This window comes from Schistocerca nitens, chromosome 5, assembly GCF_023898315.1.
Source record: "Schistocerca nitens isolate TAMUIC-IGC-003100 chromosome 5, iqSchNite1.1, whole genome shotgun sequence".
Taxonomy (NCBI): domain Eukaryota; kingdom Metazoa; phylum Arthropoda; class Insecta; order Orthoptera; family Acrididae; genus Schistocerca; species Schistocerca nitens.
Genome location: NC_064618.1, coordinates 478269543 through 478413721, shown reverse-complemented (window position 1 = coordinate 478413721; position 144179 = coordinate 478269543).

Here is a 144179-nt window from a genome sequence, read left to right as displayed (position 1 = left end):
GATCGTTCCTGAGGTCGGCTTCTACCACTTTTTCCATTCGTCTGTAAAGAATTCGCGTTAGTATTTTGCAGCCGTGACTTATTAAACTGATAGTTCGGTAATTTTCACATCTGTCAACACCTGCTTTCTTTGGGATTGGAATTATTATAGTCTTCTTGAAGTATGAAGGTATTTCGCATGTCTCATACATTTTGCTCACCAGATGGTAGAGTTTTGTCAGGACTGGCTCTCCCAAGGCTGTCAGTAGTTCTAATGGAATGTTGTCTACTCCCGGGGCCTTGTTTCGACTTAGGTCTTTCAGTGCTCTGTCAAACTCTTCACGCAGTATCGTATCTCCCATTTCATCCTCATCTATATCCTCTTCCATTTCTATAACATTGCCCTCAAGTACATCGCCATTATACAGACCCATACCTTTCTGCTTTCTCTTCTTTGCTTAGAACTGGGTTTGCATTTGAGCTCTTGATATTCATACAAGTGGTTCTCTTTTCTCCAAAGGTCACTTTAATTTTCCTGTAGGCAGTATCTAACTTACCACTAGTGAGATAAGCCTCTACATCCTTGCATTTGTCCTCTAGCCATGCCTACTTAGCCATTTTGCATTTCCTGTCGATCTCATTTTGGAGACTTTGTATTCGTTTTTGCCTGCTTCATTTACTGCATTTTTATATTTTCTCCTTTCGTCAATTAAATTCAATATTTCTTCTGTCACACAAGGATTGCTAGTAGCCCTCGTCTTTTTACCTATTTGATCCTCTGCTGCCTTCACTTCTTCATCCCTCAAAGCTACCCATTCTTCTTCTATTGTATTTCTTTCCCTTATTCTTGTCAATTGTTCCCTTATGCTCTCCCTGAAACACTATACAACCTCTGGTTTAGTCAGTTTATCCAGGTCCCATCTCATTAAATTCCCACCTTTTTGCAGGTTCTTCAGTTTTAATCTACAGTTCATAACCAATAGATTGTGGACAGAATCCACATCTGCCCCTGGAAATGTCTTCCAATTTAAAACCTGGTTCCCAAATCTCTGTCTTACCATTTTATAATCTATCTGAAACCTGTCAGTATCTCCAGGCTTCTTCCATGTGAACAACCTTTTCTTATGATTCTTGAACCAAGTGTTAGCTATGATTAAGTTGTGCTCTGTGCAAAGCTCGACCAGGCGGCTTCCTCTTTCATTTCTTACCCCCAATTCTTTATCCACCTACTACGTTTCCTTCTCTTCCTTTTCGTACTATCGAATTCCAGTCACCAATGACTACTAAATTTTCGTCTCCCTTAATTATCTGAATAATTTGTTTTATTTCATCATACATTTCTTCAATTTCTTCGTCATCTGCAGAGCTATTTGGCATATAGACTTGTACTACTGTCGTCGGCGTGGGCTCCGTGTCTATCTTGGGCCACAACAATGCGTTCGCTGTGCTGTTGGTAGTAGCTTACCCGCATTCCTATCGTTTAACTCATTATTAAACCTACTCCTCAGTATCCCTATTTGATTTTTATTTTAAGCCTGTATTCACCTGACCAAAAGTCTTGTTCCTCCTGCCACCGAACTTCACTAATTCCCAATATATCCAACTTTAACCTATCCATTTCCCTTTTTAAATTTTCTATCCTACCTGCCCGATTAAGGGATCTGACATTCCACTCTCCGATCCGTACAACGCCAGTTTTCTTTCTCCTGATAACGGCGTCCTTCTGAGTATTTCCCGCCCGGAGATCTGAATGGGGGACTATTTTACCTCCAGAATATTATACCATCATTTATCCATACAGTAAAGCTGCATGCCCTCGGGAAAAATTACGGCCGTAGTTTCGCCTTGCTTTCAGCCGTTCGCAGTACCAGCACAGCAAGGCCGTTTTGGTTAGTGTTACAAGGCCAGATCAGTCAATCATCCAGACTGTTGACCCTGTAACTACTGAAAAGGCTGCTGCCGCTCTTCAGGAACCATACGTTTGTCTGGCCTCTCAACAGATACCCCTCCATTGTGGTTGCTCCTATGTTACGGCTATCTGTATCGCTGAGGCACGCAAGCCTCGTCACCAACGGCAAGGTCTATGGTTCATGGGGTTTAATTTATGATCAAAAAAGTCAGTTAAAAGATCATAATCAAGCGCTGCTTTACCAAAAGCCTCCTACGTGTCACATGTAAAGGCAAGACTCTTTTTTGTCATACAGCTTTTAAATGATGCCGTCGTTGGGGTCTTCAATCGTCGTGGAAGCTGTAGGAGACGCTTGTGGCTGTTCCAATGTCTCTGTAGCTCTTAAGGCCGCACAACGTACTGCGTCCAAATTACGGCGGACATTAGATTTTTCTGAGGTGTGCCGGATTAGAATAACGTTCGCGGCTTTAGTTCTTTTAGAACTATGCACTAAATGAGCCTTACGTTAGCGAGGCTTACAGTAACAATTTTAAATATTGTTCTGGGACTTAACGTCCCATTTTTGTGTCTCCACCAGAACTCTCCAGTTGTGCCAGATGGTGTAGGAACTCAATATTGTGAACCACACAGACAATAACATTGGACTGGCACTGTTACGAAATACATCCAGAGGCTGACTGTGTCCTGTGGTTCAAGTTGGTGTGAACTGCAATGTCACACACTTTCCAGGAGGGATGGTTTGTTTTAAAGGAATATGATTTTTATACGCAGACAAGGAATCAAGCAAAAGCAAATTATTTTGACCAGCTCGAAGCCCAAAACATTGTTTGGACCATAGAACGTAATTCTCCTACGCCCATTTTCCAACTTTTGCTTCCTGTGACGTAAATATTTACTACTACCCCTGCAAGATCACACACACGAGAAAGAATAATAGGGATCAGAGCACCTCCAAGTTTTCGCAGCACAATAAATAACGTTCCAATCATTTTGACATCCCGATTAACAGTTGGCATAATTGCATACAAATGCGTTCAGGCATTGCTGCTACTTGATCTTGGTACGACTCTATTTGTATCTTTAATTTCTAGGGTTCCTTTCACAAGCAATTCTTCAGATTCCGATTGATAGGAGTTGAAAACAAATTTATTACTGAACGGTGGAATAGTTTTGTTTATCTCGTCTAGAAATTTTACGGCGGAGTCCGCATTTTACTGTGCATCTTCAAGTTGACGCTTTGTTTGAAATTTCGTTATTTTACTTCATGAAATTGTTCATCACTGTTTAAAGTTATGCAGCCATTCGCTGCTTCGCTTGAAGTCTCTGTAACCCATGTCGTGCGCAGTTCGATGTACGTAACGTAGTAGGGCACTATCATGTACATCCTGCAAATTGTATCGAGCATCCTTGAAACGCACGAACACCAGTTTTTGTAACAAGGGCGCCTTTGCCTCCCTTGAATATCTGCAGTTTCTCATATGCAATACACGGACATATTGCTGCAGACTTATTCAAAATCTGTTGATAATTGTTTGTTTTAAATGCTTCATGTACGTAATTATGTTCAGTATTCGCTTCTAGGACGATTATCCTTTACTACGTTTCATTCGAAACAGGATTTGTAGCTCCCTGTCGAACAGGGATGATGAACTACATTGCTCGAGACCTGTTTCGATATCATTTTCACTTGTTAGGTACATATCTTCATGATTGTGCTTTTCATATACTTGCCTGTATTGTCGATCGTATACGACGCCACACACTCCATTGAATGGTCTTGCAGAAACGCTAATACTTCACCTGCCACTACTTCTTCAATGTGTGAAATTCCTTGGGTTTATTTTTTGACGGAATTTCAAGTTCGACAACGGTTGTTGTAGATATAGTCAAATGTTTACTTTGTTTATCCTTGCCATTGTATCAGCACCACTGACGGTGTTGTAAGTTACTGTTCTACTAAGCGGTTCAGCTATGCTCCGTAGCCTGATGCTGTGCTCACCATTGAATAGCTTCATGTCGCCCCCTATTGCCATTAGCAACCAATATTTGGGTTGCATCGTAGACTATATGTGGGGCGTCCAATGCCGTAAATACGAGGTGCATTCAAGTTTAAGGCCTCCGATTTTATTTCTCCGGACTGGAAAGAGATAGAAACATGCGCATTGTTTTAAAATGAGGCCGCGTTCATAGTCGATACGTCCCAGAGATGGCAGCACCGTAGATGGAATTTTACCGCCAGCGGCGAGAATGAGAACTGTTTTAAATACTTAAAATGGCCACGTTTTCCTTACTTGAACAGCGTGCAATCATTCGTTTTCTGAATTTGCGTGGTGTGAAACCAATTGAAATTCATCGACAGTTGAAGGAGACATGTGGTGATGGAGTTATGGATGTGTCGAAAGTGCATTCGTGGGTGTGACAGTTTAATGAAGGCAGAACATCATGTGACAACAAACCGAAACAACCTCGGGCTCGCACAAGCCGGTCTGACGACATGATCGAGAAAGTGGAGAGAATTGTTTTGGGGGATCGCCGAATGACTGTTGAACAGATCGCCTCCAGAGTTGGCATTTCTGTGGGTTCTGTGCACACAATCCTGCATGACGACCTGAAAATGCGAGAAGTGTCATCCAGGTGGGTGCCACGAATGCTGACGGATGACCACATGGCTGCCCGTGTGGCATGTTGCCAAGCAATGTTGACGCGCAACGACAGCATGAATGGGACTTTCTTTTCGTCGGTTGTAACAATGGATGAGACGTGGATGCCATTTTTGAATCCAGAAACAAAGCGCCAGTCAGCTCAATGGAAGCACACAGATTCACCGCCACCAAAACAATTTCGGGTAACCGCCAGCGCTGAAAAAATGATGGTGTCCATGTTCTGGGACAGCGAGGGCGTAATCATTACCCATTGCGTTTCAAAGGACACTACGGTAACCGGTGCATCCTACGAAAATGTTCTGAAGAACAAATTCCTTCCTGCACTGCAACAAAAACGTCCGGGAAGGGCTGCGCGTGTGCTGTTTCACCAAGACAACGCACCCGCACATCGAGCTAACGTTACGCAACAGTTTCTTCGTGATAACAACTTTGAAGTGATTCCTCATGCTCCGTACTCACCTGACCTGGCTCCTACTGACCTTTGGCTTTTTCCAACAATGAAAGACACTCTCTGTGGCCGCACATTAGCCAGCCGTGCTGCCTCAGCGATTTTCCAGTGGTCAAAAGACTCCTAAAGAAGCCTTCGACGCTGCCATGGAATCATGGCGTCAACGTTGTGAAAAATGTGTACGTCTGCAGGGCGATTACGTCGAGAAGTAACGCCAGCTTCATCGATTTCGGGTGAGTAGTTAGTTAGAAAAAAAATCGGAGGCCTTAGAACTTGAATGCACCTCGTATCATTGCCTCTTGTGAGCTCGCACTCAAGGGATACCTTGTCAGAAATCATGAACCAAGTTCAACTTCACAAGCAATGAGTTTCAGTCAGTCAGCTGTTGTAAAATTTTCTGATGTCTGATCCGAATGCTTCGAGAAATATAAATTCCCACTGAACAGAGTTTATATCGTTGACTAAATCGGTCTGACACCCATACCGAAGTCTAATGCAAAAATTTTAGCCGAAAACGGAAGGAGGCAATAGGGTTTTGACATCAGCTAGACGAAGGCAGTTGGTAACAACAGCAATTTGTTTCCCCACCACGTCATTACATTCCTCCTCTTTTATTATTTTCTAGATATAGGATGAAAGAGGAATTTTTAGACAGAGCACTGCCATGAACAGTTTGGTAACCTAGTGGATGGATGGGAGCTGAAGTACTGGTCCAGTGATTGTATCACTTCATTTCTCACAACACACATTCGAAGAATGTACCAGTTCTGTTGCTTGACGGCCATGTAAACCTTGGAGGTTATCGATCTTGATATAAACATTATGTGGTGATGACAGGCTTCACAAGATAATCACTAACGGAGAAGTCGGATATTATTCAGTTTTTACTCTTGTTTATAGTCATCTCCCATTTGTACTGCTATTTAGTACAAAACGAGCGAAAAGTATCTAAGCCGTTTCACATTTTCCCACGATCTCCCGATAAATTTATTGTTAGTATTAACAATATAAGCGGCCGTATTACGCTTCCGTGTGGCAAAACTGATGTTACATTTGTTTACGTTGAACGTTCGCCGTCCAGTAAAAGGCTCTACGTATGACTCATCAATAGCATTGAGTCGTTTGTGTAAACATTAAGTTTGATCATCGGTCAATTATCAGTCGACAATCTAGTGCATCATCCAACAACGTTCTAATTCTAACAAGGCAGAATTTACCAGTTTATCTGGACATACTCTTTGGGAGTATTGCTCATAGCACTCGTTTTTCTTAGAGATTTGGCAGTAACTTGACAGTTTCACTAAATTTTTAAGTGCTGGTGTCCATAAACACCTTCTAGGTCTACGTCAGATGAACGTATGAAGGCATCACTTCTATAGAATTCTAGTCGTTGAATATTCAAATTTCAGCGAAGAAAAACTGAATATGATTACACTACACTGTTTACAAATAGGGGAGACAGAAGTTCGTTTGCATAATGCTTTGTATACAGCTTCTTATCCACTGTCATAAGTTCTGGTGCTATTATGGCCGCACCAATCAGTCTCAAGGCGTTAAAATTTATACTGAAGTATCAGTGCAATGAGAACTGAGGTAGAAGACTGTAAGTTTCTTGATTTCCTGCCACGTAAGTATTTTTTATTTTCCTGTACACAACCTTTTCGTTATTCTTTCAAGCTCTTGAATATGGTAAAACGTGAACTTCACATAATAAGTACCTGATGATAATAATAGTCATGCTAGGGTCTTCACCAACAATTGAATTGAAGTACTAATTCGCTTCAAGAAAAATTTGTGAAACAGTGAGGAAGCATCCTGCCTAAAAAGACCTATAGGGGCAATTTGGCGTCTTAGCTTAGAGACATAATGGCAGAGAGCAGTGAAGCATACCAACTTACCCCGCACTCGTATTTTTTCTGCATAGATCTCTGTTGGCGCATTTTAATTTTCATCTAGCTTTTGGTTATTTGTGTTGTGGGTTTGCCATAAGGAACTACAAAAGTAAGTTGGAAAGCGCAAAGCTGTTCAAACGTTGTGACTGTTTCCATGAAATGAAATGAGCATATGGCATTTTTGGCCGCCAAGTGCAAGTCTTATTTCAGTCGACGCTACATGGGGCGACTTGAGTGCCGGTGATGAGAATGAAACGATGATGAGGACAACACAACACCCAGTCCACGAGCGAAGAAAATCTCCTACCCGACCGGGAATCGAACCCGGGCCCGCTTGCTTGAGAAGAGAGCTTGTTACCGCCCAACTAAGAACGCGGACATTGTTTCCATATATCCCTGTTATACACGTAATTCTATCTGATCAGCACCGAGGTGAATTACGACAGTAAAATATACACTGATGAGCCCCAACATTATGACTACCTTCTTAATAGCTTGTTCGTCCATTTTTGGGACGAAAACAAGCACTGATTCTGCGTATCAGGGATCCGACAGTTCGTTGGTATACTTGTGGAGGTATGTGGTATTAGATGTCTACGCACAGGTCTTATAATTCTTGTAAACAATGGGTCGCCGATTTACGTACGCGGTGATGGCGCCCAATGCGACCCATGTGGTTTTCGTAGGACTTACGTAAGATGTGTTTGGTCACCGAGACGTGAACGTGAGTTCACTATAATGCTCTTCCGAGCACTGTACTGCGGTTCTGGCTCTGAGACACGGGCAATTATACTGCTGAAAGATGACATCGCCGTCGAGGAAGACCAAGCTTGACAGGATGCATACGGTTTGCAACTGTTAGCGTGTCTTCGACTACTACCACAAAGCCCGTGCAAATGCAGGAGAATGTCTCCCATAGCATAATACTGTTCCCACCAGCCTGCGTCCCTGGCGTGCTGCACGTTTCAAGCCGCCGGTCACCTCGATGACGGCCTTTGGAGAGACGAACGTCGACCTAGAGTAGCAAAAATGTGGTTTACCCATTGATCAACGGTCGAATTCCGATGGTCCCGTGCCCACTCCAATGGTAACTGACGATGTCATTGGATCAGCATGTGAACACGTGCAGGTGGCCTGCTGCGCAACTCCATGTTCAACAATGTACGATGAACAGTGTGCTCCTAAACACTTGTGCGTGCACCAGCATTGTGCTGTTTTGGCAGCGATGCTATAGATCACCGTCAATCCTACTTTACAGAGCAGACAAGCCTACGCACCCTACATTCTGTGAAGAGTCGTGGACGTCCAACCATTTAGAGCCTAATGGTAGTTTCACTGTGCTCTTACTTCTTTTCGTAGATACGAACTACAGTAGTAAGTGAACATTCAACCAGGTTCGTCATTTTCGAGATGTTCACATGCTCTGCAGCCTATATCTTCGCTAGGGTGACCCGCCGTTCGTGTCTGCTCCGCTTACATACTCTTGTTACCGTGTCACGTGACCGCAACGCCACCAGGAGGCAACCAACGTCACGGTGAGCATTAGTCACAATCTTTTGGCTGATCAGTGCACTCGCCCCTTTTAGCACCAAAATGCGTAAATGCTTTGCGAGACATTGCGGCCATTTTGTAATACAGTCAAAAAATAATATAATTGGTTCAAATGGCTCTGAGCACTATGGGACTTAACATCTGAGGCTATCAGTCCCCTAGAACTTAGAACTACTTAAGCCTAACTAACCTAAGCACATCACACACATCCATGCCCGAGGCAGGATTCGAACCTGCGACCGCAGCAGTCACGCGGTTCCGGACTGACGCGCCTAGAACCGCACGGCCACCGCGGCCGGCTACTAATATAATTCTTGACCAGTTTGTTTATTAGTTTTATACTACCTGACGCATTTCAGCCTTACGCCATTTTCAAATTTTCTACGAGAGAAATACATGACAGGGTGTCAGCGAAAATGCACTACTACATTAACACAAAACGTACTTGGCACAAATCAAAGAAGCAAGTACTCAGTGAAAAACATTGATAAAGTACATGAAATACACATTGTAAACAACGAGGAGAGTTAGGACTCACCAAAATAACTAAAGACATTGTTAGGCAAAAAGACTCTGAATTTCCGTTTTACCCAGAATGTGTTATAGATATTTTGGTAAGTTCTCCCTCTCTTCGTTGTTTACGATATGCATTTCAAGTATTTTACCAATGTTTTTCACTAAGTGCTTTCTTCTTCCGTCTGTACGAAGTATATTTTACATAATTCTACCAATGAATTTTCACTGATACCGTTTCGCTTATTTATCTGGTGGGGCAATTGACAATGGCGTAAGGCTGAAACGCATAAGGTAGTTTAAAATTAATAAGTAAAGTGTTAACACCAGTGTTAATTTTTGAAAGCATTCACTCCTTTGTCAAAGATGTGCCACGAATGTAGGCCAACCGTGGCAGGATAAAGAGGCAAGCTACTCTTCTGATTCACTTTCCTATGAAAAATAAACAAACGATAGGAAGACCTAAAGAGAAGTATTGCCGACCGTTGTGGCCGAGCGGTTCTAGGCGCTTTAGTCCGGAACCGCGCTGCTGCTACGGTCGCAGGTTCGAATCCTGCTACAGGCGTGGATGAGTGTGATGTCCGTAGGTTAGTTAGGTTTACGTAGTTCTAAGTCTAGGGGACTGATGACCTCAGATGTTGTCCCATAGTGCTCAGAGACATTTGAACCATTTGAAAGATAAGTATTACTTAAAAGGCCTATCTTAAACGAGATAGCCACATGCGTTGAAAGTCAAAGGAAGAAGAGTAACAAATTGATGCTGATGTGGCTTTCATTAGTACATTACTTTTTGCTTTATTTAATTTCAGTACTGGTGCTTAACATGTATATTTTTCATCATTTTGTGCTGAAATAAGAGGTTTAAAGTTATTTATTTCTCAGCTTCTATTAACCACCATTAGATGCTGACTTAAATCTGCTCGATATCTGAGTCGCATCATAGATGACTGTCTTGTGAAGGACTCGCATTACATTCCTATTACTGCCAGCGGTTTTTTCTCGGTGGGAGGATGGGACCGGGGTCAGTTCAGTTTCGTGATGCCAGTTGAGGAGCAATTTGAGCAATAATTAGCGAATCCGACGTCTGCGAATCTGACAACGGCTAGTAGAGCGATATACTGACCCCACGCCCCTCCAAACCGTATCCCGATGATAACATAGCCTGAGGATGACTCGGCAGTCGGTCGGCGCCGACTGGTTCGTCTCAGACCAGAGCTGTGGAGTTTTTATACCGACTTGCCACAGGCGGTATGTATACTTGCTCCATGTCTGGCGTAAGATGGAATGTCTTTGTTGATCCTTTTTGGACCGTGGGACAACGGCTGGCATGTATTTCTTGATGCAATAATTTACCAACAGCCGTATGTGTTGTAGAAATTTATTTTATGAACTTCTTATCTGCTACCAGTTTCGGCATTACATTGCTGCCATCTTCAGGCCCCACACGTCATAGTCGTAAAATCGCTATACACGGAAGGAGCCATATAACAGAATCCTTGAATCAAATCGCTGTGCAACAGCTCTTGGTGGCCAGGCTACACAGACTGGGGCGATTCGCCAAATCACTCCAGCCTGTGTCGCCTGGCCACCAAGAGCTGTTGCACAGCGATTTGATTCACGGATCCAGTTATATGGCTCCTTCCGTGTATAGCGATTTTACGACTATGACGTATGGGACCTGAAGATGGCAGCAATGTAATGCCGAAACTGGTAGCAGATAAGAAGTTCATAAAATAAATTTCTACAACACATACGGCTGTTGGTAAATTATTGCATCGAGTAAGCTGGAATAGGTGCAAGGTTTTCTCACACAGTTTTATACGAATTCAGTAAACAATATTGAGTGATATCTTCGTGATCAGTTAGTAAAGAAAGAGTATCAGCCGCACTGACGACGTAAACATTAAGTATTTTGGTGAAAGACAGAAACATCAAGTACCAAAATCTACGACCACTGGTTCTGAACACCTCTTGTCGCAAAAAGCAAGGGTCCGTGTTCGAATCTCACTACAGTATACGTATCTGATCTGTCACTAAGACTGACTGTCCAGATTTTAGCGTTGAAGTGCCACGGTACCAGCGGCGTGCCTTTGTCATTAAGTAGGCGTTATTATGAGTTTCGACTGGATAAGCATTTGTGAGGAGTGAGCGACGTCAGTAGTGGATAAACACAAAGAAACTTTTGTGACGAGAGAGACGCGCGCGCCTGCAAGCAAGAGTTGACGGCGGCGCTGATCCCGCGGCCTAAGGCAGACAGTTCGCATCCGTCTTGTGCCGCACCCGCGGAACACATCGGCGCCCGCTCCTTCCGCCTCTCGGCCGACGCGGAAGCCTTTGTGGCGGTATTAAACGAGACTCGGAGTTGCCGCAAAGCCACAGGACCGAGTCTCCGGTTTTTCTGCCCGGCGGCGGCGAGAGGAAGTTGAGCGGTGGGGTAGTTTTCCGGAGCGGGCGGGGGCCGGGAGGTCTGGCGTGCCGCTGCCCCCTGCCGCCGCCGCCGTCGCCTCCGCCGCCTGCCGCCGCGAGATAAGAGGCGGTGCGTGTCACCGTTTAGCCGGCCCCGGATTACCACCGCCGCGCCGCCACCTCCGGGCAGGGAGAGGCGGCTGCACGTCAGGGAGAGGGAGAGGGAGATGTGGGGCCAGAGCTCTGTCGGAGACTTCGAGTGGCAGTCGTCAATTATGCAGAGGCGGGCCAGTTTAATTCCAGCACTAATATAATGTAGTGTAGGGCGACATTTTGTCAACCAAACGATATCACATCCGTGCTTATTATAAAAAGCACGAACGTATGGAATATCAAGCGAAATTTGTAACTATATTGAGGATTTTTGGTAGGATCCACCAGGTTGTCTTGCATGGAGAGTCATTGACAGGTGTTGAAGTAACCTCGAGTTTGTCCCATCAGTGTGTTTTGGGACTCTTGTTGTTCAAGGCCTATATTAAAGAGCTAGCAGACGATATTAATAGTAACCTCAGACGTTTCGCAGACGTTGCAATTCTCTACTGTCAGCTGATGCCTGAAAAAGCTGCACAAACATTCAGTCAGTTTTTGATACGATTCCAAAGCGGTGCAACGATAACTTCGTTTAATCGTTCACAAAAACTTCACAGATGAAAAAACGTAGTATTCTATGACTGCAGTATGAAATCGGTCAAATCATACAAATACCTGGGTGGAACGCTTGTAGGGTTACGAAGTGTCCGTTGTAGTACAGCTAAAGCAGGTGGAAGACTTCGGTTCCTTGCTAGAATATTAGAGTATTGCATTAAATCTACAAAGGACATTGCTTATAAATCACTACTGTGACCTATCCTAAAATATATGTGTGACCCATACCAAAGAGAACTCACAGGGAATATCGAATATACACTACGTGATCAAAAGTATCCGGACACGTGACTGAAAATGACTTACAAATTCGTGGCGCCCTCCATCGGTAATGAATGTATGACCCATACCAAAGAGTACTCACAGAGAATATTGTATATACACTACGTGATCAAAAGTACCCGGACACCTGGCTGAAAATAACTTACAAGTTCGTGACGCCCTCCATTGGTAATGCTGGAATTCAGTGTGGTGTTGGCCCACCCTTAGCCTTGATGACAGTCTCCACTCTCGCAGGTATACGTTCAATCATGTGCTGGAAGGTTTCTTGGGGAATGGCAGCCCACTCTTCACGGAGTGCTGTACTGAGGAGAGGTATCGATGTCGGTCGGTGAAGACAGGCACGCAATCGGTTTTCTAAAACATCCCAAAGGTGTTCTATCTGTGCAGGCCAGCTCATTACACGGATATTATTGTCGTGTAACCACTGCGCCACAGGCCTTGCATTAGGAACAGGTGCTCCATCGTGTTGAAAGATGTAATCGCCATCCCAGAATTGCTCTTCAACAGTGGAAAGCAAGAAGGTGCTTAAAACATCAATCTAGGCCTGTACTGTGACAGTGCCACGCAAAACAATAAGAGGCGCAAGCCCTCTCCATGGAAAAGACGGCCACACCATGACGTCGCCGCCTCCGAATTTTACTGTTGGCTCTGCACACGCTGACAGATGACGTTCACCGGGCATTCGCCGTACTCACACCTTGCCATCGGATCGCCCCATTGTGTACCGTCATTCATCACTCCACACAACGTTTTTTCACTGTTCAGTCGTCCAGTGTTTACGCTCCTTACACCAAGCGAGGCATCGTTTGGCATTTACCGGCGTGATGTGTAGCTTATGAGCAGCTGGTCGACCATGAAATCCTTCTCACCTCCCGCCTAACTCTCATAATACTAACAGTGGATCGCGATGCAGTTTGGAATTCCTGTGTGATTGTCTGGATAGATATCTGTCTATTACATATTACGACCCTCTTCAACTGTCGGCGCTCTCTGTCAGTGAACAGACGAGGCCGGCCTGTACGCTTTTCTGCTGTACGCTTCCCTTCACGTTTCCTCATCACTATCACATGGGAAACAATGGATAAAGGGATGTTTAGGAGTGTGGAAATCTCGCGTACAGACGTATGACACAAGTGACACCCAATCACCTGACGACATTCGAAGTCCGTGAGTTCAAGGGGCGCCCCATTCTGCTCTCTCACGATGTCTAATGACTACTGAGGTCGCTGATAGTAATCGGCGAAGGGCAGCATAAATAATCATAGGGATCCTGAAGAAACTGAACTAGGAATCACTTCAAGACAGACATTAACTATTTCGAGAAGGCCTTCTTACAAAGATTCTACGACAGGTTTTGATTGGGAATATGCTACAACCCCTTAGAATCTCTCCCGCAGGGATCGTGACAGCAAGATTGGATTAATTTCAGCGTGCACAGAGGCATTTAACGCTCAGTCTTCACACGCTCCACACGTGAATGTCACGAGAAGGAGCCCTAGTAACTAGTATAATGGGAAGTGCCCTCTGTCACGCCCTTCACAGTTGTTTGCTGATAATGGATGTTAATGGACACCGATGGCAATTAAAATCCCAACGTAAATAAGCGTAGTATGCAACGACGTTTTACTTATTGTGCAACTACAGCACAGTAGGAAGAATACATGACAAAATTGTACTTAATCTTGGACTATACTTCTTCGACATTTAGGATACAGTGCTGGCTTCCCTGCCAATAACAAAGGCTCTAACCCGGCTAAGCATCGAGACGAACTCAGCTCGCACAACGGAAATGGTTATGTCATTTCATGCTGCTTGAACATGAGTCTTATAGCCCAGAAATTGAGATGAAAATGTGATATGGCTCCCACCGCTTTTGACTGGAGCAAAGAACTTGAAGGCTACAAGACAGCCGTTTCGAGAACAGACATTTGTAGAACAATTAACCTATATATCGGTTCCTCTTACATATCTCTCGAAAAGATAATGAAGTTAAAATCAGAGGGATTTGAAATCACACGGATGCGTACCAACAGTGGTTCTTACAGTATTCTAATCGCGACTGAAACAAGAAATGGGAGAAGGGTCTGTGGTACACAAAATACCCTCCACTACATACCGATAATTTGCTTGCGCAGTGTAGATACGGCTGTAGATGTGACGATATGTACTATTCGACGACCAGTGAGCAGCACAGAATTAGTTTTAGATGTGACGATATGTACTACTGGCCGACCAGTCAGCATGTGAACACTGATGTCGTGTCGAACCAACTCATGCAATTTTACTTTAACCTCAACAGACAGGAAGTCATGCGCTTTGCCTTAAGCGACAGCATATGTTCCAGTCTGTAGATGATCTACCGCAGCTGTTTGGGAAACCGCTTCAGCACCAAGGTGCAACCAGCATTTCCTTAGTGATTTATTAGTACGACAGAGCTGGTCTGAGTACCTTTCGCAAGGAACTGACCCAACACTCAGAATATTCTTTTCCCTGCAACACCATCTGAATGCTATACACGGCGTCCTGACGCTCCTCACCGCTGAATAACGAGGCCTGCTCATTATCCCTCCAGCAGTCCGCCCTCTGATCCCTTAGTAACTCCACGCTTCCCACTTCAGGATGACCAGAACGAAGACACAGCTTGTTGGTCTGGAATGTCACATCGATACAACGTAGTGTCTAGTCCAGATGCTCTTTCAACCATAATTAGTCGGATCAGTGCAAAGTTTCCCTCCCTGTCAATATACGAACTCTCCCGAAAGCAGGTACATTTCTATTTGATCAGTGAAGTTACTTGCAGTGGCCGCATACTCTAATTTCTCATATGCCGCAGAGATGTCTACGAATTCAGCAAGTGCTACTGATCGTACGCTAGAAATAGTGGGCGAATATTCGACAATGGCCCCAGTTCACCACAACCGAATTTATGTACTCCTTCCGGCGAAAAGGGACAGTGTACCTGACAACTGTCTCCTTTCAACACGCGTCGAATTCTGAAGTGAGGGGGATGATATGGACATTTAAAACGCAAATAACGAAAGCACTGACTAGCTACCTCGCACATATGTATTCATCCGAGCGAATGGAAGGAGCCCAATCAAATTTCCGCAAAGATGCAAACCACTAAGATTGCTCGTTGCCCTGCACACGATACCATGAATCAAAAGTTCAGGAAAACTCTGCTACAACCATGTGGCCTTGCAAGACTGTGCTTTCAGTCTCCTGTCAAAACCTAGAAAACTGGGATGGATACAAAGCACTGAATACTTGCGACAAACATAAGCGGTACCTCCCGTGTCTATACACGGAGGTGACAAAAGTCATAGCATAGTGACATGCACATATACACAAGGTATAAAAGGCCAGTGCATTGGTGAAGCTGTAGTCTGCACTCTGGTGATTCATGTGAAAAGGTTTCCGATGTGATTATGGTCGCACGACGGGATGTAACACACTGTGAACGCGAAATGGTAGTTGGAGCTAGTCCTATGGGAAATTCCATGTCGGAAATTGTTGGAGAATTCAATATTCCGAGAGCCACAGTGTCAAGAGTGTGCCGAGAATATCCATTTCAGGCATTACCTCTCACTGGGGATAAAGTAGTGGCCGACGGCCTTCACATAAAGACGTAGTGCAGCAGCACTTGCATATAGCTATGAGTGCTGTCAGGCAACCAACACATCGTGAAATCACTGAAGAAATAAATGTGGGACGTACGACGGTCGTATCCGTTATAACGGTGTGGCGAAATTCAGCTTTAACGAGCTATGGCAGCGGACAATCGACGCCAGTGCTTTTGCTAACAGCACGACATCGCCTGCAGCACCTTTCCTGTGCCAGTGACCATAGACGACTGGAAAACAGTGGTTGGTCAATGTGTCCCGATTTCAGTTGGTAAGAGCTGGTGTAAGTTTCGAGAGTGGCGCAGACCGTACGAAGCCATGGACTCAAGCCAACAAGGCTGTGTGGAAGCTGTATGCAGCTCCATAACGGTATGGGCTGTGTTTACATAGAGTGGACTGGGTCCTCTGGTCCAACTGAACCGATTATTGACTATAACTGGTTATGATCGGCTTCTTGGAGACCTTTTGTAGGCATTTACGGACTTCATTTTCCCAAAGGTGTCATAGGGCCACAATTGTTCGCCATTGGTTTGAAGAACATTCCGGACAATTCAAGATAATGATTTTGCCATACAGATCGCCCGACGATGATCCCATCGAACATTTATGCGACATAATAGAGAAGTCAGTTCGTGCACAAAATCCTGCACCAACCGCTTTCGTAATTATAGACGGCCACAGAGGCAGCGTGTCTCAGTATTTGTGTACAGTATTTCCCATAAGTAGCTGAGTCCATGCCACGTCGAGATGCTGCATTACACCGGGCTAAAGGAGGTCCGACACGATTTTAGGTGGTAGCCCATGACTTTTGCCACCTCATTGGGCTTCAAATGGTTCAAATGGCTCTGAGCACTATGGGACTTAATTACTGTGGTCATCAGTCACCTAGAACTTAGAACTAATTAAACCTAACTAATATAAGGACATCACACATGTCCATGCCCGCGGCAGGATTCGAACCTGCGACCATAGCGGTCGCGCAGCTCCAGACTGTAGCGCCTAGAACTGCTCGGACACTCCGGCCGGACCCTCATTGCACTCCTGCGGGACTGAAAGCTGTGGAGAAAGTTGGGGAGAGGGGGGTGAAGCTCACGGGGCAGACACCGCACACGTACACTTCCAACAGACCTATGGCCGCAGTTATCGCCTGCATTTGTCAAATTTTAACCTACCTCTATAGGCCCCGGGAGTAGACAACATTCCATTAGAACTACTGATAGCCTTGGGAGAGCCAGCCCTGACAAAATTCTACCATCTGGTGAGCAAGATGTATGAGACGGGCGAAATACCCTCAGACTTCAAGAAGAATATAATAATTCCAATCCCAAAGAAAGCAGGTGTTCACAGATGTGAAAATTGCCGAACTATCAGTATAATAAGCCACGGCTGCAAATTCTAACACGAATTCTTTACAGTCGAATGGAAAAACTGGTAGAAGCGGACCTCGGGGAAGATCAGTTCGGAGTCTGTAGAAATGATGGAACACGTGAGGCAATACTGAACCTACGACTTACCTTAGAAAACAGATTAAGGCAAACCTACGTTTCTAGCACTTGCAGACTTAGAGAACGCTTTTGACATTGTTGACTTGAATACTCTCATTAACTTCTGAAGGTGGCAGGGGTAAAATACAGGGAGCGAAAGGCTATTTACAATTTTTACAGAAACCAGTTGGCAGTTGTAAGAGTCGAGGGGCATGAAAGGGAAGCAGTGTTTGGGAAGGGAGTGATACATGATTGTTCCCAACCCCGATGTCATACAATCTGTATATTGAGCAAGCAGTAAAGGAAACTAAAGAAAAATTCAGAGTAGGAATTAAAACCCATGGAGAAGAAATAAAAACTTTGAGGTTCGCCGATAACATTGTAATTCTGCCAGAGACAGCAAAGTACCTGGAAGAGCAGCTGAACGGAATGGACAGTGTCTTGAAAGGAGGATATAAGATGAACATCAACAAAAGCAAAACGAGGATAATGGAATGTAGTCGAATTAAGTCGGGTGATGCTGCGGGAATTCGATTAGGAAATGAGATGCTTAAAGTAGTAAATTAGTTTTGCTATTTGGGGAGCAAAATAACTGATGATGGTCGAAGTAGAGAGGATATAAAATGCAGACTGGCAACGGTAAGGAAAGCGTTTCTGAAGAAGAGAAATTGGTTAACATCGGGTTTAGAGTTAAGTGTCAGGAAGTCGTTTCCTAAGTATTTGTATGGAGTGTGGCCATGTATGGAAGTGAAACGTGGACGATAAATAGTTTGGACAAGAAGAGAATAGAAGCTTTCGAAATGTGGTGCAACAGAAGAATGCCGAAGTTTAGATGAGTAGATAACATAACTAATGAGGAGGTGTTGAATAGAATTAGGGAGAAGAGAAATTTGTGGCACACCTTCACTAGAAGAAGGACCGGTTGGTAGTACATGTTATGAGGCATCAAGGGATCACCAGTTAAGTGTTGGAGGGCAGCGTGGAGGGTAAAAATCCTAGAGGGAGACCAATAGATGAATACACTAAGCAGATTCAGAAGGATATAGATTGCAGTAGATACTGGGAGATGAAGAAGCTTGCACAGTATAGAGTAGCATGGAGAGCTGCATCAAACCAGTCTCAGGACTGAAGACCACAACAACAACAGCTATAGCATTCCACGCTGCTATAGGTCTACGCATCAGTATCAGGTTCAAAATGGCTCTGAGCTGTGGTTATCAGTCCCCTAGAACTTAGAACTACTTAAACCTAACTAACCTAAGGACATCACACACATCCATGCCCGAGGCAGGATTCGAACCTGCGACCGTAGCAGTCCCACGGTTCCGGACTGCGCGCCTAGAACCGCGAGACCACCGCGGCCGGCAGTTTCAGGTATCTTGATGTCGTGTGTGATAATTACGAACTGTGAAATTGTTGCTCTTCATTTCTTACGGTTGTGGAAGTTATTGTTTTATTTGTTGTAACTGTTGTTCGTTGCGTGCTGTGTGATACTGAAAAAATCAGAAGCACATTCGTAAAACGTTTGGAGTGGAAAACTAAACATTGTTTTGTTGGTCAGGGTATTTCCGTACGAGATTAAAGCGTCAGAAATTTTCTGTTCGTTATGTGACTACTTCGTGCGAGAGAGTGGCCCAATTTCTCTGTATTAATGACATGATCGAAAGAACGCCTGCAGCTTTGACTGTGAATAACTATACTGTTGATAGGTTTGGCAAGAAATCGTTCCAGAAATAAGGGGGAACCGGAAAATTATCGAAGCTGGAAACTCTAAGGAAAAAATGTTATATATACAAGGGTATTACGTCGTCATATTTAGGATTAATGTTATAGGAACATAAGACAGTCAGAAAATTATTTGTCACCATTAAGCTGGTTTTTATGAAAGCAGTCGCAGATCGTTATTGATAGTTCTGCACAATCAGGTCTTTCACAGTGGGCGTTTCTTTGACAGCAAGCTGCTGCCGAAGAAAGATGATACAGTTTAGCTGTTTGGGAATGCTAATTTTTAAAGCAGATTCATGGGGTGAAAATAGATGAAGCGATGCGGTTTGATGAAATATTTTCGGGCAGGGTCAGACAGGCGACACAAAAAAATTATTACCTCAATGCAGAAAGACAATAAGGTCTTCTCCTGATTTTCAAATGAAATAAGACAGGAGAAGAAATTAATCACAGTGCGTTTGCCAGGTGGTTGGTTTCTTTGTTTTTGACAGTATCAATACCAATGAAGGAAATAAAAGGGAATGATGCCTTTAGCATAAAAATATAGAAGTAAATGATAATCCTAAAGTGATGGAGCTTACAAAACTAATATCTCTTCAGAAAACAAGTTCCTCAGATGCTAAATTGACGAGCAAACAGTCATTAGGTTGCCATCATTTGACGGCCGTCTCAGACACTCAGAATTTATATGGGCTCAAATTAAAAGTTACATTGTCAGTATATATAACAAATTTACCTTGTGCGCGGTCGAAGCGCTAATCAACAAAGCCGTCTGGAAGGATACTTTTCAACACTACAAGACCACCATCAGCCATACGAAGCACATTGAGAAATAGCTCTGACATATGAAACTATTTTGGAAAACTTCAGAGGTGGAAGAATCAATACATTAATCGACGATAGTGACCGTGATATTCCAGGCATTTCGGATAGCAAAGAGTGTAATGGTAGTGGAATTTTTCCACTGTCACCACGTAAGTGATGCAGAAGATGACGTAGCACAGTATTTAGAGTGTGTGATTTATAGTGGTAAGTAACTGCATAACAAAATTATACTTTCGTAAATTCTGGAATTTTAATAAATGGACCATTTTCAGCAACTGAATCCAGATGAAGTTAACGTAAGGAAATTAATCTCTACCATGCAAAACAAAGCTCACTGTTTCCTACTACCCAGTGATTATTGTTTTGTATCGCTATCCTCTATTCCTTTACACGGGTTGGACTAGACCTACTTACGATACATTTTCTAGAGTAACAAACATGAATCCTCTTTTAACGTGCCAGAAGTAAACCGACCCCTAGTCTTACCACATTGAAGGAGCTCTGTGTGTCATATTTATTTAAAATTATTTCGTATTAGTGATTCTGGCTAATTCCGGTTTTAGATTAGATCAGAATCTGATTATTCTCATAATTTTATTTAAATAATAACCTCACCTAATGTTTTGTTCTTGTCGGCAGTTTCGTAACGTGATCAAGAAATGCGGTTTCGTAAGCTTACCACACCCCATCTTAGAAAAAAAGAAACGTTGTTGCAACTAAAATTAAAGTATTGCCACCACAGTCTTAGCTGTAGACGGTCTGTCCGAATATGAAATGATGTGCAAAGAAATTGAAGTGGCCCATGTCGGGTACGGTGCAGAAGGAACTAGCACGGCCGGCCGAAGTGGCCGTGCGGTTAAAGGCGCTGCAGTCTGGAACCGCAAGACCGCTACGGTCGCAGGTTCGAATCCTGCCTCGGGCATGGATGTTTGTGATGTCCTTAGGTTAGTTAGGTTTAACTAGTTCTAAGTTCTAGGGGACTAATGACCTCGGCAGTTGAGTCCCATAGTGCTCAGAGCCATTTGAACCATTTGAACTAGCACGCAGATACATAATGAATAACATGTTATTTACGAGTAACGTAAATTCACTCTTCTCTGTCCTGGAGCATAAGTTCACAAGAAAACAAGAAAAAATAGTTTCTCAAACATTGTCTTAATGAACACTTCTGGTAGCTTGTTGATAGCTTGTCGAAGATCAACTATTCGCCTAGAGTGGATAAGTCACAAACGATATCGTAAGAGTCTAGATATTAAGGACCACTCGGTAAGACGGCTGCCTCTGAACACACTCACTCTGACGAGCCAAAGTCGAAGGCCCCAGCGGCAGGAGGCCACCGCCAGACTGCTGGTAGCTCCACCTAGCTCCGGAAAGCAGCGATCCCAGTTTGGCTGGCCGGATGCAACTGTCAAATACTTTTTTTTCCCCACCTAGGAGAGAAGCTGGTTACTTAGGATATGGCCCATTAAAGAGTCGCAGTTCTATTCAACCAAATGTCAGACGATCTTATAGTGGACGTAGATGCGAGATACTAATTCAGAATAAATGGTGGGGGGGGGGGGGGCTTTTCCATACCTGGCATGTGCCATACAACCAAGGGAGGCCTCCCGTAAACCTTGCTCAGAACAGGGGGATTGGAACCACATTAATTTATATCTGGGATATCGTCCGCCGGCATCTGTGGGCGAGGCCAGTCCACGGAATCGCAGCGGTGGTGACCGGCTTGTTATCGTCATTGCCGTACCGTACTGACACACTTTTACTTCCGCTGTCGTGGCCCCTGCTTTCTCGCCAATAGGCAACTCTTGGCGCAGTACTGTCAAGCTGGCGAACTATGTCCTCCGACACAGCGGAAAAAAGGCATCATTCTGCCGATTCCAGTTCTCAAAAACGTACATATTGATTGTAATATTCCTACTGAAGTTAGAGAGCCTTAAAAATTACGTGCCCTGTTTCGATGTAGGTTGCATATTCCACAAATAATCGTGAAAATTAAAGTATTTTCAAACAGTGGCATGGGATTACGAGTTAGCCTCATAAACTTTGGTTCAAATAATTGTTATTTCACCTAGTTACTGTTATGTCAAAGCCTAAAAGTGTCCCTTCGTGAAACTTGTGGCATTTATGTTTCTCGTATCAGGAACATACATATTATACACGCTTCTGACTATATTACTTATGCCCAAAAATTGTCCTTTTCTAGTGCATTTTTTTTCCTTGATGAAGTTTATGTCCCGTGCAGAAGGATGACACACTCAGCATTAATGCATATGCTGAACACTCTAGTATTCTCCTCTGTCACAGTATCAACTTTATCAGTGTAGCCTCATTTTGCCAAATCGACCATTGATATGCCAACTCTAGATCTCGGTCTATCCAGGAATTTCCAAGTCGACCATCTCTCGTCGTTGCCAGGGAGTAAAGATTCAGAAACCAAGGGGAAGGCAGCCCTCCATAGTCACAGCTTAGTTTTTTCAGCAGTGGTTCTAAATGCCGTCGATGTTCTACGGAAATTCCTCCTTGACTTCAGTCGTTTTGGGTGCGGTTCGTGCCCATAGAAAGGATACGTTCTCTCCCCCTCCAATGGTTTTTTCTTCTTTCACAGCTCTTTCTCTTCGAACAGGAGGTGGTGCTACACCTGCGAGATGGTAAAACAATTCGATTCGAATGGCTTTCAGCCAACCTGCTATGATTCTGCAAGTGTGATTGAGAGCCATGTCTAGGTATGTGTCATGTGCTAAATATACCAAACAGAACGTGCATATACAGCCGCAGAATAGGATAGTGCCATTGCAGAAGTTGGTGTAACTGAAGTGTAATAAATTACCACAAAAGGAAGAATTGAACAAAAAGAATTCCATACGTATTGCAAACTACCGAAAACCTTTTACTCGACGTAGCTGCGAAGAATTCAACGGTCCTAGTCTCCTAATTGTATAATGTAACCACGATTTCATACACTGTTTCGAAAACTGACCCCTCACGGAACAACTAACGTTAGATTCAACATCTATACACGCATATTAAAGATCCGGGTAAGCTGCATATAATATTCTTTACTATGTCCACCGAAGCAAATTTGAAACTCTCTGGTATTGTTAAGTCCTTGATTTACTCAATAAGTTCATAGTATTCTTAAATGAAAAATTGTTTTCATAGGTATAAAAGTTGCTAAAAATTTCTATTAGTTTCTTGCTGATAAAATATGCTGTACTGTTTCTTGAGTTGACTATGGGGAGTGTAGGACAACTTTCTTTATGAATCTTTCGTTGCGAACATAGTTTTGATGTAGATGGGTTCATGGCAAGGCATTTTAGAACATCAGAGTCAGATAATAGGAAGTCAGAAGATTTCAGTAGTTTCTTAAGCTGCGCCTGAAATTTGGGTGTGGGGTCATTACAACCCAGATGTAATTGATAAACTTAACAACAAGATCAAAAAGAAACAATGCAACCTACTAAATCAGATTCACAAGAAGGAAAAACATTCACTCGCATACCCTTTACAGGAAAAATTTCGTACCAAATTGCCAACCTCTTTCGGAAAACTAGTATTGAAATTTCTTTCAGCACTAACAACAGGCTACAACAGCACATCATCCACAACAGTAAGACAAACAACCAAATCAGGAATTTACAAACTTTTATGTGACAATTGCCCACAGTTCTACATAGGCCAAACTGGAAGGAGTTTCACTATAAGATACCGTGAGCATATGGATGCCTTCCGGCTAAATAACTTTGATAAATCCACCTTTGCAATTCCTCTAAAAGACCATCGTCAAGCAGACATCCTACAAATACTACACACTATGGACAAAGGGAACAAAATTAACCTGCTCGAAGAGCTAGAAATTTATATCCACAGCTCTAAATCACCAGACCTTATTCTCAACGAACAAGTGGAGCTCGCAAACAAATCTTATCTTCACATATTTCATGAAATATTCAAAAACAAAAACTAACTATCCTCTGATATAATCACAAAGTAATATTCTATGGAAAATCAATGTAGGAGTCATACAACAGTTCAAGTGTCATTATCGTAGTTTGTAAAAGTCTGTAACTGTCATTGTATAATTTGTAATAGCTTCCAAAATCTCATGTGTGTAACAACATTGTGCCTCATAGATCTAAGTTCTCTGACAAATGTGCTTCAAAACAGTTCTAGCTGTCGTTTTTAATTTGTTATAGCGTTTAGTAATTTCATAATTATAACATGCTCAAGAAGAATATAATAATTCCAATCCCAAAGAAAGCAGGTGTTGACAGATGTGAAAATTACCGAACTATATGTTTAATAAGCCACGGCTGCAAATTCTAACACGAATTCTTTCAGACGAATAGAAAAACTGGTAGAAGCCGACGTCGGGGAAGATCAGTTTGGATTCCGTAGAAATGTTGAAACACGTGAGGCAATACTGACCCTACGACTTATCTTAGAAAACTGATTAAGGAAAGGCAAACCTACGTTTCTAGCACGTGGACGATAACTAGTTTGGACAAGAAGAGAACGGAAACTTTCGAAATGTGGTGCTACAAAAGATTGCTGATGATTAGATGTGTAGATCACATAACTAATGAGGAGTATTGAATAGAACTGGGGAGAAGAGAAATTTGTGGCACATCTTGACTAGAAGAAGGGATCGGTTGATAGGGCATATTCTGAGGCATCAAGGGATCAGCAATTTAGTATTGGAGGGAAGCACGGAGGGTGAAATCGTAGAGGGAGACCAAGAGATGAATACACTAAACAGATTCAGAAGGATGTAGGTTGCAATAGGTACTGGGGGATGAAGAAGCTTACACAGGATAGAGTAACATGGAGAGCTGCATCAAACTAGTCTCTGGACTGAAGACTACAACAACAACATTAGTATACTTCCTGGATCTAAGTTCTCTGACAAAAATGTGGATCAAAACATTTCATAATGGGTATCAAAAAACTTCGCAGTCTGTAATAGCTTCTTAAGTTTCTATATGTGCAACACCCTTGCACTTCCTGTGACGAATTTCTTTGACCATAATCTAAATGTTTCTGTATAAGGAACATGTTTACAGCGGCTAAATCTAAGTTATTTGGCCATAGCCCACATGTTTGTATGTGAAAACAGTGTATTTCACGAGTGCACATCGTAATAGTTTAATATGCAGCTAGACTTTATAAAAGTGAAATATGGAAATGAAAATGATAAGTGTGCAACTAAGTGGAGAAACTGTCACCACAGTGTAACTATAATAATGATGCTTCATCTTTATGTAAGTACAGTTATATTTTCGCCAAATGCTGCCTTGCCACTTGCAATTGTCCCACTTGTATCTGTTTTGTTACCAGCAAATATTTCTTTGTATATATACAGTCATTTCCAGCAAACATGTACATGAATGTATAAACTCCTGAGGATGGGAGCAAGTCCGATACCGGTCCTGTGACAAGTAAATAATATTTTATTGTGACTGGTACCGGAAATTTTTCTACAACCTATAAAGGAACAGTCACGAGGTTCAACAGCATTCGCTATGGATAAAATTCATTTATGTGCGATATGTTATTCCCACTAGCTCGAACAACACTGTTGGGCCTACTGCAGGAACATCCAAGTTCATTATCATTTACTAAACAGCACAACACAAATAAAGGACCACTTTTTCGGAACGGCATTACTGGTTTCCATTGCGAAGCACGAGTCTGAAATTTTATTCGACCTCCTTCCCTAATGATGCAAAATTGTGGCGCTTAGCGACGTCACCCTCGGGCTCAGCGTATGTTCAGATAGCAAGGTGTTAACACAAGCGAAAAGAAGGGAAGACAACATAATTTCATGTGAGGTGTAACTTAGGTTAATGATGTAACATTGGCACAAAATGTCACTACAACTCTGCCCTGTGGTACATTTTGACCCCACTGCGATGGAGGTCAGAATCACGATGTGCAGCATTGAAATCACGCAGTTTTCTTACTCATGGCCTAGGGAAATATTTCAGACAACCGCCGCTCATAATTTACACGAAACAGCCTTAAGGGATGGCATGAAGGGTGTGAAAGACACCACTCATTCTCTTTGGGTGTTGTTAGCCACAAATTTCGCGGTCGGCAAGAACAGTTCGCAATGCGATGAGCAACCGGACGATGTTCTTCACAATATTTGACGATGTTGACACTTGAAGGTGGTAAGGTAACGAGCGAGTTGTGGCTCATGAAAATATTCCAAGTTCGGAGTCGGCGTGGCCGCGCTGCAGCCTCTCGGCAGGCCACAACACGTCCGCGGCCGCGTGGTGCCGAACGTGAGCCGGGGTCCAGGCTGACCACGGGGCTGGGAATTCCTTGGTGATGCTGTGTCGATGAAAGAGACTTGTATGCCGATAGTGCCAAAGATTGCGGACTTTGTGAAACCATCGTGGCAGGCATTTCACAGTTCGTATAGAAATTAATAGTAGCCAGATGAATCATGATAGCTCAAAAAGAAACATGTACATTACCATTATTTGCACAGCGATTCTGATGGTGTAATCAGATTTTCAATATCTTTGTTAGTTTAAAGTTTAGTATCTGACGATAACTTATAGAAGTAGCACCCAGCAACGAATTTTCAAAATCTAAATGGTTCGTCCGATTTTGACGATCGACGTGTCATTAGAAAGCAATTAGTGTAAACCTAAATTGGTATAAAGTACAGGAATTTAACTTGAATAGTACATGAGTTATTGGAGATCAAAGTGACCGATTACTATTAATCGCGTTAGGCAATACGTACTCCACAGTTACATGAAAAAACGGTAGCAGCATGCTTATAAATATATTTATTCGTCTATGTCTTTGTTTATATCCGATATAAACTATTCATGAAGAAATTGGTTAAATATTTACTGTGTTTTAGAAAGCACAGAGACATTAGGCTACTGGCCTTCCTTTTGTTTCTATTCCTTTGATATATCTTTTTTTGATTTGTTTATGTATTTAATAATGTGTGTTAGAGCGTGTTTATGGTCAAGCCATAGGAATATTTATTTAATTTGAAGTTATTTAAATGTAAATCCCGTATTTTGTATGTGTTTCATTATGTTTGTGAGTGTGGATTGGCTTGAAGACATGGCGGGAGCGCTCTAGCCAATCACATCGCTTGTTAATGGAAAGACTGTATGGGAGTACGGAGGAGGACAGGGAGAGTTCTTGACAGTACGGCACGGGGCACGGGAGGTGCTGGACGGAGAGTCCTGGACGGTACTGCGCGACGGACGCACAGTGGCGGGAAAGGCTTGGAAAGTGGAGCAGTTTGCACGAGTTCACAAGAGACAGAAATATTTCGTATTTCCAACTTGTGCACTTGTGAGATTTCCGTAACTTCTGCTGTGAAGACGTAGTATGCGTTTAGAAGTGAATATCTCGCGAGCTATGTTGTTGTTCATAACTAATTACGTGAAGTAGGAATCTATTGTTTCCTTGTTATTCAACTTATATTTTTATTTAATTGCTGGACCATCGACACCAATAAGTGTTTTACAGTAATAAACAGCATTCTTAAAGGTACTTCTGCTATTGTACTCATCATTTAAGGTCGTTAAAATAGTACCTGCAGAAATTATCTAATTACAATCTTTCATTTATAAATTTCGATATAACAATCAAAATTCGCAATGTCGAGTGATAGGAACCTTCGACCATTCGATTCATGTGTATATTCATATTGTATACTGTAGACTCAACAGTATTTGGCTTGTACTGCGGCAACTACGTATCTCAGCCCCTAAACAACGAAACCAGCCAAAGCTTTTAAAATTTCAACACTGAGTCCGAGGGACACTCATCAGATTTTTTCTATTTGAAAGCCCGTAAGGTGCTCTGACCATTCTCTAAGGTCGTTTTGTGCTATCAACCGCCTTGAACACTTTTGCACCCCCTTTGGAGTGCAGTGCAGCCTCAGTATTTGCTCTGGTTTACAGTGTGGAACCGCTAGGGATCATTCAAAATTATTCCACGAAATTTTTTACCTGATCTGAAGCAGCGAAGGACGTTTATGTTTTTTTGGATCTACTCCTTCGCTCCCTGCTGTAGTCTCATCACGGAGGGGTGGGACATTGACACATGTGTGAATTAAACGGTCAGGGATCCTCTAAGGGCGCCTGTTTCGTCAACACCCTCTAATCACCCACCCGCCTTTTTTCCACCATTTTAAAAATCTACCTGAACAGAGAGAATTTGTGACGAAATTCGCCGCGCGGGGTAGCAGCGTGGTCTTAGACGCCTTGACACGGTCAGCGCGGCTCCCCATGTCGGATGCTCGAGGCCTCCCTCGGGTATGGTTGTGAGTGTGTGTCGTCCTTAGTGTAAGTTAGCTTACGTTACATTACGTAGTGAGTAAGCTTAGGGACCAATGATCTCAGCAGTTTGGTCCCATAAGACCTTACCAAAAATTTCCAAAATTTTTTGACCAAATTATTGGTCCTTTTAGACAGCAACCCCTTTCGACAGCACACCGATTCCTGACGGCCTAATAACAGGCGTAAGTGCAGCAATGTGTCAGGGTGTTAGCTGCCTGAAGACACTCTAAATTCATAGGTTGTCGTGTTGGAAGTCAGATCTGGAAGCTGGAGACATGTGTAGATGGCTGGTTCAAATGGCTCTGAGCACTATGGGACTTTACAGCTGTGGTCATCAGTCCCCTAGAACTTAGAACTACTTAAACCTAACTAACCTAAGGACATAACACACATCCATGCCCGAGGCAGGATTCGAACCTGAGACCGTAGCAGTCGCGCGGTTCCGGACTGCGCGCCTAGAACCGCGAGACCACTGCGGCCGGCACATGTGTAGAAATTGAAGGTCCCTAACTGTTCTTTCCACCAACCAGTCGTCTTCTAAAGTTGTGTCCCCAGCGCAGAAGACAGCTCGTCGATCGTGGGGTCTTCCTCGGCGGAGGATCATAGGCTCATATGCAGTCATCTCGAACTTGAACCTGTGTTTGTGCTTTTTTTTTTTTTGTGGGATGCCACTTGCCCAGGTTAGTCTCTGTAACTACAGTGGGACAGACCTGTAGTACTGACAATGATTTAAGGCGACGCTTCTCATTGATGTATCCTGTCTGTTCATATTTTAAAATATCCCTTTTTGCGTTATCCTGTAGAACACTCGACATAGCTTTCCTAATCTACGGTTACTTTTGTGACAACTTCCGATGTAGAGTACGACATGTCCGACTGGCTCTGAAGAACATCCAAAACAGAGTGACTAGCGCAGCCGACGTACTTCCTCTCCTAGGTGCGCCAAAGAGACCCGAAGGTTTCCGAAGCACTTCTGTTGTAATATCATTACTCTTATGTTTCTCAAAACTAGTAAAATTTGATAAACAAAACCGGTAGACTCGTAGGGTAAACGTGAGAGATTGTCTTACTGAAAACTGGGTTAAATACAATGAAAAGTGTATAAACAATTAATAAGAGATGTTAGGCATTTTGGCGCCTAATACTCTAATGTGCCGACCAATAAGAAGCAAATTCCGTATAATTGGCGGACTCTCCCACGGGAATAGTACATACGGTAACATCTGCTGCTTGTACATCACTTAAATTTTGTACCATATGCTACTTCACGTGCATCAGGCTGCATCAAGACGAGCTTCTAGCAAGATAAAATACTGGCGGCTACATCCAGGAATATTACAGCACCTAGAGGTTAAAGAGACGATAGTTTCTGTTAATGTACATTTTTAGCTTGCTCAACAAAGAAGTGTATAGGTGGCACATAGAGTGTGGTGGTCTGAGAGGGACGCCATCGTGTGACACATTCATAGTGCCATGGTGAAGGGTTGTGGTGAAATTTGGTGCCAATATGACATCATTAACCCACCTTGAATCTCACATGAACTACTGAGATCTGGCTTTTTTTCACATGTGTCGACATCTTGCTTTTTGAACCACTGCCAAGCCCGAGGGTGACATCACAGGGAGCCATGCTTTTGCACCATTCCAAAGGAAAGTTGTAAGCACCTTTGATACGGATTTCAAACTTGGCATCGTAACGAGAGATAGTTACGGCGTTTCGAAAAACTGGATCTCTAATTGTGTTGCACAGTGTAGTAACTCATCATTGCTGTGTTGTTACAACATACTTAGAGAAGGGCAAGTACCATTGTCCGCTTACAACTGTCCAATATCGTGAAGTAAACTGGTTCTTTATCTTCTGTTTTCAAGCTGTTGTTAACACCCGTTGCACCGATGAGCCACAACATAATGACAACAGCCTCCATGATCTGAGTGCCTCATGGTGGCTTTGCAGCTACATGATGTGGTACAGATAGTGCATAAGAGGAGACGAATGGGCAATCATTCTATCAAATGGGGAAGTACACTGACATAACCAACTTTGGCAAAGAGAAGGTTCTTACGACCCGGCGTCTAAGAACGAACACCTCGGGATCAACGACCAGATCACCAGTTTGCTTTCTACCGTTGTGAGTGAAAGATGATGAAAGACGAGAAGATTACAAGGTGTTGAATGTCCACTCCTCGTCAAAGAAGGTGGAGGTCGGAAGGATTGCCCGATCTGTAAAACAGTATAGGCTTCTGACAGATCAGACGATATTGTAGAAACATTAAGCATGTGTTTCGGAGCACACCGTTCATTGCACATTGTTGAACGATGGACTCCGCAGCAGACGACCTGTTATATGTTCCCATGCTAACCCCATGACGTCGTCAGTTACCATTGTGGTGGACCCGGGATCATCGAGGTTGGCCGTTCAATGGAAACGGCTCAAGAAGTCTGGAGAAAGACGCTTCTTCTGACACCAGTTCGATGGTCATGTCTAGACGCACTGTCATCCAGGTGAACAGTAGCACCAGACATGCGCCGCACCTGGGTGCAGGTCGCTGGAATCAGTATAACACACTGGAGGACATGAGCTTCCATGGGCTCTGGGGGCTGTAATGATAGGGACCAGATTCCTGTGGACAATGTGAAAATTATTGCGGACCACATGCTTGATATCTTTGCCTATGATCATGGTATCTTCCAGCAGGATAACTGTTCGTGTCACAAAGGCCAGAAGCGTGCTACAGTAGTTTGACTAGCATAATAGTGAAGTCACGTTGGTGTCTTCGCCACCATATTCGCCTGACCTGAACCTGAACTCCTGTGATTCTACGGGGTCTCAACTCCAATTTTTAAGTCATGGGACTTGGCGTGACTTGTGCAAATACATCCGGCACCACAGTGGAAACCAACCATGGACATTATGAACCCATGTCACGCAGAATCACTGCTGTTTTGCGTTCCTAAGGAGGAGCAAGACACTCTTAAACGAATGGTCGTAAACTTTTCTCTCATCACTGTGGGTAGGATATTGAAAATTCCTCGGGGGATGAGTTACTAGTAACAGATTAACCAAGTGTACCTGTAAGTTTCTGCGAAACACTGTAACTGACGAGGAAACGATATGATGCCTTGGAGGAAGCAAACTTCCGTGGAGACAAATTTGGAGATGCTATTACTACATTTTGAATTCACGTTTAGTAAAATAGTCTCATCGTGAAGACAAAATTTCAAATTCAAATGGTTTAAATGGCTCTAAGCACCATGGGACTTAACATCTGAGCCGGCCGGAATGGCCGAGCGGTTCTAGGCGCTACAGTCTGGAACCGCGGGACCGGCTGAAGCACCTAAAACCGCTCGGCCATAGCAGCCGGAGACAAAATTTCGTAATAAAATCAAACTATATGGTTCCAGAGACCTTTTCAAGTCCCAAATATCTGTGATGTGTACATGCAAACTGAAGCGACTGATGAAAATTTGTACTATGGCCAGGATTGGAACCCATGTCTCCTGGTCACTACGCAGATGCCCTAGCCTCTACGCCACCCTCGCACAGTGGCTTTGTTCAACTGCACGAACTGCCGTGTGGTCTAAGGCATGGGTGTATGTGTTGTCCTTAGTGTAAGTTAGTTTAAGTCAGATTAAGTAGCGCATAAGCTTAGGGCCCCCCCATGAACCATGGACCTTGCCGTTGGTGGGGAGGCTTGCGTGCCTCAGCGATACAGATGGCCGTACCGTAGGTGCAACCACAACGGAGGGGTATCTGTTGAGAGGCCAGACAAACATGTGGTTCCTGAAGAGGGGCAGCAGCCTTTTCAGTAGTTGCAGGGGCAACAGTCTGGATGATTGACTGATCTGGCCTTGTAACATTAACCAAAACGGCCTTGCTGTGCTGGTACTGCGAACGGCTGAAAGCAAGGGGAAACTACAGCCGTAATTTTTCCCGAGGACATGCAGCTCTACTGTATGATTAAATGATGATGGCGTCCTCTTGGGTAAAATATTCCGGAGGTAAAATAGTCCCCCATTCGGATCTCCGGGCGGGGACTACTCAAGAGGACGTCGTTATCAGGAGAAAGAAAACTGGCGTTCTACGGATCGGAGCGAAGAATGTCAGATCACTTAATCGGGCAGGTAGGTTAGAAAATTTAAAAAGGGAAATGGATAGGTTAAAGTTAGATATAGTGGGAATTAGTGAAGTTCGGTGGCAGGAGGAACAAGACTTTTGGTCAGGTGATTACAGGGTTATAAATACAAAATCAAATAGGGGTAATGCAGGAGTAGGTTTAATAATGAATAAAAAAATAGGAGTGCGGGTTAGCTACTACAAACAGCATAGTGAACGCATTATTGTGGCCAAGATAGACACAAAGCCCATGCCTACTACACTAGTACAAGTTTATATGCCAACTAGCTCTGCAGATGATGAAGAAATAGATGAAATGTATGACGAGATAAAAGAAATTATTCAGGTAGTGAAGGGAGACGAAAATTTAATAGTCATGGGTGACTGGAATTCGTCAGTAGGAAAAGGGAGAGAAGGAAACATAGTAGGTGAATATGGATTGGGGGGAAGGAATGAAAGAGGAAGCCGCCTTGTAGAATTTTGCACAGAGCATAACTTAATCATAGCTAACACTTGGTTCAAGAATCATGAAAGGAGGCTGTATACATGGAAGAAGCCAGGAGATACTGACAGGTTTCAGATAGATTATATAATGGTAAGACAGAGATTTAGGAACCAGGTTTTAAATTGTAAGACATTTCCTGGGGCAGATGTGGATTCTGACCACAATCTATTGGTTATGAACTGCAGATTGAAACTGAAGAAACTGCAAAAAGGTGGGAATTTAAGGAGATGGGACCTGGATAAACTGAAAGAACCAGAGGTTGTAGAGAGTTTCAGGGAGAGCGTAAGGGAACAATTGACAAGAATGGGGGAAAGAAATACAGTAGAAGAAGAATGGGTAGCTCTGAGGGATGAAGTGGTGAAGGCAGCAGACGATCAAGTAGGTAAAAAGACGAGGGCTAATAGAAATCCTTGGGTAACAGAAGAAATGTTGAATTTAATTGATGAAAGGAGAAAATATAAAAATGCAGTAAATGAAGCAGGCAAAAAGGAATACAAACGTCTCAAAAATGAGATCGATAGAAAGTGCAAAATGGCTAAGCAGGGATGGCTAGAGGACAAATGTAAGGATGTAGAGGCTTGTCTCACTAGGGGTAAGATAGATACTGCCTACAGGAAAATTAAAGAGACCTTTGGAGAGAAGAGAACCACTTCTATGAATATCAAGAGCTCAGATGGAAACCCAGTTCTAAGCAAAGAAGGGAAGGTAGAAAGGTGGAAGGAGTATATAGAGGGTTTATACAAGGGAGATGTACTTGAGGACAATATTATGGAAATGGAAGAGGATGTAGATGAAGACGAAATGGGAGATAAGATACTGCGTGCAGAGTTTGACAGAGCACTGAAAGACCTGAGTCGAAACAAGGCCCCGGGAGTAGACAACATTCCACTAGAACTACTGATGGCCTCGGGAGAGCCAGTCATGACAAAAATCTACCATCTGGTGAGCACGATGTATGAGACAGGCGAAATACCCTCAGACTTCAAGAAGAATATAATAATTCCAATCCCAAAGAAAGCAGGTGTTGACAGATGTGAAAATTACCGAACTATCAGTTTAATAAGTCACAGCTGCAAAATACTAACGCGAATTCTTTACAGACGAATGGAAAAACTGGTAGAAGCTGACCTCGGGGAAGATCAGTTTGGATTCCGTAGGAATGTTGGAACACGTGAGGCAATACTGACCTTACGACTTATCTTGGAAGAAAGATTAAGAAAAGGCAAACCTACGTTTCTAGGATTTGTAGACTTAGAGAAAGCTTTTGACAATGTTGACTGGAATACTCTCTTTCAAATTCTGAAGGTGGCAGGGGTAAAATACAGGGAGCGAAAGGCTATTTACAATTTGTACAGAAACCAGATGGCAGTTATAAGAGTCGAGGGGCATGAAAGGAAAGCAGTGGTTGGGAAAGGAGTGAGACAGGGTTGTAGCCTCTCCCCGATGTTATTCAATCTGTATATTGAGCAAGCAGTAAAGGAAACAAAAGAAAAATTCGGAGTAGGTATTAAAATTCATGGAGAAGAAGTAAAAACTTTGAGGTTCGCCGATGACATTGTAATTCTGTCAGAGACAGCAAAGGACTTGGAAGAGCAGTTGAACGGAATGGACAGGGTCTTGACAAGAGGATATAAGATGAACATCAACAAAAGCAAAACGAGGATAATGGAATGTAGTCAAATTAAGTCGGGTGATGCTGAGGGAATTAGATTAGGAAATGAGACACTTAAAGTAGTAAAGGAGTTTTGCTATTTAGGGAGTAAAATAACCGATGATGGTCGAAGTAGAGAGGATATAAAATGTAGACTGGCAATGGCAAGGAAAGCGTTTCTCAAGAAGAGAAATTTGTTAACATCGAGTATAGATTTAGGTGTCAGGAAGTCGTTTCTGAAAGTATTTGTATGGAGTGTAGCCATGTATGGAAGTGAGACATGGACGATAACTAGTTTGGACAAGAAGAGAATAGAAGCTTTCGAAATGTGGTGCTACAGAAGAATGCTGAAGATAAGGTGGGTAGATCACGTAACTAATGAGGAGGTATTGAATAGGATTGGAGAGAAGAGAAGTTTGTGGCACAACTTGACTAGAAGAAGGGATCGGTTGGTAGGACATGTTTTGAGGCATCAAGGGATCACAAATTTAGCATTGGAGGGCAGCGTGGAGGGTAAAAATCGTAGAGGGAGACCAAGAGATCAATACACTAAGCAGATTCAGAAGGATGTAGGTTGCAGTAGGTACTGGGAGATGAAGAAGCTTGCACAGGATAGAGTAGCATGGAGAGCTGCATCAAACCAGTCTCAGGACTGAAGACCACAACAACAACAACAAGCTTAGGGCAGATGACCTCAGCAGTTTGGTCCCATAAGACCTTACAACAAATTTCCAAATTCCAAATTGCACGAACTGCACTAGTCCAACTCCTGAGACGTGAACGGGCTTTTGGATAGCGGGAAGCGGCATGCTAGGGTAGTCCATGCAGTAGCGCAGTTCCACTGTGCCGAAGTGTAGTGGTTAGAGCACCTGACTAGAGAAACAGGAGACTCGGGTTCGAATCCTGGCCTTCATACAAATTTTTATTCGTCACTTCAGTCTACATATATACAAAATTTCATAACATAGACGAAGTTATCAGAGATATGATGGTTGTAGAAAGTGGAGAAAGCATTCTGTCCTTCCTGTGAAGGGCAGGCAGTTTAAAATTGCTGACTTTATCGAGCAAATGATTTGCATCAAGTACTTTTGTTTCCTTTTTACCGCTGTATAAATAACCTACTAGCATGGAAATCGACTTAATGAAAAATCAGTGTTAATGTTTTAATCAGAGCGTCTGGAATACAGTTCTCATAAATACTTCCACTGTTCACTACGGGCTACTGGTAGCATAGGTGCTTCTTGCTGTTTAATTCATAACAGTGTGTATACACACACATGTAGAGTGCTGCTGTCAGAGAACAAGTGCCGCGGTGCTGAGTACTTGTGTTACCAGCGCTTCACAGTTGTTAATTTACGAGCGCAGCTGCGGCCGAATTATATAACAGTGCACGCTAGACTGGTTATGACCGCAGAAAATTTCCGTTCGTTGTGACCACTTGCGGGCATAATAAAACAAATGGCAAATATTGGTTTTGCCTCTGGCTAGCATTGCTTGTTGACCAGCACTATCACGTAGCTGAAACGGCATTTCCGTTCTTTTTTATAGAGGTCGCCTCCTGCACAAACCGTGCTTAATCGCCATCAGTCATATATGTTTAACTCATGAATTTCTGATGTTCTTGGTGGAAGTGCGAAATCGAAAAAGCCCGCTTTAGTTATTTGTTCTAAGTCGTTATAGGGAGACCAAGCATCTTCCGTAAGCCACGAATTACGCCCCGTCTTAGGCAGGAGCCAATTGCAATGTCAGGTGTACAGATCTGCTCATAAGTAGCCTGTAGAGAGCATTTGTAACTGTGATTTTACTAGAAGGAATAACACCTATCTGACACTTAACATAAAGAAGCACCCTCTAAAAGCACACGTCGCTTGCAGCATAGCAGACATATTAAATAAACTTCGTTTCGTGATGTGGTATCAAGAGCGGTAGCAGGTATCTAGATGTCGGAAGTTGAAGCATAATTAATTCATAGCTCAGAGGTGAAGTTGGTGTCTAGTACACATTTGCCTGGCAACAAAGTTGGTTTCGTATCTGGGTTACTGAAATATTTTTTGGGTTTCTCCGTTGATTCGTTTAATATGTGGAAATAACTAAATTAATAGAACGAAGAGATGGGTAATAAATCTCTCATTTTCTGCAACTTCCTCCTACGTAGACAGAACTGCTTTCCAAAGGTCGCATGGTCCGTTTCGTCTAAGCCTACGCGTTTTCATTGAGGCTTAGATCCGTGCAGAAGGAGGCCAATCGAGAAGAGAAATCTCATTCCGTACTGCAAACCACATTTGTACCATTGTTTCCATATGTGTAGGAGACTGGCCCAGTGGAAACAGATTATTTCCTGAGGATGTAGTTTTCGCAATGATGGGACTATAATATTGCTCATAATATTGGTATACTGAGCATAGTTTGTGGCAAATTAGCTCCACATCCTCGAAGTGCGTTTCATAAAATACAGTTTAGAGTTTCATAGGCAACTAACTGCTGAACTAGGAGAATGTGTCCCATCAGGGCGAATGAAAACTGACATCTCATGGATACGAACATGCAAGGCACATAGGAAGCCTGCTCGTTGTTTATTCAGTTACAGTGACCGTTTAAGAACTTGTAATTCTTCAGTCAACATGCGCTATATCAGCAGATAAAACGGTACTGACCAACCGCCGTGTCATCCTCAACTCTTAGGAGTCACTGGATGCGTATATGGATGGGCTTGTGGTCAACATACCTCTCTCGCGTCCCTTGTCAGTTAAATCTCAATCACGTAGCTGCTCAGTTTTCCTCGCAAGGACTGAGTGCACACCGCGTGCCAACAGCGCTCGGCAGACATGGACTGCCACCCGTCCAAGTTCGACAGTGCTTAGCTTCGGTGATCTGATGGGAACCGGTGTTACCACTGCGGCAAGACCGTTCAATAGACGATACTAGCATATTCTATTTTCAGAAAAGATTAAGTGTCATCTTGGAACAGATCTGGAACAACGATCAGATTAGTGCCCTGTATTTTTTGAAGTAATGTTTCCTCGTGAGCCTGTTCACAAGTTAAATAGAAAAAATATGACATGTTGCATATCATTCACGCAGTGCTGGACCGCTAACTATATCTACGATTTCCGGAGACTAATTTTTGTGGTGTACTTATGGAGGAAAAGTGCACATTGAAAGAATACATTTTTCGTGTACATATTGGTACTTCTCGCTTGCTTTCAAGTGAATGAGAAAAATATGCCTTCCTGCACACAATGTTTATTTTCTTTACAAGTGCAGAAATTTAGTACTTGTTTACAGTGTGGTTTCAGTGCGCTGTGGCACGCACATTTCAAATAATTATTTCAATAAAAATGAATTTTTAATACGCCACATTTTTAAACATGCTAAAGAGTATAAAATTATTTCATCTAGCCCCATACAGATATTTAAGGCCATGGAGATAGACCTGAGAATGTTTGGTTGTAATTTTTAATGATTATAAAAACACAAGATTTAATACGAAAAACGTAGTTCGCATGCCATATATAATAACAAGGAGATGAACTGTTAATGCGTCAGTTATGTGCCGTATGCACTCCAGGTTTTTAGTTTTAAATTTCACAAATATTAAAAGTTCACAGTCATAAATATTCAGTAGTATTTGCATGGGATCAGGTGGCTGTATGGAGCTAGTAGAAATGGTTTTATACGGTTCAGTCCAATTTGAAATTAATTTTTATTTAAATAATATTTTTATGCTTCTTACTCTTTCCTTCGTAATATTTTTCAAAGGAATTTTATCATTTTGATGAGATTACAACAGAGACAAGTGAGAAAATTTTGTTTAATTTCAGTTTCTTTTCGTCTGACTAAACTAATATATCTCGGTAAAAGGCAGTGAAAGTACAAATTAGAGAAATTCGAGCTCACGTGAAGGTTTACCAGCAATCGTTCTTCCCACCAACGAGTTGCGACTGGAAAAGGGAAAGGCGGAAATGGCTGTGGTACGCAAAACTATCTCTGTCATTCACCAGAAAAGAAAGCTAGTTAGTATTACATTTTCATCCAGTTCTACACTATTTTTTAAAATTTCAGGTTCGTAGGCCACTGGGAATCTAATTTAAAATCATTTGCAAAGTTTGTACTGAACAGAGACGCTTTTACCTCGAGCATAGAGTATTTCAGCTAGAAACCGACAATCAAGCATTGAGCTGGGTGGTAGCCAGGCCGCGTAAAACTGGCCTTATCGCCAGGTGGGCAGTACGCATTTCGGCGTTTCAGTTCTAGGTGAAGCGCAGTAGAGGCACTGAGAATGCGCTCGCGGCCGGCCAGAGTGGCCGAGCGGTTCTAGGCGCTACAGTCTGGAGCCGCGAGAGCGCTACGGTCGCAGGTTCCAATCCTGCCTCGGGCATGGATGTGTGTGATGTCCTTAGGTTAGTTAGGTTTAAGTAGTTCTAAGTTCTAGGGGACTGATGACCTCAGAAGTTAAGTCCCATAGTGCTCAGAGCCATTTGAACCAAAGCCAATGCGCTCGCGGACGTCCTTTGCCGTATGTTTACTGAACAATCATCTACTGAGAACGCCCAAGAAGCTGTGGAACGCAATCTCAGTTGCGTCGTGTTAGGCGATATTCCTTATTTGTTTAGTGACATTGCCAACCATCAGGACCAGGACCCCACTCTGGGGCCGGTTAAGAAACGGCTTTCGGTGGGTGAGCATTTGGATGAATATATTGTCAGGAGGGGTATTTTGTGTAAAAGGGTGGGACGTACCAAGGAGGTTAAGATCTGTCTACCAAGCACCCTAATAAGCCCGGTTGTCCAATATTTTCACAATTCGTTGATTGGCTGGAATTTAGGAACCTATAAGACCTTGCAGAATATTAAGGAGCATCTGACTTGGCCGTCTATTGATCTCGGTGTCAGTTGTGTCGTGTGGCCAAACCGAATAACGATCTTCAGCAGGGGTTCCTTAGTTGGGAGCGTGAGTCTTGCCCCATGGACAACTTTATTTCGTTGTTTTTGATATTTGGTGGGAGCATATTGAGAGAAATGCTACATTTACACATGATTAGATGAATCTACATGGCTCACTGTTAAGATAAATTATTTATGCCTTTTTTGGGGGGCAGTTCTGTGTGGTATAGGAGTGTCATAACGTTACCACTGGATTTCATGGTACATATTATGCGGATAAATTCAAACTTTTTGAGTTGATACATTAGTAGCAGATGCTAGAGTGATTTTCTGAAACTAGGCTCGTCTGTAATAAAACGGAAGTGTTATAAATTTTTATTGGCATGTTTTCATAATTTTTCTTTTTGAGATTAATTGGAATTGGTAATTTTTCTTGCGCTTTCGCTGTAATAGGAGCCTGGAGTGGTACTCATTGATCAGAATCAGGTTTAACGTTTCATGTGTTGGTTTTGGGGATCATTTTCCCGTTTAAGTGGAATTCAGGGTACATATGGCTGTTTTTTGTAAGTGTAATACTAGTGAAGGTTGAACAGTTTCAGGAGCTTACCATAATTTGCGGTTCGTGCTGTGTGGGCAATCAAATAAAAAAAAGTTTCATTTTGTGTGGCCAACTATCCTTTGGAATATTCAGTTGATGCTCTGCAATACTTTCTGATCTTGTGCAATGAACGTTAATTTAATTTTGTGGTGAAATGATATTTCTTGCCGTTTTGGGTAGGACCTGAGATGTTAATTTGTTGTCAGGAGTGTTGTGTAGTGGTCTGTATTGAATCTAAGTCTCTGCAAGCAAATTATTCTTTCTTGATTCGATTTGATGAAACGTTAAGGGGGTTTCAATGTATGTTTCTTGTGTGGGACCCTAGTTATAAATATCACTTCTGGTTAACTGGGATTGTGTCTGTACACTAGACTATTCGTGTGGATATGCAGTATATCTGTAGCCTGTTGGTGATTTCAATATCTTTAGTAAAGTTCAGTATCAAAGTTCTTGAAAGTAACTGCAAAAGATGGCTCTGAACAGTGAAAAGATAGTTGAAGCTTTGTCAGCTCCACAATTGTATTTACCAGGAGTGAGGAACTATACTTTTAGCAATGTCAGAAAGTGGTCCATAAACCCCTCCTTCCAGCCTCCTTTATCTTGTAAGTCTTGAATGTGACTCCTATAGAGCGAAGTTTATATCCATTTTCACATATCTTATGAATGCTACACACATTATAGTTAATGTTCTTGTTGATTGAGCTTCATTTATTTTTTGTGGAAAGTATACACATCAACTTTGAAAATTGTGATGGCAACTGTTGCACGTTTGCGATTGAAATTTAGCGTGCCACAAACTGCTTGTACTGACTGTCAACTTCTAGCATTTAATATTAAAGTTCTGGTGAATTATTATTCTACCTTTTATGTGTATTTGTGGAAACTTTGTTTCTTTCTTATTTGTCAGAAATCACACTTGTTTCTAAAACATGCTGTTGATATTAAGGAACAATAATGGATTTTGTTAATTTATATTTTTGCCTTTGAGATGCTACACAGAGATATGGTGGTACAGTGGAAAATTATTCCTCCATTGTCATTTACTTAGTAATCACTCTATTTGCGTAAAGTTCAGTGTGGTATTACTAGGAAAGTTTGTTTATTGCTTTATCTACCTCAACATTTATTAGAAAACAGAGAGAAGTGTTGGAAATAAGAGGGACACAAAAAGTAACAGCATGAGAAGAAGTATAGATAGGAATGAAAGACCAAGGTCTGTGACCCAGTCTTTTTCCAGTGATTATTTTCTACTTTAATTGAAGACTGTGGGAACATTCTGCTTGTTGAATACAGTGGGATTTCGATTGTCAGGAGAAAAGTGTATTTGTAATTCTGCTGTATCGACTTAGGAAACAAGTTGTGTTAAGTAAATAGAGAGACAGGTGACTATGGAGTGGTTATACCACTGGAATCCACTAACAGCGATGAAGTGTTACGAAATAATTCTGTAACTCTTAGTACCTGCAAAGTTCAAGTGGAACAGCCGAATGTTTTCTAAACTCCTCAAAACATTCTTGATCACAACATAATCAATGTGATACTGACCTCTGTAAGGGAGGTAAATAATGTTGGTGCAAAAGAACTCAGTGAGAAGATACGTGAACAGTTTGAGGTTAGCTAGACAGAACAGAAAGCTATACAGAGGAGTTAAAAGAACAGTTAAGGATTGACCAAGAAGAACCAGATAAGTGATAAATAAAGGTCAAAAATAAGTTCAGTAAGGCACAGGAGAAAAGCAGAGCTAACAAAAGCAAATGAAAGGAAGAAATTCCAAATTGTAAGGTAAATTTGACAGTTTTGAGGAGGACATTTCGAGCAGATTTGATGTATCCACAAATCAGATGACTGGAGAGTTTCGATCTGAATATGACAGGAAAATCTCTACTGTGGAGAAAAGGCTTGTAGCAGAACAATAGTAAGATTAAATTGAGAAAGCTGTTGAAAATCATAATACGTCATTGAAAGGAGACTGAGTGTCTTGAGAGAGGATCATATAAAAGACAAGACAGCGTTTTCTGATGTGTTAGATGCTGTTCCTAGTCAAAAAGTTCTGAGTCAGATTAAAGACCAAGCAACTGATCATGGAAATTGTTAAATTGTTGTAGAACTCTGATTCAGGGGGTGGGGGGGGACGCACTCAAGGTAACTATTGAGATGCAAATTTAAGGATTAGAGGAGGAATTGTAAAAGAATACGACGAAGACTGATGAACTTGTGAGTGCAGTAGCGCAGCTGACTATTAAAGCACAGTGAAGCTTAGTTTTGAGGACCACACAGAGGGAGGAGGGGAGTAGCAGGGGACTCACTCCCCCCACCCCCGAAATATTTGGACCTGTACGAGATAAAAAGGAAACTTTCTAGTTCCAAAACGCTGCATTAGTATTATTCGTTCCTGATTATGACTGAAAGTAAGTGAAAGGAGTTTCGGGTGTAAAGAAGTTGATGAAAGCAGCAGAAGAATATTCATGAAACTATATGGGGCTTCAGCTCGAATGAAAACAGCAAATCAATTTTTCTCCACATGTGTTATCTATTAAAAGGTTTAATCGACTCTGTATTAATTCAGACTGAAAAAATCATACTAGATAAAATTAGCTTTCTGATTTGGATCCCTCCTGCCACTGAAAAATAACCCTGTGTGCGGATCTGCTCATATGGTACAACGCCAGCCAGTGATGCTAATTCAGAGAAGGTCCCAGCTGTTCAGTTGGAACATGTGGCTGAACTTGTTGATCATGCAGTAGAAACTAGATACAAGTACAGACATGGATCTGAATCACGAGTGGTTTCGACAAATATTCAGCACGGTTTAGGTGTTCATATGGTTTTAGAGGAGTGAGATGAACCAGGTATGGAACCTATCAGAAACATTACTAAAACTCGATAATTGATAAGTAAATAAGTAGTGAATTGTTAGTTTGGCAAAGTGAGTTCACAATTGCTGTGGTTCGTTTTATTGAAAATGAAAGTGATTTGATGTATGCTGTCACAAGATTAGATTAGATTAAATGTATTTTTCACTTTAGTAGGAGCATAGAGAGGAGATCCTCCAGGATGTAGAATAAATTAAACATTCGAAAAAAAGCCAGTCCTTGACTTCCTTGGACTGAAGTCTGCTCCTGACCTAGTGTGTATCCTGTAACCTTTACAAGTCACTTCTTTCCAAATGGGTTTCAAAATTCTTACCTGTACTACTGCACAATAAATAAAATAAACGACTACCTCACACCCATCTGGTAACGGAAACAGTATCGTTTCACACTTCAGAATGGACATGACCTCCTTTGACGCTTTATGACTTGTTTAGGAATGCGCTTACCATATTTGTTGCACATTTTATCACATTTGTTCTATTTACTGATGAGGTAATTTTCTAAATGCTTCATATAATTTCTTCTTTGAGGGTCACATCTGGTTTGATGTGTATATTGTGTTATTCTGTATGATAACTGTAGGACTGAGTTGCCAAACATATCTGCTCATGTGGTTTTGATGACAATATTGATGTAGTGCTGTGGGTTTATCTGAACATTATATGATATAGTGAACTGACACAAGATGTTGACTTGTATTTGCTTCTTTTGAGTCTGGATATGTGACATGTGGTCCCGAGTGGATATTTTCTACACAGAGACATTTACCTCATGGTGTTAATTAGGGTAGGAAGATTTATGCCAGTAGTACAAAACCCGTTGTCGATGTTCTATTATTTCCTTTGATGATGAAGTATACTTGTAGTGCCTGTCTTATTCAGTAGAGAGCAGTTCCTATACAAGAAATGTGTGTGTATGAACTGAGATTTTGTGAGTTTAAATTTTCTTACATTTTTTTTCTAAGTTTATAATTACACAGTTGTCTGAAAGAAGTTATGGTTCCGCTCTTGCATGATGACAAGGTAGTTTTCAGTTTGCAAGTGATTTTTTCTTGGTCCATGTGACATAAGTATGAAATGCAGGGGAGATTTTACCAGTTCAGTGAATAATGAGCCAGTATGATAGACTCTGGGGATGAATGTAAGCATAATGTAATACGAGGGTACTACATTAACCCTCAGGTGCACATATTGACTGTCTATATGATGTTGGTAGCGAAAATAAGTTCACTGCAGCTATCACAGTACACATATCACCTGCTGTTTTCCGTGCACTTCAGTATTCCTATTCCATCATATGTCAATGTAAAACAGATCTTGTGTCACCTATGCACTGGATTCACCAAAAACCTTCATCACAAAGAATGGAGGCCTCGGTCAAAACCTATATGTGTAACTGCATTTTCGTTGTTCCTGTCTGTGACTCATAATGTCATCTTTACAGTGCCTGCAAGAAGAGGACGATAGTCTATTGCGAGGATGTTAACGCATTTCGCGGGTACTATGAACACTCCAGCTGGTTGTTTAAATGAATTAAGCAGACGCTAATCGTTGAGTAGTAATGAAGCATTCCTCTTATCATTTAAGAAAGAGGGAAACTAAATTACATTAAATTTTACAGAATATGAGAGCCAAATGTATGTTTATTACAAAAATATGCAGAGAAATAACGGAAACTGAAGTTTAGTCACCAAAGGAATGATTAAATAAGGATACATATGGAAATGAATTGTGGCCAGGAGCTAGGACTCAGACATGATAATACTAAGTTTCATTTGTTTCTTTCTTTCCTATATGTTGATGAGTGAACATAAATATTCTATAAGGAATAAAGTACATATTTTGTTAATAAAATATGATAGACTCCAATTTGCATTTTCCTTTTTGAAGTTCAGTTATTTTATGCAATATAGTGTTAGAATGGAAAATGTGTGCCATGATTGATGACTAATATGGTAAATATCTTGCTATAATTTTCTTCTTTCTTCTGTGCCACTAATTCAGTGCATGCCATACAGTGAAACATGTCAGTAGAGTGATGAGTTTTCGTTTCAGCTGAAAAATGTTGTCATTCTCGGTTAATGATGTTTCTTTCTTTTTATTGGAGGTGCCTTGGTGGTCTGTATTGCGACGTTTACACATTTTTTATACTTACCCTGTATCAATAATTTCCCTTTAGTTGAGCTGCTCTGTTGACTATTGTATTATCACTTTTGATTACTTTCTGTGGCCAAGTTCATATTTCTTCATTTTTCTCAGGAACATCTTACATTGTGTTGCTTTAGTTACAGGTGCTGAGCTTGTGAATATGGAACTTAATATGTTGTCTTATCTTAGATTTTGTTGCTCCAGTTGCACATAATGAAGTTGTGCACATGAATTAATTAGTCTTGTTTGTCATTTTCTAGTCACAGACAAAGAATTTACAGTATTTCATCTTGTCTGGACTTATACTCAGCTAAATGTGATGTCACTTAGGTGATTAGGGTGAGCTATAATATTTTGCACTAATGAGCATTTTATCTTGTCAGGTGTTGTTTAGAGAAAAACGTAGCATCGTTTATCATAACATGAACTATATTCATGACATTACTTTTAAAAATTTTTTGTGAAAAATGCCTACATAAATGTAGAGTGAAGGAGGGGCAGCTACAATAACTATGAAATTCATTATGTTAATATTATAACAACTCTGCTTTCATTCGCAGGTACCATGATGGAGAGACATTTACTATAATTGTGTAATTGATGGTGCTTTAGAGTAAAATCACTTTCGTTCTCAGATGGCTGTTCCCAATGCAGTGTATGTGCATTCAGTCTGTTTAATAGTTGATCAGATATTTTCGATTGGTGGAATAATTTAATTGTGTATCCATTTGTATCACCATATATTCTTGCATTTTCTTTTGTTGGTTAAATAAATGTCTTGCAGATCGTCCAAGCTGAAAACCATCTCAAATGGCATTATGCTCTATGTAGTAGGTTTGTCCACTGCAGACTGACATACAGGGTATAAACAAAAGACTGAAAGTAGTGGAAAGTAGTAACGTAGTCAGCGGAAAAGGATTCTGAAATTAAGTAGTTTGAGGCATGACTGGTGACAGGTAGTTTGTTGAAAACAAGGTAAGCTGATATCACTAATTAGATAACAACTGAATCGCTCCATGCAGAAAGGGCTTCAGTCACAAAATTGTGAAAATGAGATTATGATGGAAATCGTATCTTTATGGCTGCTCCCATCATTCTGAGCAAAAATGTATTCTGTCCAGTGCTTGGAAATAACACAAAGTGAAGCTTGAAGGCGCCACTGTATCACGACAAGAAGGCAGTAGACAAGGGAAGAAAACGAAAAGGAATTCTTCAACGTGGAAGAGGAATATTTCAAAAACAGTAAAGCTAAAAGGCCAAGAGTATATTAGTTATAAAGGACAACGCATACCAACTAAAATTACATGATGTGACTGCAGGTAATTTTTAATTATATTGGGTGTTACTGACAGTTTTTTGAACACTGTAACTAGTGTTTTGGCTAAACTTTACTATGGATCGTCCATGAGGCTGCTCTTGTTCAACGTGCACATTTTGGCATCACCTCCGCTAGTATGGCAGTCAATTGAGAATATGTTTCTATATAGGATTCTTTTATGTTTCTGGGTGCAAGAGGTTCAAATGCTTTCAAGACATCAATGTAGATGAAAGGGAATCTATTTTGATACGGCTTCATGACTTGCCTTCTAAGGATGAACAAGATGTTTATAATCAGTCACTTATAGAGATACCTAGGAAAAACGATTCAATTCGACAAGTCGACTAAGTATTTATTTACCATCTAATTGTGGGTTACACCAAAATGAAGGTATGTTACAAAGCATTTCTAGCTCTTCTAGCTTTAAGTGACAAGAGAGTGAAACGACTGAGAAAGCTGTCTATATCAAATCAGAGTCCACAATATAAAAGGTGCAAAATTCCCAGTGCAAACGCTTTGTCAGCTGAAGTCAGGAAACTCATGAGAGAACACATTAATGGCTACCCAGTAAGAGACAGCCACTACAGTGGGAGAACAACTAAGTATTTAGACGCAAGAGTCAATATTAAGTTGATATATAAAATGTTCAAGGACAAACATACTGACATTAAATGTAGCTACCAGACATTTGCTTTGTTTTTCAATGAAAACTACTCCCTGTCATTTGGGCGACCTCAAATGGATGCATGCTGCTTGTGTGAAGAATTAAAAGTTAAGATTCGAAATCCTCATATTACTGATGCGGCAAAACGGTGTGTAGTGGCTGAGTAGATGATGCACAAGAGATGGGCTAAAAAATTCTGTGATAAACTTGAAGGGGAAACTGAAATGAAAGATAAACACCATGTATTATCTCTGGAAATAGATTTTACACAGAACATTCGGTTACCAGTGCTTTTGTTTTTAACAGACAAACAAATCAAGCAATTCTTTCCAATCAGAGGTCACTGTTTTCTGCCCTGTGACAGTGATTTTGCTACAATCAAACGCACCCTTAGAAGACATGATCGAATATATTGTGTGCATGAAATAACCAAACTGATAATAGAAAGTAGCACATCTGTGAAATTTGAAGTATGTGAAGAGAAAATAGAGGATATCCTCAATTTCAAGATGTGGTGGCCAATTCTTTATAAAAGGAACTGCATATCAGAAGAAACTATACCAGAGTCAATATCTCAAGACCAGAAAGTACATTTCGGAATCAATACAATAATGCACTTTTCATACTGGAGCCAACTCTGTGGATACCAGTGAATGGATGGTATTGTGAAACACACAGCCCATCAGTCTCACCCTGGCCGTATGTCACATCCTACTTTTCCACCCACCTGTGCATGTCCCATGGGGAAAGTTCCAATAAAAGGAGCAAAAATAAAGGACATTACTAGATTACTACCTTATATACCAAATGAGCATGAAAAATTCTACCACAAACTGACACAATGTTAACAATGAAGAGCCAGATCACTAAAGAAACTCAAAATGATGTATTGAATTGTTTTTCTTCTCAGTTATTTTCTTAATAAATATTGATTGAAAACCAGTTGTTTTGTTTTAGCGAATGCTCATGATCCTTTCACATTCCTAAACTATAAACATATCCTCAAAGTAACAAAGGAATGATTATATTTTGCTCAAGAAACTACTAAAAGCGTGAAAAATCTACTTGGGCCATGCAGAAAGGAATTCAGTCCATCACCGCAAATCAATTATTTCCTAAATTAAAACACTTTAGATACCTTTAAACTCTGTAAGGACCTTGATACTCGGTCGATAAACAACATATAATTTTTCTCTTAGCTTTGATCTCATGCTCTAGTGTCTAGATTGTTTTCTTTAGTTTTCTTGATACTAGATATAATGGACTGAGGTCCTATCTGGATGGAGCGATTCAGCTGACCAGAAGGTTAAATGCGAAATAATGAAGAGGTAAGGTGACACAACACCAACCGAAATGTGTACATTGGATATCATATACGATTATATATTGTTTGTACAATCATGTGTCCACTGAAATGAATTACGTTATTTGTTAATGTTTGATTTGTTTAATGTGAACCATTTTTTCTCCTTGTTAAAGTAGACATTTTCTATGTTGAATTATATATTGATATGAATTTAATTATTTTGTAATATATGAGTTGTTTGCCTACTATTGGTTTCCTGTGTTAAAGAAACATTTTTATGTACATTGAGAGTGTGGTGCTGCACCACTTCCATCATTTATGATGGGACATTTTTCTGTGTGAAATGTAATTATCCATAATGAATATATACTTCTGCTAAATCCTGCAGTAATTCTCTATGGAAATAGTTTCATATCTAAGAGTTGAAAAGGGGAGCTAACATAGGGGCAAACGTGAAGATGGATGAAATTCTGAATGATGCTATCACCACCCAGACAAATGGTGTGCTGTTGTTGTGAGGCATCTTTCTACTTCATAAGGTTGAAATATGACTAATGCAGCATCTTGAACCATTCTGAACTCTGCAGAATGGTACTCAAGCAGGACGCATGCGGAAGACACCTTTGAGGCAGAGTGAGGTATTAGTTGCCGAAAGGTTACCCAGACTACCAGTGAAGCGTAACCTGCACAGGTTAGTGAACTGCACTCACAACTGCATTGCCATGGATAAAGAAGACATCATTTAGAATTCTAGGTACGAATCTGTCTGTGAGCTCTACAATAAAGTATTCCTTGTCAACTTCAACAAAAATTTTGTCCTGCGCTCTATAATGCCACTTGCTTACACAACTACAGTTGGAGACATTTTATAAGCACCCCCCTGTGAAAAACGATGCTATCAACTATGTGAACAAAATAATGTACTTCTTCTCTGTAGCCAGTAAATCGCCAAAAGAAAATTTGCATGTTAGGATGTGTTGTGATTAGGTAGTATATCAAGGAGGACAACTATTCTTCTTCCATAATAGTTCTCATATGTTGCTATATGTATTCTCTCTCAGAAAAAATGTAATTTTTATGACAAATTCATTCCTCTTCCAGGGAAGTAGTTTCATGTCTTTTTGTTATCCACCTGTCTTTCAGGCAGGACTTGCATTTTCCTTATGTTCATCCACCTTGTTGAACAATGTTTATTTTGTGCTATACTTGTTTCTGAGCAATCATATTAATATATAATGAGAAGTCAAATATTTGAAGTCATTAACTAATATGTGCAGGAATAACATGTTCATCTAAATGATTTCCTCGAGAAATATACTGACTGACAGAGACCCCAAGCTATTTTTGCCATGTTTAGAGGATATTGTTTAGTAACGAAAGACTTATCGTAAGTAACTTTGTAGGTTCATAGGGACTCATGGTGATATCAGTGGCTATTAGTCCACAAGTCTGTTGCAGTATGTTGTACGTCACATACAAATATTATGATTATTTTATACACATGTGTGAGGTTAGTAAATCATTTTTGGAATTTTATCTGATAACCAATCTGCAAACCAATATTTCGAACACTGACAAAATTCGAAGGGAGTGTGATGCAAGAAGTTCATTCAATAGTACCTTTAAAATTAATAATTTTACGCGAGATCACGACGCTAAGTCTGTCGCTCACTCTAGCAGCTTGTCGCAATATTTTATTTGCAACACTTTCAAGTCTATAGATGTACTTTTAGTCTCTGACTTAAAGTCCGTTCTTCAAAGAGCTATATGTTGTCTCTATTCCCGACGTAGCATCGGTATGTCACGTGTCCATCTGCGAAGTTGGCGTACTATTTTCGTTGTATCACACTGATTTGAAATTTTCTGAAGTGTTCTGGCGTGTGTGGAAGTTCCTTTTGTTCTAATTTCTCAAACAGTGTAGATCTGTTTCCACATTGTCCATTATGGGACAAGTGTAAATTTGGGGTGGTTAGTCGCTACACAACGAATTGTTTATTTTAATTAGGACATTCGTTAAACCATCTTTGGTTTATTTCCTTTCATTTATGAATTTGGTACAAAATTAGTACTGCTCTTGAAAGTGTACTCGATCTGAGCATGAAATCTACAGTGAATTTTGCTTTTAGAGAAACTATTTGTCAAACTGAAAGCAACTGCTACCAGCAGTAATGTTTTGAACTTTTTGCATGCCCTTACATTCTGTAAGGTATGTCAGCAGTGATGAGACTACTATACTTCGTATTGTTCAATATTACTTCTAACTGGCTGTTATATTTCGTGGTATCAGTGTGTGTCTACACATCATCATAGCACGTCACATGCCTGTAATGGTGATCGCATCTACACTATGAATTATGAAAGGAAGCTGCCATGCTTCATTATGATTTTCTATCACCCAAAGATTCATTCATGCCCCTATTCACTTTCCATTTGGCGATTAAAGTATCTTCTACTCTTGAATATTTTAGTTAAACATTGGTTAGAAATTATTCAATGATCAAACTCTTCTGTAAAAAGGGCACATTTTAAACTCATTTTGCTGAAGTCACGTACTGCATGTACCTGTCCATTCCAAAGGAAATGTAAAGAAAGATGTCAGATCCAGGAATGAGTGAAAAATTTAGTGACGGAGTAAGGACAAAAGTGGAGATTAATAATCGTGCCAGTAAAAAAGACGTTGCGACTTAAAAATTAATTTAAATCTTTTCGACTAATTGAAAAGGAACTGGTGATTTGAAATACTGAGTGAAAATATTACACTGTGATCCGTTATGGAATATTATTCACCAAGCTTTCCCTTTTTTCACATGATATGCTGGAATTACATAAGAAGGGCAACAGGCTGATACTGTATTTCTATATTTCCGGAAGGCGTTGACATGGTGCCACACTGCAGGCTGTTAATGAAGATACGAGCGTATAAATAAGTACACAGGTATGTGAGGGTATATGAGCTGCACAAAGACTTCTTAAGGAATACAACCCAGTTATCCTCGATGGCGAGTGTTCATCAGAGACAAAGTTATCATCAGGAATGCTCCATGGAAATGTGATAGGCCGCGGTTGTTCACTATATACGTAAATTATTTGGCGGACAGGGTTGGGCAGCAATCTGTGGTTCCTTGCTGGTGATGCTGCGGTATGTGGTAAGATGCCAAAGTTGAGTGACTGTTGGAAGATGCAAAACAACTTAGGCAAAATTTCTAGTTGGTTTGATTAATGGCACCTAGTTGTATATTTTGAAAAATGTAAGTTAATGAGGATGAGTAGGAAAAACAAACCTACAATGTTCGGATACAGTATTATCAGTGTCTTTTGGTTCACCTGCAAAGGAGACAGCGCATAAGACGCTGGTGCGTCCTACTCTTGAGTATTGCTCGAGTGTTAGGGATGCATACCAGATGTGATGGAAGGAAGACATCGAAGCAGTTCAGATATTTGTTACCAGTAGATTTGGTACCAGTAGGTTTGTTACCAGTAGGTTTGATCAACACGTAAGTGTTTCTGTTTGCAAGGTGACGTTCTTATCAAGAAACACTTTTCAGAATATTTAGAGAACCAATATTTGAAGCTGAATGCCAAACGATTCTACTGCCGCCAGAATATCACGAAGATAAGATACGAAAAATTAAGGCTCATATGGAGGCGTATAGATAGTTGATTTTCTCTCCCTCTATTTGCTTGCTCACTCTATTTGCTTGTGGACACAGGAAGGGGAATAACTGGTAGTGGTACAGGGTACCCATCCATTACACACTGTGCAGTAGCTTTTGCAGTATCTATGTAGATGTAGATTTAGATGAAGGTGTAGATTGGAAAGCTATGAAATATTGCCCCTTTTTTTTAAAAAAAATTGGAATATTTTTCATTCATTAGGATGTAGATTCCTCCACAAGAGAATTGCCTATAAATAATGTTTTCAATAAAGGTTGATAACCTACCATCAGTTTATCTTCTAAAGCGCCATTCGAAATTTTGTACAAAATGCTTTATTGTATCTAAGACAGCAGAGTTCTGACTCCTAAGAAAATTTTTAGTTTTGTGATAGAAAAAAGTATAGTATTCAATCGGTCCACAGAAACAGTATTAGCACAAGTGATTTCCTCAACGCCTGTGACTAGTGGTCTTTACTACAAAAAAATCCCAGTTACTGTTGTTAGCTAGCATAACTACATCTGTAATTAATACACACATAGCATTCTTTGTATATCACACCACTGACAGAATTTTTAGAATTAAATGATTCTATTGCAGAAATTGTTGTAATATTGATGAATGAAGAGAAAACTAGTATGGAATGCATAAACAGGTTCATATTAATGTTTCAAATTCCTTATGCGGTTCAAGTAAATAATAGAAAATTTACATAATTTTTCCTGAAATTAAACTTTACTGGTATATCTTCAACATCTTATTATATAAAATACACTTTTTACTATTTTGACCACATTGTATACACCCAAAAATAACAAAAATATTACTTTTATTTCTATTTTTGAGAAGTATAGCTGCACAAAATACAATCACATAAATAATGAAGGGACTTTTCCCAGTTACAAAAACACACCTGGCTCAATATGTTCTTTGGTAACCTAGATATGCTATAAACATCAAAATATAACAAAAAATACATCATATTTCTAAGTTTCAGCTACACATATATAAATGTACAAATATGATCACACAAATACTTAAGGAACACTTTGTTATAAAATATAAATATTTGTACAGACTTACACATTTTCAGTTACAGGTATTTCTATACTCACACAATGAGAAGATATCTTGGAATATATCTAAAATTATTGGTCTCCATTGGCCATTAGAACATGAAGTTATCTTATTGAAAATGTTGCCAACATGACACAATCTTATTTTAAAAAGAAGAAATTGTGGAGCCCCTCAAAATATTTCTTATGTTTGGATTATGAAACTTAGGCAGTTAAATTATTTCTCATTCACTGGTACTCCATTTTCACCACTGTCTGTAACTGGTGTTTAAATCTGTTTCCTGTAATACCATGGATTTTGGTTTGGAAAGCTTCAGTTCATCACAAAATAACGAGAAGTTTGGAATCAAATAACAACTATGCATTTCAGCCACTACACATTTTTCAAAGAACATCTTCCATATCAACAAAAAAATCACTTTATTTAATCGTAACACGACCTGAAACTAAAAAGTTTAAGAAAGGTGGTTCAAATGGTTGCCTCATTATTTTATTTTTCTTTATCGAAAGCTACGTTTTTCTCTTCCCCCTCGAGGATTTAACAAAAGCATAGTTTTGGCGAAAATTGAGGATACATGAGGAAAGTATCAGATTTCATACTGGAATGGAATGTATTGATCTGTACACTTTCGTGAGTCAACTTTATCTCATTTTCTCCAATTCACATTGAGAGAGTTGACAAATGAATCGAACCTTTCACCAAAAGGTAACTTGATGACTAAATAACTGATAAAAACGACTGTAATATTTTATGTATTAATTTATGAGGGGTGTGAGCATTCAAATTATATTTAAAAAAGAAGCTTACACAAAGCTTTGTTTGCTTTTACGCTTCAATGAACATGACTATTAACGTGAAGTTTCGTTCCATCTCTGCACTGCCCAATGTGGAATCAACAGCAATATTAGTGGAAAATAATGCTTGTCTGTTCCATCAACGCAGAGACAGGTTAACCTAAGACAACCATCTAAAAGGATTTTTATGAGCATTAACAGATAAAGATAGGAATTTTTTTGGTAAAAAATCGTTTAAGGAAAACGGAAAACAGTTATAAAGCTCATATAATTAATGAAAAGTCTTTAAAAGCAGTAGTTTTGTTGGGTAGAACACCATTATTAGATTTGAGTCACCATCTCTCCTTAAGTGTTCCTCACATTTATCTGCCTGCCATAGATCTGCCTGTCAATTTTCTAAAAATAAACAACAATTAGTGTTTGATCCAGACAATGGATGTAACAGTAATCTAAGAAGGAAGCAACCTTATTGAAGTCTGATAGACACGTAGCCGCCTCTCGTTCCATATCTGTCATATACACTGTGCTTTGCCTTGTCCCACTGGTCTTTGTAGGTGTCACACCGAGACTGTCTGATAACGAGGGCATTTGACAATGACTTCTTACAGGTAGCCTTTGCCACGATGGAATAATGGTGTCTGTGGAAGAGGTACGATGCCAAGCCAATTAGCCTGAGTTCAGTCTGGTAGTGTCTCCATCACATATAGAGCGTCCTGACGGCAATCAGGATGGAGAAGACGAACACGACCACCAGGACGATGACGACGATCACCGTCACCGGGTAGTGGCGATCGTGTGGCACTGCGTAGTACATGGTGCGCCTGACCTGCAACATAACGATCACACCATTTTTCTGAGAGGCTACAAATTCGAAAAGCATAATAATTTTTAGAACTAGTGTTCTGTTCTTTCTAACACGTCCGAAAGAATTGACACCACTCAGAATCTTCATTGTGATACGTATTACGCAAATCGAAGGTGGATTAGAGAGAAAGGCAAGGAAAGGGAAGAAACTATTGATAGTTGCATCGGGCCTCTCCGCGAAATCAGCGGTGACTAATAAAAATGTCTGCCGGACTGGGATTTGAACACGCTATCTTCTACTTACAAGGAAGATGTGTTAAACACTGCGCCACCTGGGCACAATGTCAATTGTGTGGTCTATCTGGGCACGCCTATTGCCGACCCACATTCCCACCTAGCGCCATCCATCCGCAGTCCACCTAGCGCCGTTCATCCGCAGTCCCCATTCAAAGAAGTTCGAACATACTTGTACGTCCTCACTCAAGTTGCCTCGCTGGACAATGAATCCAAAAGCATCAGGGTCAATTCACAATTATGTTCGACCTCCTGCGGGAATCTAAGAGTAGCAAGCATGGAGGACATGTATGGGGTGGCGCGAGGTGGGAGTGTGGTTTGGCTGAGAGGCTGCCGAGACAGACTGTGCAATTGCAATCGACGCTGTGGCTGGGTGGTGCAGTGGTTAACGCCACTGTCCAATGACCACCAGTACGGTATATCAGTGTGTTTGGTCAGCTTGTTAGCTAACTCCGCAAAAAAAAAAAAAAAAAAAAAAAAAACCAGCGAATGGATGAACGATAAACTTGAACAGGTGTCACAGGACTCAGCTCCGAAGAAATATAATTGACAATAACAAAAAAACAGACAAAAAAAAGGTATGCAGAAGATCCCAGGTTCGAATCCCAGTCCGCCGCTGTTGATTCCACACAAAGTCCCAATGCAGCAGACATCAACAGATCCTTTCCTTTACTTTCTTCCACGTCCGCCTTAATCTTACTTAACAATAATTTTAATTCCTACATTTACTTGGTGACAAAATGAAGTAAACACTTTTCAAATATTTTATTTTATAATAATTTATGAATTACATAATAACACGCTGTACACGTAACATACACTTGCGTAAATAAATTGGGCTCCATGCAGAGATAGTTTCCACGAAACACAGAGCAAGTGAGTAAAGTTCTTATTTTTTCACTCAGATCAAAGTATGAAAGTAGTTTACAACAGTGGAGAGAAAAGCTGAGAGGTACCTGATAGCTGTGAAACGTGATACTGTATACAGGATTTCAAGACAATTTTACATGAGATAATTTGAAAGGTTGAACTTATAAACAACATAGGTTGAGTAAGAAAGTGTAGGGGGGATATTGTTTGGAAGGATATGTGCAAAGAGGTTGAGTAAGGAAGTCTAGGGGGGCGGGGGGGATGTTATTTGAAAGGATATATATATACAAAGGTGTGCGAAGAGCTGCATCAGATATTTCTTTAAAAATAGATTTCTTAGAGGAATGAATGGAAAGTGTGTGGCGAGTCCCTTGATGAGGAAGATTTAATTAAAAAACATTCTATCTTTCGAGCACCTAGCTTAAATCGGCCAATTAAACATGGTAACTGCAAACTGCCTAACAGCTAGTCCTTCACAAATTGTTTCCCATTTCTGCTTTCGTCTCACTAAGTGCGACATCGATGGCACATTTATTTAAGTCAACAGTAAAGTAGCGAATAAGTGCAAGAAAGCCGCTTCGAAAGTGTGAGTGCGAAAAAATGGGCGTCTAGGGATACCAGATGTTCAAGATCCCCCGTCTCTGTAGTAGTACTATTAAAGTCTTATCTATCTCAAAATACATCATAAAAACATATCGGATTGCATTAGTATTCATTCATGGTTCAAAACGATGTACACAATGGGAATACATTCAGGCCACTGATACTAAAGTCATGCGAGTTATGTGCTAAGATTGAGTTTTATAATTAGTAGGAGGCTTTCGAGTTAAACGAACAAATATAATGCGGAGGAAAAAATTGAGATGCAATAGTATTAAATGATATGAGTGAAATCTGTTCAAAAATCTCGTAATTAATATCTTTTGATCAAAGAAAATCTGTGGCACAGTAGAGCCCGTGTCTTCTGATCGCAAGTAACTGTCTCAGACATTCAGGAAACGCGAGAGACGCTTGAAAGCTATTTCTGTCGTGGAAGCGTAAACGAATGGCCTCAAATTCTGCATATACAAGTGCTATGAAAACCCGTTTTTTTTTTTTTTTTTACTGATATCCGCCATATCGCTTTTGATGGATGCTGTTAACGGTGCAATGTATCTCGTGGCTTCGTGTCTTTGTTATTACATTTGTAGGGGAGCTACTGCTAGTTTCTGGTACTCAAGCTCAAGTACTACCTTTTTTTTTTTTTTGGTCATCAGTCTACTGACTGGTTTGATGCGGCCCGCCATCTCAGAGTAGCACTTGCAACCTACGTCCCCAATTATTTGCTTGACGTATTCCAATCTCTGTCTTCCTCTACAGTTTTTGCCCTCTACAGCTCCCTCTAGTACCATGAAAGTCATTCCCTCATGTCTTAGCAGATGTCCTATCATCCTGTCCCTTCTCCTTATCAGTGTTTTCCACATATTCCTTTCCTCTCCGATTCTGCGTAGAACCTCCTCATTCCTTACCTTATCAGTCCACCTAATTTTCAACATTCGTCTATAGCACCACATCTCAAATGCTTCTATTCTCTTCTGTTCCGGTTTTCCCACAGTCCATGTTTCACTACCATACAATGCTGTACTGCAGACGTACATCCTCAGAAACTTCTTCCTCAAATTAAGGCCGGTATTTGATATTAGTAGACTTCTCTTGGCCAGAAATGCCTTTTTTGCCATAGCGAGTCTGCTTTTGATGTCCTCCTTGCTCCGTCCGTCATTGGTTATTTTACTGCCTAGGTAGCAGAATTCCTTAACTTCATTGACTTCGTGACCATCAATCCTGATGTTAAGTTCCTCGCTGTTCTCATTTCTACTACTTCTCATTACCTTCGTCTTTCTCCGATTTACTCTCAAACCATACAGTGTACTCATTAGACTGTTCATTCCGTTCAGCAGATCATTTAATTCTTCTTCACTTTCACTCAGGATAGCAATGTCATCAGCGAATCGTATCATTGATATCCTTTCACCTTGTATTTTAATTCCACTCCTGAACCTTTCTTTTATTTCCATCATTGCTTCCTCGATGTACAGATTCAAGAGTAGGGGCGAAAGGCTACAGCCTTGTCTTACACCCTTCTTAATACGAGCACTTCGTTCTTGATCGTTATTCCCTCTTGGTTGTTGTACATATTGTATATGACCCGTCTCTCACTATAGCTTACCCATACTTTTTTCAGAATCTTGAACAGCTTGCACCATTTTATATTGTCGAACGCTTTTTCCAGGTCGACAAATCCTATGAAAGTGTCTTGATTTTTCTTTAGCCTTGCTTCCATTATTAGCCGTAACGTCAGAATTGCCTCTCTCGTCCCTTTACATTTCCTAAAGCCAAACTGATCGTCACCTAGCGCATTCTCAATTTTCTTTTCCATTCTTCTGTATATTATTCTTGTAAGCAGCTTTGATGCATGAGCTGTTAAGCTGATTGTGCGATAATTCTCGCACTTGTCAGCTCTTGCCGTCTTCGTAATTGTGTGGATGATGCTTTTCCGAAAGTCAGATGGTATGTCGCCAGACTCATATATTCTACACACAAACGTGAATAGTCGTTTTGTTGCCACTTCCCCCAATGATTTTAGAAATTCTGATGGAATGTTATCTATCCCTTCTGCCTTATTTGACCGTAAGTCCTCCAAAGCTCTTTTAAATTCCGATTCTAATACTGGATTCCCTATCTCTTCTAAATCGACTCCTGTTTCTTCTTCTATCGCATCAGACAAATCTTCACCCTCATAGAGGCTTTCAATGTATTCTTTCCACCTATCTTCTCTCTCCTCTGCATTTAACAGTGGAATTCCCGTTGCACTCTTAATGTTACCACCGTTGCTTTTAATGTCACCAAAGGTTGTTTTGATTTTACTGTATGCTGAGTCTATCCTTCCGACAATCATATCTTTTTCGATGTCTTCACATTTCTCCTGCAGCCATTTCGTCTTAGCTTCCCCGCACTTCCTATTTATTTCATTCCTAAGCGACTTGTATTTCTGTATTCCTGATTTTCCCGGAACATGTTTGTACTTCCTCCTTTCATCAATCACCTGAAGTATTTCTTCTGTTACCCATGGTTTTCGCAGCTACCTTCTTTGTACCTATGTTTTCCTTCCCAACTTCTGTGATGGCCCTTTTTAGAGATGTCCATTCCTCTTCAACTGTACTGCCTACACACCGAGCGAGGTGGCGCAGTGGCTAGCACACTGGACTCGCATTCGGGAGGACGACGGTTCAATCCCGCGTCCGGCCATCCTGGTTTAGGTTTTCCGTGATTTCCCTAAATCACTCCAGACAAATGCCGGGATGGTTCCTTTGAAAGGGCACTGCCTACTTCCTTCCCCGTCCTTCGCTAATCCTATGAGACCGATGACCTCGCTGTCTGGTCTCCTCCTCCAAAACCAACCAACCTGTACTGCCTACTGCGCTATTCCTTATTGCTGTATCTACAGCGCTAGAGAATTTCAAACGTATCTCGTCATTCCTTAGTACTTCCGTATCCCACTTCTTTGCGTATTGATTCTTCCTGACTAATGTCTTGAACTTCAGCCTACTCTTCATCACTACTACATTGTGATCTGAGTCTATATCTGCTCCTGGGTACGCCTTACAATCCAGTATCTGATTTCGAAATCTCTGTCTGACCATGATGTAATCTAATTGAAAACTTCCCGTATCTCCCGTCCTTTTCCAAGTATACCTCCTCCTCTTGTGATTCTTGAACAGGGTATTCCCTATTACTAGCTGAAACTTGTTACAGAACTCAATTAGTCTTTCTCCTCTTTTATTCCTTGTCCCAAGCCCATATTCTCCTGTAACCTTTTCTTCTACTTCTACCCCTACAACTGCATTCCAGTCGCCCATGACTATTAGATTTTCGTCCTCCTTCACAGACTGCATTACCCTTTCCATATCCTCATACACTTTCTCTATCTGTTCAGCTTGCGACGTCGGCATGTATACCTGAACTATCGTTGTCGGTGTTGGTCTACTGTCGATTCTGATTAGAAGAACCCGGTCACGGAGCTGTTCACAGTAACACACCCTCTGCCCTACCTTCCTATTCATAACGAATCCTACACCTGTTATACCATTTTCTGCTGCTGTTGATATTACCCGATACTCATCTGACCAGAAATCCTTGTCTTCCTTCCACTTCACTTCACTGACCCATACTATATCTAGATTGAGTCTTTGCATTTCCCTTTTCAGATTTTCTAGTTTCCCTACCACGTTCGAGCTTCTGACATACAACGCCCTGACTCGTAGAACGTTATCCTTTCGTTGATTATTCAATCTTTTTCTCATGGTAACCTCCCCCTTGGCAGTCCCCTCCCGGAGATCCGAATGGGGGACTATTCCGGAATCTTTTGCCAATGGAGAGATCATCATGATACTTCTTCAATTACTGGCCACATGTCCTGTGGATACACGTTACGTGTCTTTAATGCAGTGGTTTCCATTGCCTTCTGCATCCTCATGTCGTTGATCATTGCTGATTCTTCCGCCTGTAGGGGCAATTTCCCACCCCTAGGACAAGAGAGTGCCCTGAAGTTCTATCCGCTCCTCCGCCCTCTTTGAGAAGGCCGTTGGCAGAATGAGGCTGACTTCTTATGCCGGAAGTCTTCGGCCGCCAATGCTGATTATTTATCAAAATTTAGGCAGTGGCGGGGATCGAACCCGGGATCGAAGACGTTTTGATTATGAATCAAAGACGCTACCCCTAGACCACGGGTACCCACTGTACGTACTACCTTTACTGCCTGCATCTCGTAACAGCAGAGGGTCGCCACCAGACTTCGTGTGGTGGAAATTCCATCAAACAGTGTTAAAAAGGCTGGGTTTCAAGCTGTGATTGTAAATTAAATGCATGTCTGCAGTCGGTAGTTTATTCTGCGGATTCAAGTGACCGATTTGTAATGCCAGCTCAACACGTAATCACAGTACTCCTGTATCTACGGTTCTGGGTGCAGGTATGTGCACAAAGTGATTATCAGCTAATCCAACTTTACTCAGTCACTTCTCACCAACCACATACTCGTAAGTAATAGAACACGTCTGTTTTTCCATTTCTTTCATTAATGAGGTATGAGAAGGTATAAATCTCCTCTAAGTACGGTACAACGTAATGTGTTCTGGCTAATGTTCCATCTAGCTCTGTGATGGTCGTTCCATCTTCGAAAATGGTTGATTTTGATTCGCACGAAATTTCTCACGTGCTGATCGTTGGAACGCCAAGTATGTATGGTTGAATCTCGTTATGTTCTATTAGCCAGCCAGTTCCCTAGTCACCGGTGGCTTCTGCAATGGATTACTTGGTCCAAAACTAGACCTAACAGCTTCGTCTTTTGAACATTCTGCAGCCATACATTTAGCACCTCGGAGTTTTGCTTCTGTCGTGTAATAAATGATGATAAATTACGCGAGACTACAAATCCTCTAATAGTAAAGTAGGGTTTTCTTCCGTATAATGCCAGTTTCACCCGCTCGTCGTCAGTTCCTTCTACATTTTACTTAATGCTGACTTAAATTACATGGTTTAATATCGATTTTCAAGTGCAGTCAGAATTTGATTTCCTTTTCGGCAGTGTGGTTAGCTCGCATGCAAACGATCATCCATCTTTGTAACGCGCATGAGTTGTCCGATTATGTCTTGGTTTTAGAAATATCACCTAAACCTGATGGAGCGACTTTCTGTGCAGCGAAGAATAAGAGACAATATTAGACTGAAGATGAAGCGCCGGCCGGAGCGGCCGAGCGGTTCTAGGCGCTTCAGTCTGGAACCGCGTGACCGGTACGGTGGCAGGTTCGAATCATGCCTCGGGCATGGATGTGTGTGATGTCCTTAGGTTAGTTAGGTTTAAGCTGTTCTAAGTTCTAGGGGACTGATGACCTCAGAAGTTAAGTCCCATAGTGCTCAGAGCCATTTAACCTCCTTCTTCCTTTTTTTTTTTTTTTTTTGAAGATGAAGCAGTGCAATTGTATTTAATGAAGGAGAAACAGACGTTGTTCTAACTAATTTGGAAGCTGGAGCAGATAATTTCAAGATGCCATTTGTGTAAGACATTAGATGATCGCGCAAGTGATGTCTCTTCTGCGCTTGATATTTAAGCACATCAGCGAAAAGAAGCTGTCTCAGGAATTTGATTTTTTTCTTCCGGAATACAAACGTGGCACAACACAAAGTTATGCCGGCTGCATCCGATAAGCAGGAGGTCGGAGTCAGAATTACAGTCTGGTTCAGAATTACATTTGTCACGAGACTTTCATTGTAGAGCTAAATATCTGTGTGCGCTGTGATCCTCACCGTCATAAATGACAAAGCTATTTTATTTTGGGATAAAACCAAGTTCTAACAGATAAATAACTAACAGTTTATTCTACCACAGTAACTACTTGAGAAAAGCAGTAATGCAGTATATCCTGATTACCTCCAACTTTTATTCAAATTATCCCACAAAATTTGGCCATGATGTTTAGAAAATGATTACTAATTTCGCAAGTGATTTTTGCAACAATGCCAAAGCATGTAATGTTTGTCCTTGGAATTATAAGAATTATGCTAACTAGCATACATCTGGCAATAATGCTTGTAGGAAATTAATTTTTGCTTCTCTATTGGTGAACAGAGACAGTGAAAGTTGTTCATTATACTACTAACAATTAGTCGACAGTCAGTTTCGGTTCATTAATGACCTTTACGTACTAAAGAGAGAACGTACCATCGCTAGGGTATTCGAAAATTACACTGAAGTTCTCCTTCATTTACTGATGACGGAATCGCATCTCTATTTTAATCAAATACATTTCCCTATTTAATTTTATGTATATTGTTTCATTTACCATAGACAAACAGTCACAAAATAGTGGAAATGCAGAGGAAATTCAAAGTGGAATCTTAGTTTTGTAAAATATAGGTGAGACTGACTCCTCAAGCAGTGTCGGATCTCAGATAAATTTATCGAACCGAATGGTGGATCTTTCAGTATCAAATGAGTGTTGCTATTAAAAACAAACAAAAACGAGATACAGACCGTCTTTTGTCAATAAAATGTCCTTATTACTGAGAGAAATATTGTAGACAATAGTTGAGGGTCTTTCAGAGTACTGAAAACACTCCTAAATATTTAAAAAAGAGACTGGAAGATCGCGGAACACTTAACTTACTTTTACTCACTCTTCATTATGTTAATGCTGAAACTATCGTTTAGCGTAACCAGCACTTCGAACATATTAAATTAACTTTCGCCAAAAATTCTTAATAGCGGTTGCAGTGAGTACTTCATTGCAACTGAGACCACTGTCTATTTGTCGACAATTAGAAAATGATTCAAGAACCTCGACGTCACGATGCCACATTTCACTGCACGACAAACAGTCAATATTCAGCCTGTAACATGGTCGTCTTGGTGTATGGCATTGCTAAAATACATGTGCCTTAGAGAGAGGGTAGAAGTGATAAGTTTTTAGTGACAGTTTTCTTATTTTGCAAAGCCAGATACGTCCAGAAGTAGCATAAAATAATTTGAGTATATATCTATGTAGTGCAACGTTCTACTTCCAAGAGGTGTGTGTTGTGATCTTGCAGTTATAAGATAAAATTCGAAAACCTATGCGCTTGGAGCAAGACACGGGTTCTTAAAATCATTAAATATTTATTCGCGAAGACGGGGAGGGGAGTGACGAGGAATTCTTAAGAGGGCGAATAATGCTCAAGAGACTAGGTATAAGAGTACGTATCCCACAAAAGGAGGAGCAAAGACCTTACCCTAGGCTTTTCATTGATAACATGAATAAATATACTATGCAGGAACTTCTGCTAAATTTACAAACTCTACGAAAATTTATTTATTTCATAGTACGTACTGCATCACAAATATTAGAAAGCAGGTACTGTTCGTAATCTATTTTAAAAGATCTTGTGATAACCCATAAACTATAAGACAATAGTATGTAGTTTTTTTAGACGATTTGAGTTTCCGACAAAGAATACCGTCGTTTTGACAAGTGACCGATTTATCGCTTAGTGAAAAGTTGATTTCTAGAAACAAGTGCCCTATACACAACAACCATTCGTAACAGGAAAAGACGACTGTTATTTTCCTCACCCTATTATCGTCACCTAAGTGTACAATATTTACGTCAGCCTGATAGCAGAAGACAAATGCGGCAACACTTTACAGTTTAGCGGACCACCGTATACTTCGTATGACTCAAAGTGTCAACAAATTTAAGGAGTGACATCGTACCATTCCACCTATCGGGATGTTACTTCATAAGAGGAATCAAGAAGTTGCTGTCTGAGGCCGTTGCAGTGGCGTACGTGCATCGTAGCGCGAATCCGATTCGGCTACATAAGAACCGACATTTGGATAAGGGATTAGAGTGTCATTCGTTTCGCCGGCCGAAGTGGCCGTGCGGTTAAAGGCGCTGCAGTCTGGAACCGCAAGACCGCTACGGTCGCAGGTTCGAATCCTGCCTCGGGCATGGATGTTTGTGATGTCCTTAGGTTAGTTAGGTTTAACTAGTTCTAAGTTCTAGGGGACTAATGACCTCAGCAGTTGAGTCCCATAGTGCTCAGAGCCATTTGAATCATTTTTTGTCATTCGTTTCGTTGCAATACGTGTATGGCAAATGCGGAAACAACATGTCTTATGCAAATATTTCATCCTGTGACGGCTGTTACAATTCCGTGTTGATGAGAGCCTCTACCTGTGGGCATTTACCAGGTAGCATCCGTTCTTAAGTACGGTAAGTGTAATGTGGGTGCTATCTAGAGCCATGGCTTGGGATAATTCTTGCTTTGTCAATTTTATATTCGACAAGAACCGCTCGGCTTCATCTAATCTTATGTACCATCATGAGTATAACAAGGCCCCATCCTTCTGAAGAAGACTTTTTCAGAAATACCGAAACCTAGGTCGAGCTAATAAACCTTTGTTTTGCAATTAGCTAGCTGATTTTTCGACCTCTTCCGATTTACACAGTTGCTGTTTTGCAGCCATGTTTAAGATTTTGAATAAATAACTTCTTATTTCATTATTAATAATTTCTCGAAGTAAATACACTACTGGCCATTAAAATTGCTAAATCACGAAGATGACGTGCTATACAGACGCGAAATTTAACCGAAAGGAAGAAGACGCTGTGATAAGCAAATGATTACCTTTTCAGAGCATTCACACGAGGTTGGCGGCGGTGGCGACACCAACAACGTGCTGACATGAGTAAAGTTTCCAACCGATTTCTCATACACAAGCAGCAGTTGACCGGCGTTTGCTGGTGAAACGTTGTTGTGATGCCTCGTGTAAGGAGCAGAAATACGTACTATCACATTTCCGACTTTGATAAAGGTCGTATTGTAGCCTATCACGATTGCGGTTTATCGTATCGCGACATTGTTGCTCGCGTTGGTCTAGATCCAATGATTGTTAGCAGAGTATGGAATCGGTGGGTTCAGGAGGGTAATACGGAACGCCGTGCTGGATCCCAACGGCCTCGTGTAACTAGCACTCGAGTGATCTTATCTGCATGGCTGGAACGGATCGTGCAGCCACGTCTCGATCCCTGAGTCAACAGATGGGGACGTTTGCAAGACAACAACCATCTGCACGATCAGTTCGATGACGTTCGCAGCAGCACGGACTATCAGCTCTGAGACCATGCCTGCTGTTACCCTTGACGCTGCATCACAGGCAGGAGCGCCTGCGATGGTGTACTCAACGACGAACATGAGTGCACAAATGGCAAAACGTCATTTTTTCGGATGAATCCAGGTTCTGTTTACAGCATCATGATGGTCGCATCCGTATTTGATGACATCGCGGTACACACACATTGGAAGCGTGTATTCGTCATCGCCATACTGGCGTATCACCCGGCGTGATGGTATGGGGTGCCATTGGTTACACGTATCGGTCACCTCTTGTTCGCACTGACGACACTTTGAACAGTGGACGTTACATTTCAGATGTGTAACGACCCGTGGCTCTACCCTTCATTCGATCCCTGCGGAACCTTACATTTCAGCAGGATAATGCAAGACCGCATGTTGCACGTCCTGTACGGGCCTTTCTGGATGCAGAAAATGTTCGACTGCTGCCCTGGCCAGCACATTTTCCAAATCTCTCACCAACTGAAAACGTCTGGTCAATGGTGGCCGAGCAACTGGCTCTCCACAATACGCCAGTCACTACTCTTGATGAACTGTGGTATCGTGTTGAAGCTGCATGGGCAGCTGTACCTGTGCACGCCATCCATGCTCTGTTTGACTCAATGCCCAGGCGTATCAAGGCCGTTATTACGGCCAGAGGTGGTTGTTCGGGTACTGATTTCTCAGGCTCTATGCACCCAAATTGCCTGAAAATGTAATCACATGTCAGTTCTAGTATAATGTATTTATCCAATGAATATCCGTTTATCATCTTCATTTCTGATTAGCGTAGCAATTTTAATGGACAGTAGTGTAGAAGTAATGCGACCGATATAAAACCTATGACTGCTCTCTCTCCACGTCTCATATATTTTCCCTTGAATATACAAATGCTTTGGAGGGAGGCTGCGTAGTATAAGCACATGCAGTCACAATAAACAGTGTCGTGTCTCTAAACTCTCGAATCACAGTAAATATTTCTTTAGTGAAAATCTTGCATGATGCGTTAAGATAGCAAGCTCATTTCTGCTGCGATGAAACAAGCAGTACTGGTAGTCACAGTGCCGAGGTACAGGCACTGAGCATCGCAGTCGACGACCTACGCTGACCGTAGCACCCTCCTTTGGAGTTCCGCGCCCAATTGCTATTACTGTTCAACGATCGAGGCCCACAACACTGTCCACCCTTCAGGAAGTTTGCGCTAGCAATAAAGTCCTATTACATGGAGGAATGTGGCAATACAACTTCTGCCTGTTCACCACCAAACAACAGTATTTATACCCCCCCCCCCCCCCCCCCGAGGCCTGCCAGTCACCTTCCTTACAGCTGGGGTATGCTATGATGCCCAACCTGTGCCAGGTGCTGAGCTCCGATCGTCAGGCAACGTGGGTATCCAGTTACGTTTGCATGATCTGGAAATGGCGCTGAGGACCACTCCCGCGCTGTGCCACTGGAATTATCACGACCCGTCCTTCCGCCTTCACTGTAGCAGCCGCTGACACCGCCATCGGCTAGCATGTGGCCTGTTACTCGAGACATCCTCTGACACAGCAGCAGTGGCTGAAGTTGCAACACTACGGAAAGGTCTGCGCCTAGATTATTAAAAATTATGGCTATATAACAGGCAAAATAAGTGATGATGGTCGAAGTAGAGAGGATATAAAATGTAGACTGGCACAAATTCCATGTTCGGTTCAGTTGGGCCGGAACCAGTCCATTCCATTCCATGAAAACACTGCCGGAATCATTATGCGGTCACCAGCAGCTTGCACAGTACCTTGTTGAAAACTTGGGTCCATTGCTTCGTGGAGGCTGCGCCACATTCGAATCCCATTCATGGAGTCCGCGCCTCATTGTAATTCTACCATAATCTCTTACCAATCGAAATTGGGACTCAGCTGACGAGGCTTCGGTTTGCAGTCATCTAGTGTCCAACCGAAATGGTCACGAGCCCATGTGAGGCACTGCAGGCCATGCCGTACTGTTAGAAAAGGCACTAGCCTCGGTCGTCTCCTGCCATAGCCCATTAACACCAGATTTTGCCGTACTGTCCTAATGGATACGTTTGTGGTACGTCCCGCAATGATTTCAGCTATTATTTCACGCGGTGATGCTTGTCTGTTAGCAGCGTTGTTTCCGCACAAACGGCGCTGCTGTCGGTCGTTAAGTGAAGGCAGTCGGCCATTCCGTTGTCTGTGGGGAGGAGTAATGCCAGAAATATGTATTGTCGGCAGACTCTTGAAACTGTGGACCTGCGAATATTGGCATCCCTAACGATTTCTGAAATGGAGTGTCCCATCCGTTTATGTCCAACTACCATTCCGCGTTCAAAGTCTGTTATTTCCCGTCACGCGGCCATAATCACGTCGGAAACGTTTTCACAAGAATGACCTGAGTATGGCAGCTTCACCAATCCAGTGCCTTTTTATACCTTGTGTACGCGATATTACGACCATCTGTAGATCTGTCGCCGGCCTTCGTGGCCGAGCGGTTCTACGCGCTTCAGTTTGGAACCGCGAGACCGCTACAGTCGCAGGTTCAATTTCTGCCTCGGTCATGGATGTGTGTGATATCCTTAGGTTCGTTAGGTTTAAGTAGTTCAGGTTCTAGAGTACTGATGACCTCAGATGTTAAGTGTCATAGGGATCAGAGCCATTTGAACCTTTTTCTAGATTTGTCACCTCCCTGCAATGTGGACGGGTGTCCAGATACTTTTCATCAGAAGGTGTGCACGGTGACATTCTAATTGGCGCGGACTTTTCTCTGCAAGGTAATTATATCGTCGTGTATATCCGCTGATATCAATATTCACGCAGACACGTATCGCCTGTCTTGACGTAAGCCGCACCCTCCCTGAGTTTGGTTTCCAGCGTGGCTGCAGGTACTGCATCGTCACAGGCCACAGCGAACGGTCGGTCGTCTGGAGATGCGACGTCTTATAGCGGGGCGGGGAGGGGCGAGGCACACCTCCCAGGGGATTCGGGAAGCAGTAGAATTCCCGGCGCCTTTGGGCGCGCGTGCCACACAGCCGGCATTCCTGGCCCCCCGTGCCTCGCGGCTGCCGCCTCTGCCGCGGGCAGCGCCGCATTCCCTGGCCGTCACGGCCGCTCCCCAATATGTCTGCTCCTCCCTTCGACGTCTCCAGCTGGGGGGCGGTCGGCGGTCGGCGGTCGCCTCTGCCGTGACCCCTGCCTGCTGTGACCGCACGTGACGCTGCGGAATCCGGCCGCTGCTTTTTGCCAGCTGCCGACACACGCCTCGCGTGGAAAGTGAAACTGCGGCGTCTAGGACAGAGCAGGCTGTATGCGTTGTAAGAGTCGTGAGCAACCCATTGTTACCTCACCAATTCCTCAGTATATACTGATGGGAAAAAAAAATCACAACATCATAGAATTTTGATGTAGAGTAATGAAATTACAGGAATACGTTTGTCTAGGTAACATATGTAAGTATGTATATGAAGATAGTAACTGTTCTCGAAAGAACAGATACCACTGATGACCGTGCCGCTTCTCTAAAATAAATGATAATTAATTGAAACCCACAGCTGCCGACAGGTGTTGTTGACCTACCTTGAAGGGGACAGCTGAAAATGTGCCCCCGACCAGGTCTCGAAACCGGGATCTCCTGCTTACATGGCAGACGCTCTGTCCATATGAGCCACGGGACACAGATGAATAGCGCGACTGCGGGGACTTATCCGTTGCACGCTTCCCGTGAGACCCACATTCCCAACTGTCCGCAATCTACATACGTAATGTACCTAATAGGTATTTGCTTATCCACTCATTTATGGCTCACACTAAGGTGTCAATTCCCGTAAGAGTATATATATATATATATATATATATATATATATATATATATATATATATATATATAGTAACTGTTCTCGAAAGAACAGATACGATTGATGACCGTGCATCTGCAGGTATATCAACAACACCTGTCGGCAGCTGAGGGGTTCAATTAATTATCACATATTTAATTGATTAACATTGCAATGTTACAACTTAATGTAAGCACGGAATAGGTCATTACAAATGTGAAATACTGGTACATTAATAACTGGTGTAACCTCCAGGACGTTGAATGCCTCAATAGAGGGACAAGTAATGCTGCTTGTGGATAACGCTGGAGATGTCGTCCGATGATAGCGTATGTGTGCTCGACTGAAGACAGATCTAGTGATCGAGCAGGCCAAGGCAACACGTCGGAACTGTACAGCATGTTGTGTTACAACAGTGGTGTGTAGACGAGCGTTATCTGTTGGAAAACACCTCCTGGAACGCTGGTTATGAATGGCAGCACAACGGGTGGGATCCCCAGACTGAGATACAAATATGTGGTTAAGGTGCGCGGGATAACCACGAGAGTGCGCCTGCTGTCATACGAAATCGCACCCCAGACCATAACTCCAAGTGTAGGTCCAAGGTATCTAGCACGCAGATAGGTTGGTAGCAGGCCCTCAACTGGCTCATTTCTAACCAATATATGGCAAATGAGTAGCACCGAGACAGGAACAGTTTTTACGAGAAAACACAACAGACCTCCACCCTGCCCTCTAATGAGCTCTCAGTTGACACCACTGCATGGTCGAGCGGTTCTAGGCGCTCCAGTCCGGAACCGCGCTGATGGTACGGACGCAGGTTCGAATCCTGCCTCGGGCATGGATGTGTGTGATGTGCTTTGGTTAGTTAAGTTTAAGTAGTTCTAAGTCTAGGGGACTGATGACCTCGGAAGTTAAGTCGCATAGTGCTTAGAGCCATTTGAAACATTTTTGAACACCACTGCAGACGCAAATGGGTGTGGTTTGGATTTTCAGTGGAAAGAACTCTCCGTGGGCTCGTATTCGGAGCTGTGGTTGAAGTAACTGATTTGTAACGTAATGTTGTGTCGCTGTAGTGCCAACTGCCCTTCAAATTGCTGCTGCAGATAGAGTGCGATGCGCCAGAGCCACATGCCTACCACAACGGTCATCACTCTCGGTAGTGCCACATGTCCTTCTGGATCTCTGTCTTCCATCGACCGTAAATTTCCGTGACAACCCTTGTCAGCAGCCACGTACAGTGGCTACATTCCTCCCAGGTTTTCCCGGAATATTGCAGAAGGAATGTCCAGCACTCCGTAGCCCTATTACAAGACCTCTTTCAACCTCAGGGAGTTACTGATAATGGTATTTTTATCGTCTTAAAGGTATTCTTGATCAACATCAACTCACAACGTCCAGTCTAAAAAATAACTAATGCTCACGCCCGTAGCAGCAAGTACTGAAAGCAAAGGTGATTTCCATCCTGATAGTAGAGCTACTGTATTAGCGGCACTGTTATGCTGCTAGCTTGAAATGTGAACAGACATCATCTTTCAGATGTAGAAACATATCTACTAGCTTTAATTTATGTAGTACAAGCCCTTCTTGGCGCTTTGATTTTTTTTCCGTGAGAGTAATGAAAACGACAGGAACGTCTTAGCGGACAAGCACAATTCCATTTCTCATAAAAGCACTTCTGGATGCATTGAAGCATTACTTTCTAAATTACGAGTGGACTCCAAAAAGTAAGCTACAGAATATTATAGTATACGCTAAATAACTCTTACTGAATGCTGCACTACACTTCAAAGTGGCTCAGGTACGTGACACTGTTTTTCAAATAGTCGCCCTGTGAACAACGATTGTTTTCGGAGCTATTCAAGGACTGCTGTTTGAAGCCCACATAGTTGGAAAATTTCTGTTCCGAAAGACGTTCTTTCAACTTTCCAAAAAGATGTAAATTGACAGATACAAGATCTGGACTTCTCGATCAGCATCACCCACGTCTGTGTGGCCTTGGTCAAAAATATTGGCACCACTTCACTACAGTTGGAACCGACATTGAATCTGGTCCATATGTCATCAGAACGTCACGGTGAACCCGTGTTCAGTTAAGACTTTTGCCCACATCAGTCGTAGTGCGCCACGTACAACTTCGGAGTTCATTTCTAATTGCCTCTCCATTCCAATTGCACACTGTGAGGCATCGGTTACACCGCAGCAAAACTATGTTTGTATGAGACGTGGCACATGTTCTCTCCTCTGACTATGCACCACTGTTGCGCAGTGGTGTTAGCATAAGACAACATGCTTAACATATATTCTGAAGCCCCTGAGCACCTAAAACACTAACATTTTCCATCTTATGACCTTGCTGCATAGACCATCCTCAGGAAGTAGACTAGAGAGTTCCGAGAAAACACTGTCACAGTTCTTGCAAAATTTACGCTTATACCCTCTCAAGCGCCTCTGATAACTTTTCGTATGGACTTCGCTAAGTTATCAAATTATCTCTGAATTCGTTCCATGACTTCTGATGCCAACTTGATAGAGTTTCCAAACGGAGAAGGAATAATTTCGAATTGTTCACATTTGCGTCTTGGTTTGGATCTCCTTTAAAACTCCATTGCTCTTTTCTAAAACACTTACAACAATCTTCGAATTCGCCTTTTCCAATGCTGAAGCCTCTACATTAGCCGTGAATCTTTATTAAACAATTATAAAAAATGCAATATAAAATGTAAAGGACAAAAATATAATACAAAAAACATAACAATACAATTTAAATAAAATATTGGGTTAGTGCATATGTTCGTGGCGTTTTCCCATAAGTTTAATAAACACAACAGGAACACATAGCAGAGACTTTAGTTATCAATAACATATTTTCCTTCACTATTCACAATAGTCTGCCAACGTCGGAGTAACTTTACAATTTCGCGACGGTGGAAACCACGTGGTTTTGAGGCGACGAAGTCCTCGAACCAAGTTAGTTCATTTTCATCCGGAAAGGAGGTTCCTTGAAGGTTGTTCGATGGAGGGCGGAGAAGGTGCAAATCTGAGGGCGCAACATCAGGTGAATGACGTGTCTGCGGAACGAATTTCCAAGCCAACTCCCATATAGCGTTTTTTGTCACTCTAACTGAATGAGGGCGGGCGTTATCGTGGAATAGCATCACTTCACGCAGTCTTCCTAGTCGTTGTCCTTGGATTGCGCCTGCGAGACGTCTCAGTTGTTCCCAATAGATGTCAGCAGTGATGGTTACAACTCGGGGAGGCGATTCATAGAACACCACACCGTCAATGTTCCATCAGATGTACAGCATTATCTTTGTTGATGCGCATAGGTCTTTGTATGGGGAGTTGCTGCTTTGTGAGCTCAACCATTATTTTCTTTTTCTTATGTTAGCATAAAGAGACAATTTCTTGTCACCAGTACCGATACAGGGTAGGGATTTTTTGTGTTGTTCTCGAACCAGTTGATGACGAGCAAGCAGAAATATACATGTGGCTACTCGCAGATTTTTGTGATTGTGGGTTACAGCATGCGATACCCCTACACCCGATTTCTGCACCTTCCCCGTTGCATGTCAATGTCGCACGAAGGTTGACTGATCACAGTTCATCACGTTTTCCAGTTCTCGAGCACACGGGCGTGGATCATTGTGAATTAATGCATTTAAAGGATCTTCATCAAACCCCGAAAGCCTTCTTGAACGTGGACAGTCACGAATGTCAATAAGATCCTTCTTAAAACGAGGAAAGGTTTTCCGTGTCGTGCTCTGTCCAATGGTATTACTATCTCCACATTCGGCGCAAATGTTTCAGGCTCCCTCCGCTGCCGTCATCCCTCTACTGATCTCAGACAGAAGAAAATGTAGGGAACTATCCGATTTCTCCACTTAGCACCCTATTTTCTGGCGTTCACTGCTCTACTCACAACCTTCAGATGAAAATATGTAATTTCAATAACAACAGTGAACTAAAAATAAAAAATAACAATCGATAAATAAAAACATAGCAATCGGAGTATCGAGATCCAAACTTATGCACTAGCCTATTAATTATAGATATAACTAGCAAGCTTCGAATAAAAAGTTAAATGAACACTAGCAACCTAAAATTAAAAACAACGTTTCAACCAATCCTCTTCTTCTTCCTCTCTATTGTGTTTATCCCATCTAATGGAGTATAAGCCCCACTGTATGCAAGTTTCGGTAAAGGTGTTTTGATCTGATTTCACTGCCAGATGCCCTTCATATGTATGCAATTGTCAGTCACCTAAGGGAAGCAAATCATATGCGCCAAATGTCTGTGAGGTGTGTAAACTATGTTCTGTGTCTGATCGTATTTTAACAATTCTTTTATCGTATTTGCCGAGGCGGAAAGTAGAGATCAGCCCAACATTTGCGTAAAAGAGCGTGTGAAGCCTCCTAAAATCCACGTTCACTCTACCCAGTGCACCAGGCACGGTCGTTAATCCGCTGTGTGGGTTCCATCCAGGTCTGGCATACCTTCCTGTCGTCCAAGTTAGCGTACAGCCCGTTACGTTTTACGACCGGGTGAAAGTTGCAACAAACATCCCTTCAAAAATAAGAAATATGTAAAAGTTAAAAAACAGATTTTAGCAAATGAACAATGTCACGTAATTACACTCCTGGAAATTGAAATAAGAACACCGTGAATTCATTGTCCCAGGAAGGGGAAACTTTATTGACACATTCCTGGGGTCAGATACATCACATGATCACACTGACAGAACCACAGGCACATGGACACAGGCAACAGAGCATGCACAATGTCGGCACTAGTACAGTGTATATCCACCTTTCGCAGCAATGCAGGCTGCTATTCTCCCATGGAGACGATCGTAGAGATGCTGGATGTAGTCCTGTGGAACGGCTTGCCATGCCATTTCCACCTGGCGCCTCAGTTGGACCAGCGTTCGTGCTGGACGTGCAGACCGCGTGAGACGACGCTTCATCCAGTCCCAAACATGCTCAATGGGGGACAGATCCGGAGATCTTGCTGGCCAGGGTAGTTGACTTACACCTTCTAGAGCACGTTGGGTGGCACGGGATACATGCGGACGTGCATTGTCCTGTTGGAACAGCAAGTTCCCTTGCCGGTCTAGGAATGGTAGAACGATGGGTTCGATGACGGTTTGGATGTACCGTGCACTATTCAGTGTCCCCTCGACGATCACCAGTGGTGTACGGCCAGTGTAGGAGATCGCTCCCCACACCATGATGCCGGGTGTTGGCCCTGTGTGCCTCGGTCGTATGCAGTCCTGATTGTGGCGCTCACCTGCACGGCGCCAAACACGCATACGACCATCATTGGCACCAAGGCAGAAGCGACTCTCATCGCTGAAGACGACACGTCTCCATTCGTCCCTCCATTCACGCCTGTCGCGACACCACTGGAGGCGGGCTGCACGATGTTGGGGCGTGAGCGGAAGACGGCCTAACGGTGTGCGGGACCGTAGCCCAGCTTCATGGAGACGGTTGCGAATGGTCCTCGCTGATACCCCAGGAGCAACAGAGTCCCTAATTTGCTGGGAAATGGCGGTGCGGTCCCCTACGGCACTGCGTAGGATCCTACGGTCTTGGCGTGCATCCGTGCGTCGCTGCGGTCCGGTCCCAGGTCGACGGGCACGTGCACCTTCCGCCGACCACTGGCGACAACATCGATGTACTGTGGAGACCTCACGCCCCACGTGTTGAGCAATTCGGCGGTACGTCCACCCGGCCTCCCGCATGCCCACTATACGCCCTCGCTCAAAGTCCGTCAACTGCACATACGGTTCACGTCCACGCTGTCGCGGCATGCTACCAGTGTTAAAGACTGCGATGGAGCTCCGTATGCCACGGCAAACTGGCTGACACTGACGGCGGCGGTGCACAAATGCTGCGCAGCTAGCGCCATTCGACGGCCAACACCGCGGTTCCTGGTGTGTCCGCTGTGCCGTGCGTGTGATCATTGCTTGTACAGCCCTCTCGCAATGTCCGGAGCAAGTATGGTGAGTCTGACACACCGGTGTCAATGTGTTCTTTTTTCCATTTCCAGGAGTGTATTAATAGGCAGATATCAAAGACAATAAAATTCGAATGGTAAAAAGATAACATAACAGATTCAAACCTTCAGTAGAAGTAAACTAAATGAAAGAAAAATTACTAACTCCATTTAAATCAATATTCAAATCTCTAAACCATAACCAAATCGAAATACGAAGGAACGTGTGAATAATTATTTAATACACAAATAGGAGTAAAAATCTTTTTAAATAAATATTTCAACGTAACGATAACACAAAAGAGTTAAAAATTACCAAGACATAGGAATATAGAACCAAAATCCACTTACGGAAAAAACGCCGTAATACTAAGAAGAAGTTATAGGACTCAAACCAAACCTGCCAGGTGTGTTTCTACACCTGAAAGATGCTGTCAGTTTCAGTTTCGCGCCAGTAGAATGGAAGTGAATCTAGTAGCGCCACTATGAGGATGCAAATCAGGTTTGCTTTAAATATACGCTGTAATGATTTTGATAGTTAGTTACCTTTGAGATTCAATGTGGTGAGTTGATGCTGCTCAAGAATACCTTCAAGACGACAAAGACCCCATTATCAACACCCCGTTGCGATTGAACGCGGTCGTCTTATAGCACTAAGAGGTTCCGCCCCGGTAGCTGAGTGGTCAGCCCGACAGATTTCAGGCCCTAAGGGCCCGGGTTCGATTCCCGGGACTACGTGTTGTGCTGTCCAATCGTCGTCATTTCATTCCCATCGACGCGTAAGTCGCCGAAGTGGGGTCAAACCGAAAGACTTATACAGGGCGAACGGTCTACCCGACGGGAGGCCCTAGTCACACACGACATTTACATTTTCTTTCGGACTAAGAGAAACTAGATGGTCCTTCTGCGATATTACAGAAAGATTTGGCAGAATGCAGCAACTGTACATGACTGCTGGCGACGGTGGTCACGCTAATGTACAGTCGCAAGAAGACGAAGTCCAGATGGCCACGTGGCACTACTCAGAGGGAAAACCATCGTTTTCAGCGCGCGGCTCTGGTGCATCGCACTGCACGTGTAGCATCAATTTGAGCAACTAAAGGCACCACAGTGACACATCAAACTGCTACAAATCTTTACTTAATGGACAGCTCCGAGCACAACGGCCTGTAGCGAGCATTGCACAGATCGCAAATTAGTGCCGTTTGCGACTTTAGTGGTGTCAAGCGAGAGCTCATTGTGTTTTCTGATCAAAACTGGTTTTGTCTCTTTGCCAGCGATGGTTGTGTGTTCGTTAGAAGGAGGACAGTTCCTGCATGCTAGACACACTGGACCTACACCTGGAGTTACGGTCTGAGGTGCGATTTCGTATGACAGCAGAAGCGCACTCGTGGCTATCACACGCACCCTCACTGCAAATCCGTACGTCAGTCTTGTGATACGACATGTTGTGGTGCCATTCATGAACAGCATTCCAGGGGATGTTCTTCAACAGGATAACGCTCGTCCACATACCGTTGTTGTAAGCCGACATCCTCTACAGAATGCTAACATGCTGCCTCGGCCTGTTTGATCACCAGATGTGTCCCCAACCGACATATGGGAGCTCATCGAAAGACAACTCCAGCGTCATCGACAGACTGTGTTAACCGCCCCTGTATTAACGGATGAAGTGCAACAGGTATGGAACTTCATCTCACAAACTGACATCTGGCACATGTACAACACAATGCATGCACGTTTGCATTTTTGAATTTAACATTCTAGCGATTACACCCGCTATTAACGTACCAGTATTTCACATTTGCTGTGCCTTCTTCGCGCTGACGTCAGCTAGTGATCTTGCAATGTTAATCACTTAAATATGTTACGTAGACTTATGTATGCGTGTAACGTTACAGATGATGATGATGTCCCATATTCCGAGGAGCGTAGGGGACGATGCGGGAGACCCGCACCGCCTTACTAGGCGAGGTCCTAGCGGAGGTGGTTTGCCATTGCCTTCTTCCGACCGTAATGGGGATGAATAATGATGATGAAGACGACACAAGAACATCCAGTCATCTCGAGGCAGGGAAAATCCCCGACCCCGTCGGGAATCGAACCAGGGACCCCGTGTGCGGGAAGTGAGAACGCTACTTCAAGACCACGAGCTTCATTACTCTTTATTAATTATTCTTCTTTAATGCGAATTTCTTCCAACAGTGTATTTATATCTTACAGAATTTCAGCCGATAACGATGACACTGCTGACACATGTTGGAGGTTATGTAAAAATTAGTAGTCTGCATAATATGTAGATCTGAAATCCAGTAATTTTTTTCCGCAGGTGCTGCTACTGCTGAGACCTGGTCGTCAAGGAAGGCAGGACTGGGTTACGATTGTGGTTGGGGCCCGAATCAGCTACTATTGGTTTGCTTTGCAATTTAACACATTTATTTTAAGACTATAATTACAGACTCAGCAATAAATAAAAAAATATCACACGTTAATATTAGGGAAGAAACAACACTGTAATAAAGAGTACTTTCAGTGTGTTACAATTTAATAAATGAGCATAAAATACAGACACAGCAAATAATGTTTCGAAAGACTATAATTACAGACTCAGCAATAGATAAAAAAATATCACACGTTAATATTAGGGAAGAAACAACAGTATAATAAAGTGTACTTTCAGTGTGTTACAATTTAATAAATGAGCATAAAATACAGACACAGCAAATAATGTTTTGAAAACAAGCCAAGGTGGTCGCAATTATTATTTTAAGGCAAGCAACTACGGTCACGGTTGAAGGCCTTTAAACCCAAGTATGGCAATTATATTAAAAAAATTAGAAATATAAATGAAACAGTAAATATAATAACAAAGGTTAATTCAAAAGGTTAAGCAACTGATTACCAAACAGGTGAGACAAATGATAGTAACTTGGTAATACAATAATAAAATAATAACACAATAAAAGAACAGAAGGTCCAGTCACATGCGGTGCTCCAGGAATCGACCTCTGAGTAGGTCAGGGCAAAAACACTGTCGCGAGCGAGCATTCACATCACAACATGGTAACTCAGATTAGTGGCAGTCCAACGAGTGACTAACGATAATCTTGGTGAGGCTACCTGACGTCCAGTAAACCAAATGCAAAGATGTAAAAATACGCCAAAGCCGGAACCGGCGGTCTGGATTCCGCCCACAGAAGACTGTGTTTAGAGCGCCCGGAACAAGAAACACATCACTACCACCAGGGTAGAAGAATCGCCAACTAACCTACAATCACGAAAGCGGAGGCAAGGTGAGAAAACGTACACTGCCGTTACTTACACTAATCCCCCAGGGCAGGTAACTGGGGCGTTGGAAGCCACGAGGCAGGAAAATACCGCTGGTTGAACTTAACAATTGTAACAAGCTGAGCCGGCCGGTGTGGCCGTGCGGTTCCAGGCGCTTCAGTCTGGAACCGCGTGACCGCTACGGTCGCAGGTTCGAATCCTGTCTCGGGTATGGATGTGTGTGATGTCCTTAGGTTATTTAGGTTTAAGTAGTTCTAAGTTCTAGGGGACTGATGACCACAGATGTTAAGTCCCAAAGTGCTCAGAGCCATTTTTTTTGTAACAAGCTGACGGCAGTAAATAGTAATTAGAAGCCCAGGAAAGCTAATTAGATCCACTTTCCCCAAGCACTCCACTCGCTACTCTTCACCTCGGCGACATTACAAGGAGCAACACGAATCCAAGTCACTGGAGAATCGCGAGATTTCAAAATGGTGGCGGTTTGTATACTCCAATTGAAATGCACTCAACTTAAAACTTGCAGGATCCGGTTTCGACGAGGTCGTGCACCCTCGCGACCACAGCCCTTCGATCCGGCAGTACATGCGCGCCACCAGCAGTCCCGACGTGTTGTCGCTCTGCGTGGACCTGGCTCTTCCTGCGTCCCCAACCGAATTGCTCACTCACACGACACCGAAGAACAACGACGTCAAGTTCTAGGGGGCTGGTGACCATAGATGTCAAGTCCCATAGTGCTCTGAGCCCAACAACGACGTCACCCCAAAGATAGCTCCACAGTTACTACATATCGATAACGCCGCTGCTGCCACTAGCGGACAGGCAACGCTTGTGAAACCAAATGGCGCGAGTAGACGCAAGAAGAAGACAAACAACCGCAACCATGTCAACTAAACGATAGAGTCTGGCCTCCAACAGAGGACGGAAACCTACAACAACACCAACAAGAGTCACAGCACGGCTCAAGTGCGAAAAGTTGAAAACCATGTGATCAACCTTACAGTCTTCTTTTTGTAAAAAAGTGGAACGTTTTGCTCAATTTCTGGACTGCAAGTCTCTAATTTTAATTATTTTTTAGAAATTTTCTACTTTTTACCATTTGCCTGACGATAGTATTTCTTTTTAGCTTCGTATCCATTTTTACTCTGAGTCTTACTACCATAGCATCATTCGAGACTCGAAACTGGGTGGGGATGCTGTGTCCAGCACAGTTTCTTTCAGTGATGATCTGCGTGTTTCACATGCAAAGCAGCCCGCGATTTATCTGTGTTTTCCTGTCAGCGAACGCAAATGACCGAGTGAGAGGAGCTCGTGGTGCATTCTGCGGCCAGCCGCAGCCGGCAGTCAGCTGCGGCCCCCGACCGCGGCGTCACGCGTGCAGCGCGCTGAATAAATGACGAGCGCGGCGCGACAGGGCGCATTATTTACAGCCACTTGGCGCCTGTTTGCATCTCGGAGCAGAGTCGTGTCTGCGCTCCCCGCTAGATAGCCTTGAAATGCGACTTACTTTGTGCAAGTTGGCAGCAGCGGGTCGCTTCTGCGTATGGCAGCCTTGTTACGACACTGAAACTTTGTCTTCAGGCTGTGCATTATCGCCGAGAAACACCTGTCTAGCACTAAGTGGCTGAGTGCGCGCAGTTTGGGAGTACATGATAACTTAGATAACTAGAATCTCCAGTTGCCCGTCCGGGCATTACTGCTTCTGTATTTTAATCACTACTAATTATTAAATTAAATAAATACTATTTCTGCCTCTATGTCTAAGAAGAACATTTCTCATTTACGTACGAGATCCTCCGAAATGAGTCTCTCTTCAGGACACGGTTAAGTTCCGTCGAATCTAACCCTAAGACGGAGCGATGTAAGAATATGTGGTATTAACACCCACGTTAGTTTGGTTCTCAACTTAGTTTGGTTATCAACTTACTTTGGTTCTCAACTTCTTCATACACTCCTTATTTACAGTTTGTTTAACATCAGTTGGCTACGATTAAGAAAAGTTGGTCTGTTTGTATGAGGGGCTTCGTGCTCTTTAGTTAAAGTTTAAGACAGCGTATATTGAGGCAGAAGTAAACAGCTTCACTTGTTAGAGGCGCCTTTGTCATCCAAGATCCATTTCAGCTTCACTATGACCTTATTAAAGTGATAACAGATGCTCAGTTATTGGTGGGTGAACAAGAGTTAAGTGCTCGAACAGTCCACGGGTATAGTGCCGGTTTACAGTGTCCAACGGGCACAATATTTCGGCGATCAGACATGTCGCCATCGTCAGGTGCGCTGACGAACTGAGCCCCTGATTTTTTTTTCTTTTATTGAATTTCGATTCCCCCGGAAGGGGGCGGGTTGGCAGCAGCTTAGTGTGCCGCTCTTCAGCCTACAGACTTTGTTAAAAAGACGAAGATAATTAATAATAAAAACAGGCGATACAATCGGAGATTTAAATAGTAACATGGAGAAAAAATCGTGGAACTTAAAACATAGAACAAAGGGATGATGATGCTAATAAAATACATGCGAAGCAGACTGGTAAAACAATAGACAGATAATTAAAAAAAACACGGCGACAGTCTGGTTTCTGCTCGCAACAGACTTAAAATTCACACCCAGCAACAGCATGGTTTCTGTTCGCAACACGAGAAAGGCGAACAACACTGAACAATCACTGGAACACTGCACTAAAAGGTCAGCAATTGTGACATACCACAGCCTAGAGCAGGTGGGGGAAACGGGACAGATGATGGGAAAATAAAAAAGGGGGGTAGGAGAGGAAAAGCGTAGGGGGGGGGGGTGAGCTCCTGAGGGCGGGCGGCCGATTTAAATCCCCTCCCCCCGCGGGCCGCTCTCTTCGCCGTCCGCACCCGCGCGCCGGTGGTCGCGAATTTGTACATGGAGTACTTCGAGGAGGAAGCCTTGGCGTCATCCAATTGGAAACCTACTTGTTTCTTCCGTTATGTCGATGACACGCTCATCATCTGGCCCTGGATTTCCTTACACACCTAAACTCCATACATCCAAACATCAAATTCACTATGGAGACCGAAGGAGAAGGAAGATTACCATTCCTGGACGTCATGGTCAAGAGGAGAGCTGATGGTACCCTGAGCCACGGTGTGTACAGGAAGAAGACGCACATTGACCTCTACCTGCGTGTAGACAGCTGCCACCACCCTTCTCAGAGGAATGGAGTACTAAAAACTCTAGTACACAGGGCGCGCAGCGTCTCAGACGCAGAGAATCTGCCCCAGGAACTGGAAAACCTCAAAACCGTGTTCCGGAAAAACGGGTACTCGGAACAGCAGATTAGTCGCGCACTCCGTCCCACCACCACAGCACAACATGTGGAGACGGATGAAGTCACGGGAGAAGAGGTAGCCACTGCCTTTATTCCGTACAATGGCGCACTATCGGGGAAAATCGGCCGTATATTAAAGAAACAACGAGTTAAAACCGTTTTTTGCCCGCCCAATAACACACGGGCATTACTGGGAAGTGCGAAAGATGACCTCGGTTTGAGGAAGGCCGGCATATACGAAATTCCCTGTGAGTGTGGGAAGACTTATATCGGAGAAACAGTACGTACCATCGAGGATCGTTGCCGAGAACATTAAAGGCACACTCGACTGAAATATCCAAATAAGTCGGCGGTAGCAGAGCACTGTTTGTCCGAGAAACACGAGATGGATTATGAGCGTACCAAGATCCTGGCTCAGACCTCTAAATATTGGGACAGCGTTATAAGAGAGGCTATCGAAATTCGCACCAGGGAAGATCTTATCAACCGAGATTGCAGCTACAATCTCAGGAAGGACGGTGTGTTGAACAAAATTACATCAGTACCTATGTTATTCGTAGACTAATAATTATTACAAGTCGTATGTTTTTAGGTTGCTTAGTACCTGCACATGAGGGAAGAGCAAGACTTTAAAGCTTATTTTCCCCTGTGCAGTAGGTCAGGTGTTGAAGTTTGGTTATGTGGACGCAAATCAGTTTAGTGTATATTAACAGAAGTAGTCGACGTAGCAACGCATTTACTGCCATGCAGAAAACATCAAGTCTTAAAGTTTGTGATGTGTTTGTGGAAAGACAGTTTGCTGCAGTGCGTATTAAGGTACCACATATAAAATTATCTGTACTTATACCTGTTACAACCTGTATAGTGATCGAAGTGGTCGGCCGCTATGCTGGTTGGCGGAATGGTGTAGATGGTGGTCGTGATGCTGCTAGTCCACCACCCACGTAGGGTAACAGTGATGTGTGAATGGATGCCTGGTGCACGTCTGGAGCGTCAGCAACGAAACAACGTTGATAAACCAGTACCACAATAGTCGTGCTGCTGGGTTTGGTTGATTTGGTGTAAGAGACCAAACAGCGAGGTCATCGATCTCATTGCACTAGGGAAGGAAGTCGGTCGTGCCCTTTCAAAGGAAAGGGTAATGAATGAAAGAGGAAGCCACCTGGTAGAATTTTGCACAGAGCATAACTTAATCATAGCTAATACTTCGTTCAAGAATCATTAAAAAATGTTGTATACATGGAAGAAGCCTGGAGATACTGGAAGGTTTCAGTTAGATTATATAATGGTAAGACAGAGATTTAGGAACCAGGTTTTAAATTTTAAGACATTACCAGGGGCAGATGTGGACTCTGGCCACAATGTATTGGTTATGATCTGTAGATTAAAACTGAAGAAACTGCAAAAAGGTGGGAATTTAAGGAGATGGGACCTGGATAAACTGACAGAGCCAGAGGTTGCAGAGATTTTTAGGAACAGCATTAGGGAACGATTGACAAGAATAGGGGAAACAAATACAGTAAAAGAAGAATGGGTAGCTTTAAAAGATGAGATAGTGAAGGCAGCAGAAGATCAAGTGGGTAGAAAGACGAGGGATAGTAGAAACCTTTGGGTAACAGAAGATACATTGAATTTAATTGATGAAAGGAGAAAATATAAAATTGCGGTACATAAATCAGGTAAAAAGGAATAAAAACGTCTCAAAAATGAGATCGACAGGAAGTGCAAAATGACTAAGCAGGGATGGCTAGAGGACAAATGTAAGGATGTAGAGGCCATATATCACTAGGGGTAAGATAGATACTGCCTACAGGAAAATTAAAGAGACCTTTGGAGAAAAGAGAACCACTTGTATGAATATCAAGAGCTCAGATGGAAGCTCAGTTCTAAGCAAAGAAGGGAAAGCAGAAAGGTGGAAGGAGTATATAGGGGGTCTATACAAGGGCGATGTAGTTGAGGACAATATTATGGAAATGGAAGAGGTTGTAGATGAAGATGAAATGGGAGATACGATATTGCTGAAGAGTTTGACAGAGTACTGAAAGACCTAAGTCAAAACAAGGCCCCGGGAGTAGACAGCATTACATTAGAACTTCTGAGAGCCTTGGGAGAGCCAGCCCTGACAAAACTCTACCATCTGGTGAGGAAGATGTATGAGACAGGTGAAATACCCTCAGACATAAAGAAGAATACAATAATTCCATTCCCAAAGAAAGCAGGTGTCGACAAATGTGAAAATTACCAAATTGCCAGTTTAATAAGTCATGGCTGCAAAATACTGACACGAATTCTTTACAGAAGAATGGAAAAACTGGTAGAAGCCGACATCGGGGAAGATCAGTTTGGATTCGTGGAAATGTTGGAAAACGTGAGGCAATACTGAATTGACGACTTATCTTAGAAGATAGATTAAGGAAAGGTAAAACTACGTTTCTAGCATTTGTAGACTTATAGAAAGCTTTTGACAATGTTGCCTGGAACACTCTCTTTCCAATTCTGAAGGTGGCAGGGGTAAAATACAGGGAGCGAAAGGCTATTTTCAATTTGTACAGAAACCAGATGGCAATTATAAGAGTCGAGGGGCATGAAAGGGAAGCAGTGGTAGGGAAGGGAGTGAGAGAGGGTTGTAGTCTATCCCCGACGAGTGTTGCTATTTGGGGAGCAAAATAACATGATCGTCGAAGTCGAGAGGATGTAAAATGATAGACTGGCAATGGCAAGGAAATCGTTTCTGAGGAAGAGAAATTTGTTAACATCGCGTGTAGATTTCTGTGTCAGAAAGTCGCTTCTGAAAGTATTTGTATGAAGTGTAGCCATGTATGGAAGTGAAACGTGGACAATAAACAGTTTGGACAAGAACAGAATAGAAACTTCCAAAATGTGATGCTACAGAAGAATGCTGAAGATTACATGGGTAGATCACGTAACTATTGAGGAGGTACCGAATAGAATCGGAGAGAAGAGAAATTTGTGGCACAACTTGACTAGAAGAAGGGATCGGTTGGTAGGGCATATTATGAGGCATCAAGGGATCACCAATTTAGTATTGGAGGGCAGCGTGGAGGGTAAAAATCGTAGAGGGAGACCAAGAGATGAATACACTAAACAGGTTCAGAAGGATGTAGGTTGCAGTAGGTACTGGGAGATGAAGAAGCTTGTATAGGATAGAGTAGCATTAACACCTGCATCAAACTAGTCTCTGGACTGAATATCAAAACAACATATATACACTCCTGGAAATGGAAAAAAGAACACATTGACACCGGTGTGTCAGACCCACCATACTTGCTCCGGACACTGCGAGAGGGCTGTACAAGCAATGATCACACGCACGGCACAGCGGTCGCACCAGGAACCGCGGTGTTGGCCGTCGAATGGCGCTAGCTGCGCAGCATTTGTGCACCGCCGCCGTCAGTTTCAGCCAGTTTGCCGTGGCATACGGAGCTCCATCGCAGTCTTTAACACTGGTAGCATGCCGCGACAGCGTGGACGTGAACCGTATGTGCAGTTGACGGACTTTGAGCGAGGGCGTATAGTGGGCATGCGGGAGGCCGGGTGGACGTACCGCCGAATTGCTCAACACGTGGGGCGTGAGGTCTCCACAGTACATCGATGTTGTCGCCAGTGGTCGGCGGAAGGTGCACGTGCCTGTCGACCTGGGACCGGACCGCAGCGACGCACGGATGCACGCCAAGACCGTAGGATCCTACGCAGTGCCGTAGGGGACCGCACCGCCACTTCCCAGCAAATTAGGGACACTGTTGCTCCTGGGGTATCGGCGAGGACCATTCGCAACCGTCTCCATGAAGCTGGGCTACGGTCCCGCACACCGTTAGGCCGTCTTCCGCTCACGCCCCAACATCGTGCAGCCCGCCTCCAGTGGTGTCGCGACAGGCGTGAATGGAGGGACGAATGGAGATGTATCGTCTTCAGCGATGAGAGTCGCTTCTGCCTTGGTGCCAATGATGGTCGTATGCGTGTTTGGCGCCGTGCAGGTGAGCGCCACAATCAGGACTGCATACGACCGAGGCACACAGGGCCAACACCCGGCATCATGGTGTGGGGAGCGATCTCCTACACTGGCCGTACACCACTGGTGATCGTCGAGGGGACACTGAATAGTGCACGGTACATCCAAACCGTCATCGAACCCATCGTTCTACCATTCCTAGACCGGCAAGGGAACTTGCTGTTCCAACAGGACAATGCACGTCCGCATGTATCCCGTGCCACCCAACGTGCTCTAGAAGGTGTAAGTCAACTACCCTGGCCAGCAAGATCTCCGGATCTGTCCCCCATTGAGCATGTTTGGGACTGGATGAAGCGTCGTCTGACGCGGTCTGCACGTCCAGCACGAACGCTGGTCCAACTGAGGCGCCAGGTGGAAATGGCATGGCAAGCCGTTCCACAGGACTACATCCAGCATCTCTAGGATCGTCTCCATGGGAGAATAGCAGCCTGCATTGCTGCGAAAGGTGGATATACACTGTACTAGTGCCGACATTGTGCATGCTCTGTTGCCTGTGTCTATGTGCCTGTGGTTCTGTCAGTGTGATCATATGTATCTGACCCCAGGAATGTGTCAATAAAGTTTCCCCTTCCTGGGACAATGAATTCACGGTGTTCTTATTTCAATTTCCAGGAGTGTATATTCTTTTTAGTCTTATTTATGATTGGAATTTAAACATTTTAATGAGTTTATATTTTTAGTTAATAATTATTTATGTATACACTAGCGTTTACCACCAATTTAGCCCATGCATGCACATGTCACATATACTGCACAAATCTCCTCCTCCCCCTCTCTTCATCTACTCTTCCCCATTCTCTCCTCTCAGCCGTGCCCGTCCTCTCTGTAATGCATTCCGATTTAAGTAACGGAAGAACGTAAATCACTTAATAAAGGCTAGTCATCAGGTGCAGGTTGTGTACGAATTAATTACCTTTCACAGTATCATGATACAGTAGTCCTGTACTTAGCAATCATACAAACATCTGTACGTAACGACTGGAAAGTTTCACATGTAACGCCAGTACTCAAGAAAGGAAATAGGTATAATTCAATGAATTACATACCCATACCACTGATGTCGACTTTCAGTTGGGTTTTTCAACTCATATTGTGTTCGAACGTTATGAACACGTCGAAGGTAACGGTCTATTGACCCATAGTCAGCACGGTTTCAGAAAATATCGTTCTTATCAAACGCTACTAGCTCTTTATTCACACTAAGTAATTCGAGCTGTCGACAGGATATATCAAATTGACTCCATATTACTAGATTTTCAAAAGTTCTTTGACACCGTTTCTTACTTTCGGTTTTTCATCAAAGTGGATTCCTGTGGAGTACTGTCTCAGATGTGATACTGGATCTTGATCTCCTGTCAGAAAGGTTACAGTTCGTAATAACTGACTAAAATTCAAGGAGTAAAAATATGTAGTGTTCAGCAAGTATGTGTTACAGAACATATGTTGTTCCTGATCTACATAGACGATTCAGCAGACAATATGAGCAGCCCTTTCAGATTGCAGATGAGGCTGTCCTTTGCCGTCCAGTAAAGTCATCAGAATATCAAAAAGAAAATAAAGAATTGTAAAATGATTTAGATAAGTTACCCGTATCGTCCGAAAGGTGGTAACTCCTCTCGATAATGAAAAGTATGAAGTCATCAGTATGCGCACTGAAAGGAATCGGTTAAATTTTCATTACACGATAAATCGCACAAATCTAACGTCTGCAGATTCAACAAAATATCCAGGGATTATAATTACCAATAACTGGAACGATCTCGTAGATAATACTGTGGGGAAAGCAATCCTAAAATCGCGTTTTATTGGCAGAACGCTTAGAAAATACAACAGATCTACTAAAGACATTGCCTTCATTCTGCTTTCCCGTCCGCTTCTAGAGCACTGTTGCACAGTGTCAGATCCTGACAATACGGGATTGACAGAGGACATCGAAAAAGTTCGTAGAAATGTAGCTCGTGATATTTTATTGCGTAACAGTGGAGAGATCGTCACCGATATGATGCCCCTCTTGGGGTGTCAATCATTAACACGAAGGTGCCTTTTGTTGCCGAAGCATCTCCTCCGAACGAAAAGATATTTTGTTGACGAACGCCTTCATACGGAGAAATTATCATCATAATGAAATAAGTAATATCAGAGCTCGTCCATAAAGATATAAAAATGGCTCTGAGCACTATGGGACTTAACATCTGAGGTCATCATCCCCTAGAACTTAGAGCTACTTAAACCTAACTAACCTAAGGACATCACATACATCCATGCCCGAGGCAAGATTCGAACCTGTGACCGTGGCGGTCGCGCGATTCCAGACTGAAGCGCCGAGGACCGCTTGGCCACACCGGCCGGCTCATAAAGATATATGTGCTCCTGTTTTCCACGTGGTTTGCAGGAGTGTAACTGCATAGAAATAGTCGGAAGGTGGTCCGATGAACCCTCAGCGAGACAGAACTGCAGAGTACTCATCTGGCTGTGGATGTACCCGCACAACACGCCGGTCCTGCAAGGACGCTAAGCTGTCAGACGTTGCCAGTCTTTGCCACTCCATCCCCACCTCTACAGTATAGACCGACAAGAATGCGAGTTAATAATGAAGTGGCATCTAGTTCTGAACAGCATTTAAGCCTTTAAGTCTTTAGGTGGCCGAGAACTTAGTTGAAAATCATTTGCAAAGACTACCGAGCAGACAGACAAGAAAGCGACCTAATAAAAATGTGTCAAAAGGCTTTTAATCGTTGACGTCACAGTTCAATATATCTCAGACCTACCATCCGTATGTGAAATTCAGTTTAGGAACTGTTTGTTGTGTTTGGTGGTCGGCCTCAGGGCGGTCTATTTGTGAAGGCGGTTATTTCCCCCGTGAATTAGAGGCAGAAATTGCCGCTAGCCGCAACGAGGTCTGTATGAACAAGCAAACAGGGGAATCACCGGCGTTCCGCGACCAGCTGTTAATTAAATAGCGCGAGCTGCGCTCTACCCGCTAACTGAAAACACCGACGCTTCGCAAACACCAACTCTATTCCACCAGTTGGATCTTTGCCGGTAAAGAGATCGTTATTACGCATTTAACTGGAGAGCTTTCCTGGTCTGAACAGTAGCGTAATTCGTGGGGTACGTGTTTCGGAGGCAGTGGCAGTGAAGTTAGCCAATTTTTCTGGAAGTTGGTAAATGGAGAGGGATTCAGCAGCTTTCATTCTATTTATACACGTCCACGCGTCGAGGTTATTTCATAAACAACAGGGACGTTTTCCGTAGAAGAGGACGTTGAACGAGATATGTATCGGCACATTGGCGTTAACCTACATTTGGGATCTTTTAATGTTTCATACCATGGTTTCTCATTCATTTGTGCAACTACACCTTTTCTTAAATGCATTGCAACCATCAGAACCAGTGCTACTCGATCATGGAAAAGTCACAGTAAACAGAAACAACAGAAAGGGCTCACTTACACAAACCCAAACTATATTCAATACATTATCTGTATAGCTATACATAATATCAAATAAAAATATAAGAGAAATTAATGCAATGAAACGTCTACTATCCCTAGAAACAATAATCACTATTATTATGTTGTTACATTATGAAATAAATGTCGAGAGTACAGAAGATTGACAAAGATATGGAAGCACTAAAAACACAACACATTACCGTGCCCAATACGTTGCACGAAAGCTGTTTGCATCCAAAAGAGATTATAGCCGTCCCAGAATGGACAATACTTCCTACAAAATTGTTGTTTGGTTGATTTGGGGGAGGTCATCGGTCCCTTGCGATTAGGGAAGGATGGGAAAGGAAGTCGGCTGTGCCCTTTCAAAGTACCCATCCCCGGCATTTGCGTGAAGCGATTTATGGAAATGATGGAAAACCTTAATCAGTATGGCCGGATGGGAGTTTGAACCGTCGTCCTCCCGAATGCGAGTCCAGTGTGCTAATAAGAGTGCCACCTCGCACGGTCCCAAAATAGTGGCGAGTCCAGGTAACAATGATGCAGCCGAATAGCGGTCACGTACTATTCTCTCCGAAGTAGAACAGAGAGCATCAATAATAATATTGAGATCTGGTGACATTGGTGGCCTGGGGGTATGCGACATTTCATCGTCATGCTGGCAAAATCAGTTCTGTGTGATACAACTGTGTAAGCATGGGCTGTGTTGTCTTTAAACACAGCAGCATTTAGGAACGAATATTGTGGAATGGGAGGGACTTGATTAGCCGAAATGGTCACACGATCCTAGGCATTGCGACCTTTCAGAGTACCTATGGGGTCCATGGAATACCACGACATGGTTGCCCAAATCATCACCGAATTTCCACCATGTTTCACACTTGGAACGCAAAGACGGGCGGGAGTTGAAAACATTCAGAAACAGAACACGTCTGTCGAAATGAATTACTTTAATTGCTCCACGGTCCAAGTCTTATGACATCCGCAGCAAGTTTTCCCGTTACGGAAATTTGCATCACTGATGAATGCTTGTGGAATTCCAGTCACGCTGCAATTCCCAGTTTCTGGAGCTCCCTTCATGTTGTTTTGGTGCTCACAAGGCTCGCGAGTGCGACATTCAGATCTGCAATGACTTTTGCGGCGCTCGTCTCCTTATTTTGGGCCATAGTCATCCTCAATGGCCGTCGTTCACGATCACTCAACACACATTTTTGTCCGCATTGTGACTTAACGGACGATATTTTCCTGCCTTCCTTTTACGCTGAATAAATCTTCGATGACGATGCTTCTAGAACACCAAACACGGCGGCTACCTTGGTTACTCACCATACGAGCTGCAACAATTTGCCCACGTTTGAATTCACGTAGCTGCGACGTAATGCACTCACGACTGCACAGAACTCTATTATGAACAAGATTGGCACTTGCAACGTATTGAGACATTGTAAAGGTGACTTTTGTAATCAAATACAACGCAAGCTGCAGGATTGGGTAGGATGTGCATTTGTGTTCAAGCAAGCATTTCTCGCAGTATATTTGTCCAACTCATGTATGCTATTCATTTTGAGATGTACACCTAAAACGCCAAGAAGTTAATAGAGGTATCACGCTCATACGGTTGACACTAGGACTGTCGATATTTTTAAAAATATCGGGAATCCGATATGCCAATACTTAGAAAGACATCGGTCTGTCTCGATATATCGGAGAATGGTATCGATATATCGACAGAAAAATATCGACGTAACAGGCTGTAAAAATATTGCCTTCACATTCTAAAAATACTGCCAGTTTTAGAGCTTTATTTATTATTGTTTTATTATTGTTGGCGGATTTTCCCTAAAAGGAAATCGTTAAGCTTATGACTTTGAAGGCTTGTTCTTCTTGTCCTTCCAGTACGCCTTCATTCTCTTGGAGAGGGCCTCTTTTCTCTCCTCAGACCATTCTTGTTTGGTCCGCTGTTTTAGCGCTTCTGACTTTACTTCCCAATTGTCTATGTGTTTTCGGAAGGTGCTTCTGTCTGTGGTGTTTGTGGTGCCAATTGCTTGTAGGTCTTTCCGGACTCCTTCCATCCAGGGTGTCGAGACTTTAAGTGTCTTGATGTGTTCTAGAATTTTCTTGGTGAGTCTTGTTTCAGGGAGTCTATCTAAATGTCCGTAGAATTTAAGGCGCCTTTTTCTCATATCGTTCTGGATGTTCGAATATGCTTCTACTGTTGAGTTCTTCTGTAGTCTGTAGCCATCTCGTGTGGGTCTTCCTCCTAAAATTTTCCTCATGATTTTGCGTTCTTCTTTTGGTGATTTCTTCAATTTTGATTTTCATGTTGAGTGCTAGTGTTTCGCTGGCATACAGTACGGCGGGTTTGATCACTGTGTTATAGTGTCTGATCTTGGTGTTTCTGGAAATGCATTGTTTGTTGTAGACGTTTCGTACCATGCCTAGTGATTTCCGTGTCTTCTGTTGTCTGTCTTCGTAAGCCAGTTTCTCTGTTCCGGTCGGTTCGATGATTTCGCCTAGGTATCTGAAGTGTGTGACCCCTTTAATTTTGCCGTACTTGGTTGTGATGTCGTCGCCTTCTCTTGTTAGGACTTGCGTTTTTTCAAAAGAGATTTGTAGGCCGACTTTCTCGGCGCATTCTTTCAGGATTTCGATCTGTGTTTGCTGATGTTGGGTCATAGGTCAGTATCGCTAGGTCGTCTGCGAAAGCTAGGTAAGGGATTTCCAGTCTTTTCCTTCCTAATGTGACTGGTCTCCAGGTGTTTTGTCTCCTGACTTCAGCTTCCCATTCGCTCATTACTTTGTCCAGGACGATGTTGAACAATAGCGGGGATAGTCCATCTCCTTGTCTTAGGCCAGTGTGGATTTCAAAGGGGTCCGAGATTTCGCCCATGAATTTGACTTTGGATTTTGTATTGGTTAATGTCTGTTCGATTAGTCTTCGGGTCTTTTGGTCTAGGCCTTTTTCTCTGAGGATTTGGATGAGGGACTTTCTGTCGATCGAGTCGTAAGCTTTATTTATTTATTATTAGATATTCTGTACATCAATAAGCTAGCAGTCTGCTTATCCCCCTTAGAGCAAGAACTGAAAGGAAAACGGTGCACCTTTATTATTGGCGATAACCACTTGGCTAACAACGTTAACTCCATGTGAGCGGCACAATAGAAGGTGTCCGATGGGCCCATCATTCGGTTTCGTTACATGTCAGATTTGTCCGGAACACTTCATGTTGAGCCCGCATCTCGTGGTCGTGCGGTAGCGTTCTCGCTTCCCACGCCCGGGTTCCCGGGTTCGATTCCCGGCGGGGTCAGGGATTTTCTCTGCCTCGTGATCGCTGGGTGTTGTGTGACGTCCTTAGGTTAGTTAGGTTTAAGTAGTTCTAGGGGACTGATGACCATAGATGTTAAGTCCCATAGTGCTCAGAGCCATTTGCACCATTTTTGAACTTCATGTTGACTTCCCTGTATTTTTTTTTTTCGTTTCTGACAACGTCAGCGACCTAGTAGTTGTAGTGTCAAAATTGCGTGATGATGCGGAACTTTGAAGTTTCTGTCGGGCCGCCAACCCGGGGCTCACGAGAAAGACAGGCCACGGTGCATATGTCACGAAGGTATGTCTGAACTCGCTCTCTCGGTAAGCTTTGCTGACAGAATGTGTTTCTAGACATGTTAACTCGCAGCTGGGCGTGTACATACTAACGACAATTGCATCTTCTACTGGAATCTACTATTATGAAGTCTTACCGCGTAACAGTACTACAACAAAATTTAATTTAAGATCAATACTTCATATGAATCGTATTATGGCTTGTTGCAGCGTTTAGTCTCTTCTGTTTAACAGACCTCATTTCATACAGGAAGTGGAACCTTATGCAACTGATAATCATTTTCGCATGTTTTTAATTTTATTGTACCCCAGTGCGCCCGTAACAAATTGTGCGTAGGTTGTAACGCCGGAAATGCATATCCTCCTATTTCCATCTATTTCACTGCAAATTTTTTTCCTTATTTTGTTACCTGAAGATATGACATTTCTGTGTCTTTATATATTGTAATTGTTTTACTATTTGTATATATATATATATATATATATATATATATATATATATATATATATATGCATTTATGTCGATGTATAATTGGTTGTTTTGTAAATATTATTTGTATTTTTACGCTGGGTCTTGCCTAGGGAAAACTATGCTATCGAACGAATACTTCGATAGGTCGTGTGGAGAACCAAAGTGTTTAGGATCTTTGGTAGGGTTAATTCTGTCGCGTGGAGCGCGGGCAGAAGGGGAGTCTGGCTGGGGTGGTGCAGTGGAGCAGGTGTGTTGTGTGACGCTCCCGCGAGTTGCGCTTTCGGGGTTGGGCAGCATGTAATTGCGCTCGACTTGCTATGATAGTTTCTGACACGGTGTCGCGGACGGGAAGCATTAGCTGGCGCACATCAAGAACCCGTTTCACCTGGTGACCCTGTCGAGAAGAAGGCGCGCCAACATTCAGCTTCTGCAACAGCGACGACCGACAATTGGCGACTGTCGCCACCTCCTCGATCGACGGCTTCAAACCTTCAACCAACCAACAAGGAAGACTGGAAGCACGTAAAGTTTTAGAACTGTATGGCAGACCTCAGCTTTTCAAACTGTTCCATTTTCGTAACTAAATTACAGTAACGTAGCATGAAACTTTGTTGCTCATTGTCTCAATTGCATTACCAAGCAGGGTCCCTTCCTTTTCCGGAATGAACCCGAGTGTTGTTGAAATTCAAACGCCAGCATCATTCGATTTCACTGCTTTAATTTCAAAGTTCAGTTAAGGTATTCATAGCTGGCTACAATATTTAGATTACACAAGCACAAATTAAGAGTGCGAGTTTTGTTACCGTATTTTATTACCGTATTTTAGCTTACCTGTGACTGCAGCTCAGCTTGGTACGTACTAAATTTTACTATTGTTAATTGTTCAGAATCATTTAATTCAAGTTCCAAGTTAAATGTCTTATTTCTAAATTGCGTAGATTCAAGTAGCTTTTGAAATGATTGTTGAGGTAGTCCAAGACTAACCGTATTTTACTGAATTTCGATGTGCTTCAGAAAGAAAGCTCACTATTAACTTCAGTCACTAAATTAACTTTCGATTTTCCGGTTTTATTAATTCTTTTGCTAAATTAAGTCAGAGTGTAGCGAAATTTATTACTTCTGACAAACTTTCAGTTTTAACACTACACGTGTCAACCTTCAGTTGCCACGCTTCTAGTGCTTATTATATGTGTAATAACCTTTCTTTTTCAGTTACTATAGTAATTGTCCTTAGGACTGGCGACCGTAATTTCCCCCAAATCTCAAATATCTAACTAACGCTAGTTAATTGTTAACGTAACGGCCGCACATTTACTTTCTTTATTAACTTTACCCTTTTTCAAAATTAATTTCCACCAGTTTCATTTGCATTTTTCCTTTCATTTAGATGTAACCCTTTCCTCCCTCTTTACCGACAAATTAACTCGGTGACGATTGCTTTTCCCCAATTTCCATTAGGTACACGCGGTTTAATTTTTCACTGTCATTAAGGTCGATAAGTGAGGGGGAGGTTGCAAGGTCTATGGACTTCCGATCACTGTAGGACTAATACCAGTAAGACTCTACAATAGCGGATGCCAGTAGAGGAAGCAATTCTCATTTGTACGTACACACACTAGTTGCGAGATAACAGCTGTAGAAACGTAGTTTGTCTGCTGAGTTGAGAGAGCGACCGAGCTCTGGCCTACCTTCGTGACGAACGCTCTGCGGCCCGTCTTTCTCGTATGCTTCGCGCCGATCGCTAATTACATCGGCATTTCCCCTCACACGTGTCCGCCAACCGCAAAGACCAGTCTTGTCATACAGATTTTTGTTGATCGTTTCCTGCAACTGTTTTTGAAGAATACTGATGAGTAGAAATAGCACACTAGTTGCCTTAAAAATTGTTCTTTAACGCACCAGGTGCGCTATGTCTTCACATCGTATATCTTGTTATTCCATTCACACAGTCATCCCAAAGTACAATCGGACTTCTTCTTTTGTGCAACCTACACTTGCTACAAACATTCAAAGCTCTAGAAGTAATAAGTCTCCGTCACGCAGTGAAAGTAAAATTATGTTCTACTACAATTTGAAAAGAGGAACTTCAAATATTTACCAAAAATTGAAAAAAAAAAATACAACATAAAAATATCGGCTCTAGATATTGCCATCTTGGTATCGATGTATCGGGGGAAAATATTGCCGATACATATATGGAGAATATATCGATATTTTATCAGCAGCCCTTGTTTAACACCACATCTAGTCTTGATACTGTTATGAGTTCGACGGGGAACAGAGTCCACAAGCGTTTTCGGGTTTGTAGCATCCTGCTAAAGTCTCCCATTGACGACTGTATCCATTAAGACTATCACATTGCGAGGATGCTGTCTGATACTTTTCACTCGCTGCTACAAGCAGTCCCAGATATTTTCCATGGGTTTATATTCGGGTTATTTAGCAGTCCTGCCTTCGTGCGAACCAATGGAACACATCCAGGGTGCTATCTAGCGCGACCTGTGCATATAAATCTGTTCCTACTTTCCTCCGAAAACCTACCAAGGTCTTATCATCTCCATACCATGCAGAATCACTGCTTGATTGCACCACAAAGCTGGATCAACTCACTGTTAATCAGGTGGCCGTAACTGGTTGGCTTATCAGCGTATACAGAAATGGAGAATATCAATATATTCCTGCCAGATGCTCCGGCTGATAGGTTCGAAATAAGATTCTTTATATGCTTGGACGGTCGAAGGTTTGGTATTTTTCAACATTCCTAATACACTTCTCCACGAAGGGTACAAACTTATGCCCATTCATAACACTTTTCTTGATGTATGGGCAGATTACGCTTACGGAATAACGCGACTATAGATCCAACAGACGTGAGCAGTTACAAAATTATTCATAAGAAACCTCTTCCGTAGACGATCTTAATTTTCCTAATTTTATCAATTTGTTACCTGGACCTGCGCCAGTGGTTTGCCGGCCGCTGTGGCAGAGCGGTCCTAGGCGCTTCAGTCTGGCACCGCGCGACCGCTACTGTCGCAGGTTCGAATCCTACCTCGGGCATGGACGTGTGTGATGTCCTTAGGTTAGTTAGGTTTAAGTAGTTCTAAGTTCAAGGGGACTGATGACCTCAGATGTTAAGTCCCATAGTGCTCAGAGAGATATGAACCATTTTTTTGAGCCAATGGTTTCTAATATATCTAGCAGAAGGGAAATAAAAGGCTGGTGTCCATTTTGAATAAATAAATGAAGAGTTTGATTATCATACTGATATTGTGAACTTCCACAGCTATCTTTAGTAGATCCACCATTTTTCTTCATATACAGGGTGTAGCAAAAAGGTATGGCCAAACTTTCAGGAAACATTCTTCACACATAGAGGGGAATGCGTAATATCGACATGGGTCCGGTAATGCTTTATTTATATGTCAGAGTACACTTTCTGCTTCTCTTTATGACCACATTAATTATGGAAAACACACATAAACAGAACTTACCAGCACTACTGAAAAATTTACGTACATGAGAAGTTGAAAATAACGTCTTGGCTACGTGTGGTTAGAATGTACAGTGAGTAGTTTATTCTTAGGATCTCTTGCCAGTGTCTCTTGTTGCAATTGAACGAAGGCATTGCTGACATGCGAAAACTTCATTGTTCTACTAGAAAAAAGCACGTATCATCAACTTTTTGTTGTTCACCACGAACTTGTTTCCGGTAAGGTGCAACGGAAGTATACTCAAATGTGTAGTTGGTAGGTAACCATGTGCTGTACGGATTAGCAGATGGTAATGGACGCGGCGCTCAACGTTTATTTCCGGAGGGATTTCAAGAACAACAGTACCCGACAGGGCGAGTCTGATGCAACTTGCCGTCGTCTTGTGGAACATGGGACGTTATTCGTGACTGAGATGAACTTCTTCGTACAGTTGACGACAACCCTAATCCCAGCGAAAGAAATGTAGCACCAGCTGATGTTCCTGCACGGGTGCACTTTAGTGCAAAAGTGTTGTTCACGCACGAATATTAGTTTCAAAGTAGATGATTTATGTGTTGAAGAGGTGTAGAAACTGAGCTCTAACATGGAAATAAAGCATTTCAGGACACTAATTCATATGATATATCTTCTTCATCTGCATGTGAGGAATGTTTCCTAAAAGTTTGGCAATACCTTTCCGTTACATCTTGTGTATGTCTTTGTTGAAATAAACATTGTGCCATTTGCTACAAGTGACTTAAGGAATGCAAGGAAGATCTACTAATGATGGCTGGATGTGGGTAAAAGCGCATCTGCCGAATGATAACCGAGAGTTTGAATCACTACGTTAACATACTCTTCTTGAACCAAAGATGTCAATTGTGTTAACAATAGAACAAAATTAATATAATGTTATTAAAAATATGGAATGAGAAGATGAAACTGTTGGGTGTTTCTTTGTTAGAACGCAAGACTGGTAATGCCCCATCATATGTACTCTACGGCTCTGAATAGCACTGAGTAATGAATGGGCCTGTAGTTGATTCATAGCACGTTCCGCCTTGGGGCAATGTAAGTCAGATACAACAGAGCCACCATATGAACAAGTAAGGCAAACAAAACCTCCTTGTTTTCTTGCAGGAATAAAAATGGACAGGTAATTAAACAGCACAGTACGTACAAACTTGTACTCATGCTCACTGTATATAAGTTGGAAAACAATAGTGCTAGACAAACCGGCAGACTAGTTCACTCAATGTCTCCTCAAGATGGCTTCCCCGACACTAGGTTTCCTACCTCAAATTGTTCAGCGGAGCATTCTCTATGTCCTGTTTCATTTTTGCACTCTCTTACGGAAACACCCTAAATAGCCCGGTCCTCCAAGGTGGGGGTTGAATCGTTGTGCCAGCTCCCCAGAATTCGTAATACACTTATACACAGCTCAGGATATTTGTCAGAACCCTCAGATGAAAATTATAACATCACAGATGCGAAGATGACCATGAGAAAGGACTTCGTTTGTGACACCATGGAATACGAGTATAGAATACTTGAATACCGAAAAAAAATGTGTTTTCCAGGGGTTAGATACATGAAAGACTGATATGTGGATGTTAACAGAAACAACAAAGGGGGAAGGTAAATGATACAATGGGTGATAATGTTCACTTCTGGAGAGGTGTCGAGAAGGAAGAGAGGGAACAAACAAATAAAAGAATTATGACTGTGGAGTTTTACAATTACGGTCACAAGTGCTCTTCACAAGGACCGTATGTCTTCCAAATGACACTAATAGCAAAATCAAACATTAGTTTTATAAGGAATTGATAAGTGTCATGGAAAAGATAAAACCTCAAGAGGAAATAGAATATATAGGAAATTTTAATGGAAGAATAGGTACAGACGTGGATGATAAAATTGTATGAAGACATGGAGACGTTGTCCTAAATAACTATGGTGAACCTTTGGTAAATATTGTACATCCATTGCATTGGATATTGCTTAACTTCTGCGCTTGTATGTAACCAAAGCATTTACTTTTCACGTAAGTACACTTTACACGCACAAACATGAAAAGTGTACATAACTATTGTTGTTGTTTTATACTCAATAGTACGTTCTTATATATCCTCACTCAGTTTCTAGACGATTCGCTTCTCCCGGTTTCAAATGGAATCGAAAAAATACATTCGTCGAATAAATAGAGAAAGCGGTCGCTAGGAGGTAACGCCCAATGTGTATGCAACACATCTAACGTACAGGTAACAAGGGTACGGTCTTAAGACCAACGTTACTAGCAAAACTACAGTAGTCTACGCTTACTTATCATAGCATATGGTGGCCTATGGTAGTTTTACAACTCTGCGTAAGCATATATAGAGGCTTAGAACGTGGCTCCGACCGCTTCCAGCAATGAGTGAAGATTGTCTTTCCACCACGGGGTAAAAGGTAGCGTCACTAAGACAGTGGTACTATTAGCATTTTTATGCTGTTAAATCAATGGTCTGAGAGATCAATTTGTCAATTAACTTTATAAAGTGAGCCTAGCTAACAAGCTTCAAATTTCTGATGAATGCAGAAGTGCTGAAGAAAAGTATCAACAAATTAAAAGGTGCATTTGTGAGCAACATATTAATCGCTGGATCGACAAAGTGAAGAAAGGAAACAAAGCCAAAATTGGTAATTGGAGAACACATGGGAAAAGATGAAAACGAAGAAGGATATTTACACTGTTTTAACAGTTGACTGTGAGTAGAAAATAGAGAGAAGCCTGCAAAACAGTGAAGAATTTAAGAAGATAAGTAAAGGAAGGGACATACAAGATGATTTTTTCCACCGAGTACAGATTCTGGGAATTAATCGATGAGAGGATACGGAAAGAAAGGTCTAATGAACTTATGTCCGGAAATGTATGGTTTCCACGCCAGAGACCATTTATTCAATCATAGCTTGTTACGGGAACTGCTATCTAATACACGCTGCCCCATGCAACCACGGTTATAGTGTACGTCGGTTTCCTGCTAGTGGGTGGTACTGTTCCTCATTCGACATGTCCTAGCGCTTTCTCCTGCGATAGTAATTGGTAAAGTAGCATCCGATTCACTTCCCTTGTTGACTCACCTTGTAGTGGTTCTGATTATACAACGGTTCCGTATTCGAATCGAAAGCTTGTCTAGATGGTGTTTACTTACGGTAAGGCAAATGGCAACGGGTGGCGGGCAGGAACGTTGTGTCAGCAGACCTGTCCCCGCCGACAACAACCGCAGCATTCGATGCTTGCAATAGTGTTTCACCGGTTTTCTGAGACAGGGTCGTTTCAAGAAGCAGGAAATCATGAAGAACGTACCTGAAATGTTCGGACACCAGACTTGGAGGAAAATATGATTAACATTGTGGAAGCGACCACCGTGTCACTGCCAGGCAATTGCCCCGCCACTACAGAGTAAACCAGACGACCATGTGGAACATTCTCCATGACAATTTTTACTACTCTTATCACATACAATGTGTTCAGGCTTACTAGCGACAGAATTTCCCCATCGAGAGCAGTTATGTTACTGGTTCTTCAACAGGCAACCACGATTCCGAGAGTTGGGTCATCCATCGTATTCACAGATGAGGCCACCTTTAAGCGTAGTGGTGCGATAGTATACAGAACCACCCCCCACCCCGCCACCCACCCCCATGGTATGGTGATGATCAGCATCGGTGCAGCCGGAATGCGTGGACCGGTAGAACTGGCGACTGTATTCTGGGACCAGTCATCCTTCCACGTCGCCTAACAGGTCAGATCTAACGGCGTTTCTTTCGGGTGACTTTTCCTCCCCTGACAGAATAAGTGTCATTGATGATTCGAAGGGTTATGTGGCTGCTAAATGATACTGCTCCAGCCCATATCGTTATTAACGTCCAACGCAATTGTGTCTTCCCTGGTCGACGGATACGACCAGGGGGTGTCAATCCGTGCCACTTTTGGTTATGGGGCCATCTCAGAAGTATAGTGCATGCAAATCCCATTCTCGATGTGAAGACACTGAAGCCGCGTATTCATGCTGCCTTTATCACTGTTCGGATGCAGTCTGGCCAATGTCAACGTGTGATACAGAACATGATACGGTGCACATAGGCGTTGAGGCACATGGAAACGATTTCAACGCATATTACACTACTGGCCATTAAAATCGCTGCACCACGAAGACGCGAAATTTAACCGACAAGAAGAAGATGCTGTGATATGCAAATGATTAGCTTTTCAGAGCATTCACACGAGGTTGGCGCCGGTGGCGACACCAACAACGTGCTGACATGAGGAAAGTTTCCAACCGATTTCTCATACATAAGCAGCAGTTGACCGGCGTCGCCTGGTGAAACGTTGTTGTATGCCTAGTGTAAGGAGGAGAAATGCGTACCATCAATTTTCCGATTTTGATAAAGGTCGGATTGTAGTCTATCACGATTGCGGTTTATCGTATCGCGACACTGCTGCTCGCGTTGGTCGAGATCCAATGACTGTTAGCAGAATATGGAATCGATGGGTTCAGGAGGGTAATACGGAACGCCGTGCTGGATCCCAACAGCCTCGTATCGCTAGCAGTCGAGATGAGAGACATCTTATCAGCATGGCTGTAACGGATCGTGCAGGCACATCTCGATCCCCGAGTCAACAGATGGGGACGTTTGCAAGACAACAACCATCTGCACGAACAGTTGGACGACGTTTGCAGCAGCATCGACTATCAGCTCGGAGACCATGGCTGCGGTTACCCTTGACGCTGCATCACAGACAGGAGCACCTGCGATGGTGTACTCGATGACGAACCTGGGAGCACGAATGGCAAAACGTCATTTTTTCGGATGAATCGAGGTTCTGTTTACAGCATCATGATGGTCGCATCCGTGTTTGGCGTCATAGAGGTGAACGCACATTGAAAGCCTGTATTCGTCATCGCCATACTGGCGTATCACCCGGCGTGATTGTATGGGGTGCCATTGGTTACACGTCTCTGTCACCTCTTGTTCGCAATGACGGCATTATGAACAGTGGACGTTGCATTTCAGATGTGTTATGACCCGTGGCTCTACCCTTCATTCGATTCTTGTGAAACCCTACATTTTAGCAGGATAATGCTCGATCGCATGTTGCAGGTCCTGTACAGGCCTTTCTGGATACAGAAAATGTTCGACTGCTGCCCTGGCTAGCACATTCTCCAAATCTCTCACCAATTGAAAACGTCTGGTCAATGGTGGCCGAGCAACTGGCTCCTCACAATACGCCAGTCACTACTCTTGATGAATTGTGGTATCGTGTTGAAGCTGCATGGACAGCTGTACCTGTACACGCCATCCAACCTCTGTTTGACTCAATGCCCAGGCGTATCAAGGCCGTTATTACGACCAGAGGTGGTTGTTCTGGGTACTGATTTCTCAGAATCTATGCCCCGAAATTGCGTGAAAATGTAATCACATGTCAGTTCTAGTATAATATATTTGTCCAATTAAAACCCGTTTATTATCTGCATTTCTTCTTGCTGTAGCAGTTTTAATGGCCAGTAGTGTATAACTGTGGCTGCATGGTACAGCGCGTATTAGACAGCAGTGTTGGTCACAAATTACGACTGAATAAATGGCCTGTAGCATGGAAACCATGCATTTCCTGATATAAGTTCATTAGACCTTTTTTGTTCCGTATTTTCTCATCGATAAATCCCTATAGTTTGGACACGGTGGAAAGAAGCACCCCGTATATGCCAGTTATTGCTATTAGAGAATGGGAAAATCGTTTCAAGGGACTGATTGCGGAAGAGGGAACCTGGTTTAGCAACATACAACAGGATTTCGAGAAAGAATAATCAGTGAAGAATGTAGACCCAACAGCAACAGCAGAAGCGGGATGATCTATGAAAGATATGAAAAGTGTAAAATTTCCCAAACCAGGAATCATAGTAATAGAATTTGTGAAGTATGGGCCGAGTGTGTTGTGGGAATGTTTGAGTAAGTCGTTTAATGCATGCATTTTAGAGGGGAAAGAAGTGTCCAAGAAAGGAATTTAGCATATCTAAGTCAAGTCTATAAGAAATGCAGTTAACAGTTACGTGGAATTTGTCGTGGAGTTAGTATCACAAACTCTATTGTTATGTTGTGTGGTCGGATCCTAAAGGGCAGGACAGAGTGGGTGTTAATGAACTTTGAAGAGCAAAATTGATTCCGGAAGAGAAGATCCTGTAATGACAACATTTTTATTGTAAAAAAACGAATGGCAATGAGACTGGAAAGGAAACTATCAATTTAGTGTTCATTGATCTCGAGAAGACGTATATTTAGAGTGCCACTGAAGAAACCGTTTGAAGTCATGAGGAGAAACAAGCTTGAGAAGACGTATGTTGGAAGTGTGTACAATCTATACAAGTTTGCGTAGTGTGTAATCAGAGCAGGGAATACAATTTCTTCACAGTCTTTCAAAGTTACAATGGATTGAAGCAGCGATGCTGCTTGTCTACTACATAGTGTAAAATGTACACCAAGGAAGCCTAAGATTTGTGGAGTAGGAAAAGTGCAGGAATGCGTACTAAGGTGACATAGGATCAATATATGCAGAACCTGTTCTTCACAGATGAGCGGGTAGTGATGGCTAGTGAACAGAATGGTATCTGTTTTGTGCTAAGATAGTTATTAGAGGAAGAGGATCAGAAATTTTAAATATTTTTGTAGCGTCACACTGGAAGACGGAACAGGTAACTGGAAAAAAATGGTTCAGATGGCTCTAAGCACTATGGGACTTAACATCTGAGGTCATTAGTCCCCTAGACTTAGAACTACTTAAAACTAATTAACCTAAGGACATCACACACATCCATGTCCGAAGCAGGATTCGAACCTGCGACCGTAGCAGCAGCGCGGTTGTGGACTTAAACGCCTAGAACCGCTCGGCCACAACAGCCGGCTTAACTGGGAAATACAGCAAATATTTGCCCATGGGACAACAACAACACAGAGACTAAATCTCTGTTTCGGCTACCAACGGTAAGTTTAAAGATATTGTGAATATCCTCTATAGAAGTTTTGTAGAGCATGTAGAAATTAATGGACGCGGAGGCTGGAAGCTTACCGGTAAAAAGGAAAATAAGAGTTGTAAACATGGATTATCTCGGATCGTGTAGAATGACCCGGCTAGGCCATCTGAATCATGAAGACATCTGAGACAGAACTGAAGAGCGGCACTTCTCCTGATATGGACGTGTAAAGCGAATGACAAATGACAAGATGGTCAAAAAAAGTCCTTCCTGTATCTTTCTCAGAAACAGAAGAAGGAGACTGAAGATTGCGTTCTCAGACTGGGTAAAGGAGTCTATGAAGGAAAGAGAAATAGAAGGAGGCGAGGATGCATAGGAAGACAGAAATAGATGGTGATCAATATGTGGGATGTGGTGTCAGCTGTAGGAACGCCACAGGAAGAAGCAAAGAGAAAATTGAAGCCAATATGTTATTGTATGTGGTACATTTTAATGATGTTCGATAGATGCTGATAGGAGCAGTAATCTATAATGTACTGACATAAAGACATTTAATAGTAAACCTATCCTCTGCGTGAAAGTTTATTAACTGCAGTTTTTCACTATACCTGTTGGAGGTGGTATCCCCCTGCCAGTTATAGAGGAACCTGCGTATTAATGTAGACGTCCAACCAAAGTGCATCTCGGAACATTTCACAGCCAAAATTGAAGTAAGCGATAGCTGACAGATAACGAATACTAGAACCGATCGAGAACCAAATACAGCACCTCTCTATTGTTCATCTGACATCCACTTAATCAACGCGTCACACCGTTGATATTTATATTTAAAATACTGCAAAAATTCTAGAGTAATGTCCTGCAGGCGAGGTTGCAGTTTACCGGCTCAAAGCAGTTTTGAAGACGTCTTTGGGCAAATGTGTGTCACCAACTATAGCACGCTCCTGAATCACTCTATTGAATTCATATATAATTACAGGGTACCCCAGGAAAACGCCGAAAACCTTTGCACAGAAATTAGTAAAAATATCCAATAAACATGTGCTGTAAAATGTATATCTTAAGAGATATGTGTACTCGTTGATCTTTGGTAGTATGAAACAGATATATTCAATTGCAAGGTCTTTACTTTCCACGTTTCGGGAGGAGGAACTATAGACAAAAACAAGAAAAAAATGTTTGGTAGACCTGGGCTCTACAATGCGTACTTGAAGAGCTATGAGCGCTTGTTCATGTACGTTAGTGTGAAACACATCTCTTCTACTGAATCGGTGCTCATAGCTCTTAAGGTAAGCATTTTAGAGCCCATATTTACTGTAAATTTTTTTCAGCTTTGGTCCATACTACCTCATCCCACAACATGAAGAAATATGGTTCGAATGGCTCTGAGCACTATGGGACTTAACATCGGAGGCCATCAGCCCCCTAGAACTTAGAACTACTTAAACCAACTAACGTAAGGACATCACACACATCCATGCCCGAGGTAGGATTCGAACCTGCGACCATAGAGGTCGCCCGGTTCCAGACTGAAGCGCTTAGAACCGCTCGGCCGCTGCGGCTGGCAAAACATGAAAAGCAAAGAGCTTGCAGTACAAGAGATATAGTATCGAAGAAGAACAAGTGCCCATATCTCTTGAGGTATGTGCTTTAGAGCCCTTGTTTGCTAGACAGTTTTTTCTTGTATTGGTGTAAGGAACGGGTCCCGGAGGTTTGTCGGTGTTTCTTGTTTTTGGGACAATCTGTATATACACACATCACCCCAGTTTCCAGAACTCATGAATATAGACGTTGACTGTGGATATTATATCACAGACACAGTCGCTTCGACTGTTCAGAGATGTCACTACACCCACTCAAAGATGTAAACAACCATGCATGAGCAGCGTCTATTAGACTGACGGATCCGACAGCCGATCAGTTCCAGTCATTCCACCAGGGAGGAGGTACACGGCTCGTGTTCTCTGTATTTCAACCATGCCTAGACGGTCAATACCGCGGTTCGAACGCGTCAGAATTGCTACTTTGTGCCAGTAAGGGCTCTAAACAATTGAAAGGTCCAGGCGCCTCAGAGTGATGTTGTTCTGACACGGAGGTGATACAGAGACACAGGAACTGTCGATGACATGCCTCGCTTAGGCCGCCCAAGTGCTATTACTGCAGTGGATGACCGCTACCTACGGATTATGTGTCGGAGGAACCCTGACAGCAACGCCATCATGTTGAATAATGCTTTTCGTGCAGCCACAGGACATCGTGTTATGACAAAAACTGTGCGCTATAGGCTGCATAAAGCACCACTTCCGACGTCCTTGACGAGGTCCATCTATGCAACCACGACACCATACAGCGCGGTACAAATGGGCCCATCAACATGCCGAACGGACCGCTCAGGGTTGGCATCACGTTCTCTTCACCGATGAGTGTCGCATATGCCTTCAACCAGACATTCGTCGGAGAAGTGTTTGGAGGAAACCCACACTCTCCATCAAGTGCAGCAACGTGGAAGTTCCCGGCTGTTTTGGGGTGGCATTATGTTGGCCGATGTGCGCCGCTGGTGCTCATGGAAAGCGCCGTAACGGCTCTACGATACGTGAATGCCATCCTCTGACCGATAGTGCAACCATATCGGCAGCATATTGGCGAGGCATTCATCTTCATGGACGAAAATTCGCGCCCCCATCGTGCACATCTTGTGGACGACTTCCTTCAGGATAACGACATCGCTCGACTAGAGTGTCCAACATGTTCCCCAGACATGAACCCTGTCGAACATGCCTGGGTTAGATTGAAAAGCGCTCTTTATGGACGGCGTGACCCACCAACTACTCTGACGGATCTCCGCCGAATCGCCATTGAGGAGAGAGACCAACAGTGCCTTGATGAACTTGTGGACAGTATGCCACGACGAATAAAGGCTTGCATCAATGCAAGAGGACGTGCCCTGGGTATTAGAGGTACCGGTGTGTACAGCTGTCTGAAGTTCTCGCTGGATTGTGGTATAACATACAATATGTGGTTTTCATGAGCATTAAAAAGGGCGGAAATCGTGTTTATGTTGATCTCTGTTCCAATTTTCTGTACACGTTCCGGAACTCTCGGAACCGAGGTGATGCAAAACTTTTTTTGATGTGTGTATTTCGCATCTGCTCCTGAACCCACTCTATCGAATTGAGCAATAAATATTATACACTTATTTATTATCTGGAGAGAAGCATTGTGGGGGAAATATTATTTATCTCCGATTGGTATGGGGGTGAAGAGTAATACTCAGGAAAACGTGTGGAGAAATTTCAGCTACACGTTGTATATTTATATAAGTATTTGAATAAAATTACTTGGGGTGTGATACATCCCTACCATCGGAGAATGAGTTGGGGGTCAGTAATCATGCACTGTAAAAATAGTCGTTAAAGACCGGTATTGGAATCGAATCCAGAAGCAAAGGAAGGAAAATTGGGTTTAAGGTCCCTCCGACATCGAGGTCATTAGAGACGAACTGCGTCAGGAATGGGGAAGGAAATCGGTACTGATCTTGCAGAGGAATCATCCCCGGATTTGCCTGGAGCGATTTGGGGAGAAGCTAAATCTGGATGGACGGACACGGGTTTGAACCGTTGTCCTCCAGAATGCGAGTTCAGTGTGCTAACCACTGCGTCACCTCCCTCGGTTTTTCAGAATCGCTAGACTCTTTCGTGGCAGTCCCGACGATGCTTCACCAAAAGTGGTAGAAGTAGGATGTACACAGAGAATGACATACAAGCCTTAAGCAGTTTCTACCAAACTTTGTACATGTCCCACTTCGTATCTGCAAACAAAACTGCTGTGATAGCGAGAAACTCCTAGTACCACCATGGCTGACGGTTAGGGTGAAGAAAGATGATATTAAAGTATAACTTACAGACGTCAGGAAAACTTTCAACTATGTTTAGCATGCACATGGCTGTTTATCTGCATAAACATATTGCGGGGGTAAGATGCCCCAACTACCCAGATGGGTGGGGTTAACGTTGAGAAGGTATGACATATAAAAATTTTCGAAAACGTACTGTGCTATTTCTTTTCTGTACTTAGTTTCTCGGATGACTTTAAAAGTATGATGTCCAGTCTGTCTCTATTTCTGTTGTTCAGTGGATCAGGTCCGCAGCTCGTGGTCGTGCGGGAGCGTTCTTGCTTCCCGCTCCCGGGTTCCCGGTTTCGATTCCCGGCGGGGTCAGGGATTTTCTCTGCCTCGTGATGACTGGGTGTTGTATGATGTCCTTAGGTTGGTTAGGTTTAAGTAGTTCTAAGTTCTAGGGGACTGATGACCATAGATGTTAAGTCCCATAGTGCTCAGAGCCATTTGAACCATTTTTCAGTGGATCAACTAGATCTGGAGAATGAGCACTGCAGCAAGCTCATAATTTTGTCAGTGTGTTTTGGGGGCAAAGATCATGCCACACGGCTGAATACTACACATTATTTTAAGGTCCTCTCAGGAGTGGTACGTTGAAACAACAGAAACTCAGACAGTTGTCACTGACAATCCTTTTTTCTTAAAAAGACAATCAGTTTCCTTTAGAAATATGCCTCAAACGAAAAAAGGAGTAATTTGAATCAATTTGATGAATTATGATGAAATAGTGACCATATTACAAATGCTAAACCTTTTTGTTACATTTTCATCTTGTATGATCACCGGTGGCTTAATACGTTCCAACTTCAGTGTGTTACATGTTTTTCCTCTGTGTCTAACAGTCTTCCCGCAAACACGTCACATTATTTACTACCTGACCTGCTGCCGAGGAAAAAATAATTACTGGAGGCTTCTGTTGCCACACGTACTTGGAGGTACTAACCAACATAAAAACATGTTACTCTTAGTAGCCATATTTATTACTTTGCAAATGAAGTAAATACTGATATAATGTTGTGCAGTACTCTGTCCTCAGTCACCAATAAAAATATCTGCACTTGCATTCCTAACACCCTTTATATAGGTGTGTGACATGTACATGGCACAAATTCCGTGGGCAAAAAGACAGCCTATATTATCGGTGATAAACCACATGTGAAGAGAACTGAATTAAAATAAAAATTGTTTCTTGTCAGTACAACGTTCATGTACGTATGTGTTTTTTGACATAGACAAAAATGAGAGACTAAAGCCTGAATTTTTCGATCATCCATATTATGTATCAGGTATAACTTTCTCTGTAACATTTCTGTTACAACATCGCATGACATTTCTACTGGGTACAATTTTGAGTCCCTGCAAGTGTTTGTGGAAACCCTATGTAGTAATTTTTCGCACCCCGGAGACGGTTCACGGATGCAACGAAGCAAAAGGAAAATCATTAGACAAAATTTATTGCTCTAGCAATGAATAGTTGAAGAAAAGAAGGTTTATTTGACCAAAATAGAAGCCTTCTACTGCCAGGTCAGAAACTTCCCACCTTGCTCTCGTAAGAGGATGAGGAAGACAAGCGTAGTGACGCGACTGTGGCCCACGGCTTGGTTGAGTACCCTCAATTAGCGCCGGTGAAGCCATACACGGTTTAAAATCCGCAGATCGGCCAGCCGGACGCTGATGCAGTCCCTGCTGAGGCAGCTGAACACCCAAGCGGACGCTGGCTTAATCACATTCCATATTTTTAGTATCGGTCGCAACACGTCTCACCTCTCTCAGTACTTAAATCAACAGCACACAATAACATTCAATTCAAGTAATAGTTACGTTATTTGTGTACACAAAGAAGGTCTAACATTACATGTGACAGTAAGCACCATAATTCATTGGACCCTTGCCTGAAATTCATTTTCACCAATTTCTGAGGGTAAACAGACCATTAAGAAATGGTGGCAGTGTTAAAACCTTTAACCCATGTGTAAAATAGATTTTTCAGTGATCTTGGTGGCGTGGTTATGGAATGTTCAATGAGAAAGAGAAGTATAATACAACTAACAAAATGATTAGTCACTGCTTGGCTCCAGACTGTAGCGCCTAGAACCGCACGGCCACTCCGGCCGGCTATAAACAGTTATTAGTAACGTGAGGGAAATAGTGCAACACCAGAATAGATAGATATAAGGTTGGACTTATATGAATAAGTCCAACTTCACTCACTGCATTCATCAACCTTATATCTATCTAGTCTGGTGTTGCACTATTTCCCTCACGTTACTAATAACTGTTTATAGCCGGCCGGAGTGGCCGTGCGGTTCTAGGCGCTACAGTCTGGAGCCAAGCGACCGCTACGGTCGCAGATTCGAATCCTGCCTCGAGCATGGATGTGTGTGGTGTCCTTAGGTTAGTTAGGTTTAATTAGTTCTAAGTTCCAGGCGACTGATGACCTCAGAAGTTAAGTCGCATAGTGCTCAGAGCCATTTGAACCATTTTTGAACTGTTTATATCTGATTTTTAAGTAATGAATAACAACACGTAGCCTATCACTGTTTTGATGTTGTCAATAGTTGTCAATATAAAATGTCTCCTTCTCAGGCGGTCGCTGAATGTTTTACCAAGCAAGACACAGTGAGGATTTTTCATGAATTGCAACTGCACATCTGTTATAGTATCTAATACCAGTACCTTTCCGTAACCATAATCACTTACTTAACAAGGCTGAAGTTTACAAACAGTGAAGTCCGCTGTCTTTGATGGTATAAAATACGCTGAGCCAGTGTGCTTCACAATATTTCTTTCTAATCCTCCGATCTGTCGGGAAATGCAAACCATAGTGTAAATTAAAAATGTTTTGTTTGCAAACTTTAGCTGCACCTTCGAGCTTGTTTATGTATTCGCCATTCCGACTTATACGTTTATCGTAACACGATACCAACATTCCAACACTCTCGTTGTAAAACGAAGCCACCCTTGCTTTCCACCAATTTCCTATGCTGTTCTGCAGCTCGTTGTCTGCACGAAAATACTGCCTTCATAGCCGGCGGCTCGTGTGGCAGAAGAGACGGAAATCAGAGGCAACCAAGTCCTGGCTGTGTGGTGGATGATCAGACTGGAAACGCTGCAGGAGCATCGCTGTTGCACATGTAGTGCGCAGCCGACAATTATCGTGAAGAGGGAAACGCATAACAGCTACATTATGTGGGCTGCTTGAAATCAGGTGGAATCCTTCAGGACGCACTTCACTCGTGGTGGAAGAGTCCAGTGTCCTAAGCATCTTTACGTGCTCATTGTGCATGCAGAACTGGAAAGTGCGATGTGACGTGATAGACGTGCGTACTATAGACACTGCGCAAGACATCTGTGAAAGCTTCATGGGATTTTCACTACGGTTTTAATTTAGCAACAGATCTGACGTTGAAAGAAAAATAACCTTCGTATATACATACAGGGTGTTTCAAAAATGACCGGTATATTTGAAACGGCAATAAAAACTAAACGAGCAGCGATAGAAATACACCGTTTGTTGCAATATGCTTGGGACAACAGTACATTTTCAGGCAGACAAACTTTCGAAATTACAGTAGTTACAATTTTCAACAACAGATGGCGCTGCGGTCTTGGAAACTCTATAGTACGATATTTTCCACATATCCACCATTCGTAGCAATAATATGGCGTCGTCTCTGAATGAAATTACCCGAAACCTTTGACAACGTGTCTGGTGGAATGGCTTCACATGCAGATGAGATGTACTGCTTCAGCTGTTCAATTGTTTCTGGATTCTGGCGGTACACCTGGTCTTTCAAGTGTCCCCACAGAAAGAAGTCACAGGGGTTCATGTCTGGCGAATAGGGAGGCCAATCCACGCCGCCTCCTGTATGTTTCGGATAGCCCAAAGCAATCACACGATCATCGAAATATTCATTCAGGAAATTAAAGACGTCGGCCGTGCGATGTGGCCGGGCACCATCTTGCATAAACCACGAGGTGTTCGCAGAGTCGTCTAAGGCAGTTTGTACCGCCACAAATTCACGAAGAATGTCCAGATAGCGTGATGCAGTAATCGTTTCGGATCTGAAAAATGGGCCAATGATTCCTTTGGAAGAAATGGCGGCCCAGACCAGTACTTTTTGAGGATGCAGGGACGATGGGACTGCAACATGGGGCTTTTCGGTTCCCCATATGCGGCAGTTCTGTTTATTGACGAAGCCGTCCAGGTAAAAATAAGCTTCGTCAGTAAACCAAATGCTGCCCACATGCATATCGCCGTCATCAATCCTGTGCACTATATCGTTAGCGAATGTCTCTCGTGCAGCAATGGTAGCGGCGCTGAGGGGTTGCCGCGTTTGAATTTTGTATGGATAGAGGTGTAAACTCTGGCGCATGAGACGATATGTGGACGTTGGCGTCATTTGGACCGCAGCTGCAACACGGCGAACGGAAACCCGAGGCCGCTGTTGGATCACCTGCTGCACTAGCTGCGCGTTGCCCTCTTGCTGTACGCGGTCGCCCTACCTTTCCAGCACGTTCATCCGTCACGTTCCCAATCCGTTGAAATTTTTCAAACAGATCCTTTATTGTATCGCTTTTCGGTCCTTTGGTTACATTAAACCTCCGTCGAAAACTTCGTCTTGTTGCAACAACACTGTGTTCTAGGCGGTGGAATTCCAACACCAGAAAAATCCTCTGTTCTAAGGAATAAACCATGTTGTCTACAGCACACTTGCACGTTGTGAACAGCACACGCTTACAGCAGAAAGACGACGTACAGAATGGCGCACCCACAGACTGCGTTGTCTTCCATATCTTTCACATCACCTGCAGCGCCATCTGTTGTTGAAAATTGTAACTACTGTAATTTCGAAAGTTTGTCCGCCTGAAAATGTACTGTTGTCCCAAGCATATTGCAACAAACGGTGTATTTCTATCGCTGCTCGTTTAGTTTTTATTGCCGTTTCAAATATACCGGTCATTTTTGAAACACCCTGTAAATACATACAATGTTATTATCTCGAAGTACGAAGCCATGTGTCTGCCCATTTTAATACAAATTCCTCCTGCCATTTCACACATCTTCTAGAACACACACACACACACACACACACACACACACACACACACACACACACTGTATATATCTGGGACGGTTTCCTGACTGAAAATGGAGGATAAAAGGTTCATGAACATATGTCCAGCCAGCAATGCATCATTGCCATGGGGTAGGTGGCGCTGACAAATGACAGTTCCTCTCACCATGTGCAGTGTGTTTCTTGCTTGTGATTGATGGTGAATACTGTAAGCAACAGAATGTCCGGTGTTCATGTCGAGACCATGCCTAGACGTGTACGGTCAAACGGATGGAAACTGTCGAGAGGTAGCACGGCTGTACCAAAAAAGTACCCTCACGGACACCAACCACATCACGCATTTCAAGCCGTCTCTGGGTGTTTATGTGATCATAGTTCCTTTGAGACAGACGAACGTGCAAGGATACGGTGGACTGCGTGTGTGCACCAGATTTAGAGGACCAAGATGTGCAGGCTATTTTGACGAACTCCAGCATAATCTCCAGCAAGTGGCCTATCAACTTGGTGTAAGGAGTATGTGTATCCGTATGACAGTAGCTACTATCCTTATCACCTACTGTCCCATGGAGGCCACTTTGAACATCTGTTGCGACGTGGATGCGATGCAGCTCCGTACCGTGTTCTGAGACGATTGTTGTTGCAAGCACACCGTCTATTTTGGAATCATGTTCACATGCCCCTTTTTCCTACATTTCCAGTCAGGTATCCGTCGCTATAGTTTGTCGATTTTATTAATATTCAGCCTGCACATACCCCATGAACCACAGACATTGCCAAAGTGGGATGGCTTACGTGCTTGAACGATGTATACACCTGCATCGTAGGTATAGCGACAATGGACGGCTATCTGTGGAGAGGTCAAATAAACATGTGGTCCCTGAAAAGGAGCAGCAGCCTTTTCAATAGTTGCAGGGGAAGTAGTCATTGACTGATCTGGGGTTGTTGTAGCATCAGCCAACATGGTCTTGATGTGCTGGTACTGCAAACAGCTGAAAGCAAGGGGAAAGTACAGCTTTTACTTTCCCTGAGGACATGCTGCTGTACTGTATGATCAAATGATGATGGCATCATCTTGGGGAAATATTCAGAGGGAAAAGAGTCCCCCATTCGGATCTATGGCGAGGGACTGCACAGTAGAATGTCATTCTATAGAGCGGAGTGTGAAATGTTAGATCCATTAATCGAGTAGTCAGGTTAGAGAATATGAAAACGGTAAAGGCTAGGTTGAAGTTAGGTATAGTGGGCATTATTGAAGTTCGGTGGCAGGATGAACAGGACTCCTCATCGCGTGAGTAGAGGGTTGTAAATAAAAATCAAATAGAGATAATGTAGGCGTAGGTCTAAAAATGAATTTTAAAAAAAGAATACGGGTTAGCTAGCATGAGCAGCGTGACGAACGCATTTTCGTAGCTAAGATAGATACGCAGCCAACACCAGCACAGCAGTACTGCTCAGTATGGCTACTAATGTGAGATGGAACGAGCATGTGAAAACTGCGGTAGCGAAAGCTGACCGGTAGAATTTTAGGAAAGTGTGGGTCAACTAAATAAGACACCGCACATAGGGCGCCAGAGCGACCTGTTCTTGAGTACTGCTCGATTGTTTGGCATCCGCACCCAGTCTGATTAAAGAAAGACATCGAAGCAACTCAGAGGCGGGTTGCTGGTTTTGTTACCAGTAAGTTAAAACATCACAAAAGTGTTATGAGGATGCGTCCGGAACTTAAAAGGGAATGCATGGAGGGAAGGTGACGTTCACCACTGAGAAGATTTATAGAAACTGCATTTGAAGCTGAATGCAAAACGATCCTTCTGCTGCCAGCATTAAATTCGCTTAAGGACCACGAAGGTAAGTTACGGGAAATTAGGGCTCATGTGATGGCATATAGACTGTGGTTTTTCCCTCGCTCTGTCTGCGACTGGGACAGAAAAGGAAACGACTATTAATGGTACAGGTTACCCTACACCACGCACCGTACCGTGTCTTGCAGAGTATGTACGTAGATGTAGATTGCAAAGCTATCAAATATTGATTTTTTTAACAATATTTTTATCCAACTAGATGTAGATTCTTCCACAAAATAATTGCCTATAAATTATATTTTCAATAAATGTTGATAACCTAGCATCATTTTATCTTTTAAAGCGCCATTATGAATTTTGTACAAAATGTTATACTGTTCCTGTTACAGCAGAGTCCTTCTTCCTAAGAAAATTTTTAGGTTTGTGATATAAAAAACTTTAGGGGTTAGTGGGTTTACTGAAACAGTGTCAGCAGAAGTGATTTCATCGCTGCCTGATTTATAGTGACTAGATACTTTATTACAAAAAGCATTCCAATTATTATTGTTGACTGGCATAACTAAATCTGTAATTAATAGGACTTTTTTGTATACCACAAAATTGACACAATTTTTAGAATTAAATGAATGTGTTGCAGAAAATCTTGTAATACTGTCTTGAATAAAGGAAAAACTAGTATTGAATATATAAACAGGTTGTTTTCATATTAATGTTTCAAATTCCTTTTCAAAACGGTTTAAATAAATAATAAAAAGTTACGTAATTTTTCTGAGATTAAACTTTAATTTTATCTCTTCAACATATGAAGTGTATCCATGGATGGGGAGGAAACTGAGAGAATGTATGGTGAAATAAAAACATAGTTAAGGGAGGGGGAAACTGAATTGAGATGGGCGACTGGAATTGTTAGTAGCCAGAGGAATAGAAGAAAAAATACGAGAATTCCGAATGGGGCAAAGTAATGAAAAAGGAAACCGCCTGGTAGAAATTTGCACAGAGCCTAATTTAATCACCACTTGGTTAAAAAGTGCAAATGAAGGTTGTATGCCTGGAACAGGCCTGGAGACACCGGAAGGTTTCAGCCTGATTAATTCCGAATGTGGTGACTCGGGGTGGCACACTGGACTGGCATTCGGGAGGAAAACGGTTCAATCCCGCATCGGGCAAACCACATTTAGATTTTCCGTGATTTCTCTAAATCGTTCGACGCTAATGCTGGGATGGTCCCTTTGGAATGTACAGTCGATTTCCTTCTTCATCCTCGACGCCATCCGAGGCTGTGCTCCGCCTCTAATGACGTCGATGTCGACGGGACGTTAACCCTATCTTCCTTCTTTCCTTCTTCCAGGCTGAGTATGTATTGGTAAGACAGAGAGATTGGAACCAGTTTTTAAACAGTAAGAAATTTTCATGAGCAGATGTGTACTCTGCCCGTAATTTACTGGTCATGAAATGTCGATGAAAACTGAAGAAATTTCAAAAACGTAGAAAATTAAGGACATGGGACCTAGATAAGTTGAAACAACCAGATTTTGTTGAGATTTTAGGCAATGATTCACTGATACAGGAGAAATGAATACAGCAGAAGACCAGTGGGCAGCTCTCAGACATGTAATAGTGAAGACAGAAGAGGACCAAGCAGGTAAAAAGACAATTCCTCGTAGAAACCTTTGGTTATCAAAAGAGATAATGAATATAATTGTCAAAGGAGAAAATGTATGAAGATGCAACAAATGAAGCAGTTGAAAGGGAATATAAAAACCTAAAAATGAACTGGCAGGAAGTGCAAAATGGCCAAGCAAGAGCGGCTCGAAGATAAATGTAAGCCAATAGAAGCATGTATGACTACGAAAAGGTAGATACCACCTACGGGAAAATTAAAGAATTTTTTTGAGAAAAGGGAAGCAACTGTATGAATTGTCAAGAGCTCAGGCGGGAATCCAGTACCAAGCAAAGAAGTGATAGATGAAAAGTAGAAGATATATACAGGTGGCTATGCAAGGGAAATGAACTTGAAGGCAATATTATAGAAAGGGAAGCGGAAATCGATAAAGATAAGATGGGAAATATGATACTGCGAAAAGCGGTTGATAGGCCACTGAATGAGCCAAGCTGGAACAAGGCCCATGAAGCAGATGAAATGTTCTCCGAATTCCTTAGACGAGCCAGCCGCCAAAATTCTTTGATCTGATATGCAAGATGTATGACAGGCGAAATACCCTTAGGCTTCAAAAATAATGTAATAATTCCAATTACAAAGAAAAAAGGCGTTGACAAGTGCGACTACTACCGATATATCAATTTATTAATTCATGACTGCAAAATACTGCCACGAATTACTTGAAGAAGAATGGAGAAACTAGTAGAAGCCGATCTCGGTGAAAATCAGTTTGTGTTCCAGAGAAATGCTCGAATACGTGAGGCAACAGTGACCCTGCGATTTACCTTAGAAGATGGGTTAAGGGAAGGTAAACCTACATTTGTAGCATTTTTAAACTTGTACAAAGCTTCGGACACTGTTACTTCAAATATCTAAGGGTAGCAGTGGGGAAAAAAAAAAAAAGAAACAGGGTGGAAGGTCATGTACAAGTTGTATAAGAACTAGACAGCAGTTATAAAGGTAGAAGAGCATGAAAGGGAAGCACTGGTCGAGAAGGGAGTGAGACAGGTGTTTGCAGTCTGTTCCCAATATTATTCAGTCTGTACATTGTGAAGCCGAGAAGGAAATCAAGGAGAAGTTTGCAAAGGGAATTAAAGTTCAAGGAGAAGAAATAAAAAGTTGGACGTTTTCCAACGACATTGTAATTCTGTCAGAGACAGCAAAGGACTTGAAAGAGTAGTTGAACGAAATGAACAGTAACTTGAAAGGAGGGTATAAGTTAAGATTAACTAAATCAAATCAGGGTTAATGGAATGTAATCGAATTAGATCAGGAGACGCTGAGGGAATTAGACTAGGACGTGAGTCGCTATAAGAAATAGATGAGTTTAGTTATTTTGGCAGTAAAATAGGTAATAACGGCCGAAGTAAGGACGATATACAATTTAGACCGGCAATGGCAAGAAAAGAGTTCCTCAAGGAGAGATATTCGTTAACATTGAATATACGATAAAGTATTATGACGTCTTTTCTGAAGGCATTTTTGTGGAATGTAGATTTGTTCGGAAGTGAAACGTAGGTGATATGCAATTCAGACAAGAAGAAAATAGAAGCTTTTGAAATGTGGAACTATACAACAATGCTGTAAGTCATGTCCATAGATGACGTAACTAATAAGAAGGGACTGAATAGAATTGGGGAGAAAAGAAATTTGTGGCATAACTTGACTGAAAGAGTGGATTAGTTGATAAGACACACTCTGAGACATCAGCAAACAGTCAATTAAGTATTGAAGGGAAGTGTCTGTGGAGCGAGGGGGGGGGGGGGGGGGAGAGTTAAAAATTGAGGATAGAAACCAAGAGATAAGTTCAATAAGCAAGTGCAATTGGATGTGGGTTGCAGTAGTTATTCAGAGATGAAGAGCCTTGCAAATGATAGTGTGGAGAGGTGAATCAAACCAGACTTTTGACTGAAGATTACAACAACAACAAACAAATGCCCCATCTGTTCAAAAAGTTTCGACATTGCATAAAAAATGACAAAGCTAGGACAGTGGTTTTAATGCTTCTCGTGTTCTAGTCTCCCCCAACGTGAGTATTAACTGTATTTTTCTTACTTGTCACTTCTTCTTCCGTGTGTTTTTGCTTTTAGGAAGCTTTAATTGTCGAGTGCTAATAATAGTGTTCCATAGATTTCGTGTTTTTTGAGTACAGTCAGAGAGAGTCCCTTTAGTCAGCCACAGTGCCAGTAGTACTAGTGTTTGTTTTCAATACAGTCCAGAGACAGGTAGTGCTATTTTCATTGTTTTCTACAAGAAGTGGCTAGCAACCACAGTTTAGTCAACAATCAGCCGCCTTTAGTGAATTAGCAGTCTAGTTAAAAGTTTGAGACCTGAGTTTCTCCTGGCGTATACAACTTTCAAATAACTTCCGGGAATTCAGCCAGGTAACACTTTCAGCGACCGCCGATATTTCGGCGGGAGAACACCCCGCCATTTTCAAGGCAAACTGCAACGGACAGGCGGCGTGCATGCAAATTTAATACCTCGGTTCTGCGACAGAAGCAGGAAAGATAACACACACACTGAACACTAGTGCCACCAAAGATGACCAAAGTCAGAGCTATCGATAGTGAGACTATGAATTCACAGGTGAGGCAGCATTGACTCTGTTCCTCTGTTTTTTGACAAGGGAGAGAGCCGGATTCCAAACAGAGTTTAAACAGAAACCTCCATCCCTGTTAACGAGGTTGCTCGCTAGTTTAATCTCAACTGCCTCCTTAATGACACTGTCCCAATAGCTGGACGTGCATGCCAATATCTCGGTGTTATTATATAACATGGGGTGACCAGTATCCAAGCAATGTTCGGCAATAGCAGATCTATTTGGCTGCTGTAATCGTGTGTGCCGTTTATGCTCAGTACATCTGTCCTCCACGGTCCTGATAGTTTGACCAATATATGCCATACCGCAGCTACAGGGAATACGATACACACCTGCCTTACGCAATCCAAGATCATCCTTAACGGAACTCAAAAGTGCTCTAATTTTAGATGGAGGTCGGAAAACACATTTCACATCGTATTTCCGTAAAATACGACCGATCTTATTGGACGTGTTTCCTACGTAAGGCAAAAAGGCAGTAGACTTAGGTGTTGACTCAGAATTATCATCAATCACCCGATGTACAGTTGGTCGATAGCGCAACGCACGTTCAATCTGTCTATCACTATAACCATTTTGACGAAATGTAACTTCAAGATGGGACAGCTCAGCTGGCAAAGTCTCAGCGTCAGAAACGACATGTGCCCTGTGTACCAAGGTACGAAGTACCCCTTCACGCTGAGCCGAATGGTGACAACTATTAGCTTGTAAGTACAAATCGGTGTGAGTACGTTTCCTGTAGACTGCATGTCCCAATGATCCATCATCCTTCCTCCTAACCAACACGTCGAGAAAGGGAAGGCAACCATCCTCTTCCACCTCCATCGTAAAACGAATGTTCGGGTGGATCGAGTTCAGATGTTCTAGAAAGACATTCAAATTTTCCCTACCGTGAGGCCAAACAACGAAGGTATCGTCAACGTATCTAAAGAAACAGGCGGGTTTTAAAGGCGCCGACTCCAAAGCACGTTCCTCGAAGTCTTCCATAAATAAATTTGCGATCACAGGAGACAACGGACTACCCATCGCAACTCCATCTGTCTGCTCGTAATACTGGTCTCCTGTGATCGCAAATTTATTTATGGAAGACTTCGAGGAACGTGCTTTGGAGTCGGCGCCTTTAAAACCCGCCTGTTTCTTTAGATACGTTGACGATACCTTCGTTGTTTGGCCTCACGGTAGGGAAAATTTGAATGTCTTTCTAGAACATCTGAACTCGATCCACCCGAACATTCGTTTTACGATGGAGGTGGAAGAGGATGGTTGCCTTCCCTTTCTCGACGTGTTGGTTAGGAGGAAGGATGATGGATCATTGGGACATGCAGTCTACAGGAAACGTACTCACACCGATTTGTACTTACAAGCTAATAGTTGTCACCATTCGGCTCAGCGTGAAGGGGTACTTCGTACCTTGGTACACAGGGCACATGTCGTTTCTGACGCTGAGACTTTGCCAGCTGAGCTGTCCCATCTTGAAGTTACATTTCGTCAAAATGGTTATAGTGATAGACAGATTGAACGTGCGTTGCGCTATCGACCAACTGTACATCGGGTGATTGATGATAATTCTGAGTCAACACCTAAGTCTACTGCCTTTTTGCCTTACGTAGGAAACACGTCCAATAAGATCGGTCGTATTTTACGGAAATACGATGTGAAATGTGTTTTCCGACCTCCATCTAAAATTAGAGCACTTTTGAGTTCCGTTAAGGATGATCTTGGATTGCGTAAGGCAGGTGTGTATCGTATTCCCTGTAGCTGCGGTATGGCATATATTGGTCAAACTATCAGGACCGTGGAGGACAGATGTACTGAGCATAAACGGCACACACGATTACAGCAGCCAAATAGATCTGCTATTGCCGAACATTGCTTGGATACTGGTCACCCCATGTTATATAATAACACCGAGATATTGGCATGCACGTCCAGCTATTGGGACAGTGTCATTAAGGAGGCAGTTGAGATTAAACTAGCGAGCAACCTCGTTAACAGGGATGGAGGTTTCTGTTTAAACTCTGTTTGGAATCCGGCTCTCTCCCTTGTCAAAAAACAGAGGAACAGAGTCAATGCTGCCTCACCTGTGAATTCATAGTCTCACTATCGATAGCTCTGACTTTGGTCATCTTTGGTGGCACTAGTGTTCAGTGTGTGTGTTATCTTTCCTGCTTCTGTCGCAGAACCGAGGTATTAAATTTGCATGCACGCCGCCTGTCCGTTGCAGTTTGCCTTGAAAATGGCGGGGTGTTCTCCCGCCGAAATATCGGCGGTCGCTGAAAGTGTTACCTGGCTGAATTCCCGGAAGTTATTTGATAGTTAAAAGTTGATTAACTCTCTACAGTAAATTGATTTCTTAGAATGGATAGGATGTGTGACTGCTGTGTACGGACGCAGGAGGAGCTGGCCACTGTTCGCGAACAGCTGAACGTGTTGATGGCCGCGGTCTGCCGTCTTCAGGCTTCTGCCTCGGGGTGTAGCGACAGTGGGGAGTCAGGTGCGTCGCATGGTACACGCCAGGTGTTACATGCTTCACCCACTGTCCCTGCTGTCGAGACATCTTCGCGGGTACCGGGCGCGGTTGGGCCACCCTCTCCCCAAGGGGTGTGGTGGTTTCAGCGGCGTTCACGGCGCACGAGGCCGAGGGTCAATGTGGAGGCTGGCCGCGTGGCATCGCCCGCTCTGCCTGTGAGTCGACATGTGGCCGCTCCTTCAGCAAGGTCCGAGCAGGCCCACGGGGGGAGGGGTTTATTAGTTATTGGGAGCTCCAACGTTAGGCGGGTGATGGAGCCTCTTAGGGAAATAGCGGAAAGGTCGGGGAAGAATGCCATGTTCACTCTGTCTGCTTGCCGGGGAGGGGGGGGGGGGGGGTCTCATCCGAGATGTGGAGGAGGCCCTGCCGGCGGCGATAGAGAGCACTGGGTGCACCCGACTGCAAATTGTTGCTCATGTCGGCACCAATGACTCCTGCCGTCTGGGTTCAGAGGTCATCCTCTGTTCGTACAGGCGGTTGGCGGAATTGGTGAAGGCGGAAAGCCTCGCTCGCGGGGTGTAATCAGAGCTAACTATTTGTAGTATCGTTCCCAGAACTGATTGCGGTCCTCTGGTTTGGAGCCGAGTGGAACGCTTAAACCAGAGGCTCAGACGATTCTGCGGAGATCTGGGGTGCAAATTTCTCGACCTCCGCTATCGGGTGGAGAAATGTAGGGTCCCCCTGAATAGGTCAGGCGTGCACTACACGCCGGAAGAGGCTACAAGGGTAGCGGAGTACGTGTGGAGTGCACATGTGGGTTTTTTAGGTTAGAGATTTCCCTCCCTAGGCCCAACAAGACGCCTCCTGAGACGCGGCAAGGTAGGAGTAGGCAAAATGCAACAAGGAATAACAATATTAATGTGCTAATGGTAAACTGCAGGAGCGTCTATAGAAAGGTCCCAGAACTGCTCTCATTAATAAACGGTCACAACGCCCATATAGTACTAGGGACAGAAAGTTGGCTGAAACCAAACGTAAACAGTAACGAAATCCTAAACTTAGACTGGAATGTAAACCGCAGAGACAGGCTAGACAGTGAAGGGGGAGGCGTGTTTATAGCGATAAGAAGTGCAATAGTATCGAAGGAAATTGACGGAGATTCGAAATGTGAAATAATTTGGGTGAAGGTCACGGTTAAAGCAGGCTCAGACATGGTAATTGGATGTCTCTATAGGCCCCTGGCTCAGCAGCTGTTGTGGCTGAGCACCTGAAGGATAATTTTGGTAATATTTCGAGTAGATTTCCCCACCATGTTATAGTTCTGGGTGGAGATTTTAATTTGCCAGATATAGACTGGGAGACTCAGACGTTGATAACGGATGGCAGGGACAAAGAATCCGGTGAAATTTTTTTAAGTGCTTTATCTGAAAACTATCTTGAGCAGTTAAACAGAGAACCGACTCGTGGCGATAACATATTAGACCTTCTGGTGACAAACACACCCGAACTATTTGAAACAGTTAACGCAGAACAGGGAATCAGCGATCATAAAGCGGTTACTGCATAGATGATTTCAGCCGTAAATAGAAATATTAAAAAAGGTAGGAAGATTTTTCTGTTTAGGAAAAGTGACAAAAAGCAGATTACAGAGTACCTGACGGCTCAACACAAAAGTTTTGTCTCAAGTACAGATAGTGTTGAGGATCAGTGGACAAAGTTCAAAACCACCGTACAATATGCGTTAGATGAGTATGTGCCAAGCAAGATCGTAAGAGATGGAAAAGAGCCACCGTAGTACAACAACCGAGTTAGGAAACTGCTGCGGAAGCAAAGGGAACTTCACAGCAAACATAAACACAGCCAAAGCCTTGCAGACAAACAAAAATTACGCGAAGCGAAATGTAGTGTGAGGAGGGCTATGCGAGAGGCGTTCAATGAATTCGAAAGTAAAGTTCTATGTACTGACTTGGCAGAAAATCCTAAGAAATTTTGGTCTTACGTCAAAGCGGTAGGTGGATCAAAACAAAATGTCCAGACACTCCAAAATGGTACTCAAACAGAGGATGACAGATTAAAGGCCGAAATACTAAATGTCTTTTTCCAAAGCTGTTTCACAGAGGAAGACTGCACTGTAGTTCCTCCTCAAGATTGTCGCACAGATGACAAAATGGCAGATATCGAAATAGACCACAGAGGAAAGGCCGCTGGACCTGATGGGATACCAGTTCGATTTTACACAGAGTACGATAAGGAACTTGCCCCCCTTCTTGTAGCGGTGCACCGTAGGTCTCTAGAAGAGCGTAGCGTTCCAAAGGATTGGATAAGGGCACAGGTCATCCCCGTTTTCAAGAAGGGACGTCGAACAGATGTGCAGAACTATAGACCTATATCTCTAACGTCGATCAGTTGTAGAATTTTGGAACACGTATTATGTTCGAGTATAATGACTTTTCTGGAGACTAGAAATCTACTCTGTAGAAATCAGCATGGGCTTCGAAAAAGACGGCCGTGTGAAACCCAGCTTGCGCTATTCGTCTACGAGACTCAGAGAGCCATAGACACAGGTTCACAGGTAGATGCCGTGTTTCTTGACTTCCGCAAAGCGTTCGATACAGTTCCCCACAGTCGTTTAATGAACAAAGTAAGAGCATATGGACTATCAGACCAATTGTGTGATTGGATTGAAGAGTTCCTAGATAACAGAGCGCAGCATGCCATTGTCAATGGAGAGAAGTCTTCCGAAGTAAGAGTGATTTCAGGTGTGCCGCAGGGGAGTGTCATAGGACCGTTGCTATTCACAATATACATAAATGACCTTGTGGATGACATCGGAAGTTCACTGAGGCTTTTTGCAGATGATGCTGTCGTGTATCGAGAGGTTGTAACAATGGAAAATTGTACTGAAATGCAGGAGGATCTGCAGTGAATTGACGCAAGGTGCAGGGAATGGCAATTGAATCTCAATGTAGACAAATGTAATGTGCTGCGAATACATAGAAAGATAGTTCCCTTATCATTTAGCTACAAAATAGCAGGTCAGCAACTGGAGGCAGTTAATTCCATAAATTATCTGGGAGTAAGCATTAGGAGTGATTTAAAATGGAATGATCATATAACGTGGATCGTCGGTAAAGCAGATGCCAGACTGAGGTTCATTGGAAGAATCCTAAGGAAATGCAATCCGAACACAAAGGAAGTAGGTTATAGTACGCTTGTTCGCCCACTGCTTGAGTACTGCTCTACAGTGTGGGATCCGTACCAGATAGGGTTGAGAGAAGAGATAGAGAAGATCCAACGGAGAGCAGCGCACTTCGTTACAGGATCTTTTAGTAATCGCGAAAGCGTTACGGAGATGATACATAAACTCCAGTGGAAGACTCTGCAGGAGAGACGCTTAGTAGCTCGGTAGGGGCTTTTGTTAAAGTTTGGAGAACATACCTTCACCGAAGAGTCGCGCAGTATATTGCTCCCTCCTACGTATATCTCGCGAAGAGGCCATGACGATAAAATCAGAGAGATTAGAGTCCACACAGAAGCATACCGACAATCCTTCTTTCCACGAACAATACGAGACTGGAATAGAAGGAAGAACCAATAGAGGTACTCAGGGTACCCTCCGCCACACACCGCCAGGTGGATTGCGGAGTATGGATGTAGATGTAGATGTAGAATGCTCATACTATCATGACGTGAAACTGTCACAAAGAATTTTGGAGATACTATTCAACTGGTGCCACACGTTGACTTGAATGTCGTTTATGTCGTCTTTTGCACTTTGTCGTTTTATCGTAGATTTGTTTTCGTATAGATAACAGCAAGTCTCAAGATACGTATTTATCTTTTCAGAAAAGAATGGTTCAGTTTCTGCATTTCAGTCAATTCGTGGCAGATGTTCACTTTTTATTTTTTTGGGTGGGGGATGGGGGGGAGGAGGTAGGAGTGAAGGAGCCTGGACTAAGTGTTGCACATACTTTTCTGCTCTTCACACCATCAGGAAGGACGTTTTGAACACTTGATGTGGAGATGTTGCTAGTTCATGCTGTCACCGTAAGTTACTGCGATGGCGTTACTTATACACCAGGAATAAAATCAGTCTCGGAATTCCTCGGATGAGCAGTATATATGGGGTGAAACAGATCTTCACCGGAAAACTTTCAGAGGCTCTAGTATGGACCAAAGCAAGAAAAAAAAGGGTCACGTTCACATGGGCTCCAAAGCACCTGCTGGTACCTTAAGAGCTAATAGCAACTGTTGATCTTCATTACTGTCAAACACATCTCTCCTATTGAAAAAGTGCCCATTGCCCTTAATTTATGTATCTTAGAGCCCTTGTTAGCTGGAAATTTTTTCTTATTTTTGTCCATGCTACCTCCTCCAAAAATATGAAAATAGAAGGGCTTGCAGTAGAAGAGACGTTATCACCACTGAAAGTTTGTTGGTAGAGTTCTGGTTAACATGACGTCTATTTCTTTTTCAGCCTCTGATTAATCATCAAATGAAAACCAATATTAAAATCAAAAATGTTTTATTTGTAACAATCTTCCAAACATTTTCACATTATCGATATATTGCGTATACCTTCACTTTTATTAAAATTATCCAGTAATGATCGCCAATAAATGAAGCACTTGTAAGGATTTCGATTCTTGAAAATTACATTTGCCTGGGCTGGCTAGTTCATAGACAGACAGCAGATCAAAGCGGCCTGAAGGACACCATTAAACTCATCCTGGTTGCAGAAGGTGACGCCGACGCCAAGTAGCACAGTGTTCACCGATGGGTGTTGTGTGTGAAGGACAGGATGAAGGGACAGCCGTCGCGAGTCAACTCAATGCGAACAGCAGGTAACGCTGTGGCCGTCCGGATTGCTGCATATGAGTTGCTGGAATTCTGCACGAGATGACGTTCACTCCCTCGTTCCCATAGCGTTTTTGTACAGTGAGCACATTGTACAGTACAGAAAAGGTCCCTGAAAGCGGGCAGCAGTGAACCTTGGAAGAGAGGCGGGGGAGGCTGGGGGGGGGGGGGGGGGGCTTGGAGGCAATGCAGAGAAGACAGTGTCAGTTTGCTGATAGGAGGGCAACATACCAGTAGACACTGTGCAGGCTCTCTGAAAGCTCTCGGCAGAACATGGCAGGTAGCTGTGGGGTTCTACAAGTGTGAGACTGTAACTTTCTCGTCCCAGAAATACCTGTATCTGGCCCCTCTTACACACAAGGCTTTCAAAAAAAGTGTTTTGGGTAGTGCTCATCGAAACAAGAAAGAAAGTCCAATAAACACCGGCCCGGAAATGCAAAAGTCCAGTAAACATTAGTTCATAAATACATACTCCCTGCAATAAACACTTGTTTTCAGGAATACATAAACGAGGTCCCCATTCATGACAATGCACAACTGTGCCCACTGGTGTAAGGAATGACGCATCCTTTGGAGTATAACCGGTAGTTATTGTACCTGCTGGCAAGCAATAAAGAAGTGACTCTGTAGTGTCTGCACATCGTTGATAGGCGTGACGAAGTCTACTTCCTTCAAGTGTACTTATAATCAAAAGTCTATGTGATTAAGTTCTGGGGAATGAGCAGGGCAAGAAGTGGGACTCCATCGAACAATCCAGTTGTCCTGGAATGACTTTATCAGATGTTCGTGCACGGTGTGACGAAAGTGCGCTGCCGAGCCATCATGCATGGCCCACACTTGTATTCGTTGCTGCAGTGGCACAGACTCCAGCAAAGATAGGCAATACATTAATCAGAAAGTCCAGATAAGGCGTCCCAGTTGACATTTGTGGTATCATGTATGACCCTATTAATCTATCGCCAACTATGCTTGCCAAAGTTTGATTGAGAACCGATGCTGATGCCCTCTTTCCTGAATTGCTTGGGGATTACATATGCCCTTCATGTTTGTTGTGGAAATTCACAGCGCCATCTCTTGTGAACCCAGCCCCATCGGTAAATAAAATCATGGATATGAACAGTGGGTCTTCGTCACACTTCAGCAACAACCACTGACAGAACCGCCATATGACATGTTGATCCTCTGGTTCAAATGGCTCTGAGCACTATGGGACTTAAGTTCTGAGGTCATGAGTCCCATAGACCTTAGAACTACTTAAACCTATCTAAGGACAGCACACACATCCATGCCCGAGGCAGGATTCGAACCTGCGACAGTAGCGGTCGCGCGTGATCCTCTGGCCTTAGGGTCTGAACGCAATGTAGATGATATGGGTAGAGCAAATTTTCATGCGGAACCCCCAGTTTAAGAGAGTGAGACACCCCTTCTGCTGTTGCTAATCGTCGCTCATTTGTCCCATGGGTTTCTTCCACCGAACGTAGCACACACTCCTCAGTGACAGACTTGAGAACTGGTGGGGCCTTCCCCTGCGAGTCTCCCGAGGTGCAAGGATACCTGTGTCCCTCAGACACTGTAGAAGTCTGCTGAACAGCTTATCAGAGGCCACTCTGCACTGTGGATATACAGGGTGTTTCAAAAATGACCGGTATATTTGAAACGGCAATAAAAACTAAACGAGCAGCGATAGAAATACACCGTTTGTTGCAATATGCTTGGGACAACAGTACATTTTCAGGGAGACAAACTTTCGAAATTACAGTAGTTACAATTTTCAACAACAGATGGCGCTGCGGTCTGGGAAACGCTATAGTACGATATTTTCCACATATCCACCATGCGTAGCAATAATATGGCGTAGTCTCTGAATGAAATTACCCGAAACCTTTGACAACGTGTCTGGCGGAATGGCTTCACATGCAGATGAGATGTACTGCTTCAGCTGTTCAATTGTTTCTGGATTCTGGCGGTACACCTGGTCTTTCAAGTGTCCCCACAGAAAGAAGTCGCAGGGGTTCATGTCTGGCGAATAGGGAGGCCAATCCACGCCGCCTCCTGTTTGTTTCGGATAGCCCAAAGCAATCACACGATCATCGAAATATTCATTCAGGAAATTAAAGACGTCGGCCGTGCGATGTGGTCGGGCACCATCTTGCATAAACCATGAGGTGTTCGCAGTGTCGTCTAAGGCAGTTTGTACCGCCACAAATTCACGAAGAATGTCCAGATAGCGTGATGCAGTAATCGTTTAGGATCTGAAAAATGGGCCAATGATCCTTTGGAAGAAATGGCGGCCCAGACCAGTACTTTTTGAGGATGTAGGGACGATGGGACTGCAACATGGGGCTTTTCGGTTCCCCATATGCGCCAGTTCTGTTTATTGACGAAGCCGTCCAGGTAAAAATAAGCTTCGTCAGTAAACCAAATGCTGCCCACATGCATATCGCCGTCATCAATCCTGTGCACTATATCGTTAGCGAATGTCTCTCGTGCAGCAATGGTAGCGGCGCTGAGGGGTTGCCGCGTTTGAATTTTGTATGGATAGAGGTGTAAACTCTGGCGCATGAGACGATACGTGGACGTTGGCGTCATTTGGACCGCAGCTGCAACACGGCGAACGAAAACCCGAGGCCGCTGTTGGATCACCTGCTGCACTAGCTGCGCGTTGACCTCTGTGGTTGCCGTACGCGGTCGCCCTACCTTTCCAGCACGTTCATCCGTCACGTTCCCAGTCCGTTGAAATTTTTCAAACAGATCCTTTATTGTATCGCTTTTCGGTCCTTTGGTTACATTAAACCTCCGTTGAAAACTTCGTCTTGTTGCAACAACACTGTGTTCTAGGCGGTGGAATTCCAACACCAGAAAAATCCTCTGTTCTAAGGAATAAACCATGTTGTCTACAGCACACTTGCACGTTGTGAACAGCACACGCTTACAGCAGAAAGACGACGTACAGAATGGCGCACCCACAGACTGCGTTGTCTTCTATATCTTTCACATCACTTGCAGCGCCATCTGTTGTTGAAAATTGTAACTAGTGTAATTTCGAAAGTTTGTCCGCCTGCAAATATACTGTTGTCCCATGCATCTTGCAACAAACGGTGTATTTCTATCGCTGCTCGTTTAGTTTTTATTGCCGTTTCAAATATACCGGTCATTTTTGAAACCTCCTGTATTTCGTCTAAACGGCACGGATTAGTAGGCTACGTCCATCTGCTAAACCGTTGCAGAGTATCATATACGCCATATGACTTGTCGAGTAGTAGGTTTCCATTGCTGACAAAGAGGTGGAAGAGCGAAAATTTTAATATACTAGGCCATCTGTACATGCAAACAACGCAATAACCCAAATACATAAGTGAATACGCATTTGGCTGAAGGCAAAACATCCCCACTCGGGGTTGACAGTATTGTACAATAAGGCACACAAACATGAGGAAAACTAACGTATCCTACAACACAACTCGAACCGCACGACTGACTGCAGACTACCTAATGATAGAGTACTGTGAGTTGGACATCATGATATCTTGCGGACACATTTGACGAATCACATATGCAACGACTGCGCTAATATCCCCAACCAAGCGGCATGCAGGCCTTCCTATAAACACTTGCTTATCTCCGAAAGTATGCGTTTCCGGACCCATGTTTATTGGACATTTTTCTTGTTTCGATGAGTACCACCACCTCTCAAAGCATTCGACACTTGTTTTTAATACCCTGTGTAAAGGAGACAGAAATATTAAGAGGGTAGTATGAAACAACATTCTGATGTGCTCCTTTGAGGCACTGACAGGACAGAACCAAAATACATTCCTCTCTTTAGCTGAAGGCAGCTGGGCGAGAAGATGCTCGTATTTAATTGGTCAGCCTGGTCTGACGTAGTAGTTTTGGAAAATTATTGAGAAGTGGGATGGTGCTCCCGGAAAAGAGACAGTTGTTATTGGATGACTGCACGTGAGGGGGTTTAATTGGCGCTCGAAGAATGGGTGAATGTTAGGACGGAAGACGGGAGGAACTAAGGTGATACTTCGTCTGCTGTTAGTGAGAGAATCACTTCAAATTCTACTCGCAGTCTTCGGTGTGAGAAGTGATTACTTCACTTTGCAGCTCCAACTGGAGCTTGATGGAAAATTTGCGTTAGGTAGCTTTTCCGGATTCACAGACAGCGTCCGACATAGTGGCTGTGAACAGCAACACTGGCGGACAACACAACGACGCTGTTAAAAGAAATGATAAGATCTGCAGTCTACTTCGGCGTCTATTAAGTCGCAATGTACTCAGTAAACGTTAGAGCGTTAATGAGTATAAGGAAAACGCCCTTCTGGCAAGCATTACTAACTCAAATTCTGGCAATCACTGTCATCAGATCGCGGAAGCATATCAGTGCGCTAATAATGTAGTTAACATACCTATCGGTTCCTTGTCTTGAATCACCGCCAACCTTAGTTACATGTAACTGTTTTATATTCTTGTGGTAATTTAATAAGATGTGATTAAACATGTTCGTTCTATTCTCCAGTGCAACTTCAGTACTCGTTTATGTGAGGATTTAGTATAAACAATAGAATTCGACGATAATTTTTGTTTTTGTTACATACATATCTCACCTGGTCACAAAATTAGACTAGAGTTTTACTATTCCTCCAACCTTTTAGAGTCTGTAGGGCCACAATTTAGCGCCAGTGAAAGAGATGATAGTTTACAGTCTTCATTAGGCATCTACATACCGATACAAGTTAATTACCTAAACGCGTAGGCAGTGGGATAATACATTTCTGGCATACGAGTGCCAGTATCACGACACTGAGAGGGGATTTTGTGGTGTAGTCAGGAATAAAAACTTACGCTTTTAATATTTCAGAAATATTTTTAAAACATTTTTATAACGTACTGCTCATAGAGCTAACTGAGAAGTAAAATTTGTGACGGTTAAAGTTAGACACTGTTACCATCACATATCTGGAGACATAAATCCGTGTTAGTGATTGAACTTATTCTGGCGAGAATTAAATAACTCATATATGTGATATTTCAATTTTTTCTGGTTTGTGTGGAGTTTGCTCCACATACTATCGAGCTATCTGCGGTGGTAAGTCATCGAAACTATTTTAGATAGGTCTAATAATATTTTGTTTAGCTGTACGTGAGGTGTTTTGGATACCTGTTCTAATGAGGACTAGGAGTCAGAAGAGAGCAGCTAGGGAGCTAAGTTAACGGAGATTTCGAATATGGGGCGAGGTCAAGACAGGAATTATCAGGTACGACGGAGGAGCAGACAATTTTTCAGGTGGAATGGACAATTCAGAGTTCATCCGTGCTTCATACTGAACAGATCGAGAATCTCGATTCAGATGGTGCAACCGGAACTGACAGGGAGAACGAGAAAAGTATGCCACGGTCGCTTTACGACACGAGGGCGCGGTTAAAAGGACCAGGGGTTACTGCGTAGAAGAGAGCAGCTAGGCAGTTTCATTACTGCGGACGCACTGTCGACGAGCAGTAAGAGATACGAGCAAAATGGAACTTTCTATATTGCAAACTTTTGCAGAAAATGGAACGGAAGAAAGAAGCAGCGAGGAAGGAAATGTTACGTGAAATGAAGGTAACTAAGAAAGAGATAAAAGAAAAATGGCACATTCTCAGCAAAAATTTGAGAGATATAAAAAGACTAGCAAAGGGTGAGGCTACGGAAGCGCAATCAGCTGAAAAGTTGGCAGAAGACGTAGAGAAAGCACAGGAAGGAATAAATACGCAACTGCAATAACTTCCAAAACTGGAAATGGGATTGGGCAAAGTAAAAAACTGGCTCTGAGCACTATTGGACTTAACATCTTTGGTCATCAGTCCCCTAGGGCAAGATTCACAATATGAGAGCGGTGACAGTAATGTAGAGAAACGAGTTGCAAAAAAAAGATGGGGATCAGAGATTAAGTATTTATAAGTTAAGCTACACTTCATAGAATGACGAAAACGAGGGTGAAGAGTACGATTAAGATTGGTAGTCGATTGCAGACGATGAACAGGACGAAGATGAAGAATGTTCTTTAGGATTTCAGAAAGATAATTTTCAGTACAATGAGGGGGAATTCAGAAAGACAGGCTGGACCAAAGGTAGTGGAAAACCTATGTCAGAGCAGAAGAGATGGGAAAGAAGTAAACTGCGATCGAAGAGATCAACCCAGAGAAATATTGAGTCAGCATAGGATGAAAAAGGAAGTGCAAACAGTGTAAATTTACTAAGGTACGAAGATATGACGGAAACCCTGTTGGAAGAAAAGGAAGCATTGTGCGGTCAGGTCCTACATCCACGGGTAAAGATAAAAATGGGGAAGTAGAACTGGAGGGAATTGTTGATAGTGGCAGTGAAATCTCTGCGATATCCAATGTCGACTTTGAAAGACTTGAGAAAGAGCCTCGGTGACTACTGTATGTAAAACTGACACACTAAAAGGGGACGATCGTAGTCAAATACACGGATGTAAATACGCAGACTAGAATAGACATGTAAGGGACATGAACTGGAATGTAACTTATTCATGGTGCACAAGCTTGCCAGAGAACTGATATTCGGCATAGGTTTCACGAGGGAAAATGAGGCCACATTAATCTTAGGAAGTGGGGTAATTACGCTTCGGAGAGAGGAAGATGTGCTAATACTTTCTGAAGAACGAGCTATTCGGGCACAGGTCACAGCGAGTTGTCTAAGATTACTTGTGGAACCAGAAACGAAGGTAGAATCTGACCGAGGATTTGAGTGGAAACAGCTGGGACGATTCCGTCAGGAGGAGACACAGAGGAGGCATAAGATAGATCAGAAGATCAAGAGAATAGTAGAGCCAAAGAATGACGTCGAAGATCAACAGAAGGTAGAATTGTATGGTATTTTATGGGGCTATGCGGATATTTTGTTGTTCAAGACATGTGCAATAACAAATCTCCAATAGAAATTCGAAGTCAGTGACCACCAGATGTTTTGCGCAACACCATATGCAATTACACTTGAACACAGGAAAAAAGTTTGTGAAGGATTGAACAAAATGCTGAATGAAGGAATAATCGAGCACTCAACGTCACCTTGTAACAGCCCCTTGCATGTGGTGGTGAAGAAGGATCAATCAGTCCGCCTCGTACTGGACTCACGGCAGGCACGCCAGATCAACACTATAATTGCCAGAGGCAGACAAACTGCAGAACCTAGAGGCCTTATTACAGAAGTCTCATGGAATATCATTATTTAAAAAGATGGATTTACGAGAAACTTTCTGGCAGATAGAGCTCCATCCACGCTGCCGCAAATCTACGGTACTTCTTGCTTTCGGTCGATGTTATCAATTCAAACGTCTACCGTTTGGATTAAAAATATTGTCAGCTGTATTTATATGTTAATAGGATAACATATGGGCTTATATCTTAAAGCAAAGTATCGCGGGCTGCATGGATGATGAACTGACAGCTGAAAAGTCATGGCATTACTGTCAGTCTAGACAAATCATCTTTTGGGCTGCTGCGTGTAAAATTTTTGGGACACATGATCTCATCGCAAAGAATAGAACCCGATCCGGAGAGGACTGAAGCAATTGCTAAACTCCCTTCCGCAAACAGCCGGCCGCTGTGGCCGAGCGGTTCTAGAATCTTCAGGTCGGAACCGCGCTACTGCTACGGTCGCAGGTTCGAATCCTGCCTCTGACACGGATGTGTGTGATGCTCTTAGGTTGAAGTAGTTCTGTCTAGGGTACTGATGACCTCAGATGTTAAGTCCCATAGTGCTTAGAGCCAATATTCCTTCCCCAAACACCAGGAAAAGACTGGGAAGCTTTCTTGGCGTCATTAATTTTTATTAAAAAATTGTGAAGATTAAAACATTAGCCACCCCACGTGACGGCACAGGAAGAATTCCAAGCCTTATAGTCAGTACTGATAAATGCACCGATTCTCTCCCATCCAGCTGTGTTGCAAGATTTCTGCATAATCTCAGACTTGGCAAGGATGGGGCTTGGTGTGGGGGTCTTTCAAGATTATGAAGAGGACGGCAGAATGGTTAGGAAAACAGAAGCATTGCGCAAGAGGTACAGCCTAAGAGTAAGCGGAACTATTCCGTGACAGGACTAGAGGCACTAGCAGTAGTGTGGACCTTCCAGAAATTTCGTAATTTTCTATTTGGGAGAAAAATAGGAGTCTATACCGACGACAAAGCATTACAGTTTCTGCTTAGTCCAAAACTGAGACATGATTGTTTTACCGGATGGAGATTTTATCTTCATGAGTTTTATTTTTCAATAACATGCGTACCTGGTTCGACGAATGTTGTGGCAGACGTGTTATAAGGGTCTCCAATAGTGTTGATGGAGGATATGAATGAGAATGTTGAAGAAAATCACTTAGGTTTGTTTTATTTTACAAAGTTCGTCGGGGAAAACAGTTAAGTCAGCAAGTGACACTGCAAGAAGGCAAGATAAAGACCCAGTACAGTTAGCCATCGAGAACAGATGGAAAGACAAGAGCCAAGCGATAATCAGACAGTATTACTTATTGAGAAACAGGATATTATTCTATACAAGGAAAAGAGACAAGTCGCTATGGCTGCTCTGCCTTTCACGTTCATTGGAGCTACGCTCACTTTGGACCAAGAAAACCCTTTTTGAAATTAAAGACACTATGTCATTGTAATTCTGTCAGAGACAGCAAAGGACTTGGAAGAGCAGTTGAATGGAATGGATGGTGTCTTGAAGGGAGGATATAAGATGAACATCAACAAAAGCAAAACGAGGATAATGGAATGTAGTCGAATTAAGTCGGGTGATGTTGAGGGTATTAGATTAGGAAATGAGACACTTAAAGTAGTAAAGGAGTTTTGCTATTTGGGGAGCAAAATAACTGATGATGGTCGAAGTAGAGAGGATATAAAATGTAGACTGGCAATGGCAAGGAAAGCGTTTCTGAAGAAGAGAAATTTGTTAACATCGAGTATAGATTTAAGTGTCAGGAAGTCTTTTCTGAAAGTATTTGTATGGAGTGTAGCCATGTATGGAAGTGAAACATGGACGATAAATAGTTTGGACAAGAAGAGAATAGAAGCTTTCGAAATGTGGTGCTACAGAAGAATGCTGAAGATTAGGTGGGTAGATCACATAACTAATGAGGAGGTACTGAATAGGATTGGGGAGAAGAGGAGTTTGTGGCACAACTTGACCAGAAGAAGGGATCGGTTGGTAGGACATGTTCTGAGGCATCAAGGGATCACCAATTTAGTATTGGAGGGCAGCGTGGAGGGTAAAAATCGTAGGGGGAGACCAAGAGATGCATACACTAAGCAGATTCAGAAGGATGTAGGTTGCAGTAGGTACTGGGAGATGAAGAAGCTTGCACAGGATAGAGTAGCATGGAGAGCTGCATCAAACCAGTCTCAGGACTGAAGACCACAACAACAACAACATGTCATTTTAAGAATATGGAATAGAAGATTAGCAAGGTGATGTCCTAACAAGGACGGCCAAAAGGGAAACCCTCGAAACAAGTTATGCAGGCACCTGTTTCCCATTATTGCGAAGAAATTAAAGCGGTTTATAATTTGTGACCTTTCAGAGTCTCAGCCCACATCGAAACAAGGTTTTTTTGATGTTTTTGTAGTTACTGAATTAACTTCAAAATAAATGACACGCCACTGCGCGAAGCAGCAGCAGCAGTGACTGTTTGGAACGCATTACACTGGTGGGTCATGTGGAAAGTGTTATTTCGGTTAACGGTCCACAGTTTCCATCGCAATGATGAGTCGAAACGTTAAAAACGCATATGATGAGATCTGTTTTCTTTTCATCCTACAGACCTGCTTCCAACCCTTCAGCACATATTATGCGTGATTTAGAAAGTCTATGTAGCATTTATTGCTTGAAACAGCAGACGAACTAGGAGATTTCCTTGCCAGACTTCTAGGATGTTGCCACACGGCTCCACCAAGCTTCCGTCAATCACGGTACTGAAGAACGGACAACCACGAAAAGTACTGAACTCCAACCGAGAGAAAACCAACGACACGAAATCACTGTCAAACGAGCGCTAATCCGTCTCAAGCGGCAGTTATGAAATGAAAGGAAAAAGCGGACAAGAAAGCGAGGATTAGACAGTTTCACTTAAGACAGAAGGTGTTGGTACGTTCTCCTCGTCTCTCAAACAAACAAAAATCTCTGTGCTGCAAATTATTTTCGGTCTATGAAGGACCCTTGCGAATCCGCAGAACTGCACAGGAGAACGCGCTAGAACAGGAATCAATGACAACAGGAAAATGAATTGGTGTCCACCATGTCAACAACGTCGACCCGTCCACGTAACAAGAAACTAGTGCAGAATTTAAATGCAAGCTGGAGGTAACCGGCCTTGCACACTGGAGCAAAATTCGAGTTTACATTTTCTTTTGTAAGTATCATTAAGCTCGGGTAGAAGACATTTGGTTCGATAAATCGTTTCATATTCGAAGCACAGATTAGTAATTCAGAGGATAAGTGATAGCTAACTTAGATTTTTGTGATGTTTTGTGCTGTCATGGTTGCTATTAATGGAGTAATTAAAATAGACATTGCCACTAAAAAAATGGTAGACTTGTGAAAGGTGTCGAGATGTTGTCAGAGAAGCAAACCGTTACTGCATGATATCAGTAACATGTTTTTATTTGAGGAAGAAAAATGGGATTCTCACGATGAATGTGATGATCGGAGAAGCAAGTAGGTGGTAAGAAATAAGGAGAAAGACTGGGTTTGCCGGCCGGTGTGGCCGAGCGGTTCTAGGCGCTTCAGTCTGGAACCGCGCGACCGCTACGGTCGCAGGTTCGAATCCTGCCTCGGGCAAGGATGTGTGTGATGTCCTTAGGTTAGTTAGGTTCAAGTAGTTCTAAGTTCTAGGGGACTGATGACCTCAGATTTTAAATCGCATAGTGCTCAGAGCCATTTGAAGTATTTTTGAAAGACTAGGTTATCTTTTGTGATAATTGGGGACAACGTGGGGTAGGTTTTAGTTACTAAAAAGTGTGGAGCGAATTTGCAGATGATGTTTCATGGGCGTGTTCTTAGAATGAATTGAAGTAGTATTGATGTTTGTGGTATTAAGGTCCACGCCAAGGTTGCGTCCGGATACAGATAAATAGAGTGAAAGGGCTAGGAGGGGGCCGGCGGGGAGCGTTTGCACCAGAATGTAGATAGGGTAGAGTAGAAGAGTTATGTAGGCCGCGCCAAGGTATGTTTGTGCTCATAATTAGAGGAATTCTCGAGGAAGGAATTTTGGAACATCTTTTAAAAATTTGTTTAGGAGCAAGAGGACACTGAAAGATGTGGAATGACAACGACATCTAGAATCGGGAGCTGTAGGACGTCGATCGACAGAAGCTGGATGTCCATCAGCCAAGAATAGTCCTACGAACGTATGTATACCAATTTAAACAAAGGATGGCATATTTTAAGGAATTTATTTTCTTAGATAGATGAATACAACGCCACTGACGTAAGAATGGAAAGGAGGAATAACATGGGAAGGAAAGACCCGTTGACGGCATATGAGACTGCTGAAGAGGAAGGTGTCAAGGAATATAAAGGTTTACGAGGGAATCATACATAAAATTATATTTACAATTATTCTGTCTAATTTTTGTTCCATGTTACATCTGAATAATTCTCAAATGAGGATTTGTTTGTTTGTGTTTCTGCTTTCTTTGTTGTGTGTCCGTTTAAGGCAAAATTGACACGCAGTTCAAAAGAAGGACCACATGAGAAGTAATAAGCGGAAGGTACTACACAGAAAGTCTATCGACAGGTGGTTAGGTAGAGTAGATAAATGGATGTAGATAGAAATGCAGGATTTGGAGGCATTCATTTGATCCAGCTTCTGGTCTGAAGATGAGAGATATTGTATTAGGTTAAAATTACATCAAGGCATGAAAGCATGTACAATTATGCCAGCATGACAGTAATGAAGGATTAAGGCATGTTAAATCATTCGAAACGTGAGCATAGTATACTCGAGTGTATATATAAGTTATCATAAAGCACTAAACGTCCACCTTGTACATCTATATCTACGTGATTACTCTGTTATTCACAATTAAGTGTCTGGCAGAGGGTTCAATGAACCACTTTCAAGCTGTCTCTAGCGTTCCACTCTCCGCGGCTCGCGGGAGAAACGAGCATCTAAATTTCCTTGTGTGAGCCCTGATTTCTCTTATTTTATCGTGATTATTATTTCTCCCTATGTAGGTAGGTATCAACAGAATGTTTTCGCAATCGGAGGAGAAAACTGGTGATTGAAATTTTATGATAAAATCCACTCGCAACGAAAAACGAATTTGTTTTAATGGTGGCCACTCCAATTCACGTATCATGTCTGTAGCACTATCTATTTCGCAATATTACAAAACGAGCTGCCCTTCTTTTAACTTTCTCTATGTCATCCGTCAGTCCACATCTACATCTGTATGGATACTCTGCAAATCACTCTCAAGTGCCTGGCAGAGGGTTCATCGAACCACCTTCACAATTCTCTATTATTCCAATCTCTTAAAGCGCCCGGAAAGAATGAACACCTATATCTTTCCGTACGAGCTCTGGTTTCCCTTATTTTATCGTGGTGATCGTTTCTCCCTCTGTAGGACGGTGTTAACAAAATATTTTCGCATTCGGAGGAGAAAGTTGGTGATTGGAATTTCGTGAGAAGATTCCGTCGCAACGAATAACGCCTTTCTTTTAATGGTTTCCAGCCCAAATCCTGTATAATTTCTGTGACACTTTCTCCCATATTTCTCGATAATACAAAATATGCTGCCTTTCTTTGAACTTTTTTGATTTACTCCGTCAGTCCTATCTGGTAAGGATCCCACACCGCGCAGCAGTATTCTAAAAGAGGGCGGACAAGCGTAGTGTAGGCAGTCTCCTTAGTAGGCGTGTTATATCTGCTAAGTGTCCTGCCAATAAAACGCAGTCTTTGGTTAGCCTTCCCCACAACATTTTTTATGTCTTACTTCCAATTTAAGTTGTTCGTAATTGTAATACCTAGGTATTTAGTTGAATTTACAGCTTTTAGATTAGACTGATTTATCGTGTTACCGAAGTTTAACGAGTTTCGTTTAGCACTCATGTGGATGACCTCACACTTTTCGTTATTTAGGGTCGACTGCCACTTTTCGCACCATTCAAATATCTTTTCTAAATCGTTTTGCAGTTTGTTCTGATGACTTTATTAGTCGATAAACTACAGCGTCATCTGCAAACAACCGAAGACGGCTGCTCAGACTGTCTCCATAATCGTTTATATAGATAAGGAACAGCAAAGGGCCTATAACACTACCTTGGGGAACGACAGAAATCACTTCTGTTTCATTCGATGACTTTCCGTCAGTTACTACGTACTGTGACCTCTATGGCAGGAAATCGCAAATCCAGTCACATAACTGAGACGATATTCCATAAGCACGCAATTTCACTACGAGTCGATTGTGTGGCACAGTGTCAAAAGCCTTCCGGAAATCCAGAAATACAGAAATACTGAATCAATCTGAAATCCCTTGTCAATAGCACTCAGTACTTCATGTGAATAAAGAGCTAGTTGTGTTTCACAGGAACGATGTTTCCCACCTAATGCGGATCCTACACCGCTCAGCAATACTCCAGAATAGGGCGGAAAAATGTGGTACAAGCAGTCTCTTTAGTAGATCTGTTGCACCTTCTAAGTGTTCTGCCAGTGAATCGCAGTCTTTGATTTGCTCTATCCAGAACATTATCTATATGATCTTTCCAATATAGGCTACTTGTAATAGTAATACCTAAGTGTTTAGTTCAATTTACAGTCTTCAGACTTGTGTGACTTATCGCGTAATCGAAATTTATCGGATTTCTTTTAGTACTCATGTGAATAACTTCACGCTTTTCTTTATTCAGGGTCAATTGCCATTTCTCGCTCCACACAGATATCTTATCTAAATCAGTTTGCAATTCGTTCTGGTCATCTGATGACTTAACAAGACGATAAAAAACAGCATCATCTGCAAATAATTTAAGAGGGTTACTCCCATTGTTAATATAGATCAGGAACAATAGAGGGCCTCTAAGACCTACTTGGGGAACGCCGGACATTACTTCTGTTTTATTCGATGACTTTCCGTCTGTTACTACGTACTGTGACCTTTCTGACAGGAAGTCACGAATCCAGTCGCAGAACTGAGACGATATTCCATAGGCACGCAGTTTGGTTAAAAGACGCTGGAGAGGAACGGTGTCGAAAGCCTTCTGGAAATCTAAAAATATGGAATCAATTTGACATCCCCCGGCAGTGGCGGCGTTGAACCATACAGTCGTGATTATCTAGCAAGCGGTTCGTTTGCGGCATCATGTTAACTGCGACATTTGTGCTTCTATTACCGTGTACTTTTAGCCGCGTAAGTTTGCGCCATCCTTCTGTATATCATATCCTTATTCCTAGTTATCAATATCGATCTGTGCTGTGTCCGAGTCTCGACCAGGCACGAAAGCTTTGCTTATTTGCACTGCTTATTGGTGATGTGTTTGAATCCATATCCAGAACAAATCATTTCGTCATGTCGTATAAAGTTCAGACATATACAGAGCTACCTGTTCGCGAATAATTTACATTTTAATGTCACTTTTGTGTTAGATAACTAGAGTGAATGGTGGCTTTCGAGCGCCACATAGATCTAAATGTCATTATAATTGCAATGATTGTACTAGTGACACGTTGTTGATGGTGACACTTCCATAGAGCACTTGTCGCTGTTGGTCGCGGTATTCGTTCCGGTTTGCTTAGAAAAAAACCACACGCAGAACAAACGACGATTAATAGGAGGTTGGAAAACATTCAAAGAGCAAAACTACTTCGAATTGTCATAGAATTTTTCGAGTTAAAATAGTTTTGGAAAATCTCTTATACGAATTGAAATTAGTTTTCAGTAAGGATTATGGAATGTTTTATGTGGTAGGTTTACTGCCATTAGTTGTCTCAGATACTAATGAGAGTGTTAACATTTTGGATGTATCACTTACGTGAATAATATCGTAGTTCACAAGCGTTAACGATTGTTTGGTTCAAATGGTTCAAACGGCTCTGAGCACTATGGGACTTAACATCTGTGGTCACTAGTCCCCTAGAACTTAGAACTACTTAAACCTAACTAACCTAAGGACATCACTCACATCCATGCCCGAGGCAGGATTCGAACCTGCGACCGTAGCGGTCGCGCGGCTCCGGACTGAGCGCCTAGAACCGCTAGACCACCGCGGCCGGCAACGATTGTTTCCTGTCTAATAAGGTGTTCTTTGACATTTGTGGTATCGTGGTATTAATTAAGATGAGGAGTTAGGGTCATACAGGGCAGTTTTCTCTGTTGATTACATGTGGTAGCCATTTTGTACAGTTAATTAAGATGAGGAGTTAGGGCCATACAGAGCAGTGTTTTCTATTGATTACATGTGGTAGCCATTTTGTACAGTCAAACGGTTGTACCGAAAAGTTATTAGAGGACCTAAAAGAAAGTTACGTTATGTGGGTTGCAGACCAATGAGGCGAATTGCAGTTCAGGTTGTTAGGAGACTTTGAGCAAGAAGGTACATGCATCTGTCTTGGATTGTTGTACACGGCAAAAATCTAGCTCACTACTGAAGCGTTTTGTGTCGTCTGTGGCCTTTAGCTAAAGAAAAATACGTTCATTTAAATAAAGCATAGTTACAGCCATTTGTGAAGGTAGTTTCAGCTTGTAAAAGTTTTGCTCCAGTGTAATTTTTAAAGCTTCATTTACTGACTCACATGTTCCTTACTAAGCAGTAATTATCAAGCAGTTTGAAAGAAACTGTCAATGTTAAAAACTCCTTTCGCATTAATAGTCTTGTACCATGGCTATTTTTTTTTCATTGGTCGTAGTATAATACCTTGCATGTAGTTAGCGCGCTGCACATCATTCGGTAGAGATTACGGGGAGGAACGTGCACATTCGTGATCTTCTGCACGTGTGCTGATGCGAAGCAAACGTATGACAACACTGTTTTTAAAGCTGAAACTAGAGCTATATCTCATTAGAGTTTGGAATAAATATATTTCTATAGTGGCAGTAAGCTGCATCGCATCACGCTATAGATGGTTCTTGCTCGCTATACCAAAGTCTTTGATGCATTTCGTTTTTATCATCAGAACAAGATTTATCAAGTTTACACTGAATTCACAGTACTTCCATTATCCTCAAGAGTCAATGCATGACAAGTTACCGCAAATACAGTGACGTACACACCTACATCATTGGTCACATAGATTGTAATAAATTTCGTGTTTATCCTTCGTACATTCCTTATCAAACCGTTCACTATCATATTAGACGTCTACACTGAATTGGCAGTATTTAAATTTCCTGCAATAACATATTAACGAACGACTATTAAAATTCAGTAGCGTATTTATTTATACAGCCTCATCAATGTTGCAGTACTCCTAGTTTGAGATATCGAAACGAAGTTTCTGGAAAAATATTAGTACGCTTAGAGATGTGTATTTTTCTATACGTTACCAAAGGCACATTTTGAATGGAATATTGAACTTTTTCTAACGGTATTTGATAGCTCATGAAAAATTATCGCAGTCGTCGCCAATACTTATACTACAGTACAGTAGAGTACAACTTTTCACAGGTAACTAGCACATTGCCGTAGCCATTGGAAAATGTAGTGCTTCAGCTCTCTCTTCTCCATGAGAAACTATTTATAAATCAGATCGGCTAAAATCACCTATAAACTAGAAGAAATAAACGAAACCACGTATCAGCAGTTATTTTGATTGCTCCGTATTTGAAAGCTCAGCTCTCCTTTCGCAGTTGTAACAGATACTGTCTCTTATTCAAGATTCCTGGATATGTCTCACAGACCATTTGAAAATCTGACATTATACTCGTAAACATCCTAAAGAAATTTCGAATCATTCTGAAGAAAAGGCTACAGCTTCAAATAATCATTAGTGGCGTCTTCATGTTCTATGTGAACTGGCTAAAAGAATGTGGCCATAAGGCTTCAGAGAGTGTCACCCCTATTACTATCATTTGACTTGCATAGAACAGGAATGGTCTCTGATTGTGGTGCGGTAGGCAAGAGGTAGCTAAGGTAATGGGCCAGAAGTAGAGAGGGACTCAGGTGTGACAGTGTGTGGGAAAACTGTGTGTGTGTGTGTGTGTGTGTGTGTGTGTGTGTGTGTGTGCGTGTGCGTGTGCGTGTGTGTGTGTGTGTGTGTGTGTTTGTGTGTAATATTCAGGGTGGTCCATTGATACTGACCGGTCCAAACATTTCACGAAATAAGCATCACACGAAAAAACTACAGAGAACGAAACTCGTCTAACTTGAAGGGGGAAACAAGTTGGCACTAAGGTTGGCCCGCTAGATGGCACTGCCATAGGTCAAACGGATATCAACTGCGTTTTTTAAAATAGGAACCCCCATTTTTTATTACATATTCGTGTAGTACGTAAAGAAATATGAATGTTTTAGTTGGACCACTGTTTTCGTTTTGTGATAAATGGCGCTGTAATAGCTACAAACGTGTAAGTACGTGTATAACGTAACATTCGGTCAGTGCGGACGGTATTTGCTTCGTGATGCATTACCCGTGTTAAAATGAACCGTTTACCAACTGCGGAAAAGGTCGATATCGTGTTGATGTATGGCTATTGTGATCAAAATGCCCAACTGGCGTGTGCTATGTTTGCTGCTCGGTATCCTGGATGACATCATCCAAGTGTCCAGACCGTTCGCAGGATAGTTACGTTATTTAAGGAAACAGAAAGTGTTCAA